This window comes from Dipodomys merriami, unplaced genomic scaffold (assembly GCF_024711535.1).
Source record: "Dipodomys merriami isolate MVZ:Mamm:240054 unplaced genomic scaffold, mDipMer1.0.p SCAF_6, whole genome shotgun sequence".
Taxonomy (NCBI): domain Eukaryota; kingdom Metazoa; phylum Chordata; class Mammalia; order Rodentia; family Heteromyidae; genus Dipodomys; species Dipodomys merriami.
Window position 1 is genome coordinate 16,036,769 of NW_027206179.1, and position 144,179 is coordinate 16,180,947.

Consider the following 144,179-nt stretch of genomic DNA (forward strand, 5'->3'; position numbering starts at 1 on the left):
CAGAGGGTCTGGGCAGGAGAAGTCCAGGGGGAAGTAAAGGGAGTCCCTTGGGCTCCCAGAGGAGAATGGAAGGCTGTGTTACCTCTCCCACAAACTCTGAAGTATGGACTTGAGATTTTTGACAACCTTCAATCTGAGGCTCATTCACCTGGAAGTTAGAGTTAGGGTTCAGTGCGTCTTAGCACCCAGTGCCCTACCCTGGCCTTTGAGGAAAAGCAACAGCAGCAGCAGCAGCAGCAGCAACAGCAGCAGCAGCAGCAGCAGCAGCAACAGCAGCAGCAGCAGCTGCAGGAAGGTCTCTCTTACCTTCCCTTACTTTTCTTCTTTCCATAAAGAATCTCTTAAAGTAGATCAGATGATCCCTGTTCCAGAGAAGTCCTCCTCATACCAAGACTGAGAAACCAAGAATCTGAGCCCCCCAGCCCTGCTAACAGTCCCCTTCTTGTTCCCACTAACTTGCAATTCCTGTGTAGCCACACCCCTCCCTTGCTAGGAGGCTCTCACTTGCGATTCCAATCTGACAGCAACATGCATATGTTTGCGAACTTCTTCAGAGTCTTTATTTCTGATGGTTCATGTATTGTTGAATGAATTTATATGAAATGCAATTTTATGCCTTTCTCTTGCACTCTATTCCTCAGTCAGGAAACCCAAGTGAGCTAGGTGAAATGACTTCCCCTTACCCCACGCTGAGGGCATCCAGAATTCTCCCTAGAGGAAGTTAGCATTGACCCGACTACCTCCTCCATCTCACCAGTGGATTCCTTAGATTTTATGCTTGTTGTATACAGTTTTCAACTTCCCAGGAATCATTTCTGCCTGAGGAAACACAGTGGGGGAGTTGATAAAGACCTGTGGAGTCAGGGGGAGGGGGAAGGAAGGGGGAAGGGGTGCTGTGGATTCCTATGCAGAGCAGAGAAGGGAGTAGGGCCCTGAGACCCAGGCAGTCATGAGGAGCACCCTGTTGGAAGAGACTCGCATTGGCCTAATGCTTTATCAACACCATCTTAAAATACTGAATGATGTTCTTTTTCTTTATTTGAAATACTAGAGATGGAACCCCAGGCCTTTGAGTTTGGGGGGGGGGTTAGCATTTTATCACCTGAACCTTACCCTCCTTCCTTTTGTTTTAATTTTGTTTTAGAGATGGGGTCTTGGTGGCTTGGCCTAGGCTGGCTGCCTGGAACTTGTGATCCTTCTGTCTTTGCTCTGCCTCCAAGTTCTTCAATTCTTTTTTTATTCATAACAGGAAGATCCACCTAGTCATTGTACACTAGGCAGTGTGACCTATGGAGCCAGTCTTCACGAAAGGCCACAGAGGCCCCAAGAACAGGAAGGTGGAGGTAAACCAGAAGGCAGAACTGAGGCGAGGGCCATCATCCCAGGAAAGAAACTCTTTCTGTTCCATATTTTTAAAATTGGCATCAATTAGTTCATGTTGACACATCCATATATGCAAACAAAGGACCCATAAACAAAGGACAGCCACATGTACAGTGTTTTCATCAGAATAATCCTTTTGCTTACTCCCACTTTCCTCTGCTCCCTAACCTCTCATATCTAATAGCTTTCAGTGTGCTTCTTCTTGCCATCTTTATTCACAGACACAATGGGTTTGGTATTGTTCACCGTCAAATACTTCCTTTTCCTCCATTTTTCATCAGATACCCTTAAACAGTCCCACAATTATAATTTGATGTAAGGTAAATTAAATAGGTAGGTTTAATTAGGTAGCTGATAAAGAGAACACCACACGGTATTCAGGCAGGAAGAGTTTTGTTATTACCCAACTGCTGCCCCACCCTGCATGGTAGAAGCTCACAGTCTGAAAGGGGTGAGCTGAGGTCCTGCCTGGGTTTATGTGGGGGGGGTCTGGGAGGAGGTGAGGGAAGGTGTGACCTTAGGGCCTGGGACCCTCCAATGGTCTGATGGGATGCGTGACCAGGGGCAGCCCAGGATGTGACCTTGGAAGAGGGAGGGTGACTGCCTCCTGGTTGCCAGGTACCTGGGTGATGCAGGGCAGGGTCTTATATAGGAGGTGGGGTGGGGTGGGGGGGCCAGGTCTGCATGGCTACAGCACACCTTACAATTTGTACTTACAATTACAAACATGTCTTATATGCAGGCAAATACATGTATGTACATCATATATCCACGATATATGATGTGTATAATATCTGCATGTACTATATACACACATGTACATATATACAGACCTGTATGTGCACATAGGACCTAGGAGAGAAATACTTAACTCCATGTGAAGTTCAGAATTTTGACAACGGTGGTGTGGACAATGAAACTGCTGCATTAGAACTACTGTCTTGGGACCTGTCTATAGATTGTGAATGGGCCATCATGAGACAGGACAGCATGGTCTGTCCTGTGGCCCTCACAACCCGCCCTTCTACTTCTTAGTAACAAAGAAGCTAGACAATCTTTTCTTATAAATCAGATTAGTAATTTTGCAAGATGGTATCTCTCTTGAATTTATCTTTAAAACAAGAACTTAAGAAGCTTTCAAAAATTTATGAACTCCATTAAAATAACTTGTGTGTTAATTGGTTAGGGGGAAAAAAAAACTAGGAAGCGGTTGTCTCTAGAAGTCTCCATTCATAACCACCCGGGGTGCTTGGCATTTGGGAATCATGTGAAAGGTGAAACCATGCCTTGGACTTAAACTAGAGCAATGCTTCCACTGGTGATAATTGAATCTCAGTTGTGGTAGCTTATCCTATCAAGGTCAAACCAATGTTGTTAAAGGGAGGAAATTAAATGCACCAACAAGAAAGTCTCAGAGTGCAGCCCAGAGTACATAAGGTTGTGACAGAAACTAATACTAAGGAAATTCACAGTTGAGGCTGACCTCCCATCCGAAGACTCAAAGGGACACAGAAAGGAAGTGCTGGTATACCCCATGTGGAGCCCAGGTATTGGAAGTCAGCCTGAGCTATAAATTTCCTTGTTTTTATTAGCTGGGGTTACAAGCTGAGCATTTTTCCAATGCCCTTTTAGGCCAGGGAGCTCCTTTGGCTTTTTTTTTACTGCTTCTATGGTGAGTGAGAGAATGGCTGTAATCAGGGGTCTCTCACTCCTGTTCTGTTTTGATTTCGGGCAATTTCACAATGAAAGGCAAACTTACTCAAGATCTCATAATTATCTTGTCTAGCACCCCAGTACTTTCTTCTTGGTGTCATAAAACATTCTTCTAAGGACCTGGTGAAACAGGTTGAGCAAGTTCTCCTCTAGCAAAAACCATGGAAGCCCACAAATGGAATCCCAAGACTTATTTTCTCATCTGTGCACGTTTATTAAACATATAACCATATTATAGTACAAACAGAAGCAGCAAACCATTTTTCATATATATGTAAATATGCATATATATTTGTGTATAATATTATATATGTGTATATTTTCAACTATTTGTTGCTGGATAACAAATTACCTGAACACTTAGAAGCCAAATTCAAACATGAAATTAATGGCTGGGGCAAAATGAACAATATCCAAATATCTACAGCATTCTGTGATCAGTTCAAACAAGAAACATACTGCGGGTGGATTTCATAACTGACTCCATTTGTGATTTCTGGAGTGTGAACCCATTTTGATGGCAACCTTGCAATGTCCCTGTGAACAGAAGAGCTAGAGGCCCTGGTGCTGCTTCATCATGAAAGCAATCCAAAGGACCCCGCCCTTTGAAAATTAGTTTGCATTACTAAATTCATGTGTTGAGTAAATACTGAAATTACCAGGTTTCTTTCTTTAATGACCTATGTGAGCATGCATTCCATTCCATTTTGCCTTCTCTGAGAAGGAAATGTAGCCCTTGCCACAGTGTTTGACTTTAAAATACTTTTTCCTATTTAAATAAAAAAACAACAGCAGCTAGATAAAAGGTAAAACACTTCAGGTAAACTTCCTTGGCTCCTTTTCACATATGATAACATTTGATCCATATAACTGACAGCTAGGCTTTCCCAGAAAGCAGTCCCTCTGGAGTGAGTGGCTGCTTTCTTCATAACATGGTTAGGAAAAAATCATATGCTATGACAAGGCTAAACTTCTAGTTCCCCAATATTTTCTTATGCAAAAAAATTGCATTTCATTGTCCATATACACGCTCAACTTCTTGGTACCAATATATGTTTTCATGATTCCTTTTCACACTTTTAATAAAAATAGCAGTAAGGGTAACCTCTACATGATGAGTACTTACAATTATGCCCAGCTTTTACACATGAATGATAAAAATCTGAAGAGTCTAGATAAAAAGTAGTTTTAATTTTTTTCCCCTATCCTTAGCTTCATATCCCAAATTTCCCAGGATCTTTTCATGTGGTAGCTGGGGAGAAACTGCTTGAGACACAGGATGGAAGATGAAGATGGACCGTTCTGGTGGAATATGATGGTGTCCTTTTCCTTTGCAGTTGAGTCATATTGAGTCAGATTTGTGAATATTCTAACATTGGGTACAAGGGGGAGTGGGGGAGGAGGTCATAGGCTAAAGATCATATCACATAACCTATTTCTGAGCGAGTGCCATGCCACAAGACATTTATGGAAGATTTACCTGAATACTTGCTTTAACAAGAAGTCAAGGGTAACTGTCATTTCCAAGATTACATGGATTGTTTTCCTTTTCCTCCCTCCCAAGGAGGAGAGTTACTATAATACCTTGTCACTCCTCCCTCAGAATAATTTTCTTTTTAGTTCTTGGTGCCCCTCAGTTGAATAACCAAAGTGAAGTACAAACCACCATAAATGCTTTTGCTCAAGCCTCAGAGAGATAGTCAGAGAAACTATAAATAAGGGATCGAACAATTCTGGACTCATTTTGGACACAATTTTCCCACTATATGTTCTTCAAAATTCTTCCCTTTACTGGAAAAAAAAAAAGAGAGAAAAACTGCTCTCCTGGTCCGTGCCATTCCTCGGCGTGCTGTGCGAGTAAGCTCACCCCGCCTAGCATGTGCTCCTCGTCCACATACACCGTGCCAGGTATTTTGCTAGAATCTTCATCTAGACATGAGAGCTGGCACTATATTTACTCCTTCCAGCTCTGAGGCTGCTAGAGCAAAGCGCCAGGCCCCAGGTGACTTATACAGAACAGACAGGAGTATGAGAAGTCCAAGATGAAGGCACACACAGGTTCAGGGACGAGTACCCGCCCCTTGGTCCACGGGAGCCGCCTCCCAGCTGGTATCTCAAGACACAAGTGATGAGGACTAAGCCAAGTGACCTCATTCCTTTCTAGGTCCTCCCCTTCTTGCTTTGTTTTCTTTTTGTGCACTGGAGTTTCAACTCTGGGTCTAATGGTTTCCAGTCACTCTCTGACACTTGAGCCACAGCTCAAGAGCTTTTTTTTGTTTTGTTACTTTTTTTGGGGGGGTCTAGTCGTGGGCCTGAACTCTGGGCCTGGGCGCTGTCCCTCAGCTCTTCAGCTCAAGGCTAGCACTCTACCACTTGAGCCACAGCGCCACTTCCGGCTTTTTTTTCTGCTTATGTGGTGTTGAGGAATCGAACCCAGGGCCTCATGCATGCAAGGCAAGCGCCCTACCCCTGAGCCACCTTCCCAGCCCTGTTTTGTTACTTTTGGAATAGGGTCTTGCATTTTTCCCAGGCCAAGTCCCAGGCTGAGATCCTTCCATTCATGTTTCCCATGTATGCCCAGATGGCAGCTCTGCACCATTACACCAGCTCTTGATCAACTGAGATAGGATCTTGTGAGCCTATTGTGCAGGTGGGCCTGAAACTGCCATCCTCCTTATTTCAGACTCCTGAGATCTAAGATTACGGGTGTGAGGCACAGCACGCAATTCTTCGTTTGTGTTTCATGTTTTTGTGGCGTGCAGCCTCAGAGTTGTTTCCCTCACTCCTGCCTCCAATGTAGCTAGGATAACACGCACATAGTTCTGTGCTTAGCTTGGTTTTGAGAGAAGGTCTTGTTCACTTAATGTCTGGTCTTGTTCAGACTTAAAACCTACTATCTTCACATCCTGTGTACATGGGATGACAGGGAGAAGCTGCTGCTCCCAACCCAAGGCTACAATTCTCAACACTGACACTTTGAGAGTTAGAATGGCAATGGATGGATTTTAAGGTTATACAATAATCAGACCATAGCAAATTATGCACATATAACTTTAGATACCATGATCAGCTTTGACTCCTGACATTGCGAATGCTGTCAAATACCTCCGTACGTTTTAATAGTGGGCAGTAGAGAGGTATCTCAGGGGTAACTCTATGTAGTGGTACTTATATACAAGGGAGTGAATTTTAAAGAGTGGAAGATAAAGTCATAGCTGTAATGATGAATTAAAGAAAAAAAGTCTTCCCCAAAAATATAAAAGAGAGAATTTCTAAGCAGCCCTGAACAACCAAAATGGTTTCTGGGTGGGATTCAGTTGTATATTGAGGGCACTGAAATTGTGATCAACATTGCCAGTGAGGATAAATCCACACTCCCATTTCTTAATATACCACCGAAAAATGTATCCATCAGCATCTACTGACACCTGTCAGCCCTCTTGAATTTTCTTGTATTAGGAGTAAGTATAACTGCAAGCTTAGTGACCATCTATTGATTTAGTGTCATTGAAAGTGAAGCTGATTGGTGTGTAGGGCAAGTCAGTATAGAGAGGCCCAGGAGGTGAAGGCATATATCCAAAATAAAGCTGTGTGTCTCAGGAATTCTGTGTTAGCCTCCTTTGGTAGGGAGAAGCTGTGTTGGTATTTCTCTGTATAAAATGGATGTGATATTCTAGTGACCTTAACTAGATCTTATTAGGATGTTAACGTCAGAGACACGGTTTCAAAGGAATGACAATTGTCTCACAGATCCATCCCCACAAGCTTTGTGATTTGAGCACCTGTGTAATTCCAAAAGTTGTAGGCTGGAACTTAACGCTTGTGTCTCCTGCATTGTGAGGTGTTCTGGGAGTTGGGGAAAGTTTGTGTGAATAGAGGCTTATATGATGAGCCCCATAGTGAAAGGGTTTAAGGGATGAGACTGACCCTTTTGGGTTCTTCTGCCATTTGGGGATACATTGTTCATATCCCATGAAAGACAGCTCTGAGCTGGCAGCAGAGTACCCCTAAGCAGACACTTGGATCTGCTTCAGCTTTGACTTTTGGATTTTCCAGGAGCCAGGAGTGAAAAAACAACAACAAAACAATTTCTGTTAAAATTTCACCAGTTACTGTAATTTTTTATAATAGCAAAAATGGACTATAGCAGAAAATAATGACATTAATGCCTCTTGTTTTTATAGAGGTCTTACAAGGGTTGTATTTTAAAAGTAGAGCCTTTATCATTATTTACGACTGCATACAGCCATACATGGTTGGCATAATTATTTATAGTTAACAGATTAAAAACTGGCGTTTCAGAGAGGCCAAGTAATTTGTCTAAAACTCCATAGACCAAGAGTGCCAGAATTGGTGCTAAAATCCAGATGTGTCTTTAAAAGTTTGTGTTCTACCATCCTCCTTCATCACAAACTCCATGGCGGGGGCATTTTAGACCTAGAGCATTCTAGTTCTGGTATTTCCTTCTATTCAGACAAACTTCAGTAATAACCATAGACTGCTTCACAGTGTTATCTGGGGTCCATGATGCTGCAGGAGATTATTATTCATGGGTGCCCATAGACATTCTGCTGGCTATTCACATCTAGGAAATTTTGTGGCAGACTAAGGGTAGACCAATTTGTTATCACAGAATTGTTGAGCAAAAGGAGCCTGTGAGAGAGCAGAGGTGAGACTTGTGAGCAAAGGCCTGTAGCGATTTATCTGTTGCTCCTCTACATTTGTCAAAGGCTCCGTCCTGAGTCTGTGATTTCTTGAAGATAACCCAGAACTGCTGTAAAAATGCTTTCAGAGCCAGAGATAAAAGGACAGTGTCAGACGATAATAGAAGAGCTGCAATTGAAGTTATAAACACTGTTACTTTTTTTTTCTATTATTGTCCCTTCCTTGATACTTTGGGGATTTAATTTTTGTCACCATCGCCTTTGGATAATGTTTACTAAGGATTGATATTTTAGTTATTAAGTTTTTATTGGCACATAAAAATCCCATTTACTCAAGAGAGAGACAGCACATAAATCAGAAGTGAATAAAATAATAGTTTTAGTGTATGTAATTTATTAGTATTATGTTTTTAATTAACTTGTTCATAATAATGAGGATGTGATTTGTCCATGGTTTTCCCTGACAAATATATTACTCAGTGTTTTCTCACCTTGAACATGTTCAATAAATATCAACAATCTCAACCCAGTGAGCCCCGGCTCCTCTCTATCCCGACAAAATCAAATTATATGCAGGATGATTTTAAATTAAGTTTACCTATGAAACGTAAGAGAAACATGTTAGACTTTATTACATGGTTTGTAGTATGATTTCCTTTTACACTTCGATTGAACTAATTTTAAATCCAGTGAAGTTAACCCATTTTAAGGACTTGTGGATATGCACAGTTGGATAAATTTTGCTAATTGATATAATTGTGTAGCTGCCTTCAGCACAGACACATAGAACATTTCATTTCTACCATCCCCAAACATTTCCTATCGTCCCAGCCCCAGGGGAAGCCACTGAGGTTTTTCACCATCATCACTTCTGAACTTTATAGAAATAGGATTGAATGGTAAGCAGCCTGTATTAGTCCAAAAAAATAGGGTCAGTAGGAAACGTGTGTGTGTGTGTGTGTGTGTGTGTGTGCGCGCTCACATGCGCGTGTGCACACATGCACACATATATGTATATGTCTATATCTGTAGCTTTCAGCCTATTATCTGTCTGTTCTATCTGTCTGTCTGTCTGTCTGTCTGACTGTCTATTATCTACTTATCCATAAGTCAATGAACAGATTGATCCATCTGTCTACTCATTCATTCTCTCTTACATCTATTTATACACAATCTATGCTTATCTGACTGTATCTATGTTTTTACAGAATGAACTCTTTTTGATTATAAGGCTTGATAAACCTAACTCCAGAAAGCAGGACAACAGGTTGAAGGTTCTGACGAGTGATGTTGATCTAACTTGAGACCAAAGGCTATGTGCAAATGGAGGCAGAACTTCTTTTGTGAGGACATTCATCTTTTCTCCAAAGATTCGTGAATACTTGGATGAATCTTCCCACATTCTAGTTTATAGTCTTCTTTATTTCAAAGTCCACAGATTTAAGTAGTAACCACATGTAAAAATTTCCATCCTAGCAACATATAGACTGGTACACGATGAATCATCTGTGACTACAGCCTAGCCCAGATGACACATACTCGGACCCATTGCTACCTTCAGACTTCATCTCCTCAACGCAATGAGCGTGAGCTGTAGCCATGCACTTGCATATATGATCATTCCTTTATCTTGTTGTGTCTTATGCCATAGCATGACTGTGAAGCAATTACCTATTCACTTACAGTTCCTAAGTTCCTGGCTTTTTTTCCCAGTTATTAATCTGTTCATGAGAAATGCTACTATTAACTATGATAATAAGGCTTTTAAAATGAATTTTTAGCAGGGTGTGGTGAGACATGCCTATAATCATAGCTCTCGGGAGGCTGAGACAGTAGGATAATGACATTAAAGCCAGCCTCCGCTCGATAACAAGTTCCTGGCAAGCCTGGGTTACAGAGGGAGGCCTTGTCTCCACAGCAACATGGTCCAAGACTAGTTCCTGAAAAAAAATGAGACATTCTCTGGAAAATAAACAAAGAAACAATGAATGAGTGACATGGCACAAATGGCAGAGCACTTGCCTAACAAGCAACAGGCTCGGCGTTTGAATCCCAGCACTGCCAGAAAGAAAAACACAATGTGAGGTTTTACTGTTCATCCTGTTATGGGCAAATAGCTATTAGTTATATTGCCTTTAGAAGTTGGAGAGTGTGCTTGTATTTCTTTCCTCACTTAATTTCCACCATTGAATTATTGAACTAATCATAAATATGCAAAATAGTACTTTTTAAACACTTTTTAAATATCTGCTATCTCATTTATTGCATATATAATTCCGCAACTTAGGCAGTTTTAACTCTATTTTGTAGGTAGAATATTTGGAATTTAAAGCTATGTAGGGACTCATGTCAAATGTCTACCACAGGAAGTCACAGAATGGATTTTGCACTGAACTCCTTTGGTGCCAAGCTTGATTAGTTCTATTCACTGGTGATAGCTAAGGATGTGCCCAGAAATTGATGAAAGAGCAATAAAAGCTGCAAAGAAACATGATCACAAATCCTCAGAAAAGCCTCGGAAAGATAACTTCCCCAGCTTAGAAAGCACTGTTTTAACAAACCATGCCAATTGGAAAACTGGTGAACTTCAATACTGTCTTCTGATGAGGGAGTAAAACAGAATGGTTGCTTCTTCATACATTGTTGGTAGAAATCATTTTCTTCAAGATCACTCTGGGCTGACTTAAAATGATCTAAGTCACTCAAAACATTGCCAATTGTGTCCTGGTATTTCCTGCAGGTCAGGGGAACTTTCAGTTAATCCTGTGATTATTCTTAAGTAGTCTGTTAGTCCTACAAGCCAGTCCTTCAGTAGAGAGAGGCACTATAAGAGTGACAAAGCCTGGAGTGTTTCTGTGCTCAGTCCATATGCTGAGAAAGACCTGAAGAGTTCACTTCCAATGGTCCAGCACAGTACACATTTCAATCATTGGCGTGATTGCATTTCATGACTTAAAAGTCCAGATTGCTCATTCAACCAAACATTTTATTGAGCATCTGCTACCATGAAGCTTCATGCTAGGAGCGTCCCCCGGCTTATATTTAATACTTTGATGTGCTTAATAGAATTGTAAACAACATAGACTGTGAATGTGGTGCCATTGGTCCCAGTTTGATAGACACTTCAGGTACTGTGTTTTAGCCTTCAATCTCTATGACACAGGGGCTAGGACCTGCATTTTGCAGTCAGGAAAGTGAGGCCTGTTGAAATGAAAGACTTGGTTCTGGACAGCATAGCTCAAAACGGGGAGAGAATCAATTGGAAGTAACATCTCCCTGCCTCCACAGTGAATGCTCTGACCCAGAGCTCAGCCAACTGTGGCTGCAAAGGAGCAAGGAACAAGCATTCTAGGCTTTGAAGTGTGTGAAACAACATCGAAGGCAGTATATTGGGACTGGGTATTGTACTGTCTCTGCGTCTAGCATGAAACAGAAATAAGCTATCAACACCGATGGGGCTTTACTTATATAGACAATTCTGGCCCTTAAATTGCCAAGTCTAACTCTAAATCGCACTCTACTATTCCTTTTACTTGGAGGGGGTGTGGGAGGTGTATGTGTGGAAGGCATCTTTTAGCATTTTTGTTATGGAAAGCTTTAAAATAAAGGCTCATCCAGGAAGTCTGATGAAATGTCGTTGACTACAATTCCATCTTAAGCACCCTATGTTTATGGGAGTGTGAGAAGATGGGAAAATTGCCAGCTTAGGTAATGTGGGTAGATCTGAGATCTCAGAATATTGAGCTAACTGAACACAGACAATGAATGTTATACCATGAAAAGAAAAGCTAGGCCATGTGAAAATTCTCTAAAGAAGACAACATTTCCGTCTCTAGAAATCTCATTTGTATTTTCATTCTGTGAGCTGTCATCTTGCCAATTGTTTTAATTTCTTGATGTTGCAGGAATAAGTTGTGGGAAAGTAGGTAAGCGATCGCGTGGAGCAGACATGGGAGGAAGGCCAGAAGAGGTGGAGGGAGGGGGAAAACAGGGAGTGACAACTAATGAATATAGTCTGTGTTTTGGGTGATGAGAATATATTTCAAATGATTGTGGTGTTGGCTGTTTCACAACAACAACAAAAACCCTACTAGATGTGCTTTTCAATGGTAAGTAATATAACCAGTGAGTTCTAGTTCAATAGAGCTATATTTTTCCAACTATGCAGGCATTGTCTCCCAGTTCTGGTGGTCAGAAGTCTCAACAGGACTTTGTGTCTCTTGGAGACCAGAGGCTCCACAGGAGTTGCTCTCTCCTCGACTTTCAGCTCCAGCGGTGGTCTGAATCTCTTGGGCTCATGGCTGCTTCCTGTCATGGTTCCCTTTCCTCTGGCTTTGCATTCCTGCCTTTGTAGTTACATTAGGTCCTGCTGGTGATCCTGGGTATTCATCCCACCTCAAAACCTGTGCCTATATTACCCCTGCTGGGTAAGGTGACTAGGTGGGGACTAGGGCATCGTGGGGGAGGGGTAGTATCCTGCTATCCTCCCCGCCCCCCATGCCTCAAGGATGGAGAGTAATGATATGGCAGTGTGGTGCTTGCTGTAGGGGCACAGAACACACTATGGGGTGGGAGAGTCTGCTTTCTAAGCAGACTCTTTCTGTCCATGCAGACATACATTTTCACAGGGGAAAAAAGTGCAAGCAATCCTGAGGCCTGGCCACCAGCGCCGGCTATGCACAAGGAAAGTCATAGCCCACCCATGATGGAGTTTGTGGGATTTGTGAGTTTATCAGTGTGCTGGCATCTCCCTTTTCTCTTCAGCCAGAGTAATTTGTACCATTCAGAATGCAGCTATTGTTACGAAAATGATTTAAAGATGATTCACATGTTGATGGTATTTAACAACGACTGAAAGGATTTGCTAAATTTTGCTTCTTTGCAGGACTGCATGGAAGTGTGCAAGAGCTCCCTTTTAAAAGGATTTATATAAAACCTGCTCTAAGTGATTAAGGGTGTACATCCAGGCTCTACCGGATGGCATTTGTTTGCACGCACGATCGTTAAGTGACACTGCCCTGTTAGCTTGTAGATACTAGCTCCTTCATGTTGTGGAAGAACTCCAGGTAAGGGCAGTGTCATGACTGCAAATAACCTCCTGAGAAAGAAACTTACCCTGGGATGATACCATGAAGGCAAACAGAAAGACCTTCTTTGCACCAGGTCATTGAGATGAACTAAGAGCAAAGTGAGGTCCTGTGAACATTCTGGTGACGTTTACCATGACCAGGCATACTCAGTAGAATGCTGCTGATGAAGACTCCTTCTAGTTTCTGACTCCTCTGTGCCCTCAACCCCTTCCCCCCATGGCTCCCTGACTCTGGAAAGGTATTCTGTGCTGCAGTGCAGAAATCCCCTCTCTGAGTCACCCTGGCAGAGTCCAGATCAGTGTGACAGGCCTCAGCTAGATCGCACAAACTCAAATAGGTTACAACCATATCTTGTGGCTATGTCTCTGGCTAGAGAATGTGTGAATAATGACATGATATTTTTGAAAGCATCAGGCATCGGCTATTTCCGTGTGCAGTTAATTGCTGGCATGAATACCTGGCTGATGAGTAACTCTCAGCCTTCAAATTCCTTTCAGAAAGGATATTCCTCAACTTAAACACCAGGAAACAGGACTTAAGGTTAGATTTAAGAGTTGGCTGATTGTTAGGGCTATTAAATACTAAAAGCAGCTGTTGAAGGAGATGGGGAAGTTGTCTCTGGAGGTCTTCGGCAATGGTGTGGGTATTGTCTTTAATAAGTTGCTTTTTGGTAATATTATGGAATTCAGGCAGTCTTTCAGAAGTCCTCATTTACATCTGTAGTAAAATAGATTTATGGGGCTTTATCTCTCTCTTTGCCTCCTCTGTCGAAAGCTGGTCAGCAATCCTCTAGTGTGAGACTCTTCGAAATTCTGTCTTGTTTGGAGGAATTAGAAGAAAAGAAATAAAGTCCATTTTAGGCCTTTCAGGGTGATTGAGTTACCAAATCCAAAACTGGGGGGGAGAGGACAAGGATATTCAGAAATCCCTCAAGACTTACCCTGTAGGCCAGCTCCGCCATGAGGCCCATCCTTGCTGAGTGCTTCACTGCTGACTGTAGAAACCTGTTAGGGGCGGTGAGTGTGGATCCTCTTAGCAAAACCTCATCTCGGGCATCTCTATAGCACTTGAGGGAAGCGTGTGACTGTGGTGGAAAGTTGGGCAAACAACAAGTATGTCGTTCTTGAGCCTTAACATACTTACTGACCCACTGCCTGTCACCCTGGGTGAAGGGAGCCGCGCCTCCCAAAGGAGATAGGAGCACTCACTTGGGCCTTGCTCCTGGCAAAAGGAGGCTGCCCTGGTTTGGGAGATTCTTCCTTTTATGCTTCAGGACTTGCAGTGTTTGGGGGGCATTCTTTTGCTTGCTCTTGCAGAATGGCCAGCTGCTTGTCTCTGAGGCTTCATTTGTCTTTGGAGACTGTGAGTGTTTCTCTTTCTTACCAAGGCATACGCTTGAAGCCAGGTACTGGTCCACATGCTTGGAGCCAGGTATACTAGTCCACATCCTAACAGGCATGGCCTACTTCTGTGAACTATAAAAAAAAGCAGTGAGAAAGCTACACATCTGAAACTGAAAGGTGTATAAATACATACTGACAGATCAGAAGCAAAAAGATGAAATGTAATGGCATTCAATGTATGGTTTTATGATTCAATTCAAAAGATGAAGTTGCCTGGTCTAAGAATCTCATTCCAATTTATTCTGGAGAGATCCATGCTATAAGCTTGAAACAGAGAACGGAGGACCACAGAGGACAATGCCAGGTACATGGCACTTGATGGTTAGTGGGTGTTCTGTGAGGGCATAGATAAAGAAAAGTGAGTAGCTGGGTGCTAGTGGCTCACACCTGTAATCCTAGCTACTAAGGAGGCTGAGATCTGAGGATCATGGTTCAAAGCCAGCCTGGGCAGGGAAGTCTGTGAGACTTTCATCTCCAATAAATTACTCAGCTAAAGAAGCTCAGGGGCAGATCCCAGGTCCATAGTTCAAGCCCCAGGATCAGCAAAAAAAAAAAAAAAGCAAGGAAAAGAAACAAAGGAAGAAAGGGAGAAAGGGAGAAAGAAAGAAAGAAAGAAAGAAAGAAAGAAAGAAAGAAAGAAAGAAAGAAAGAAAGAAAGAAAGAAAGAAAGAAAGAAAGGATGGAAGGAAGGAAGGAAGGAAGGAAGGAAGGAAGGAAGGAAGGAAAGAAAAAAAGAAAAAAGAGAAAAAGTGTGTAATGATAATGATAATGACACTTCTTTAATTCTGTGTACACTGTAGGGAAGTTTCTGAACGCAGAATTCTTCCTTTGACCTTTTGGGCTTTGTGTATTTTTCAACTTTATAGGCATGCAACTCATACATGGAGTTCCTGCTCTTTCTTTTTATCTCCTTTGTCATTAAATAAATAACACACAGTTCAACTCTTCTGTCCTCCTTCCACAGTCCCACTCTCTGAGAAATAATCTCCCCTGAGGAAAAACTTTCTAGACTTAATTTTACTTTGATTACTCACAATTTTCTTTAGCATATACGTGATCATAATTTCACTTTACAAATAGTTGACATCAATAAAAATTGCATTTAGTTTCTAAATTGCACTATAATATTTTGCATTTGTTGATATGTCATTTTAGAACTACTTTGTGCTATATACTTGACTTTGAAAGTAATAAAATGTGATACTCTGATTTCTCTCCAGATCTCATAAATCTGCCTTTTACTAAAATATTGAATAGTTATATTTGGAAGAATATAAAACTAACATTATCATTAATGTTAATTATTCATATTCTTCACATTTTATTAATTCATTCATTAGTAATGAATTGAGTTCAGTGAAGTATTACAATATAGGCAAGGAAGAAAAAATAATCTCTGAGTGGATCATATGTTTAACATAATTTTCTGAAACTTGCTAACATGACTTTGTTTCTACAAAATTAGCCGCCAATGATCACCATCTTGGCAGATTACAAAACTTGGCACAAGTGTGATAATTATAAAAGAAATGAGTTGGTTTGTACAAATAATACATTATAATCACTGTAACTCTTTCTAGACCAGCACTGGCATGCTAATAAATAAACAAAGCACATCGTACTAGAACTCTTCCCTAAAGGCTTAGAAACTGTATCGCTTAGTCAACTAAATGTAGATGTAAATAAATATTGACTGTACGAAGAGATTGCCAAACTGCTCTCTAGGTTATTGCTGGGAATCTTCAGAGAATATGAGAAGTTAGTCTTCTTTTGAAGATAAATTATTTGAAATATAAATCATGGCATAAAAGAAAGAGAAAGAAGTGGGGCGGGGAAGATGTTGTTTATAAAAATGGAAAAACAAGAGGAGAGTTAGACTGATTGTGGCAGATGTCAGAGCCAAGGTGAAGCCACAATTTAGTGCTCTAGCCTGGAATGGATTTAACTGGCTAGGTCTGCTTGGAAGCCATAAGAACTTGTCAGATACAAGGAATTGTTGCTGTGGGTGTAGACATAAATGAAATGAGCATGGGCTTAGTCAATGCTCAGTACCGGGGCCGTGAGAAGGGTAGGCATAGAGGCTCATTGGAATACAGAAATGGGACCACTCACCTCAGGATTCCCAGAGAAGGCAGTGAGAGGTTTGATGGTTGAATCCTAAAGAGAAGTAGAGGCCTGTCAAAGAATGGGGATGGAGTGGGGCTGTGTAAGAGAGAGTATGCTCTAGTACTAGGTTGTAAAAACAACTTAGGCATGGACCAAAGGATGAACGTTCATGGAAAGTTAAGGTACAAATTGTGTGGTTAGAAGAATCATAGCCATACAAAAATCCGTGAACATGGTTAGGTGAAATGGTGTTATGGCTCCAGCCTGAGATGTCTCCCTCCCTCAAGCTGCTGTGTTGAATGCGAGGTGATTGGTGGTGGAAGATCTAAGAGGACTACAGATCAGCCAAGGTATGTTTTGAGGGCTGTTGAGTCCCCATTATCTTCCGGTCTCATTCTGTCTGCTTCCTTTCCACCATAAGGTTAGCTCTATGGCTACGCTCCAGTGATGGTCAGCCTTCCTTCCCACAGCTCAGCACCAACAGAACCAGCCATACACCAAAGTGTCTGGAACCCAGACATCGAAGCAACCTTTCCCATCCTTATTGACTTCATAGGGTATTTGTCACAGGAATGCAAACTCTGCCTAATACGCATGGCACAGGGAGTTTCAGATTTCAAGTGGCTTAAAGTAACTAATCAGCTGGACTGAAAGTGGGAACTTGGATTAATCATGTGGGAGTAGTGCCTCACAAAAGACCCTAAACTAATTACCTGAGAGAAGAGAAAGGCAGTTTCTTGAATCTCTGGAAATTTGATGTTCTAAATCAAGATGCTGGCAGAGAGGGCTCTCTCTGAAACACCCAGGGGAACACTGCTTCCTTCCCCCTCTCTTTCAGCCAGTCTTGCTGCGTGTCCTTACTACCGATTCACTTCCATCTCTTCCTCCATCTTCACAGGGCGCCATTCCTGCTGTTGTTCAGGAGATCTTCCTTCAACTTTCCCTAAGATTATAAACAGTCTAGTCATTGGATAAGGGTCTACCCTAACCAAGTAATAACTTGATCAAGATTTGCATCTAAATTACCCCGGTGAAGTTGCTCTCTACAAATAAGGTTACATCCTTAGGAACCAGTCATTCAAACTTGAACATAGCATATTTTTTTTCTTGAAAATTGTATATATCACCCACCAAATTATAAACTTAGGGGCAGCAGAAAACACACACATCTTCAGTGTTTCCCGGGGCTAACTCCATACCTGGCACAAAGATGGAACTTGAAAAGTAATTCACTCTCAGTAGAGCAAAAAGAGAAGACTGTACTGCCACAGAAGTGGATGCCTGTGACATCAAATACTTCAAATACTCTGAAGAGTTAAAAAAAAAAAAAAGATGGGGCCGAATCTGTAAAACCTCTATGAAGTTAAGCAGCTAGTAGAGGGCTTGGTACTTGGTGACTGTTACCTCCATAAAAGGAGCAGAGCATAGGAGGGAGAAAATGAAGAAAAGACAATCACAGGCCACTCTGGGGTGCTCCTCAAGGGGGCAGGAGAAAGAGCCACTGCTCAGAGGAGAGTTGGGGTGAAGAAAAATATTGTAGTTCTTTTAAATACAAAGCTATGATTTCTGAAGAGAACTTCATGAATTCAAAGGAAGAAGGAAATGGATGAACAATTAGTTAGAAGATCTCACTCTTAAGGGTGTGGTCCTTCTGGACTCAGTGCTGGCTTTTCTTTCCTTGATCATCTGGTCTGAAGTCACCAAGGACAATGCCTTCCTGAGACTTTCTCCTCCTTTCTTTTCCTGCGGTTGTGAGGTAGGGTAGGAATGAGATGGCATTGTTTCTCTATTGTCTCTCTCTCTCTCTCTTCATCCATTCATATGATTCATATTTAATTTTTTTAAAAATCAAATACTTTATATATTGTGGCTTGAAACAAATTTTTTCTCATTAGATTCCTCTCCACCCCATATTCTTATGCTCTCTTTTTCTTTTCGTCTTTATTATAAGATAAACCACTGAAATAATTTCATCTGGAATATTGTCCAGTGTTGAGAAAAACAGCAACAATAACCAGCATATAGTATTATATCTTGGTGGAGACAGGCTTGGGACATTGTCTCCCGACCCTAAACCTGTCATGGTATCAGCCACACACTTATAACTCAGGTCCACTAGTAGGTACCTTTGTCCTCCTTCAAATCATCTGTGTAACCTCAGAATTGGTCGGGGTGAGTGGTCGGGGTGAGACTGTGACCACAGAGGCCCCGTGGTGGCTCTGCAGTATCACTTTCTATACTCTTGGGTGAACAGGTCAATCTTTCTTTTCAATTTGATTGGATAGGAAAGTTCCCAGAAAGACTAGTAAAGCATACTTCTGGGTGTGTCTGTGGGAGTCTTTCTAGACAGGATTAACTAAGGGGATAAGACACACCCTGATTGTGGATAGCTTTATCCTGGAGTCTGGCTATGTGGATGGAATGAAAAAAGGGAACAGAGCCAGTGCCCATAGCTATGACTATAATCCTAGCTACTCAGGAGGCTGGGATCTGAGGATTTGGTTCAAAGCCAGACCAGACAGGAAAGTCTGTGAGACTCCTATCTCCCTTCAATTACAGAAAAAACCAGAAGTGGGGCTGTGGGTCAAGCGGTAGAGCACTAACCATAAGCAAAGGAGCCCAGACACAGCACCCAGGCCAAGAGTTCAAGTCCCAGGACTAGCTATAAAAAAATTAAAAATAACAAAACCCCAAAAAGAATGGAGAAAATCAGCTGGTACAGATATTCTCTTTCTGCTTCCTGGACAGCATGATGGTGAACTTCTCCATGACTGAAAATGCTGGAATTGTGAGCTGAACCAAGTCCTTCTCCCTTTACAAGGTTGCTTCAGGTACTGGGTCACGGATGCAGAGTTTCCTGGAGACTCAGAGGACAGTTTGAACTTGGACATTTGAACATGGCAGAAACAGTTACTACAACGAGAATTCTTGGCGATGGACTCAATTCATTTTGCAGTAGGAGAGATCCGCAAGCCTTGAATGTAGAATATGGCCCCTGGGTTTATGGGCTTGCTAGTCGTCTGGCAGTCCTGTTTTGGGAGATTCCAAACACTTCAGGAAGTTGTCCTTGGCTGGAGGCTGCATGTCACTAGAAGAGTGTTTTGAATGGCTACCCTTTGTCCGTGGTTCTTTCCCTCCTCTCTCTTGTTTGCTCTCTCTGCTTCCCATTTGATGTACAGAGAGCAACCAATTTTCCCCACCAACGTGTTCTGCTGTACTGTCATTGGCCCAGAATAAATGCATTAGAGACTAGTCATTGAAACCTCTGAAGTCTTGAGCTTCTCTGAAGTTGTCTATATGAAGCATTTTATCACAGGGATGCAAAAATCATGAACATGCCCGGTGCTGGTAATCATATACCAGCCAATGATAACTCATTCTATTTTTAGATGGCTCTAATCCCTAGCAATTTCTCTCTTATACTGAGTTAAAACAACATACCTCCCTATCATTTTCACAAAGTGGTTTGATTTCTCGAGCAACATGGAGAGTTTAATCCTTCTTAAACCTGATAACCCTTTAGTGTTTGAAGGCAGTGAGCATGCATCTCACTAAATCCCTTGTTCCCAAAGGCACACAATTTTGATTTTTCAACACCATCAGTTTTCAACTGTTCTTCACATATCAGCTTTTCTTCCTTCTGCAGTCTTGGCTGAATTTCTCTAAAGGCACCATATGTTGTCACATTTTTCAGAAAGTAGGAAGACTGAAGTTGGAACAAAACTCTGCAGGTATTGTTTGGTTAAAAAAAAAGTAGAACAAAATATCATCTCCATTTTCTATAATCAGAGAAAATTGCTAGCAATTATACTGCTAGGACACTCTTATCAACTGCTCTTACCATCCTCAGCTCATATCTCAATTATATTGTCCAGATCAATTCCTTCATCCAATACATCTAGTAGGTACGATCTGACTTTTAGGTACTCTGATGCATACTGGACCAAAAGAATGGAATATGTCTACCTCTACTGTGAAGGTGAGCAGCATCTAGTTGGAGTAAAACATAAACAATCAATGTCGAAGGGATAGATTGATTAGAAGGAGTACTTACTGGAGGAAGGAAATATATGATAATAGGAATTGAGGGCACTGATATTGATGAATTCATTTATTCATTCAGTGAATACAGAACTTATTGCTAGTGATTTTAAACACTGGAGGCTTACTACAAATTGAAGTGCATGCCTTTGTAGACTGGAATTTGCAACTTGCAATGGTGAGAGATGGGAAGAGAAAAACAAAACCCAGCTTAGGCAACAAGAAGGCATGAATAACCTTTATGTATAACAGAGTTCTGTAAGTGATGGCCTATTGACCAAATTTAGTTGGTCAATCTAATGTTTGGACAAGAAGGTGGGAAGTATGCAAAGAAATCTAGATGCAGAGATAGATCTAAGACACAAAGTAGTGAAATCACTCAAGGGATAAGCTGGATGGAAGAGACAGGGCTGAATGTTGGTACACCTACCATTTAGATAAGGGTGAGGAAGACCGAGCAGAGGACTGGCAAGAAGAGGATCCTATGAAATGATCCCAGGAGCAATTCAGTAGCTAAAGGAAGTTGTGAAAGAATAAGAGTTTTTGTGTCTTTCTAGATGAGTATTACCACCACAGTGCATTGTTCTGTCATGGCATAATAGCAAACAGAAGTGAAGAGAGGAAAAACTTTAGAGGATGTCCCTGAGTGGGAGGGAGGGGTGGGCTTTGGGGCCCAGGTAGAAGTGTTGGCCTTACACAGCACTAGGTAGCTGATCCATTGTAACAGAAAGGAAGGCACCCTTTATGTGCAGGTAAGGCCGATTGTCAATGGCGGAGAATGAGTAGAAGCTTCCTGGTGGTTGCCTTGTTTACTCATTGAAAGAGAAATTCAGGGCTCCCTAGCATGAGGGCAGAAGAAGTGAGAAGATGAGAAATGGCCTTTAGGCGATGGAGCAAGAAATGATGGGTATGTGGACATACTTGCTGACCGTGGGTGAAAATGGATCCATCACCGCACTGTTTTCCCCACGTGTGTGTTTTTCACCATCCTGGCTCAGAATACAGGCTTGGGTAGAACCAGGGCTGGAGTTGTGCTGAGTGTGAAAAAGGAGAACAGGGAGCCCATTGCTGGGCTGAGACAAGAGAGAGGTGAGGACTGCAGTGACTGGCAGAGAGTGACGTGCAATGGTGGTGGTGGTGATGGTGGTGGTGGTGGTAGTGGTGGTGGTGATAGTGGTGGTGGTGGTGGTGATGGTGGTGGTGATGGTGGTGTTGGTGGTGGTGATGGTGGTGGTGATAATGATGGTGGTGATGGTGGTAATAATGATGGTGGTGGTGGTGGTGATGGTGGTGGTGATAATGATGGTGGTGATGGTGGTAATAATGGTGGTGGTGGTGATGGTGATGGTGGTGGTAGTGGTGGTGATAATGATGGTGATGGTGGTGGTGATAATGATGGTGGTGATGGTGTTGGTGGTGGTAGAGGTGGTGGTAATAAAGGTGGTGGTGGTGGTAGTGGTGGTAATAATGGTAGTAGTGGTGGTAGTGTGATGATGATAGTGGTGGTGATGGTGGTATTGGTGGTGGTAATAATGGTGGTGGTGGTGGTAGTGGTGGAGGGAATGTCACTAGACATAGCGGTGAAAGATGAGGTCACTGCTCAGATGGTGGGTTCCTCAGTTTCAGCTGCATTCAGAACATCATGCTCAGGTCACAACACACTAATGGTGTTCTAAATGCTGTGGTGTGATGGTGGCCTCACAGAAAAGGCTACCGGGGTCAGGGACACTTGTAGGTCCAGTGGGTGATTGGAACATGCTCTGAAAAGCTTCTCGATGGAGTTCACTGAGTGGCGCTCTGAAAAGCTTCTCGATGGAGTTCACTGAGTGGGCCTCAGGAATAACTTTCTAATATTCATTTGATCATGAAAATCTTGGCTCATGCTACTTGCTTTTGAAATGTACACAGTTAAAACTCTATGTTTTATTTTAACTTTATATTTTCATTGTATCAAGCAAGACATTTGACTATTTCTATCCATTTAAAGACCTTATTGTATGGTTCAGATTTGCTTCAGATCCTTTCTTTATTTGACCACATCCTAACTTTCAGACTTTTGCAGGTCGTAGCAGCCAGGATCCTACCTACTAATGGGATAGGAGTAGTAAGGAGTGCATGCTTATAATCCCAGCTCTGTCAGTGACAGAACTGGGAAGATCAAGATCCAACAACCCTTGGGGACCAAAGTGTGAGACCCTATCTGAACCATGAAAGGAGCCAACACTGGCATGTCTCAAGATCTTGAGTTCACTCCCCAGTACTGCAAAAAAGGGAAAATAATCCAATTTATTTGAATAAGATTTAACATGTCATTTACAGCACTTTTTAAAGTGACATTATGATCACAATATGGTAAAAGGAGATCATTGTTTAATAGATAAATGGTATGCATTTAAAAGAAGAGGCAAGAATGTCCCTCATACTTGAACGATGGATGACATTTGATGGACAGGGCCCTCTGCAAGTGTGAAAGCCCAATAATGACCACTTGGATCTTGTCTAAGTCATGTCTCACTAAGGTCAAAATTCAAGAGTTTAGAATTATGGTGCCCCATGAAGCCACGTAGAACTTCACCTCATAAAGCTTTCAGTTGAGTAACTGGGTGAGCATGTGAGAGGGCCGCATGGATTAGTAGGCTAATCTAGTTTAGAAAACATAAAAGGCTGTTATTATTGACTACAGTGAATAAAGACCAGGGGTAAGGTTCAATAAATACCCATTTATAACCAATTACTTGTGGGTTTTAATTTAATTTGGTTCTTTGCTTGAAGCCAAACCTTGTCCTAAACTAATGGCTAGATACTTTACTAGTGAAACTTTTAATTACTTGGTAGTTCTCCTAAAAAGAATCAAGCTCATGTTTCTCTGCCTCTCATCATAATCCCTGGATAAAGGGAAGCAGGATCCTTTTGAGAAATGAGGCTTTTGAAGGAACAGGCAGATGTAATTGGTTGTGTGGTTTGGATGAGGAGGAAAGAAATTTAAAATTGGTGGGCTTCATCGAAGATTTAAGATGCAAATTTTAATCAAGCACAGATCTTACAAAGCACAAGGGTCATGGCCGGTGACTGGTTGTAATGTAGCTCAGAGGGGGTATTTCAAGTGTGATACATTATTTGGAATGCCTTACTTTAGCCAGATTTAATGCAACTTAATGCAGTGAAAACATCAGTTGAAACATGATCCATTCAGGGAAGGTGTTCTTTCCTTTGCATAAAAATAGCCACGACATATTGAAATATCCTGAGTCCAATTGCTTATTTTCCCACTAAAATAAAACACACTTTCACAAAGCAATGTTCGTTATTGTTATTAGTTTATACAATGAATATTGTCTTCTTTAGAACAGACCGTCTGAGTCACCTTCTGCAAACCCACTAAGATAGCATGGCTCCTTTATTCCTTTCATGAATCTACAATATCATGCAGAAAGAATGATCTATTGGTAGTTATTCTAAAGAGCTATTTCAGGATTTACATACTTACCTAGCTGCTTCTTAAGGCAGAGAACCTCTCCTCTTCCCCAGTATGTTCAATAATCATCTCACAATAAGCCCTCACTAAGTGCTGGTATGCCCATCCATGGCATGAGGATGGCCAGGTTTGCAAAGAGTAGCCTATAGACTTTGGTGATTAATTACCTCAGGGACATCTGACCGTGAGTGTTGATCCTCACAACAAGAAGGGAGGGATCGTTTATGGCCTCAGTGAGGTGAGGTCAGCAATTGTGCAATTTCCCATAATGCACAGGTCAGCCTCACTCCCACTCCACAGCAGAGAATTATCCAGTCTTGATCCCATCAGCAGGTCTAAGAAGAGCGCATATTTTGACACTGACAAATAACATACACAACACAGCTATCGTGTGTCGCGTGTTCTCCACTCAGAAGAGGCCAATTCAGATTACAAAGATGGTGCATGGAGCCGCAGCTGTGTGGGAGAGACTTCTGGAACAAACCGTTCTCTTCCTTGAGGTTTCAATGCTGAAGAGGTTTCACTTGACAGATAGAGAGCATGTTTTCTAGCAGGGAAAGCTAGCTCCCTTTGTGACTTTCTACAAAACAACATAGCCAGAGGTGTCCTGGAATGGCACCATGACAGTGGAACGGGGGAGAAGCACAGATAGCTTTGAGTGCAGGCTAGCATGGGAGTTGTATAAGAGCCTGGAGTTCCCAGTGGGAGGCGGGACTTCCTCCTCAGGAAGTGAGTGCAAGGAAGTCCCATGATCATGTTCTGTCCTCAGGTCTTGGCGCAGTGCTTGGCATGGAGTATGGCAAGAACCATCACTTTAGAACCTGTGTATTTTCTCAAGCCAGTGACAGACGAGGTGGATGAGGATAAGGCTGAGGTGGCAGCAATGGCAGATCTTTGTGACAAACTTGCTGCACTGGTGGGGAGGAAGGGAGTCAGAGCCAGTGTTGAAGCATTTGGCCTAAATACTGAGTGGGTAGCAGTGCTATTTTACGAGCAGATTTGGCTCTGAGGAAAGATGATGAACTTGGGTATGGACTTGGTGCTGCTGGTGGAACGCAGACTAAAAGTGGAAAGAGTTCTAGAAAGGACACCCCAGTGCTCTTGTGAAGTACACAGGGTAGATGTACAAATTCCAGAAGAAAGACACCCAGTGGCAAGACATCCCATGGAACTCAGACTCCAGAGGCAAGGCAAGACAGGCAGGCACAGAGTTCCACAGAGGGAACTGGGAGCTGACCCGGAGAGGAGGGAGGACGGAGGAGAGAAAGAGCCATCTGGGGGAGCCCATGGAAGGGCAGTTTTGGGGAAGAGAGTCTCATCACAGTCAAAGAAATACACCAGAGAACCTGCTCGATGCCACTCGGCGGACAACAGAAGCCAGTGGGCCTCTCTGAGAGACAACTTGGGGTTAGGGCCTGCCAGATTGCAACAGAAAAGGAGGCGATTTGGGGAGGCCGAGGACAAGACATAGAGCAGTGTCGTAGTTCAGGAGATGTGGCCTGCACAGGAGCTCGGAGAGTCGGAGGAGCAGCATGGGGCTTTGCGTGGGTCTGCCAATCTGTGAGCCAGCCCTGTTATCTGACCAACTTTGTTTTAAATTAATGGTCGTTGCTATTGTTATTTGGGGGATGATAATTGTTACTAAGACGGGGCTAAACCATCAACCTCCGCTAGACAAAATACTCAGATCATGAAAGGATGTAGTTTTGATGGAAAACATTCAACGTTTCCATTTCTTCACCACAAAAGCAACATTCCTTTTCGATGAGCTGACCCTTGGGTGGGAAAGTCCTTCATGGTCACAGCCAAGCAGCTGTGTGCGGATGTGTGTGGATGGTCTTTTGGCCCGGGGAAGGGACCCAGAACAAAGAGGTAAGCTCTGAATTGCACAGCGGGTGGCAGATGAAGAGAACTTGTTTTAAGCCTACCAAAGGACTAGAATGAAAAGCAAGAGCAGGGCCAAGACAAGAACTTCCTGCTTGGGCATGTGAAAAACATTTAATTGGGACCTTTGGTTGATGATGGGGATGCAGGCAGAGAAGAGCTTCTGCTGAAGGCCCTCCTCTAAAATGGGAGAGTAATGGGGCAATGAGGTTGTGTGATCATGTGTTAACCCTGCAGACTTTCCACAGCTCCCTGGGAGACCCACGGAGAAGGCCTTCCTTAGCCCCTAGGAGACGTGTCTTCTAGGAGCCTCTAGGGTGTGGTGTTGCTCATTCTGTGTGTTAAACCTTTGCAGACTCTCCCTCACCAGTTGTTTAGATTCTAAAAGCAAATGTAGTGTTTTCTACACTCGGGTCACTCTTTTAGTCTCAGTGGTAACCAACAAAGAGCTTGATAGAACAGAGGCAACCAGCAACATATATTGAAATAGATTGACATAAGTTCACTGGAATACAGAATGTAGGGGAAGGCCTAGAAATGATTTAAAAAAAAACTACATTCATGGTTGTATAATTTAATTAAAAACCTATAGTGAGCAAAACAGACATGTTTGTATGGTTCAGATCGAGTGTAATTAAGTGCTTCTGGAGAATCAGCGTTGGTTGCTCGGGAGTGATCACAATGCCCCACAGGAGAGAGAAAACTGGTCTCAGGGGAACACAGCACTGGGTTTAAGGAGTCATTCTTGGACTCTTACTCACAACCTCTCTGGTAACAAGTTATATCTCAATGGACATACTAATATTTCTTTGACATAAATGGTGCAAAATTTAAATCAGGGTTACTGTTTGGGTCCTTCTGCTGAAGTGAGGGATGTGGGCTTCTTCTTCTTCTTCTTCCTCTTCTTCCTCTTCTTCCTCTTCCTCCTCTTCTTCCTCTTCTTCTTCCTCCTCTTCTTCCTCTTCTTCTTCCTCCTCCTCCTCCTCCTCCTCCTCCTCCTCCTCCTCTTCCTCCTTCTCCTCCTCCTCCTCCCCCTCTTCCCCTTCTTCCTCTTCTTCTTCCTCTTCTTCCTCTTCTTCCTCTTCTTCCTCTCCTTCCTCTCCTTCTCCTTCTTCTCCTTCTTCTCCTTCTTCTCCTTCTTCTCCTTCTTCTTCTTCTTCTTCTTCTATAAAGTGTTATTATAGAAACCTATACTGCTAGAGTGAGGGAACGTTGCTAATCATTTGTCATTCTCCATATTTGGCAAATTAGAAACTTCAATTGTCCTCTACTGTTATTGGTTTAAAAATAATAGTTGATAGATTGACCTCAGATAGACCCTGTTTTTTTTTTCATTGAAATTATTACATTTGAAAGTCAGGAAACTAGAATATTCATGATTTCAGTTGATTCGGCCCAATATGGAAGCCACATTCACGGAAGAAGCAAGTTTTGTTAGGAGTGCTGAAGTCCAGGCAGAAGTGGTGGCCGGCATGCATTCCACTGCACACCGCAGTCATGAGCAGCTGGATCTCAACACAGATGTCCATATTTTTCTGTTGCTTTGAAGCACTTGACAGAGTTTATGCTAGAACAATACTAATCCTTTCATCAATGGGAAAGTAGGGGGGATTTTTTTTTACATGAAGCTAAAGACAGGTAAGATGAATATATTTCAGAATATACCAGAGAAATCTTAGGCATTGTATAACTGTCTTCATTCAAAACCATGGTGACATTTATTTGGAACTTGGAATTGGCTCTCATGGTGTTGTTTGTTAAAAAAAAAATAAAGCAAAAAAGAAGTTTGAAAAAGGCCTTATCTTAGTAGACACTGCCTCCTTTGAGAAATACTATTATCTTTTATTCATTCTAAACAGAACAAATCAAGTTCCAGATACCATATTGAAATCGCTGTGCTTTTGTTGTTTTTTTATTACAAGAATAAAAGAGTCTAGTCCGTCTTTCTCTTTGCCTTTGAGTGTTGTTTTATAGAGGAAGCCAGGCATTATTTTGTTTATAATTAAAGACTACACACTTAAGTCCAATTTGAATAAGCAACTTTAATTAATCAGGAAAAAAACCCCAACAACCTTCTACACCCATATTTCTGTTTCTAAGAATGAGTATAAAGGGGTTTCTTTTTTTCCCTTCTGAGGTTAGAAGCAGGTCAGGTCAGTAATTGGAGCTGGCTAGTCATCAGCTGGTTTGACCTGCTAGACTAGAATTTTCTTTACTACGGGAAAGTGTAATCAGAAAACCAGATGTATCCCCATCTTGAGACTGGAGTGTAATGAAAAGCAGGCAGTTCATTTATTTTCTCCAAGCCTTTCAGATCTTCATTCAGCCATTTGGGGCTTGACTTTGCACCCGGCCAAGGAACTACAGTACAAGGCACTATTTAACTGGATCATAGTCCAGCGATGTAGAAATTGAGATCCAATCTTTTGCTTGTCTTACATCTCCTATTTCCTTCAAAAGTTGGTAGTTATTATGCTTTTGTCTGAAAACAAGGGGGAAAACAAGAGATTTCAACTGAATATGGCATGGAAGCGGCCCATTATAAGCTTATTCTGTTTTAAGAGCCTTCTTCCTGGGCCCTAGAGATTATGTATCAGGGCTGGTAGGTATCAGGGTGGGAGAGTACACTCTCTCAGGGTGGGGCTAGTGTCATACACAGTCTGAACAAACACATTTACCATGACTCTGGTTTTCATAGCACAGACTATTTCTTTCTTCATTCTGCTACTTTTGCCCTAAAGTTTCTCATGTGCTTCCTGACTTTTTAATTTTACTCTTAAAGTTTACCTACTTTATCTTAGTAACCAATCAAAAAGTCACATAACATTTATTATATTTTATTTTTATCCAAAGTTTTGAAGAGATAGGAAGTTTTGAAGAGATAGGATGCCTGTCATGATAGTGTTGAAATAGTTTTGAAACAGGATTGAACTGGTTTGGGGGACATTAAATGTTCAAAGGCCTTCTAACTAAAATAGTAAGGATTATAGCTATTGGACACATGGATGAATACAGAAAAGAATTTAATTTGCAAAGCCATCAGCCTTCAGGAGGATAAGGAGAACGCCTCACCAGGATCTGCGAAGGAGTCTCTTCCTCTCCCTTCTGAAGGCCTTTGTCAGGTAGGGTGAAGGGTCGGTGTTCTGCTTTTATCTCCCCTGAGTCATTTTCAAGGACATTAGTTCAGAAGATGATCTGGAAGCATGGAGATGCTTAAATAGTTCAGAAATATCTGAGTCAAGGTGGGAATACTGCCTAGAGGTCAAGAGGAGTGTTTAGCTTCGTCTTCAGGGTTCTTTTAACTTCAGCTTTTCATTCAGTGAAGGTGTTGAAGGAAGTAAGTAGATCCTCATGGAAATTGTTCTTTCATGTGGCTTGGATATATTTGAAAGAATCAGGAGAGGAAGATGGGATAGAGAAATAAATACAAATTAGAAGGCCATGAAAATTGTTACCAAAAGCATGTTATATGAGTGGGGATATATCACAGAACTTGGCTGTGTTAGGGAGAGGGCTACTTTTAGTATTGAAAATGAGTTTTTTGTTTGTGCCTATGGTAGGTATCTCAAAAAAGGATCAGAGGGGCTGGGAAGGTGGCTCAGTGGTAGAGCGCTTGCCTTGCATGCTCAAGGCCCTGGGTTCAATTCCTCAGCACCACATAAGCAAAAAGAAAAAAGCCGGAAGTGGTGCTGTGGCTCAAGTGGTAGAGTGCTAGCCTTGAGCTGAAGAGCTGAGGGACAGCACCCAGGCCCGGAGTTCAGGCCCCAGGACTGGACCCAAAAAAAAAAAAAAAAAAAAAAAAAAAAAAGGATCAGAGGATTTATCTCACCTTTTCAAATATCTTGTCTCCAAAATTGTTCATGGCAATATAGAAAAGACACCTGGCTCACCTGGATGGCCCAGCTACTCAGGAGGTGGAGGTAGGAAGATCATAGCCTGAGACTCATCCAGGCAAAAGGATGAAATCTCATCTCAAAAGCAAACTAAAAGGCAGAAAAAGGTCATGCTTCAAGTACTACTTGCCTAGTGAGCATAAGACTCCAAATTCAATTCCCAATATGGCAACAAACAAACCGAGGATGGGCTGAACCACCATTTTCTCAAACCAGAGGATGGAGTCTTCTCCCAGAAGAAAGGAGGTTAACTATTACTCAGAATAAAATCATTTGAATTCTCTTACATGAAGCACTGGTTTGATTGGTGAGCAGATGTTAGGGCCTATCAAAGGACAGAAAAAATAGCAAAAATAGCAATGAACAAAGAAAAGGAGGAAGCAAAAGGATAGCAGAGGGCTGGGAAGGTGGCTCAGTGGTAGAGCGCTTGCCTTGTATGCCTGAGGCCCTGGGTTCGATTCCTCAGCACCACATAAGCAAAAAGAAAAAAGCCGGAAGTGGTGCTGGGGCTCAAGTGGTAGAGCACTAACCTTGAGCTGAAGAGCTGAGGGACAGTGCCCAGGCCCAGAGTTCAGCCCCCACAACGGGACCAAAAAAAAAAAAAATAGCAGAATAGTAAAACTAGCCCTAAAAAATGTTGACATTGGAATGAGCATCCTGAATATAATTTCTATCTTTTCTTTTAGCTCTTTCTCAGGTTTGCTCCCTTTGATGCAGCCTGTCTGTTCTTGGAGTGGCCTTCAGAGAGATGGTCATTAGATGACATTGGTCTCCAATTCTATCGTTTCTTGTGTAAGAGCCCTTCTCCTTTTCTTTTCTGTGGATACAAAAATCCACAGATTTCCTATTTCGTTATTTCCTTCATCCTCATCAATTAGACACCTTTCCTGGGTACTATTCTCTCAAGACTTGCTTCCTAAAACCTGGTAATTTAGATAATGTGATCATGGAGAATTAGGTTCTGAATTAAGCCTGACTTGAAGAATCTCATAAGGAAAGACATTTCCTGCTCTGTAAAGTAGGAAGGAAAATGATTGTAACTTGGCCCACGGTGGGCTACTCTTCAGATTCACCCCTGAGATTGCTAACTTGGGCTGCCATAACTTTAATTCGCTTGGTCTCTTAAATATATTTAATTCTTTTTCTTAAGAAAATGTCTTTACTACTTAATTCCACTAAAGTCCACTTTTGTAGCAAATACCTTGAACAACAAAACTAAGTCACATAAAAATCCCTCTCTCTTATTTTTTTTTTTTGGCCAGGCACATGTTTTAACTTTAATTTTCAAAAAAAAAATATTAGTGGGTAGTTTTACAAAGAAGCTACAATTTCATAAGTCAGGTTATGAGTACAATGCATCTTGATCATTGTCACCCCTTCCATCATTCTCCCATCCCCCCCATCCCTAACCTCACAAGGGTTCAATAGTTCAATTTCCACATAGCATACATTGACTATAATGACTACAATAGTCCAATTTCTACATCGTATAAATTGAATATAATAACTACACTTGCTTACTCTTCCTCTCCATGTATGGTTCCCCTCATTTCTCTCTACATCCCCCCCAATTCCCATTTTTAAGTTCATATCCTTCTTAATATAAAGTTGGTGTCTCTAACAAAATAAAAATAGCACATGTACCTATTAGAATTTTTTTTATTGTGAAAATACTGTACAGAGGGGTTACAATTACATGAGCAAGGTAATGAGTACATTTCTTATCCAGCATTGTTGCCTCCTCCTTTGTTTTCCCCTTCCCATCCCTTCCCATCTCCCCTCGCCCCCTCCGGGTCCTTCCCCCCACGCCAAAGTTGTAAAGTTCATTTTCTGATTAAAAATTTGAAGTGAAACCTATAACATTCTTTTTGGGGAAAGAATAAATGAATGAATGAATTACACTGAGTCACAAATCAAAGCAAGCTAGACCGTTCAGCTTACCTATTCAAAAACGTTTCGCCTACCTACAAATTATATGTTTTATCTTCACTGGAAATATATTTCTGACTGACATTGAGTCAATCTGAGTGTAATTCTTCTTAAAGATGGGAATTCTGTTCTTAGGCTTTTTTGAAAAGAAAAACAACAACAACCTTCATTTACTTTATTTTTTCATTAATTCTGTTGTCCATGGAATTAGGACAAAGCAATGTCTTGGAAAATAAGTATCATAAATTTAAAAGATTGCCAAGTAGAAATAAAGATGGAGATAAAACGATTACAGATTATAATAATAAGTGGCTGGATTAACCATCAAGGAAAAAGATTACATAGTATAATAATGTGTCTGAATTAACCATGTAGAATTAATTCTTTTTTAGTTTATGAAAAAAGATAATTGGAAAAGTAACATATATAACTTTATGGCACATACCTATACAAAGCTCTATATAATTATCTTTCATACATACAATTTTGGTTGATATATGGAGAAAAGTGTCACATACATATGCAAAAGCATAGTACTTATTCTTATTCTTCAGGGCCCTTTGCTTACTCAGCTTGCTTTCTGATGGTGTGCTCTATCCCATGAGCCCAAACTCCAGCCCTACTTTTTTGCTGATGATTTTGGAGATGGGTTCTAGTTAGTTTTTCTTGCTGGGCTGGCCTTGGATGATAGTCCTTCAGATCTCAGATTTCTTAATCTCTAGGATTGCAAGCATGAGCCGCCATCACTTACCAAAGAGGAGCTTCTTCACTTCATAGTGGACAAGAAGAAAGAAGACAAGACCAGGGGCTCAATAAAACCTTGAAAGGCGTGCCCCCAGGACCCTTCTTCACCTAGGGAGGCCCTACCTACTGAAGTTTCCAGAACTTCTCAGAACAGTGAAAATTGAGGACTAAGAATTTTACACATGAATCTTTGGGGGACGTTTCATATTCAAACCATAACAGGAGGCTACAAATGAATGGGCTGAAAATAAAAATCCAAGACATGATATGTATTTTTCCATAGCAATATAGATAGAATTTATGTAAATACTTTTCTTAAAATAGCCTCTTTATGACCTAATGATTGGTTAATGATTGACATTGCCCAAGTATGGCCACAACTTCTTTTAGAATTGCTTTCAGAGTCAGTTTATAAACTAAACTTATGCCCATCTATTTCTTTTTAAGGGTACAGCATGTTTTTTTGACAGAAACAAACGAACAGAAAAACAAAAAAAAAGGCTTTGAGCAATGGTGGTCTTGCTGGAAGCCTGTCATCAGGAAGCTGTAGGTGTGGATGGGTGGGCCCTCTGCAGGCCAGCCTTCCATGCGAGTTCTCCAAGGGCTCAGGTATTTCTTCAAGGGCACAGGGGTCACTTCACATGGCTCCTGTGTCCAGAGTCCAGGCACCATGAATGTCCTGATGTCAGATTTCAAAACTGGGAATCTTCAGGAGGTGACTCATATTGGATGGTGTTAAGCTGGGGTGCGGAAACCCCTGCAGTGGTGTGGGAGGGCCCTGGATGCAAGGCTGGCGCTGGCAGGAGATGTGGCTTCAGATCTGGATGCAGGCCTTACACCAGTTTTGGAGACTGGCTCACTTCCCCCGTGCTCTCCGAAGGCCAGAGTTGACACACTGATGTGGTTCTGAGAGTCACTTTGTAGGGGGTTTGACTGTAAAGTCAAGTCTATTATTCAGGGGCCAGTCGATTGAGTGCAAAGTTCTGAATCTAATTACACCCAGCTCTGTGACTTTGAACACGTTATTTTACCCGCCCCAGTCACTGTCGCTTAATTTGTAAGGCAACAAAATGACCTCAGATAATGTTTCTGTTTGGAATGTCATTATATCTCTCTGTATGATTAAGTACCTAAAGAGTCTTTCTACTGTTACTCATTATTTTGGAAACCCATATAAGAAGGGGGGGGATAAACTTTAATTAGCATCTTCTAAGTTTATGACAGCATCTAAGACATCATTTACTTACTCAACATTAACCCAGCACAGGTGAGAACAGCCAGTATAAATGAAGACATATTTATTGCTCTTCATTATAGTAGCCAGTTACGCCACCCATGATCTTTTACTCTGTTTTGTTTTTAAATGCATTCCTATCTCATAATCCCTTTTGGTTATCCTCATCAACACAGATGGACTTGATTCCTGGAAGTGTCCGTTGGGCCCCAGCATTCACAGGCACAGCGTAACATGACATGTCTTCTCCGGGTAGCAAGGCTTGGTTTCCAAGATTTGATTTTAATAAGTCTTTTGTGGCACACGCTTTGTATGCAGCAACTTTCTCCACACGTCATGTAGATTGGTATTTCTTTTCTTAAAATATGCTCGGATTGTACACCCTGACATGCTTCTAAACCAAACGCAGAAACAGCACTGCTGAAATAATTATTTCATGCACAACATCCGCAACTTATTTCCACTGTTTAACCTCACACACATTGTTCTCATTTCCACTCTTCACAAGACATTTGTTCCTTTCTCTGCTCTCGACTTTAAGTGGCTGAGGTTCATCTGGTTTGTTGATGTTATGAAATATGGAATTCTCATAGTAATGGTCCTGAAGTCATCTGGGAATACTTTACACCGTGTCTTTGCCGTGATACAGCATTACCTTGTATCATGCAGAATGAGTTAACATGAGATTAAATTACTCCTTTATATGTCATTCACATTCTTTATTTTCTGAGGACCTTTGTCTTACTTCCTTCCTACCAAGCAGGCAGCAATGACACCAAGAAAGAAAATCGCACAGCATTTATTTAGAGTTTATCCTTTGTATAAAATTATGTTCACGAGGGTGGTATAACCAAGTAAAGAGAGAAAGGATACGGAAAAGTGGCATTTGAGGAAGCTTTTTAAAAAAATTTGATCAAGTTGGATAAAACAGGTCAATAGTTTTAGCAAGGATCACATCAGAAAAAGAGTGAGAATCTTTGAATTAATGCCAGCTGATTTTTATTCTTGATTTTTCTAAGATCCTGTGCCTCAGGAATTCCTTAAGTGACAATAAGTAGCGGATCTGTAAATTCTTATTTTAATGAACTATAACTTAGTGTACTTAAACTTCATCTAAGAGCCAAATTATTATTGGAAAACTGCCTCATTTTATTTTTCCTCATTCCCTGCAAAGTCATTATATTCAGTAAAGAAGGAAAGGCAAAAGCAGTGTGGTCTGGAACAGACTGCTGGTTCCACGGGAGCCTAACCCCCTGGGTGCTGGGTAGGGTGGAGACTGCATTTGCTCATTTTCTGCAGCTCTTGGTGGGCAGCTGCTGGTCCTACAGCCTGCTACTCTGGAAACCAGGGACACCAAAGAAGAGCAGAATACAAGAGTTCACCCCCCCCCCCCATGACGTTTCTGCTATCCATGCGCCTTAAAGACAGATGCATCCAAAGCTAAAGTGAAAATGAAGGGTCTGCATGTAAAAATCAGAGGCTCTGGAGAAGTCTCATTTTTTTCTTCTTCCCCAGGGCTGCTGGGCCTCAGGGCTGGCCCTGCGCTGGAGAAGCCCACACTGGGCTCTCTGCTTGGGGAAGAGCTGTGAGCATACATAGGAGCCAGCCTCCTCAGAAAGCAAACCGGGTCTGACTTCAGAGGATGGAAAACCCACCAGGCATCCTCAGCTCTGAGCCTCGGCTCCTGCAATTAGTCTCGAGATATTAAGGGGGCACTGTGAGATGCTCTACTGGTCTTGGGAAGGAGTTGAGTGTGTCATTTGCACGCTCGTCTGTATGAAGCCCGGCCCAGATCTGGGGAATAGTCACCCACCAACCCTGAGGCTGTGGGCCTGAAGTATAACAGTGCTCTTGTCCACATCTGGAGAAGGGAGCTCTCCTAGCAGGCTGCTGAAGGCCACCAAGGGAGCTCTCCTCTGGGCATGGGCACAGCTTTCCTCCAGAACAGAGGTGCCTTGCTCACTGAGGGGTTTGTGAGTATCTGCTTCCACTGGTGAGACTGGCTCAAGCCCAGTGGCGCTGAGGAGCGCCTAGCCATCAGCTTGTGGGCTGCGGTCCTTGCAGAAGCTAGCCAAGCAGTAAAATGGCATCACAGCTCATCTTTACCTGGTTCCATTCAGTTGAACAGTACTTTGAACTCTCTAGGTGTTAGCCTGTGCAGATGAATGTTCTGACAGTGGTCTGCCTTGCTGTGGGTATCAGAATACTCTAATTTCCTGCAGCAAGCAGAGCATTCTCATAGTTAATGAATAAATGGGCTCATGACAGAGTTGGCTACAGGCTCTATTGGACCTTTCACCCAGTCGTACTTGCTATCTCCATAAAGAGGCTATGGAATGTGGTTGGGTTTTTCCTACAGCTTAACCTTAGGGACAGAATGTGTTGGCGATGCTCTGTCTCCGTGGCAGGCTTATTTTTCTGAGACTATTAAACTGGCATACTTTCCTTCTATTCCTTCTACTTGATTCTAAGGAGCTTGGAAAATGTGTTCCTGCCCATGAGTAGCAGCTTGTAAAGTAGAGGGCTAGGTCTCAGACATGGTAGATTCTCGACTTCCCAATGCTGCTGCATGGGAGCTGGGCTGTTGGCCTGATTCTGGGTAGGAATAACCCATCATCATGGTGCTGTGAGACACAGTATTTAGTTTCCTACTTAAGACTGGTGGTTGTCACAGGAAAAATTACTTAACTTCCCTGGGAGGCTCAGATAATGGGTCTGGTGTCTGTTCAGACTTGAAATTTAATAAACTTCATAATGTACTACAGATTTGGGGTAAAAATAATTTCAAGAGAGAATGCCCAAATTTAACGCACCATAGCTTTCTGTAGACAGGCGACTTACACTTACTGGCTATTCACACTTGTGTTTGCTGCCACTGTTCCCTCTTCATTTGCCAAAGCATTTCCTCTGCCATTACTATGCCAGGACTCTACTCCCTGTCTCCATCTCCTCTCCCCATGAGAACAAGGCTGTGGGAACTGGACCCATCCAGATACACAAAGGCCCATTCTCAGAGAGCCTAGGCTATACTTGACTATTTGTTGTTACAGCTGAGAAATTCTCTTTTCTTATCGCAGGGCCTCACACTTGCTTGGCAGGTTTTCTACCATACAAGCCCCATATCCAGCCTCTTTTGCTATTGGTTATTTCCAATCTTCCTACTTGTGTTTCCCCAAATCCTTGGGGATGATGACAGACCCATGTACCAACACATTCAACCATTGCCTGGGCTGGAGTCTGCCTATTTCTATACCTATTGACCTTGAACTAGCCTTGAACCATGACTCTTCAATCTCTGCTTCCCAATATGTTGGACCTGCCATGTCTGCCTAAGAAATTCTTAATATTTATTTATTTATTTTTGTGAAAGACTTCACTGGAAGTTCCAAACGGCCTCTTATGTGCTGATGACTTGAAAATTACAATTTAGATTTTAAAGATGCCGCTTGGCTCCAGGATACATGAGTACGACTGTGCCCAGGGCATGATGGTTACCGTTATGACTGGAAGCAGCTCAGACGTCATTTCTCAACTCCAGGACAGGAGCCCACCCTCTTCGAGGGTTCAGACCAGGAATTTTGCCAGTTCCCTTTCCCTCTTTCTGCCCAGATATTCTCACTGGGTCCCAGAACGTGACCTCCTAATGAACGTCTGCCACAGGCCTCTCTGGTTCTTCCCCCAGTGCATGGCAAGATGTTTTTCTGGTTTCTTCCAGATGCTTCTTGCTGCTGGTGTTGTATTTCCTCTGTCTATGTTCCACCTGCTCAAGGACTTAAGGTTAGTTATGGAGAAAATACTCTATGCAAACGCACTGATTGTTAATGTAATACACTTCAACAGTCCTTCAGCTATTTAACAAATATCTGCTGACGAGTGCTGTGTGCCAGCACTGTTTTAGGTCCCAGCTACTGAACAGACCACAGGCCCACCAAGGCCAAGTGCTGGGGGCAGAAGCTTAGAGTCTGGAAAGTGACCAATCATATTAGAATGTAAGTATAATTCAAATAAGTGATGCAAGTATATGCTGGCGTATATGGGTCTGTTCTGACCCAAAAGTCCTGAGTAGCCAATGGTCTGCCAACAGGAAAATGATTCCATCAGTGTATCCCCTATGAATCCACAGTGCCTCCAACTAGTGCTGGAACTAGAGGTCATTGAATTAAACTTCCTAGACCAAGTGAATAGAAGAAGAAGCTTTGAAAGTCCTAAGACTTTTCCATGTGTTCTTGGAGCATTTGGTATCACGAAACCATTCTGTATAATACGAAGACAGAGCAGAGCAGAGATGAACTGAGATGAACCCACAGAAGGGGGTGAAGAATAGATTCGCCAGGGAGACCGAGGTCATGGAAGCTGTGGCAATTCTGGTGGGAGGAGACAGGTCTTGGGTGAGGGAGAGGTGGGAAAGGGTGAGGAGGAGCCAAGGTTTACCAGAGCAAACGCCTGCGGTCTGGTTCTGTGGGCTGACCCAGGAGACTGAGATGGAAATGCCAGCAAGGCTGAGGACAAAGTCAACACCTGGGCAGAGGGCCTGGCCGAGGCAGATCCCTGCCTGTGATAGCACCCATGCTCCTGGGGGGGAGGGGTGCTTCTGGAGATGCTGAGTGGGGCAACCAAGAGCACTTGACTGGAAGCCAGGCTGCAGACACACTGTGTGTCTGTTCTGGTGGCTTCCAGAGGGGCCATGCTTTCTATCATGGGTACTGCTAGGGGCTGGGGGGTGCTCATCCTCCCCTGGGGGGAGTACTTAATTTTAATGCTATCCCTGACTTGACCCATCCACATCTCTTACCTGTCCTCAGTCACCTGGTCAAGGGACACAGGTTTTGTCCTGTCAGGCAGGTGTTAATTATAGTCTGTTGAGAGAAGAAGGCAAGGACACACACCTGTACTACTATGTACTAATATGCTTGCAGCTGGCACACACAGGACAAGTCAAAGGTCTATGGTCTTGAAAGGAAGGTCTACAGATTTGAGAGAGAGGCAGAGGTTGGCTGGAGATACACCACTAGATACAGAGATACCAGAATGGAAGATGCATAGAATTTTATTCCTTTGGGAAAAGGATGAGGAACTAGGTGCAATCCAGAACAAACCTGAGAGAGAGTGGATTATCTGATTTTCCCATATGATCCTCAGGTCCACAGGATCATTAAGAGTTATACATACTAATGAACCTCATTTGCCTAAGCAGGCTAGGCTCTTAAAATAGACCGTGGCATAGTGCCTGGTACAAAGAGATGTTCTGTGCCATCTGGAGGGCATCTGAAAACTTTCTACTGAATGGTCTCGGATGGTAGAGGAAGCCATGTGCCAGCCCTCCTTTCTGCAGACACAGGGTACCTTCCCTGCGTGAGGACACATGTGTGCAGCACCATGGGCAAAATGAATCGCAGTCCAATGGGGCAGAAGCTACAGCTCCAAAGAATGAATGTGCAAAGTATAACTGTGGGTGGTAAAATGCTTTGCTGGAACTCTCAGTGTATAGACTCAAGGTCTATCAGAAGGAAAGGGCGTCTTTCCCCCACTAAGAACTAACTTAGAAGGTATTTTAGGGGCTGTCCTGTAGTAAGGAAGGGCCAGATGGACCTTGATGCTTCTGGATGTCCCTCTCACCCTCCGGCAGCTGCATCCAGGGGATGGGCGAGGGTCCGGACACCAGAGGTGGAGGCCTTGAGGCCTTGTTTCAGCCATCTTCTTCCAAGGCAACTCTCCTGAGGAGCCCAGTGCCCACAGGATAGGACCAGCAGACTTGAAGTTTTCAGGCCCTGCTTGGTCTGCCACGGCCCATCTGCATATCCTGCAACTTGAGCTGCGCCCAGCTTTCTCCCCGGCTCAGCTCTCCCTGGTGTCCTAAGGTCCAGGGCCAGGAGCTATCTGGATTCACCAGCCTCAACCAACCTGGCAGGCCTCTGTATGTGGTCTCCTAGCTACTCAAGAGGCTGATATCGGAGGATCATGGTTTGACGCCAGCCAGAGCAGCAAAGTCCTTGAGACTCTTCTCTTACACACACACACACACACACACACACACACACATCTCATAAATGTTGCAATTTTGTTTTTTCCCCAAATCTTCCAGGAAGCTGTATCAGTTCCTCCTGTGGCTTTGACCTTCTGATATACAAATAAATCAACCTCATTTAGTTTACAAATATATACAGAGCACCCTTTCCATGTGGGGGCCATTGACACCACACTGGACAGGCTCTCTGAATAGAGTAGGGAAGGGTAGAGGCTGAGTGGAAGGTGGGTGGCCGCTGATCCATTTCTGCTCATTCAAAGGACTTTGAGGCTGAGCAGCAACTAAATATGACCTTCTTCACTGGTTGTGGGTTTTTGTTTTTGTTTTTTTTTAAACCAGATAATTAGAGTTTGAGCAGCATGGCAATTATTTGGTCACCCACCATTAGTAATAAAACGAAGTAGAAAGGGGTCAGATCATAGGCCATTTTTATAAAGATGTCCCTCTTGTGCATGTTCTCTCCTTGCCCTCCTTCCTTCCCTCCTTCCCTTCCCCCCCGCCTTTTCTCTCCACCCCCTACAAGTCCCTTGTGAAATGATAACTGGGGCATTATTTCTTCGTGAACTCCCAGAGACTTACCTTTCTGTTCTTTCCTTCATCCCAACCCTGTGACTGGTGGCTGGGCACTTTCTTCAGTTTCCCTTGGGCAGTGTTTGCTAAGCACTATGTTATTGCTCTATGTGGCTAGTGTCTCAACTGTAGCTTGAAATTGTTTTTTAAAACAAAAGTTCCCAAATACAAAAATACCACACTCTAGGTGTGTACCTTTTATGCCCATGAACAGGGCTTTCAAAGTAGGAATCTCAGGAAACATTCATCTCTGTCCTGGAGTGGAGCAATACAGTATAGCCCTTGGGAGGGGAGGTGGGGGGGTCTGACTAACCTGTAACTGAATGTGACTGGTTGTCATAGCAACGACCAAGGAATCCCCACCCAGGGTGTGTGCTGTCCACAAACAAAAGTGCTATCCAGAGACCTCAGGGGAAAGACTGGCCTTTTATCTCCCCAGAATTCCCCAGGTCCTAGGAAGAGGAAACAAAGGTAGGGGAGCCCGCCTATTCTGGGCTTACCCTGAAGCCTCAGAAGGGGTTCAGATCCAGTTCCTTCCATGGTTTCACCGTGTCACATTTACTCCTCCCTGGCTAGGAGGGCACCCCCAGGTCTCCCTCTGTGTGTTTTGGGTGGGCCCTGGATTTCTGGATGACAGTCCTCCCTTGCTGCCAGTTCAGGGGCTGAGCTGGACAGGAATCTAGCTACACTGTTTGCTAGGAAAGCCAGGTCCCCCATGCCTGGCCCTCTCCACCAAAGACAGAGTACCCCCAAGGTTCCTGGACTTATTTTTCAGTGAAAGGGAGCAAGCTCTTAGAAGATGAGCACTGGGGTGAGGGGAAAGGGGCATAAATAATACAATCATTAAACATTGCAGTTTTTGATTCTGACATTTGTCTTCACTACTGAGCTATCTTCAGGGGCTCAGTTTAGTAAACTCAGAGTGTATCATCCTAAAAAATATCTGTTTTGAATATTACCAAAAAAATCTAGCATTTATTCCTTAAGCAGGATGCCTGATTTTATCTCAGGGCAAGGCTCAGACAAACAATGGCCAATGGCCATTGAACTCTGACCTCTGCTCCCCTAGGGCCTCCTCCTCCTCCTCCTCCTCCTCCTCTTCCTCCTCCTCCTCCTCCTCCTCTTCCTCTTCCTCCTCCTCCACCTCTCTGCTGTCTGGCTGCCTTCCACATGCAGAGCATACTGCCTTGTCATAGACTGCTGGAATGCACAACGATGAAAATTAATGCTATTATTAAAGGATTTTTCAATTAAATGTGCAGTTTAGGGCCAGATGCTGCTTTCTTAAAAGGAAGAGAAGTTTAAGTAAAAAAGTCTGACAGATATTCGTTCCATCTAGCGTGGCAGAATTTATAGTAGATTACAGCCTTTGATTTCTGTGGGCCAGGGTTGTCAAGTCCACTTGCAAATGGGCTGTGGGAAAGAATTGCACTCTTGTAATTTGGAAACATCTGGGGCATATGGTAGATATTACACCCATAACTGCTTCGAAGTCCTGCTTCCTTTGAGGCCCTTTCTCTTTTGCTTCTACCCTCCAGTGGGTTATTTGCAAGAACCCCATTACTTTCCAGCTCTATTTTCCCTTGAAAAACAACTTGCTTCATTCGGATGCTCTAGAATCCCAGAATTCCAGTGCTTATTTTCCTTGATGTATAAAAACATAATATTCTATAATCGCTGATCTTGTCTCGAGCTAATACTGCATTCAAAGATAGGGTTTATTAAAAGTGAGTTTGTGTGTTGTGTTTCATCTCTGAGTTCACCCTCTCCTCATATCACTATTTGGATCAAGTAAATAGATACTTTCATCTTCTTATACTAAGTGTCTGTGTGTGTGCACGCACATACACACACACAAGTGGAAGTCTCAGGATTTAGGAAAAGAAATAATAATAATAATCAGGAAATAGATAACTACTTTATTGGGTGCCAAATCCTATGTGCCATGAGAGATCATGGTCTATTAGAAGGATCAAGAGGAATAATCATGGTTAGGTGACACATTTGGAATATGTCCACTAAGGATATTGTACAAGGTGAAGATGGATGACCCCAGAAAGATTCCTCTTGGAAAGGACTAGGTATATTTGTTTGTAGGCTGCTCTGTGGATTCTACTGTTGGATGGTCTGCTGCAGAATCCCCAGGTTAGGGTGGTCAGCGGTGGTCCCAGATGGGCTGGTCGGCATGCGAAAGTGTAGCTTACCAATGGATGAAGCAAAAAGCATAGTAGGACGTTTTGTCTTTTCTTCAGTCTCTGAATACATTACTTAGGGGAATAGCCTGGGGATATACATGAGCAAGAGGCTCTCTGTCTGGCTCTATTGGTTATCTTTGAGAACCATTGGGATGAAAGTGTACTATAATTAGGAGAATAATCCGTATTCCCTAACTGAGGCATATGCTCTGCTCCAGCCTGGGGTATCAGGCTAGCATCCTCTGTGAGCTTTCTCTAGTATGAGCTGCCTTATCTGCCTGTGTAACTCAATCCTGTTTCTTCTACATTGTATACAAGGGATCCACATCCATTCCTGTAGTTTCCTGGGTTAAGATACTTCAGCAGTTCCCCATTGCTCCAAGGAAAAAAATGTCTAACCATGACCAAGGCACAAAGGGCCACAGGAAGATGTCCTCATCCATTTCCCCTTTTATTTGGTTTTTCTTCTCCTTCTACTACAGCTACACTGAAGCTTCCACCTTCTGAATGCTGAGCATTGAGGCTGATCTTCTGGTTTCTGTTCATCCCCATGACTCTTCCTCCACGTGTCCCCAGGGCCTGTGTCCTGCCCCTAGTGTCACAATCTGCCCAGAAGCTGGCCCTCTGTGACCTCAGAGAAACTGATATGCTTTTAAAAGAATTGTTTATTTGTCTGTCACCTCCTAGCCAAAGATCTTTGTTAAAACAGGAGTCAGGGAATCTCCCTTAGTCCATTCTTGCAGGACCCAGGGTTGTGTCTACATGGGGTGCCCAGTGGAAACAGTGTTGAAAGGAGGATTAAATGAGTGAGTACGTCAACCAGGAAATTGAATCCATGTCCCTTGATGCCCTACCATAAAGAATAACTGAGGAACACATTTGATAAACGATACAAAGACAGAGATTCTGTCAGGATTCTCATGCTGTGGCTATGATATACTTTAACTTTTAGGAAGAATTTGCTGATAAGGTTGTAACTGAGTGATGTCACAGAATATTATCTTCAAATGAGTTTTAGTACTGATCTTTTCACATATTTAACATGTACACTGGATTCAAAAGACTATATCTGATAAGTGATAATCTAATCATATTCTTAAAACTTAAGATCTGTATTTCTTTAACCTTCCTTTGGAGATAATTTAGTTATCTAAATAGCTAAGATGATATGTGAGAAGCTAAGTAGGCATACTAGCTTTAAAATGTTATGTGTTTATAATACAAAAATGATTGCTCCCTGAACTTTCCAAAATTTTAGTGACAAAGTAAGGCATGTTCTCACTAGTGTCTTAGAAGATACCTAACTGGTGCTAACTACTTAAAATCTTATGTGCTTAGATTTTTGTAGCTGCTTTGTCAGGGCTAAATTACTTTTGAGATTTTGTTTGCATTTCATTTGTAGAAACTATAAATATTTTCCAACTTTCAGAATGTGGAAGCTGGAATTCATTGATTTCTTATTTGTCAGGTCAGTAGGGTTCAGGAGAAATGTTTGTGAACCTTGTGCAGTTGTAGGTAAATGTTATTGCAATTTACTTATATGCCTTTGCTTAAAGTGGCTGTCTGTAAATGAGATGAGATTGAGACCTGGGTCTTAACTCACATATTTTTACATAAAACATCTGACCATAGAGCAAATAATATGTGACCAGGAAATGAGTACAATAAAAGTGACTAAGTCTGCAAACAAAAGTATGGAAGGGCAGGTTTCATTGCTTCTAATGGCCTGGGTGTGGTAAGGACTGGCATCCAATTTGCCACCACAAAGCAGGCAGATATGGGTTCATCCATCGAATCTGTAAGAGTGTTCTCTTGTGAGACCCTTTGGTGGCACCGTGTGCAATAGAAGCATATGAAGATGGCGGTGCCAGCTCTTAGGGAGTCTACGCATGTAGACGTATGTGTGCATACCTATACTTGGCCTTTTCAAGAAGACTGGCTGGGGCTGGGAGCTGGTGGTATGTGAAGCAAAATGCTCTAGGAGCACTCAGGAACTGGGAAATTGAGAAGACCTACTAGAAAAGCTGGAATTGTAAGTGATTCTTGACTAATGGAGGAAGGAAAAAAAAGAAGAGAAGCACCAAAACAAAGAAACCAGCTGGATGAAGTAGAAGGTGAAGAGCTCAGGGGTTTGGGCCAGAAGAACATCACCCAGACCTGGAGCTCTGGTGAGCGACACACAATGACATAGTACTGGGCCGATAGGAGCGGTGCCATCTGTGTTCATGTATGCATGGATTAACACTACCAGAACCTTCTTTAGGTGGTGGCTTTGACAGTGGTATATGGGATAGCCTGGGAAAGTCTACAATGTGGGAGACTGGTAGACATTATTGGATGGGCCATCGTGTTAAGCTTTATGGGAGGTGACTCATGTAATGGGAAGAGACTGGGTATGTTGGCACAGTGGGTTTGGCTAGAGTTCATGTACGATTGGAGGTTATATAGGAATAAATAGATAAAGCAAAGATGATCATCAAGTGTAATTTCCTGGTAAGCTAATGATGATGTTAGTGAAACTGTGAATGGAGCCTAATGGAAAAAAAGTAGAGGAGTTGTGCTGAGACACAAAGCCTATGGTTTAGACCTCCTGTACAAAAACATACTCCAAAGCTGGAAATGTGAGTGTATGAAGACAGGGCCCTGTCATTAGCCAAGTGGTGATAGCTGAGTCACAGAAGGTACAAAACTTGAAAGAAGAGGTCGGGTGGTGGGAAAGGAGTGTGGCCAGAGAGCTGGAGGTAGACAGGCATTGGAGTCTTGATTGGAATGTTCCAGAAGTGAAGACCAGCACACTGACTTCATGGAGGCCAGAGTGGCCAGGGAGTGAGAGTATAGAGGTGGGGGCCATGAATTAGTCTTCTTAGGTTTGGTGGTGAGAAGAAAAATGGACCCATGAAAAGATATGTGTCCTGCAGGGTAAGAAAGGAGAGGTGACAAACATGTTTGAGGCAGGTGGAAGAAACTTACAAAAGAGCTGTTGAAAATGACTCCGAAAGGACTTGCACACACAGTCCAGCAGCAACAAGGAAAGACAAGGAAAAGCGAGCTAGGAGAAGGTGAATTACTTCAAAGACCAAGTGCTGAAACTCCTTGTAGGCTCTGCACCTCTTCAGGAAGAACTCTTCTATTTGAACTTGACAACAAGCAACTTCATTGCAAAACAACGACTGGTTCAAATTCCACAAACGTGGGAAGATCAGATTTTGTTGAGTGCAAAGAAAAACATCAAGTTGGGTTTGATTGACACAAGCAGCTACTTAGTGAGGCTAGTCTTCAGCATTTGTGTTTTGTAGACTGGGCTCAAAGAAATCGACTGCTTTTCTTGTCCTTTTTTCTTTTCTTCGTCTAAAAAAGGTGCTTTGGATACAAAATATTTGTGCAGCTTAAAGGTAAAAGCTCTGGCATGATTTTTATGAATAAACCATGAATCAAGTCTGTACTCCGAACACCACCTGTTAGAGAAGCAAAACGTTCCTGGAAGTGCAGTGCTTGTTTCTATAAACAAATGTCATTGCGTTTAATACAGCACCCTTCCATGCGGACATGTGAGCCTCTGTGGACACTGATAATTTATTCTAAGACAGAAAGGGAAGGCAGCCCCCATGCTGTGGTGACTTTTATTTGCCAGCAGATAGCCCTCAAATCTCACACTACCAGGGACAAAAGAAAACTTGATTTAACCTGCCAATTGATTTTCTACCTTTATCCTAAAAAAGCAAATCGCTTCTGTCCAAAGTGGTAAGGGTATACAAAAATACTGAAATGAGAGTTATTGTTTTTGGGATCTAATCGACTGTGTGTTTTATCCTAGATAATGTACAGCTTGGCTTCAGATGGGAAAACTAAAACCTGAGCTTCTGCAAGGTCACATGAAGAGGCTGCAGGGTAGAGGCTGCTAAGTCTTTTTGTTCCAGTTCCAAGGACAGATTTGTGGATTTCTAGAAGCTGGGTGGGTGCTTGGTAAAGCTAGCCATTGGTAAAATTTAACTATTACCTCATCATTAAGTTTCAAAAGGATTGTAAAGCACTCAGAATTCTCCACTTCCTATTTCTTGCAATAGTATGATTATCTGTGGTTTTGAAACTTGTGATTTGCTTGTGTGGTGTCAATCCTGGCCGATGTGTACACCTGCTCCCGGCTCTCTAGCCCTACAATTAGTGCTAGAGAGTCAGCGGCTGGCACTCAGCTGTGATGCACATATTAACACCCCTAAATTTGGACAAATCAAGGCCTTCCCCCCTCAAAGAGCCAGTTGTTACACCTTTTCTGGCTCACCACTGGATTTGCACATCCTTCTGACTGTACAGAGTCTGCGCCTTGCTAGCAGAGGGTGGAAAGAATACACACTCTGGTACCTAGTCTGGTCTGGTCTTGGACATACTGGTACATAGAGAGTGCTACCTAAAGTTGTATGGGGCTTCAGAACAGGAAGACCTGATTCTGGGAGAGATTCTGGGATGGTTTGATGGAGGAGAGAACATTAGTTCTCTGGGACTGTTTGGGGCCTTCATGGGTGGTTGGCTTGAGAGTCGTGAAGCTGCTTGGCAGGATGGGGTGGAGGGGTGAGGTAGAGGGAAGAGCAGCGAGGAAGATGGGAGGACAGCAGGAGGGGGGTGGGGGGGCAGGCAGATAGCAAGAAGTTTGTCCTGGAGGAAGCATGGTCTTTTAGAAGAGGAGCCCTGGAAAGGGGAAGGAGGCCCAGCCCATACATGTAAGCCCCCTATGTATATGTAAGGGCCATTTCTAGTATTTCAGAAGAAATTTAAGGAGGGTCCCAAATCCTTGGTTGTTGTGGATACCAGGAGGCAAATAAGTCTCCCTTAAGTGTGGTGACTTGCGACGTGGAGAATCTGTAAAAGAGGTTTATTGAAGATGACTCCAAATTTAGCATCTGGGAAGTTTATGCCACAACCTGTCAACCTCCTGGTGAAACGCTTCCTCTCACACACAGCTTGCTGCCTGGTTTTAGAAGTTGGAAACTGTCCCTTACAGCAATCCCAAGAAACCAGGCCATCTTAGCAGCTGCTCAGCATTCCAAGGAAGGAAATGACTATTTATAAGATGCCCTCAGAATTGGTGTCTTTGAATTGGAGGCTTTCAAACAGCAGTAACTGATCGGGAACTGGCTACTGGTGTTCTTCCAGTTTGCTGTTTTTGTTTGTTTGTTTGTTTTGGCCGGGTTTACATGACTTCTTTTCACTCTCCAATCTTACATTTACTTGTTTGTTTTATTAGGAATTGTAAATAGAGCATGGACTAAAAGCAGCCTTCTGAGAAGATGTGCTTCCTAATTTAGTCAGGCGGTGGAAAATGAGGCCATTGTGTACCAATCTTCATACATTGCACATCTGATCATGTACCAGAAGTATAAGCATTGTACATTTAGTACACTTTGATATAATGTGTTAATTTATTCCTCTCTGGAGCTTGGATTTGGAATCATAGAATCTGGATTGGCCACAACTCTGCAAACTTCTTGTTTTGAAATCTGGAATATGTAATAGTTTGAGAGTCAGTGAGATTGTCTGGAGACGGTTGGGGCAAGGGAAGGGAAATAGTAAAAGTTCTGACTTCCCAGTATTTGTGAAGCAGTAAAAGGAATTTTATATATAAAATATTTCCTACCTATTTCAACGTGTTATAAAGAAGTGCTAACTATTGAGAGCAGTTTCATTGTAAGGCCAGGATAGTGCTGAAATGTATTTCTGAGTTATGATAACAAGTGAGACATTTTCAAAGCTTCATGTGACACGTCCTTCCTAGGTTTGTCGAATGTCTTTGTCTTCTTATGTGCAAGTCTGTGGACAAGTTGCCTCACATTGATTGTTTTTGTGTTAAGCCCTCACTAGAAAACTCACACTGTCCTTTCTTCTTCAACTCTAGGGCTCCCTTTTACATAGCTTGGGAATCGGAAGCAGAGCACTGTGAACCAACTGATGGAGGAAGCATAATTCTGTCTTTAAATGGCTGCCTGCCGCAGCTCCAAGCTCTACCTAGCCACGCCCCTCCCTGGAGCTGGAGGAGCACGTGGCATTTTGACACAAGCTGGGATTAATTTAGGATCAAAGTTGTCCTCCCATCTGCGTCTTTGCAGTGATTCAGTACGGCTTGGTAGCACTTTGTTGGTTCATAGTTATACATTTGGTTCCACATCTCCCCTTGCAGAGGAGTGCTTTGGTTCTAATGAGAATGACACTGTTCCTGAGGATAATGCTGGAGGCATCCTGTCACCCTCCTGGCTTGCGAAGTCAGAGGTGGCTTCCTTCCCTCTGTAGCCTTCATAATGAAGACGCATTTGGGGGGATGCCATGTGGATCTGAGGGTAGCATCTGCTCCCCAGACTTTAATTGATGTCCTTCCTGCCTGCCAGACTAATACATGCTACTTTACTCACTACGGTTAAATGATTCTCCAAAATGGAATGCTTCAACTACTCTAAAATTTGAAATCCCCTTACATGATGGATTTCTCCTTTCTTTTCTGAAATATGCTCTTTTTTTTTTTTGGAAATATGGCTGATGTCTTTGTTATTTCTCTTATTGTTAAGCTGCATTTTAGCTGCTAATATATTTTCTTGAGGCAAGCAATTGCCAAGCAACTGAAAGCATAAAGGGAAATTTGTACTATGTAAATGAGAGACTTAATGCATTAATGAGATGGGTTGGAACATTGTATTTCCATGTGTTTCATGCCTTAATTTCTCAAGCTGAGGGTGGGAACTGCTTGGGGGGGGGGCTGTGATGGAGTTCCAAGTGGATTTTGGAACACTGGAGGTTTGAAAAGCTGTGTGATCATGGCCAGAGCCAAATGAAATAGGAAAGAGTGATGGATTTTTTTAAACCATGTTAGGCTATAATGAGACAGTGTCGTAGAGTTCTGTTTGGTAGACATCATCTCTAATAAATGAAAACTCTGTTTATTTCACTTTCTACAGTGGTAGGATGGACCTACACCCCTTTTCCTCTTCTCTGTCAGAGGCAAGCCCAGAATCAAAAGAATTTAATCAGAGCTGGCACCCTGAACCTGGCACATATCTTTCTGCAGAGCAAAGACAGCAGCTAATGACAGCCCCCAAGGGTTCCTTGTCCCATAGCCAAGCTTGTTCCAGGGTAAGAAATAACCAGTGTTCCTTCCATGGCCCGGACTCTGTCACTAGGGGAGGAAGTTGGAATAGCCGGAGTTCCTTCCACGGCCTGGACTCTGTCACTAGGGGGAAAGCTGCTCAGGGAACAGTATTCTCTAAACATTAGAGCCAAACTCATGGTAATAGGAGATATTCATTTTTACCCCTCATTGTTTACACAAACGTTTTATAGTTACGAACTATGGGCAAAGTTTAGACACTGCCTTGTGGCTTTGAGGCTTCAAGTGTAATATCAATAGTACAAGAGGTTTTTTCCTTTGTCACTGTTGTTTTTAATGTGCGATGTGACTTTTTTGTTTCTTTTGTACGTTCCTCCTTCATGGTATAACCCCTGTTGTCACTGTATTTGATTCCTGTGCCCTGTGTCGTGTGGTTGAATGTACAGCTATACAATGCAAGATTTACTTTCACAATCTGGCTGGGAAAGTGAGCAGGAGCAGAACTGAAGCATGGAGTGATGTCCAGAGACAACGAGGTGGCAGGTGCTTAGCTGAGCTCAGGCAGAGGGATCAGCAAACGAATGGCGGTCAGTGATGTTGGGCACCCGAGGCAGGAGACAGCGCGTCATTGTCCTGCTGTGTGGGAGCTTCCTTGCTATGTTCTTCATGCATTAGCACCTGCTGAAGGCCTCCTTGGCTCCCCACAGGCCTTTCAGACACAATGGTCCCTAATGCTGCACTTCCACGAGTGCTCCTTTATTGTTGGCTGGTGTCATCGTCATCGTCTGTCCCTTGGGAGAATATCTGGGCCTTGGGCTGTATGAGATCACCCATGATGACACAGACCTGAATGGTGCTTGTCGGCCATCTGCCTGTATGGACATTTTGGTATGTCCCGTGAATGGGGTGGTGGATGATGGAAGGGAAGATACCTCACACTGCTGTACACAGAGAGCCCAGGAGGCACGGACTGGGGAGTCCACACTTCCTGCATCCGGGGACCTCTTCAGTGTGCTTGTCTTCCAAAGTTTACAATTTTAAAAGAATAAAACCAGTTATTTCTGGCCAAGTTTCTTTTTTAGATAAACTGTCATTGTCAAGGTGATATACAGAGGGGTTGCAATTACACAAGTCAGGTAAAGAGTGTCTTTCCATTTGGACACTGTCGTTCCTTCCAAATCAGCATTTCCAGAAAAGCAAATAGTAAATAGTTTACAGAACGGTGTCATGATTTATAATCAAGTTAATTTTGTGTAGATTACTGTCAGAATGTATCTCTGAGAAAAATCCGTTTGAAAGCACCAAATAAGCCTACAACACTACCATAGAAACATGCTCCAAGTTTTTGGTAAATTGAAGCCTGGTGGGCTGTCCATTCCTTAATTCTCTTAATTTTTAAATTGTTCTCTCTCTCCTTCTTCCCTCCACACTGCTTGCATGATTTTCTTCAAGTTACTAGAGATGGTAAAATTATCAAAGAAACAAACTTCTCTGGGTGTACTGCTTATCTTCATGCAAGGGATTTTTATAAAGAGAGCTCAATGTTGGCAAACTGAATCTTTGATTCAAAGCATAGGAATGAAAGGCTTTGTGTCTGAATGCTTAATTCCCATTTAAACATTTTGTTGAGGAAGAATCTTTGCCTAGGGTGATGTCCCATTACTGCTCACATTGTAAGCTAAAATGAGCCTCTATTTCATGGACGTTGTAGTGGTAATCCATATCATGCTTGGCAGTCTATCATATTGAGTGGTATGATGCTGTTTTAAAGTCATAGAATTTGAGAACATCAAGAATCCTGAGGAGAGTATATCCATTTTCATCTTTCTCAAGCTCCATGCAAGCATTCTGGGCCTAGCCATCACCAAGGCCATTGGCCAAACATCGTGTCAAGTAGACAGCAAAGGCCCATGCCATTGCTGCCATAACACGAACACCCGGGAGCCACATCCTTTGACTATGTTAACATATAGCATGTTATTTACATTGCTAATTCCAATTATAAGTGAGCAGAAAACATTGAGTCTTTGGTGATGAGTCTATTTGAACGATTTGTGATACTATTCTGGAGCTAGCATCAATAGTCATAAAAATGGACGGATTGAGGAATGTAGTTCATTAGAACTATTTTTTCAGCATACACATTTCATGTGTTGGAGAACTTGGTGTTCTGCAAAGTGTGATCCTCAGAAAGTATGAAACACAGATTTAGCAATACCAAACAAGCCATCTTCTCTGAATGGTGAAATTGTAGCCATGAGAAACATAAAGTGTGGCATTACTTATTCATGCTCAGGATGATGGTACCACAGCTTGTCCGAAGGGTCAGGGACTGCTGCTCTTCCAAGACGTCCTTTCAGATTTCAGATTCCACATGGCCTTCTTATCATCTGCCTGTCTCCTAGATCAGACATGTGGTTCATCCCTGTTTAGATAAATGAAACTTTACTTCCTCAAATAAGTGAAGTGGAGAGAGGGGGGAAGAGAGAGAAGAATCATATGCCCTTCTTGGGAATAACTAAATTTAGGGAATTCAAAGCAGACTTGAGAATCAAGACCTCAGAAATCCGGCATGAGAATTTTATGTCATTTTCTTTTTGGCATATGACCAACGTACTTTTTAAAATGGCATTGGAGTATTATATTTTGTGTTACAAGTTCAGTAATAAACACAAATGCTTTTCTCCTCCAAATATGTCATTGTTGTTTTGAAACAATGCCAGAACCGATCTATTCAGCAAGTGAATGAATGAATGAATGACTAAATAAATAAGCTATTATTTTGCTCTGGGTTAAGGAGAAATAAAGCATTGTTTGACATTTTTCTTTGAATTATGCTGCTGTCATGAAGACAGAATGTGAAGGTCACCTTTGTGGGTTTTTGGTGAGGAGAAAGGAATGCTGCTGAGAGGAAGCATATGTTGACATCTTTTGTCACATTTTGTTCTACCTGAATTAATGCACACTTCAGAGGAGTGAAGGAGTTAGCTCATGTTCGTTTTAGCTAATCTCTATGGCTGCAGTGGGTTTGCTGGTTTACTGAATACAAATGGTTTGTAAAATACTGTTAATTGAATGTGTGCTAACTCTTGCTTCCATGATGTACTGTAAACTCCAAGCATCTAATTTGGTCAATGATAAAGGTAGATTCCTTTTTTAAAATTTTATTTTATTGTAAAGATGTTGTATAGAGGGGTTACAGTTACATGAGTAAACTAATGAGAACATTTCTTGTTGGGCATTGTTTCGAGAAGGGCAACTACCAGATTTGTAAAAATCTGTTTATTTACCCAGAATCAATATGCAAATGTTAATTCACATTAATATGTGAATCTGAGTAGATCCTGTGAGTAAATTCTTCATGAAGGTGAATTTCTTCATAGAACTTTTTGTTTTCCTTGTTTCTTCCTTCTTTCCCTCTTTCTTCCTTCTTTCCTAATTCCTTCCTTCTTTCCTTCTTCCTTCCTTTCATCCCTCCTTTCTTCTTTCCTTTTCTTCTTTTCCCTTTTTTCTTTTTCATTCCATCTCTTTTTTTCTTTCTTTCTTTCTTTCTTTCTTTCTTTTTCTTTCTTTCTTTCTTTCTCTCTTCCTCTCTCTTTTTTCCTTTCTTTTTTTATTGTTTCTTTGTTTCTCTTTTTCTCCCTTCCCTCCTTCCTTCCTTCCTTCCCTCCATCCTTTCTTCTATCTCTCCCTTCCCTCCCTCCCTCCCTCCCTTCCCCTTCCTTCCTTCCTTCCTTCCTTCCTTCCTTCCTTCTTTCCTTCCTTCCTTCCTCCTTTCCCTCTTTCTTCCTCTTCCCTTCCTTTCCCTTTCTTTCTCTTCCTTTCCCTCCCCTCCCTTCCCCTTCTTCTTCCTTCCCTTCTCTTCCCTTTCCTTTCCTTTCCTTCTATCCTCCCCCCTTTCTAGAATTAAAAGCAAAAGGTTCCCTTGTTATGTTTGAAACCATGCGTGTAGGATAGTTGCTAAATATGTGGCCTCCCACAGTCTACCCAGCCCAGATCATGACAATCTTGGGATGAGGGCTTTGGACTGCATTGAAAGTTAGTTCTCCAACAAAATATGGTCCCACAAAATTTTGGGAGCACCAGTTCACAGTAACAATGTCAGAGCTAGCTGTCAAAATAGTCCTAGGGAGCAATGCTCCAGTAAGCAGTACTCCAAGTTGAAAGGCAATTCAAATATTTCATGAACGTACAGTGTGAACTAAATTCCATTTTTACTCTAAGTAACTGACCAATTGAGAAAGCTCCAAGAAGTATCTCTGAGCACTTGTCCCGACTGCTGGCTCCTTCTTCTGCCCCTTGCTCCTCTGCCCTGGTAACTGCCTACCCCACCCAGGGGTGGGCACTTCCTATCTGCCACTTTCCTTCTCTATATTCCAAAGTTCAAGATAAGGGTGCAGATTCATCTAGGCCTTTTGATTCTCAGGGTGTTGATTTCTGGGCAAAAGGTCAGAGAGGCATTTCCTCGGTGTCTCTGTGCCAAACTTATACCCTAGGTTATAGGACTTTGTGTGCTGTGCTAGTAGAGATCTTTCTGATTCTCAAACCCAGACTAGGGATGGTTGTGCAAGAGAAATAATTCCAGCCTCTCCATTTATTTCCCCTCTTTTATTTTTAACAGTTCTACCTTCACCAAAACTCTTTATCACCATAACAGGAGCTCAACATATATGTATATGCTTGTGTGTGTGTGTGTGTGTGTGTGTGTGTGTGTGCGTGTGCACGCACGTGTGTGTGTGTGTGTGTGTGTTTATGTGTAATTTCTTACAAGCAGATTACAAGTAAGGTTGTAAGGAGAAAGTGAGAACCAGGCACTTTTACTGTCTTGGTAGAGATAAGTTGTTAAATCCTGAAGTCCTTGTCCTCATGGGCTCTTTCTTCCTGAAAGTGTTGAGAAAGTCTAGGAGGTGGCTAACTGGAGCCAGGCTATCACTTGGCCTTATCAAGGACAGAGAACAAAGGCCTGTGAGGTGCTGAAGAAGCGGAACTGAGGGCAGAGTGCAGACCAGAAGGAAGTTGCCAAAGGTCCTTTATAAAAAGTCAGGGGTGTGCTGTGAATCGCTACCCACCAGCCCCACCCACGATGATAACTCCCGATGCCTGGCATCTGCCAATTTCTGACGAATCAACATTTTCACCATGGTGGATTGAAACGACCCACATGACTTCATTTAGCTGGCAGAATTCCCAAGTATTTAACAACAGCCTGTGGGTAACCAGAAAGGAAGCCACCAGAGTTGGAAGGAAAGGAAATTGGAAAGAATTGGAGGTAAGTGTCCACGCGTCAAGCTCCAGGCCTGGACACAACTGGCTGATTTCCAAAGACACCTTGGGGTCCAAGTGGAGAACTTCCCTCAATGCCTGTGGTCTCGGTGGGACAGGACTGCCCCCTAGGGGACGCCTCCTCCAGGGATGAGTGTGGGGCAGGTTTGTCACCCAGTGAAGGGACTGTTGGATGTGGCTTAAGGACACATGCATCCTGTAAGGGTCAGAGCTACGCCTCACAGAAAATCATGCTGCACTGAATTTTAGGCATACCTCTAAAGCCTCACGGGGTGAAATTTCTCAATTTAAAAAAACTGGGGGACAAAGACTTTAATGTATCAGAACACTGGAAATCATCATAGGTATTGATATATAACAGTTTTATGATGGATTTTGCAGGAGTGCAACTATTGCGAACATTGAGAAGTATTTACATTTTGGTTCATTCAAAATCCTACACAGAGCTGCTAGGGCAGAAGCAGAATTTGACTCTAATAAAACTCACCTGGATCAGATGGTTTTTGTTCGTTTGTTTATTTTGTTTTGATTTTTTTTTACACTGGAACTCAGGCTTGTACCCAGGGCCTCGGTGCTGTCCTTTAGCTTTTCCATTCAAAGCTGGTGCTGTATCACTTGAGCCCTGGTTCCATTAATGGCTTGTTGCTGCGTGCGTGGAGATAAAAGTCTCTTGGATTTTCCTGACTGAGTTGGCTTCTAAGTGTGATCCTCAGATCTCAGCCTCCTGAGTAGGTAGGATTAAAGACACAAGCCCTCAGCGTCTGGCTTGATTTCTACTTCTATTCTTTACAAGTACAATACGTTAGAAAGATTTGTGGAACGATCTTCCCATACTCAAGTGCAAGGATTCCTGTAGTTTATCTGTACACACATGAGAAAACTAATTTGCTGGGCTTGTAGAATAAATAACTATTGAATGCTAATGTCACACTGTGCTCAAAGAGCTTATTCTAAACTCTGTTTCTAGCAAGACTTCCAGTGTTCCTATTGGTCCTTATAAATCTATAAATGTATATTGTTTGACTTCATAAATGTTATATTCTAAAGGGCATAACATAGTACCTTACATTTTGATGATGGTGAATGAAGTAGAGAATCTTTTCACCTGGTTTTGAGCCATTTGTCTGGATGGCTGTTCATGTCTATTGCCATTATTTTTATAGAACTATCTATAGTCATTTTGTTTGTTTGTTTGTTTGTTTGTTTTCAAGTAGTATCTACAACTCTGCTATGATCTGAATATTTATATCTCTCCAATGTTCTTATGTAGAAACTTAGAAAAACACACACAAATATGTACAGGTAGGGCCTTTAGGAGGTGATCAGAAATCTCAGGCCCAGAATGAGTGCCTTAGACACGAGCTCTGAGCAACCAACCTGTGGGTTCTTTTCTGCCAGGTGAAGAAGATGAGGTAGCACAGATGGACCAGACATGGAATGTGCTGGCACTTCATTGACATAAACTTCTTCATAAAGCAAAATGAAAACAAAATACTTTAAGACTATTTAGGCCAGATGTTTTTTTCTTGTAGGAAACTTTAAAATCATTGATGAAAGTTTCAAAATAAAGAATCCTTAGGCTTTCTAGTGGCCCTCAAATCTGCTTTGAAAATTTGTTTTTCTAGGAACTTATTCATTGAGTCTTTTTTTTTCTGATACATTGACCTAGGTTTGCTGATAATATTCTCTTCATGCTCAGACAGCGATATCTGCCATCTCTTCCCTTCACTCATGGCATGGAGTGTTTATACCTGAGCTATATTTGTGGTTACCATGACAACCAGAACATTATCTGTTAGATTAGTTTTGAGTTTGTTGATTTTCTGTATTGTGCATTTGTTTCTATTTTCAACAAATTCTATATTGTCTCCTTTCCTTCCTTCTTATTTCTTTGGGTTGATTCTGTTGTAGTTTGTCATTTGTTAGAGAAAGCATCTCTCTCACCAATTTTAAGATTTAATTTTTTTTTGAAGAATTTCTTTACTGATCTCCACAAGTGTTATTCTTTATTTTCATTACTGTTGAGTTTTTTTCCATTCATTTCTATTGTCTTCTTTTTAAAAAATCACTATTTAGAGGTTTTAAAGATTTTTCATATGGGAATTTAAATTTAGTTTTTTTGGTTACTATTTAGTATTTTTTAAAAATCAAACAGTACATTTTTATTTATTCATTAATTTGCTGTGCTGGAGACTGAAGCTCTTGTTTGATTCTTTTCCTGGAACTCTCTTACTGAGCTAGCTTTTTGCTGGTTAGCTGGAGTCTTAAGGCTTATTCTTCCAGGGTGGCTTTGAACTGTGATCTCAGGTCTCAGACTCTTGAGTGGCTAACTTATCAGTGTGAGCCACTGATTCCTGGCATAACATAGTATAATTTTCTTTTTACCATACATTGACTATTGTACAAAGCGTGACTCAGCAGTACAGGGTTTAGTCAACTCTGAGTTCAATCCTCCAGACTGACAAAAACCTAAAAGAGAGAAAGAAAATGACATTTCTTTTTCCCTATGACATAAATCCCTTAAATAAATTAGATTGTTTTTGAAAAGAGACTTAAAAATGACAAAAAAAATTCCCATGGGTGCCTGAGAAATACAGGCTGTCTGCATTCTCTGTTCGTTGCTCAGCCTTTCATTTTTCTTTCCCAGGTTTTCCTATCTTTACGAATATTTTTGTTCTCCTGATCTTTCAATATTTGAGATCTCCACATAGAGAATTTCTCAGTGTCTCAGTGCCCGCTCTTTGCCGTGTCCCTACTTATTTTTCTTAACCTTGGCTAGAGGCATGACATCTTTACTGACTGGCGTGGCAGGCATGAGCTGTTCCTTTGTCACCTCTGTCTTTCCCTGGATGGCAGCTGCTGAATGAACCAATGAATACATGGGTGTTCAGGGATTTATGAATCTGACGTGTTGTACAGAATGGAATAACACCATCGCAGGATAATCTGGAGGACTGTATGGGAATGGCTTATGCCTCACAAAGCTTACTTACCATTTATGATGGTTTCACAAAGGGCCTGGGATCCTGGACTTTGGTGCAGGCCCTTGCGTCACCTCCTTGTTGACTGTCCTCCAGGGTAGGGTTTCAGATGAAAGCAGTGGGAGTTCCAGAGTTTGGAGTCATGCCTGTTAGTTAAGTGAAAGGCATTTCACACATTTGCTTTTATCAGTCTGTTCATGCTGATAGGTGCGTTGAGAAGGAGTTCACAGCTCTTGAAAAGGTTTGAATGAAAGGACTCACTGAACAAAGTCTTCTGTTTATCTGTAGAATGTGCCTTCTGAATGGCTATCAGCAGCCTCACAAATTTCTCTTGAGTGTTTAAACACATAAACAGAGGCAGAGCAACCAAGGGTAGTGTGTGTGTGTGTGTGTGTGTGTGTGTGTGTGTGTGTGTGTGTGTGTGTGTGTGTGTGTGTATAAATTGAGTTCATTAGATTAAATCACTATCTGGTCTGCATACTGCTTCACGGCATGGATTGAATACTTTGGCTTATTTTTATTAGAAAGCTAATGATCCTTTAATTTATTCAAGTGTGTTTCAAAATTTTCAAAGTTACAGTCTAAACTTTGCTCTAATTGAAAAATCTTTGGAATTCTAAACATGTTCCACGTGAAGGACTCAACTTAGTATCGTGATTACTTAAGATAGGAGATACTGAGCTGTCTTTACCATCCTTCCTTAGCATATTTGTATGGTGATCCCACACAATATGAAGTGTGATGATGTTCTTGAAGAATTCCTCAGTTCACATTCTTCTTGGCTCCTAGCTCAGTGATGATTTTGTCAGATACCCTCTATCCAAACTCCCAAACCCCCAGATCTTCTCTGTATTCTTTGTTTTATTAGCTTTAAGTAGTAGTTCAAAGGAGTTGTCATTCAATAAAGCAGTTTATGAATACAGTGCCTCTGTTCATTCTCACCCCTTCCGACATTCTCACTTTTCTTAATTTTATTACATTCTCCCCACTTCTCTTCATTCTTCTACTCTCCTTTGTCTATATTCTTGAGTTGAAAGGAAAGCTGTTTTAGACACTGACATAAATGTGGTAGGGATAGATTTTTAATTACCATCTTTAAGTTGTACAAGGAGTTACCAGTCAAGGTCTTAGATTTATGAAGCTCCATTTTTAAATAAGAATCAAGTAACAGAATAGAACTCAACTTTTTCTTTAATTTCTTCCTGGCTCTTCTCCCTGAAAATATATACCAGAATCCCAAGAATTTCCCCTCTCATTTTTTCTGCTTAATTTTTATAATGTTCTAGAAAGAGTGAAAGGTTTGCTTATTTGTGGAAAATCCTGACACCTCTGCTGGTTCTAATCCTATTTTTTCAAGAACACTCAATTATGTTTGCATGAGATTTTATTTCTCCAGACATTATATACCATATTCATTGCAGTTTTGTATATCATGAGGGCTTCTTCATAGAAATGATGGCATTTTTGGTTTTCTTCTGTAATATATTTTAAATGTCTTCAGTTATTATTTGAGAAAAGAAAGTAGAATTAGAAAGGCTATCTCCTGAAAGGGAAATAGGAACCAAATACACTTTTATGTGATTTAGTAATAACGTAGTTCTAAATAATTCAAATATTTAAAAAAATTTGGACATCTATTGTCTATGAATGCTATTGTATAATTGTTAAACATGCTATGCTAAAATATAATTGAGGAGAAAAAGAAAATTCTCTTAAAAACTTTAATTTTAATCCTGAAATAAATGATAGTAAATACATATAATAACCACAAGGTAATACCACTATAATTACTCACATTCTTTTGCTTAGAAATGTCAAGTGTTTTCCCATTTTCATACTTTTTCAAAGTACCATTTCTGAAGATAGTTGGAGACATTTTCTACAATAATTAACAACCAAGGTATATTAATTATATACTATATATGACTTATTCTGGCTTGTTTTAATCTTTTTGAAGATTATATTTTTCTAAGGATACAAACTAACAATCTGGGAAAGCTAAAGGAAGTTAAAGTAAGTTCCTCAAGTTTTTATATATGAACATATTCTCTTGAAGACTCCAAGTTTTCCCATACTTTCCATCTATAGGAATATGCATCTCCTAAATCTCATACCTCTGTTTTACCAGATTTAGGGTGTTACTGACTCCTAGGTCCTATTTGATTTCAGATCTGTTTTTGCAGTTTCGCTGTGGGGCTTGGAACTAATTCCTGGGGTGGGAGCTGACTTTTAATCTTTGTTTCTTCCTACCCAGTGTTGACATCTCTTCCCCTCTCCACATGGAAGACGATCTTTACCTCCACCCACTACCATACTTTCTCTTCTCCAATCTTTGATCTTCCAATTTCCTCTCTTAATTGCTTTCAGCCATCTCGTGCCACCACCCAGCTTTGATTAGGTGTCGTGTGTCTCTTCTCACACTCTATTTTACTTCTCAGAGTTATGAGCAGATTTTTAAGCTGTGACAACATCAGCTTTAAGGCCGGCTGTCAGAGACGTCAGGCTTCATGTGATTTTTCAATCTTCACCATAGTATTTCTTCATGCATTTATTCCTTTTATTTTCTGCTGAGTTGTTTTTGAAAAAATCCATTTCTACTGTTTCCAGGAATATTTCCTTTAGTATATAAGCAGTCTCCCACTTAAATAATGATAGACCTTTAAGCACATTTTCATGTATTGGAAACCCTCACTCTGAATTCCTTTCTTATTTTTGTTAATATGGAGGTTATTAAAGTCATCTCTGGAGAATCAGATTCATGTCGTCATCCCTCATTTTCCACTAGTGAATTTGGAGTGGATTAAAATCATCATCCCAGGCGACGGCACACCTCCCCTCCTTCCCCCTTCTCATATCAATGTGTGCAAGCAGGGCAGAGTATTCAAATCACACCTACTTCAAGGCAGCACTGTGTCCAGACCCGACCTAAATACCGAACTATGACCTAATGGTCATAATTGAGTAGAAATATTGAAAGAAGGAAACCAATCAGAGTAGGTAAAGCAAACCAAAAGAGCAGAAGACATTTTATTCCAGTGGCCAGGGCAGGAATTTCAGCTCCGGCTTACACCAAGTGTGAACATGGGGCCTGGACAAATATCGATGGGTTCCCTTGTCAGGAGCAGACGGGAGAGATGATCTGTGAATCAATTCTCTGGTGTTTTCTCTGAGTGATACACCCTCCCTATAATCTTAAAGTCACTAGCTAGCTTCTGCTGACTTCTCTGTTTTATTCTTGCTCCTTCTGAATACAGCCAGAGGGAAGTGCTCCCGACTGCTGCTCAGGCCAGAGAGACATCAAAAGTCACAGCGCATAAGAAGTAGGGTCAGGATGCTTAAGAGACAACAGAGCAACAGGCAAAGCCATCTTAGAGACTCTGCTGGCCTCCAGCACCCTAACCTGTGCAGGGAGCCAAGCGAAGCTGCCTGATCTCAGAGAGCAGGAAGATTGAGAAAGTTGGCCAGTCCAGAAGTGGTCTCCACCAGACCTGTGCTCATGCACAGAACCCTGGGATCTCAGCAAATCCCTGAGGGAAGCCACCAGGAATAACTTCACGCCAAGATGAGTCAGTTTCCGTAAGTGAGCTCAGACCGGAGTTCAGAGTCCAGTATTAAGTTTACTTAAGAGAAAAGTGAAACAAGTGGGATTTTTTTCTTCTTCTTGGAAGATGATTTATCGATGAATAAAATGTATTAATTTAACTTATACATTCCAGTGTGTCCTCTTTGCATGACCAGCCTCTGCCTTAGACATAAACTTCTTCCACTAGCCATAGGCCATGATTTACCAGACAGACATGCCAGAAGCCATTGGTATGTTTCCCAAAACATTCATCCTGGGGCTTCTTTTCATCAAATATTTAGGGTGGGGTTATTATTGTTTTTTTCTTGCTCAGTAGAAATACAGCATAGGGAAGGAACTTGGTTAAGTTACCATCATCTAGTTCTGTGTGCCAGTCCCAGTTGATTTTGTTAGGCTGGATGTATCTGCTTAGATGATCCTGTGTAATCTCTAAAGGGCTCTTCTGATCTGGGACATAGCTAATAGACCCGTAGATAATAAACCCATCCTATGGCACAGGAGCACTATGCCATGCAGGATTAACATCCTGAAGGGTAACAGGACAACTCCTGGGTACCATAGTTGTGTGGCTGAGCCCAGTGCTCTCCCTGAGGGGACCTTCTGCATGATACTACTCAGGGACCATCACCGTTAAGTTTTCCTTCTCAGATTCTCTTCTTAGTATCAAGCCAATTTCAAAACGCTTTCCATCTCTCAGTCCAACACTTCATCTTAGAGTCAGTATTGACTCTAACATTCCCACATAGGCAGTAGAGGTGGTCGAAGACAGCAGGTAAAGATGAGATGCATCCAGGCCTATGCTTGTCTGTGGAGCACCGCAATCTCCCATAGAAGCAGAGAGGACACAGTCATGTTCCACTTCCCGGTTCACGGCCTCTCTCAATTCTGCTCTTTTAAAAACACCCAGGAATGCACTCAGGGAGGGATAGGGGGCAGGGATTTTTGTTGTTGCTTTTACTTTTTGCAACTTGTAACCTTTACCGTATGAACTGCTCGTCGGTTTGAAACACATTTTAATTTTTTTTCTCATTTCGACAGATGTCTTGAACGATCCTTATCACTGCTCAGAAAAGCCTGAATGAAGGTTCTGCTTGCAGGCCTGGGATGCAGGCAGCCTAAGGGTAAGTTCAGGATGTAGGGGGGGCTTCAGGGTTCCTTGCCTTAGAATAAGAAATCCGTAGTTTCTATTCATTCCTCTTACCAAGTGCACTGGACATGAATCATCAAGTAAATATTTAAAATATGCATCCATTTTTTTTCTTTAGCAGCCAGGTCATGTTGCATTATTCCCTACCTCTTCCCTGCACACACTTTTTTCCTGAATAGGATGTTTATACAATGACTGAATATGTTTATCCAAAATCTTGTGAAAATCTTCTTGAAGAACAGCCAAATTTGTCAACCTGTTATCGTCTTCAAAACCTGTACAAGCGATGGGGCTGTAGCTGAGTGGTAGAGTACCTGCCTAGAATACACAAGAACCCCAAGACTCCATTTCCGGCACCACAAAGCCAACACAATCCCTTTAAACCACAAACAAACAAAAGATGTCAAGACAGTCTTTAACCAACAAATGGCTAAATCTCTTCAGAGGGCTCTTTAGAAATGATTTCCTCTGGAGATGATGTGTCTGCTGATGTGGGCTGGGACTGCTTCCCGTTCTTCCTTTACCCCTCTCCTCTCTTCCCCCCTTCCCCCTCCTCCTCCTCCCCCTCCTATTCCTCCCTCTCCTCTTCCTCCCTTTCCTCTTCCTCCCCCTCTTCTTCCTCCCCCTCCTCTTCCTCTTCTTCCCCCTCCTCTACCTCCCCTCCTTCACATAGGGTCTCTTTCCTTTCTCACTTAAAGCTGCTTCTCTACCACTTCTAGCTTTTTGCTAATTAGAAATACGAGTCTCGTGGACTTTTCTACCCAGGCTGGCTACAAGTCATGATCCTCCGAACTTAGCCACATGAGTAGCTAGGATGACAGGGGTGAGCCACTACCGCCTGACTCCTGTGGAAAGTCTAAGTTCTCATTTTGACTCATTTGTCCCCTTGTTTGCTTTCCTTGAACTTCCTGACGTACAGGGGAGTCTAGGGCCTTTTTGCTCAGGTACCATTTTTATTATTCTGAGTGGAACAAAGCAGAGTCCCTTTCCTCGGATTTTCTTAAGTTTCTGCTTTTTTTTTTTTAGAGAGCAGGGTTACCTGCGTGGTGTTGGCTCTTTTCAGTGGTGGTTGTGGCTTTCACAGTTCTGGAATTGAGAGGCGGCATCTCCCCCACAGAGCAAAGCATGGATGGCTTAGGGGTTGCTCATTGGCTACTTTCCCCTGGATGTAATTGACAGAATCCAGACAGAGACACAGTGTGGATGAAAAGGACATACCATAAGGCAGCACTTGGAAAATAGTTCAACTGAACTTTTTTTTTAAACACATCAGCACGGGTCTTTGTAGGGTCTTTTCTTATAACAAACAGTGGAATCTTAAATACAGATTTATTTTGCTTTAAGCTGATAGGAAGCTAAGAAGCTAGGGCCAGAGAAAGTCCTTGGCCCAGAGCATATATTTAGACAACAATGGGTTCCGGGGAGTTTGTTTCTCTCAGCTTTGGGAACTTTCCTGACTCTTCAGATAAAACCCGGATGGGCCATTGTCCCCCTTGAGCTGGTAGCTAGGGAGATGGATTTCTGTGTGTTTATATTCAGGGAGGAAATGCTAAACTTTTCCTTTCTTTAAATATCTCTCTTGATGAGAATATTTATGTAAAGAAAACAAGAAAAGAGGTTTGGGAAGGAAATAGGCAAAACCCAGGTATTTAAAAATACTTAGAATGTTTTTATTTTCTCCTCATTTCCAACAGAAAAACATTACAGTTATTACTAGGTGCCTAAGATAAAATTGCTTGGTACAACTACTTAAAGGTAATAAAAGATATTCAAATGGAAAGCAAAGAAAAGACTTAGAAAAATAAGGAGCATACCCGCTCTAGAGGTAAAGTGGGCACGGCTTTGCCTTTGATTCTCTGTTAAGGTCTGGTAGAATGGTGGGCTTCATCCAGCCCCTGCCCTGCTTTGTTCTCTCCAGTTGTTCTCTCCTCTTTGTCTCTGCACTAGTCTTTGAGGCTGATGTTCAATAGAAGAGCCTGGTGAAGCTGTGGTTCGGCTTAGGGAAGCAGGTCCCGCAGACACCTGTCACCTCTGTCACTGTGAAATTTTGTTTCCAATTAGAATGATTCTCTACATAATTGAAAAGAACAATAATTAGATCTGGGTTTATTTTTTCACTTGCTGCGTGTGGTCTTCCTATCCCATAGTCTTCTAATTTAATCAAGTTACGTGATTTCTAAGCTCCTAATTTGTAATTTAGACAGAACGGCTGATGCTTTATTGCCCAAATTCTGTAACATTTGCCATGCCCAGCCTATCCACCTTAGAGGTTGTTTCGTTTGGTTCTATCATCCTTTCTGCACAGCTGTCTGCAGACCACCCATTCAGAGGGAAGGTTTCTGATCTTCTGTTCCATAACACCTTGGGAGCTGGATTGCACATTTAATAGATAAGTTGCAGGGTTTGAAGCTTGTTTTATTAATCGATCAGTTTTAAATATACTTCAGTGACCCCTAGCATGACTCTCCCTGTCTGCTAAGAATTAGTAAATATTTGATTATTTTGTACCTGTCAGTGGGAATTCATAGAGGAAGAATTACAGTTGGTTGGATCTGATTCGTGAAAAGGTCTATCTCAAGGCAAAACTGCACGAAAGACATAGTCAAACTATCTAGAAAACCTTACCTCTGAGGGTGGATGGGGTCATGGGTGAGCCCATGTGTAGAATGAAGTCTATCAGTTTAGGCTCTCGGTGTTTCTTCTGTTGAATATTTTGCTGGTAGATGTGGAAACAGTATTTCTTTATATGTGTGAAAAAGCAATGATAACATCTACGTTCCTTAGCAGACAGGTCTTAAATAAACCCAAATAAACACTAGTATATAAAATTTCATGTAACATATAAAATATATGTATGCATATGTATATTCATATATACATATATATGTATGTGTCTATGTGCATGTGCTGGTAGTGGGGCTTGAACTCAGAACCTTGTGCTCTCACTTGGCTTATTCCATTTAAGGCTGGTGCTCTAGCAACTCCTCCATTTCTAGCTTTTTGCTAGTTAACTGGACATAATAACGTCTTGGATTTGTCTGCCTGGGCTGGCTTTGAACCTCAATCCTCCTGAGTAGTTAGGGTTATGGATGTGAGCCCTGGTGTCCAGCTGTATAAAAAAGCAATAGTTTAACAGCCTTTTGGTGATTTACATGGTACACACCATACCTGTCGCCATTTAAAGTGCAAAATTCAACAATTTCAGTACATTTACAGATAGGCAAAATCAATCATTACCACCACAATCTGATTTTAGACCATTTTTGTGATTCCCAAAAGAAATCTAGTTCCCATTGGCATCTATATCAAGCGCCTACCACAGGTCCCTGGGGGTCACTGACCTCTGTATGGTTTTAGCTGTTCTCAAAAACTCCTATCAGTGGACTTAAACAATATGTGGACTTTTAGAACTAGCTTTTGTCACTTAAATAATGCTTCAAGTTTTGTATATGCTGTTGCCTGCAGCAACAGCTTGTCTCTTTTTAATTATAACAGATCATTAAATGACTAGTTATAATATCTTTAATTTTTTATTGGTTGGTGAATGTTTCAGGAATGGAAGTATTTTTGGCTACAGTGTTTTGATGTAGCATGGAGTAAGAAGTTAGCATTATTGAGGCATAACTAACTTACGGTAAGACAAACATATATGATGTGTTTACAACTTGGTAAGGCAAGGCATAGTAATATGACCATGAAATCACCACTGTTGTCAAAGGAATAAACAGGGACAGGTGGAATGGAGCATGCCCATACTTCCTGCTACTCAGGAGGTGGAAATAGAAGGATCATGATTTGAGGCCATCTGAGAAAAGTTAGCATGTGATCTTATCCGAAAAACAGATTAAAAGCAAAAATCCTGGAGACAGGCTCAAGTGATAGAGCCAGTTGAGTGAGTACCTTTACTCTTCAGAAGAAAGAGGAAAGGAAAGGAAAAAAGAGAGAAAGAAAGAAAGTAATGAATACATCTACCATCAACATTTTCTTTCTGCCCTTCCAAAATTCTTCTCTCTCCACTTCCTGTTCTCAGCCAACACTATTCTACTTTCTATAATGAGACATTGATTTGCATTTGACATAATTTTGTATAATGAGCTGTTGGAATTTACATGCATTTGTTATTGTCTTCATTTTGCAAATATAATTGTTTTTAAGGAAATGAATATTGCTTATTTAATGATCATATATCTTCAAGGAAGTCTCTTTAAGGTGCATTAATATATATGAATTGGGTTTTCTTATTAAATTTTAAGAATTCATTACACATTTTAGATAGAACTTTTATATCATTTCCAAGTATCTTTTTCCAGTTTTTCCATTCTCATATCAATGCCTTTTAAAGACCCGAAGTTAATTTCAATGGCGATTGGTCAGTTTGTTTTTATAGGTTGTGAGTCATATTACAGAACCTTACTATAATCAGAGATTACAGATTTATTTTCAGTTGCTTTTCCTATGGGTTTTATAGCTTAGTTTGGTTATGTTGCTCTCTAATGCATTTGAGTTGGTTTTCTTATATGATATGAAGTATGGGTTAAAATTATTTTTAAATACAGATGCTATTATAATCTTATTCTTTTTTGGTTGTTTTATTTTTTGGGCAGTCATGGGCCCTGAACTCTGAGCCTGGACACTGTCCCTCAGCTCTTCAGCTCAAGGATTAGCCCTCTACCACTTGAGCCACAGTGCCACTTCTGGCCTTTTCTGCTCATGTGGTGTTAAGGAATCGAACCCAGGGCCTCATGCATGCAAGGCAAGTACTCTACCACTGAGCTACCTTCCCAGGCCAATCTTATTCATTTTGAGAACAAACAAGCCATTAAATAGGCCTGACATTGGTGACTCACACCTGTAATCAGGAGGCTGATATCTTGAGGATTGCTGTTCAAGGCCCACCTAATCAGAGAAAACCAGGAGGCTCTTATCTCCAAATGGCCAGAAGTGGAGACTTGGCTCAAGTAGCAGAGCCCCACCTTGAGAGAATAATCAGGGACAGTGCTTAGGCTCCGAGTTCAAGCCCAGTCCTGGAGCAAATATCAAAAACAAAAGAGAACAAAGAACTTATACTTTACTGAAGTATTGCAACTTTTAGTTGAAAATCATTTGTCAATGGAACTGTACTTGTATTAATAACCTCTCAACTCTATTCTCTAATCTATTTCTTTATTTTGTAACCAAAGCTTCATTGTCTTCATTTCCATAGCTACATGCCAAGTCTTCACTCAGACAGCAACTGTCTTACTAATTGTACTTCATTTTTCCAAGTTGTTTAAGCTCTTCTAGCATACTGCTTTTGTACATGAGTGTTAAAATCAGCCAATACTCACCAAAAAAAAAAAAAAGGCTATAATAGCATAATAGCATCCTTCACTTCAGTGCACAATAATTCTGCTCAGCCTCTATGCTGGAATCTCAGTCTATAAATCTTCTACATCTTTGGCAGATTTATGCTAAAACACTTCGTATTGTTTGGTAATATTGTAAATATTATTGCCATTCACATATCAATTTCTAGCTATTGTTATGAGGTAAAACTCTGATTGTTTTTTCCTTGATCTTCTGTCCTGTGATGTTGATCTCACTCAGGAGAGCAAGGTAGCCGGCTGCAGATGACACGGCATCTCCCACACTAGCATGTCTTCTGTGGATGAACACAGTTTTACTTTTTCTTCATAATTTGCATTCATTTTTCCTTTATTGCCACATCTTATTGCTGTAGCTAGAAGCTTAGGTAAATAGCTTGAATAGGTATGATAATATTAGATTTTTTTTCTGCTTCTGATCTTAGAGGGAAAACAGGAAGCATTGTTGCCCTCTCTCCTTCCTGCCTCTTCTCTTTCTCCTCTTCTCCTTATCTTCCTCTTCCTCTTCCTCTTCCTCCTCCTTTCTTTTTCTCCTCCTCCTCCTCCCCTTCCTCTCCTTTGACCCTCTCTCTTTTTCTTTATGTCAGGAAGACAAAGTTCTCCTTTACTTCTTTCTTTTGCTGTATTGTAGTTGGCATTGGACTTTGTTAAGTATCCTTTTGAGTCTTTCAAAATAAGAACATGATACGTCTCTGGCCTTTGTTTAATCTGGTGAATTATACGAACTGGTTTTTAAATGTTACATTAACTAGCATTCCCAGAATAAAATCCATTTGGAATTGGCATTAGCTTTCTGTTCTTGACTGCAAACACTGGCTTAAGACGACACCCACTGCCCTTCAGTCCTAAGGTTGGAATGTGGACACGGGACATGTGGGTTCTGCGGTCAGCCTGGTAGGCTGACCTCTCCCTCCAGCTCATCAGGTTGCTGAATGGGGGATTCTACTTGTTAGAACTGGGTTTAGAATTTAAGCATGTGTATTCATGAACATTGTTGGTAGGTACTTTTGTTTGTTTGTTTTTCATGTTTATTTGAAAAAAAATTGTTACTATAAAGGCAATGCCCAGAAGGGCTACAGTTATACAAGCCAGGTAAATAGTACCTTTCTTTTTGGATACTGTCACCCTTTCCCTTACTCTCTCCAAATTTTCCTTCCCACCCACAAGCTGCGTCATTCATTTTCCACATGGTGTCCAGTGGGTACCATTGCTGTAGGTACTTTTGTTTTGGTAGAATATTTTTTAATTATTTTGTTATCAGGGCAACTCTAGACAGAGTAATTTTACATGCATAGACTTACCCTATTTGTTTCCTGTCTCTGAGGAGTCATCATTTTTTTTCTTAAAAATATTTGTTGTTTTCCCAATTATTTTTCATGTGTATTCTGTTTGTTGCTGGTAGTGTTTCAGAGAGGAGAGCAAATCATGCTTGCGATTTAGTGCATCATGGCTGGATGTGAAAGACATCACCTTAGGACTAAATTTAATTCAATTGTGGAAGCTCCTTATTATTTTGTTTTGCAGCCATTTCCCTTTTGTAAGTCCATCAGAATCTTAATTTTAATATTTTGCAAATGTATCCTTAGGGCAACATTCCTATTTGTAGCAACTTAATCAGAAGTTAAGTCTATGCATAGTTATCATGGATATGTCTAGACTTACCTCCGTTGATAGCTTTGGTTACTACTTTGCCTGTATAAATGTTTGATGAACTCCTTTTACAGACTTGGAATTTTATACTGGATGATAGAAAGCTTCTCCTTTCTGACAGTTTGATGGCACAATAACAAATATCACCAGCTTACGTCTGTTTACAGTCAACAAGGAACTCATATCTCCAGAGCTCAGATCTGATTAGAGTGACTTACAAGATTCATTTCTCTATTTCATTATCAATTTTTCAAGTAGCAATTGAATGCTATCATGTTTTCTTATCTGAAAGGCATAATTCTTTCTGTGGAGAGAATCAGTTTCTAGTTACTCGGTTCAAAAAGTAAGTTTATTTGACTATATCTTAGAACAGTTCCCTCAATGTCCCAAGTGCCTAACTCTCTTCCAAGAATCCAGGAACAATCAAGGTTTGAATGGCCAAGTGAAAACCTTTCTTCTAATAAATACAACATTCCTCGAAAATATCACAGGTTGGAAATGGCTCTTGCTATCCTAACCTACAGAACACCCTAGCTCAGCTACATAGTACATTGAAGAGGACAGGATATTTGTCCTGTGACTAACATTGAAAGAGAACATCATTCTGCATACTACTTGCCTGAAAGAAGATGAAAATCTGAAATATAGTTTCCATTGAATGCACATCTGTTTCATGCATTATAAAGTAAAAAGTTTGTATGTGGAACCATTGTAAATTAGGGACTGACTGTATATGTATAAACCTCCCCTTACAACATAGCTTTACCTTTTGTATATGTGTACATATTATATATGTATATATATATGACCTATAGGAAAAACACACACACAATCATATGAAGTGTGGTATAAAAGTATATTTAAAAAAAGAAAGAACTACAAACCAGCAAAGCAAGTAATACTTTTCTCTACAAATATACTACTGACATAATCAAATTAAAATCTTTATTCATTTTTCCCTTATATTTGAAATGCTCCTGTGCCTTTTCTCTATTCTACTCAGTGAATCCGATGCTATTGATGGCAGCGACTAACCCATGGAAGATAACTACAAGTAGATATCTGAGTGGAATATTATGACATTTAGGAAAATAGTAGGGAAGCCAGTTCCAGCCACTTTGTGTGTGTGTGTGTGTGTGTGTGTGTGTGTGTGCGTGTGTGTGTGTGTGTGTGTGTGTGTGTGTGTGAGTCACATGACCAGACTTTTAGTTGAGGTTCAGGCTTTCCTTTTTGAAATGGTTTGTTGATCATGACCAATCTCTTCTGTGCCACAGATACTCCCCCACCCAATGACAAAGATTTATATTACTGTACATGTGAAAAGAAGCAAGGGAGTCAAGAACATGTAAAGTTTATTACTATCATTTATACTAGCAGTCTACCACTTGAGACATAGCTCCACTTCTGGTTTCTTGGTGGTTCATCGGCAATAAGAAGACTTTCCTGCCAGAGTTGACTTTGATCTGCATTTTTAAACGCTCAGTGTCTGAGCAGCTGGGATTACAGATGTGAGCCATTGGAACCTGGCTAAGGTTATTCTTTATCCTGGCTAATGGAGGCTGGGATAGAACCTTTAAAAAAACCACAATGAGTTAAGAACTCAAATCAGCATAGCTATTTCCTTTTTACTTTGTGAGAAAATGGATTATTTTTCCCTTAATTTTAACTACATTTTCAAGCTATAATTTCAATGTGAAATATAGATTTAAATTTAATTCAGATTACACACACAATAATTAATTTTTCTGTATGGTACACTAGGGAGATATCTTAGATGCAAATCACTATAAAATCCGTAAAATTTTCTTTTTATGACAATAAAGATTAGAATTTGTCAAGTAGTTGAGCAAAAATAAGAATCAAATTTAGCGATGACACAGAAATAACAGAAACATTATAAGTAATTGCTTGGAGGTGATTAGAGAATGTCTGTAGCTCATAGGAACATTTCATGATTTATTTGTCACTTCTAGGATAAAGGAACTAATCTAAAGCCATTTAAAATTATATTTATAAACTGAGATGGATGTATATTTAGGAGAATCAATCTGTGCATACATAGAGATATAATCAATCTAATTACCCATCATCTAATCACTACATTGGAAAAATATTTATCTTAATAAGGTCAAGTACATTTTTATGTCATCTGTAATAACTCTGTCAGTGAGTATATATGGCAATTTTTCATGGTTAACATCTTATTCTCAAAATGTATCTGTATGTTTAATCTGACTTTAGTGTTCTTTTAACTTAGAAGATAATGCCATTCAAATGTTATTTTCAATAGTAACAATTGAATATAATAACAATTTATTATCCTATTCCATGGAAGCCACATAATATACAGGCTAAAAGCTGGGTGCCCGTGGTTCATGTCTGTCATTCTAGCTACTCAGGAGGCTGAGATCTGAATATCATGATTTGAAGCAAGCTTGGGCAGAAAAGTCTATGAGATTCGTATCTCCAATTACACTACCAAAATATTAGAAGAAGAGCTGTGACTCTAGTGGTAGAGTATTAACCTTGAGCAAAAACCCTGAGGTACAGAGCTCAGGCCCTGAGTTCAAACTACAGGACCAGTATACACATACACACACACACATATAATAATCTTATGATTAATATATACTATATATTTCTTGATTCATAATTCTAATAAAGGACAAACATTAGTTAATCTCTTCCTGGTTCATGTCAGGACACCAAAATAATATAGATGCTACAATGATGCTCATGACAAGTATTTTTGACTCTTGGGTTACAAATTGCATGTGTGTATGTCTGAGTGTGTATGATATAGGGACAGAAAGGGGAAGAAAGAAGTTGAATAATGGCTGTAGTAGATAGAATGGTGTATGCTGAAATAAGGACTTCTTGAAAATTTTACCAATGTTTGAAAATAGTGGCTGAAAAAGATCCACTGGCCATCACAGTCTCCCTGAACTTTTGCCCCTGACATCTAACAGCTTTGCAAATACACACAGAAGGAATATTAATATAAGAGGAATGTTAGTGAACTGTCAAGAGTAATTGTACAGTGAGTTGATCAACAGTGTGGAGCGTTAACAATTCAAACCACTGAGTCCTATCATATAGACACCATTACAACCATCTATCAATGGTGTTGTTAGCATGTACCTTGTGATTTGGCATCGCATTTCTTTCTTTTGAAACATCTTTTAAAATGTTAGCAATAAAGTATATAAAGGGTTGAAATGTTTGAAAAAAGACAGCAGAAACAAATTGTAGGTGAGGGAGCATTTGTTATTTTAAATAGAAATTTCCCACCCAGTGGAGTCAAGATCAGAGAAAGAATACTGCCACTCTTTATGACAATTAATGGCATGATGTATTCATTCTTAAACCTTCAGCAAATATCTGTTAGACACTTACTGAGTTTGTAATCTCACTACCCATTCTGAGGTCTCCATAGCCTATGGAGAAAAAAGTTCTCCTTGGTATAACCCTTTAGTGTACAAAGCAGTTGCCATTTTAAAATTTTTAGATAATATAGCAATAAGGAATGTCTATACCAAATTATATTTCCCTAATTGCATCAACTGTTGAAGTACTCCTATTTTTAATTGTGAAAGTACCGTACAGAGAGGTTACAATTACATGAGCAAGGTAATGAGTACATTTCTTACCAAGCATTGTTAACTCCTCCTTTTTTTCCCCCTCCCTTCCCTTCCCTTTACATCCCACCCTCCCCCCCCCAAAGTTGTAAAGTTCGTTTTTCGACCTAACGACTTGTACATCTCTTTGTTGCAATGGGTCCACCTGTATCCCTATTTAAACGATTTGCTTTTTCCCTTCCCCTCCATGAGTACATTTCCTATTGAACATTGTTGCCTACTCCTTTGTTTTTCCCGTACCATCCCTTCCCTCCCAATGCATTCACTTTTGATCTGGGTACTTAAATAGCATTGCAAGTGCACAGAGTGCTGCCAGGTTTGTGTCCTTTACGCTGAGAAGCCACGCCTTCAAGAATGTCACAGTTTCCTCCAGCATCCTGGGCTGTTAGCCACTCACTGAAGCTTTGGTGAGGAGCAAGATGCCACCCCGCTCTTCAAGCCCATGACTCTCTCTCTGGGACAAGCCAGAGCGGTATTTTAAAAAAGATGGAGCTATAACTGCAGGCAGCTATAAGCCAAGGACATGCATTAATTGCAGAAGAGATCTGTTGGGTGTCTTTCATCAGTGGTCATTAGCCCATAAAAAGGATTCTATGTGGGGCAATGTGAAGAAGGATTACGAGCATCTGTGGTGGAAGCAGATACATCAGAGCAGACCCATTGTTGCGATTAAAAAAGAAAACAGAAATGCTGAGATAACTCATGGCTAAAACAAGAGGGGAAGAGATGCATACTGAGAAATGAAGGATGTGCAATTAAAAGACATACCAGACAGGGAAACCGAGTAGATGAAGGGTGAAGAAGTCAATGGGCTTCAGGAAACAATGGCAGAATAAGCTCAGGAAGGGGTCACTGTTGCCATGACAATCTCTTGGGCTTTGCTTTTCTTTCTCTGGTGATGGCAGAGGCTCTGCTCTGCTCTCTTTCTTCCACATCTGCTCAGTGATTCAGGCTTGCTCTGGGTCAGCCCTGGGCTACTTGAGTCAGATCATTTGATCCTCAGCAAAGTTCTACCAGTAGACTTCAATGGCTTCCATGTTAAAGAGAGAAAAACGAGGATTTCAGTAAACTCCCCTCTGTCAGGCAACGTAGGGCAAAGAGAGCTTATCATGTACTTTGCCTTGCCCAGCAGTGAGAGTCCCCCACAGACCCGAACTGAGGACTGGCTGCCCCATCCAGGGACTGCGCTCAGAGGTGCTGTCCTTTTCTGCTGTTGCTGCCTTTCGTTTCGGATGTTTTAAAGCCTAGGCGTCGCAGTTCATTCTGGTGAGGCATTTTCAGAAAAGCCCTGAGGGACAGGAGAAGTTGACAGCAAAAGAAGCAGCAGCGGTCAGAGTTGCACGTGAAAGCCCTCAGGGAAATTGTAGTCTGCTGGAAGAGACAGACTGGTCCGGCAGCCAACCTCAAATGTGACTGTGCAGGGCAATCACTATGCCCAGGTTTCACTCTTGACCGGGTTTCCTTGATAATTTAAACTCAAAAACCTTAAATTCTGTTCCTATCTATGAGAATGATCATGTAATCTTTGTGTGTTTGTCCAGAAAATTAAATGAAGGAACAGGTATGGAGGTGCCTCAGTGAAGTTTCCTTTTCATTCATTGTCTGGTCTCCATTAACCTCCCCTGGTTGTTACCTTTCCAGGTCCCACTCACACTGGACGCCTCCTGACAACCCTATGGGTTAGGTACTGCTCCCTTTCCCATCCCTGACTTACAAGAGACAGCCTTGGGGCTTTGGCATTCCCTCATATCCCTCTCTGTGTCACAAACCTTGGCTTTGAGCCCCTCTGTCTGCAGCACGGATCTTTGCTTGTTTGTTTGTTTGTTTGTTTACCATAGTGCTTTGAAACACCACTTGCATTGGCTTGGAATAAACAACCTGGAGAGCAGACCTATGAAGTAGATAAACATTTTTTTTTTCTCCTTTCCACTTAGCGCTGTGCTCTCCAAGTCCTAGGCAGATAAGAAGTTGATTGTTCTAGAGTTTATGGTCTCTTCTGCTTTTCTAAATGTCTCTAGAAGTGTCAGCAAGTAGCTGATGAAAAACTATAAAGGCCAGCAGCTGGCAAGCGATCAGGGCATCACAGTTCACGGCAGGCCGCAGGGGGACCCGGTGCCAGCCGGGGGCCATGCAGGCTCATCCTGTGTGTTGGCCAGGATTTGGCGGATGCCAGCCAATCTCCCTCCTGCTGAGATTTCTTTCTACGGGGAGGTTTTGCAGGAAATAACTGATTCCCCACCATGTGCTGAAGTTAAGGCATCTTGGTGTTTATAAAAATCACTCCCAGAAGCACATGTGCTCTCCTCAAGTGGAGATTTAGTTCAAAGCTGTTGATTAATGAACACCTTAGAATCTGTGTATGTATAGCAGTCATGTAAACGCTCTACGGGGCGAACGAGACAGTCATTAATTTGGGGATAAATTTTCCTTCTTAGTCAAACTTTCCAATGTTCCTTAAACATGCTGTTTATGTAAAATTTATTTATAGCGGATTTTTACCCGCACTCAGTAATCACTGAAGATGTATATACACATATACATGTATATGAAATGTCTCCTTCTAATTCCAGCTAACACCTTTGTTATTTATACCAGCATGTGTAAGTCTCTCTTTATGACATAACATCTGTTGCTGGAAGAATGGTTTTGTTGGCAGAAATGAGCAGTATATTTTGAACCAAACAGAAGAGGAGATCAATCATGAAAGGAAAAAAAATAATCTTGTTCCTTATGTTGAATATGCTGCAGGCGAAGTTTCCCACTTGTACACATATTGACACAGCGATCTATAGTCCTTCTTTTGTTGTTCAGAGATGGAAACCTGAGATGAGGATTTGGGCTTTATATTCTTCCTTAGAGTTGATCTTATAAGCTTGTAGGGATTCTAGAATTTATCCCATTTTTGATGAGGGTATTTCTACTGTGAGCCTTTCCTATAGATATGGCATTTCATATTTGTCCTTATTCTTTGTATTTCTTAAAGTTGTCAAGATTTGGTGTGAAATTAAATTTTAACTTGTTTGCTATTGTTTTTATTATTAATAATATTATTATTGCTATCTTCTTTAAGTAGCTGGACCAGAGTTTCAATCAGCATGCCAGTTTATGAGTAAAATGAATCTTGATCAATGTCATTGCTGCCATTTTTCTCTATCCATCTTCTATGTTTCTTTCACCTCTTCAAACTTCACCCATCCCCTCAAGTTACCTGTTAATCTATCTTTCTTTCTTTCTGTCTGTCTGTCAGTCTATCGTCTATCTATCCATCTATCATCTATTTATTAATTTACTTTTGTGCTGGTACTGGAGCTTGGCTCAGGGCCTAGTCACTGTCCCTTAGCTTTTTGGTCCAAGGCTGAGTTCTCTACCATTTGACCCACAGCTCCACTTCTGATTCTTTTGCTGGTTAAGCGGAGATAAGAACCTCAGAGACTTTCTTGTTTGGGCTGGCTCCAAACCTCAGTCCTCATATCTCAGCCTCCTGAAGAGCTAAGGCTACAGACATGAGCCACTGGTACCCAGAAACTATATCTTGGGATTTGTTGTATTTAAGGAGTTATGAATTGCTGGGTGTTGATGGCTCATATCTGCATTAGCCATTGACCACCGAGTTGTGAAAGGATGTGCCTGCTTGGCTTTGAAAGGCTGGCATAGACTAACCACAGGACACTCAGTGATGCTTCTGAAAGTAATTGTGAACAATGAGAAGGAAGTGATGTGTGCCTTTGATAAATGATAGTTGAGATAAAGGGTACATAAATAGCTAAATGAAATATTATAGACATAATCAGTGTAAGCTTGTTGCATCCATCGAAGAGTCATATTTAGGTTTTACAGGCTGGCAATGAGAAAGTCAGTGTTAATTTCCTCAAAGGAGTTCAAAAATATATCTCATAGCTTTTGTAGAATCTATAGAAATAGAGTGGATAATCAAACAAGGAGATGGATGAGTAGCTTATCAAGTCAGTTCTTATAGAGTGCTGAACAGATGACTGGAACAGAGTCACTAGAGTGGAAGATCTCTGATGACATGCCACCAGCCTCAGTCTTTTGATTCTTTTAAAATTGTGTAGTATAATGGTAACTTTTGCTATTATTAATGCACGGAGGACTAGCTATTATAAAGAATGACAAAGTTGGATTAAAATAAATGTTGACAAATTGAAATAATGGATCACCATAACAACAGGAAAGCAGGATCCTTGGCTCCTGCATTTAAGTTAAAATAAAAACAAAGAAACAAAAAAAATCTCATTGACAGAAATTCAAATGGGACCCAGCTTGACAATGAGATGTACAGGTTTTAGTTGACTGCAAACCCAATACAAAGCAATAGAGGATATGATTGCTACCACAGGCTGAAGCACTCTCCAGGCGAATTTAATGGAAATCCAGAGTGGAGCAAGCTCTGCACCTCCAGTCCTGGCTGGTCCGCCAGCGAGGAGAACAGATCCGCCAGCAGGAGAGAATGCAGAGGGCGAGAAGACCTGCCTCCTCCTATCATCTGCCCACCTGCATGTGTTGACCTGCCTAGTCCCGTAGGCCTAGGCTAGTCTTCTCTATTCTCCTCTGTGACAACTCTTTATGTACACTAGCAGTTTTTTTTGTTGGTGACAGAGATGATGTCTGCTACTGGAGTTAGTCTTTTCATGACCATCAGGCTGATGAGGAGAGGAAATTGATTTAACTCATAGGAGCATAATGTAAATGTGATAAAAGATCTCAACTTAAAGGAAGTCTAGGGTTTTGAGGGCTGGGTCGGTGCTCGTCGGAATTGCGTTCTTGACCTTGGTTTCTCACAAGGGCCAATTCAAGCACTCACACCTGAGTCAGGCACTGTGTTAGACTGTCAAGACCCACGACTTTTCCCTGCCTTTGAATTGTCAGGCCCATACACATAATTTGTTGCCCTTGAATTTTTCTAGCGTAAAATAATCCGTCATAAATTATGGAGTGGCATATAATTTATGCTACAAACAACTGAAATAACAAAGCAGCTCTGTATTTTTGGTGACTGGTAATGACAAAATCAGTCAGGAATCCTCAGCTCTGCCTAAAGTCATCCCGTGTTGCCTTCTACTTTTCAAGTTATGCCAAAGAAAATCATGGCCTGGGTGAAGATGGTGTGTTCACAAGGATAGTTTCCATTTCCAGGCAGCCCAGAAACAACAGATTCTATTTCTTACACTGTTGGGGCGGGAGTTCCAAGTTCAAGACACTGGTGTACACCATGTCTGATGAGGAAGGACCTGACTTCTGGTTTTAGATGGCACCATTTTATTCTGTCTTCATATGGGGAAAGGGTGGTGGGCACAGCAACCATGGCCTCTTTCATAAGACACTGATCTTCTTTATTTAGACCCTGCCCTTTTTTTTTTTGACTTGAGGCATGAGAATTGTTTTTGTAATTTAAATTTAAATTTCATTGTCAAGGTGATGTACAGAGAGGTTACAGTTGAATAAGTAAGGTAGAGAGTACATTTCTTATCGAACTTGTTACCCCCTCCCTCATTTTTTTCCTACTTCCCTCCCCTCCAAGTTGGCATTAGTTCCCCCCTTGTCCTTTGTCTCACCATTTTTTGTTCCCCTTCCCTTCCCTAATTCAGATAAATGTATGTACAATACCCAGGATATCAAAATTAAATACAGTGACAACTGGGGATAAACCATAGGGGGAAAAACACAAAAGAAAGAAGAAATCACATAGAATATAAAAAAAAAGACAACAAAGTAAAACCTAATGTGTCCATGTCTTGGAGTTCATTTCGCTTAGCATCACTTCACATGGTCATATGTACATAGCTATTGAGCTATGCTGCTCAGCTGCTAAGATTATCCTAGACATATACTATTTATATGTGTGTTTCTTTGGGTCTGGCTTACTTCACTTAATATGATTTTTCCAAGTCTTTCTATTTCCTTACAAATGGATTGGTGCCATTCTTTCTGATGGAAGCATAGAGTTCCCTTGTATATGTATACCACATTTTCCTGATCCATTCATTTGGGTTGATTTGGACCCTGCTCTTAAGACCTAATCCACTTACAAACGCTCTATCTCCAAATCCTGTTACATTGGTGATGAGATTTTGGTGTAGGGGTTCAGAGAGAAACATAGCAGCAGCTCGGGCCCATCCCAGGGCCAGCAAACACTGTGATGTGCCCAGAACTTGGGTTGTATAGATCCGTTTACTCTGTTCTGTTGAAAAGGACATAATGGACTGAAAGGGAGGAGAAAAAAGAAAATAGTGAATTTATTCACTTTTCATTCACGATATCTCCATAAATGACAGAGACGATTATGAAATGAAAATGACAATTTTGATACTACATTATTCACAGAGCAGTGGCCTATTTACTTGTGAACTGGTGACTGTGAATTTTGAGATCATTAGATGAATTGTTTCAAAAGGACAGCTAAAGGTAGGATTCTGTACTGAACGGAACACTACAAAGCAGAGAACAAGTAGGCGAGGTTAAAGCCTCCAAATTCTTATGTCAGATAGATCGGTCTCTCTTTCTGTTGTGGCACCGTGCATATGCTAGCATGTGTCTTTATTCACATTATCTCTGTAACATTTGTTGTATTGTTGATGGGACATTGTCAGAGGGACTTGTGCCAACTTAGCAGGCAAAGAGTGACGTTTCTCAGGACCTGATCCAACTAGAAGGAAAGTAGTGAGTGGGCACTGAGCAGGTGCTCAGCCTTTTCGTGTATCTTTTTCTCACTTTCTAATGAGAGTTGGGATCACAGGACAGTTAAGACTTGGGAGCACAGCCTGCTGTGTGCTGTGGTGGAGGGTGTGACTCAGTGCGCATCTCTGATCACAGTTTAGCCACCAGGGCTTGAAGAATCTGCCAATGTTGCATGCTTCCCATCCCCCACCGCTTGCTCGTGTACTTCAGTAACATTAGTCAAATGGGGGGAAATTATACTGGGGAAGAATGAAGAAGATTGAGGGACTATATCATTCTGAGTGCACAAAAAGGCAAGCTGGGAGGAGGGAAAAGAAGAATGGAACTTTGATTGTTAATAGATGCTTAAAGACTCTGGGATCATTGTTAAATCTGATTTAAGTTGCACGTGCAGTGTCTTCTTTAAGATCCTTTCAAGAGGAGTGTGTGTGTGTGTGTGTGTGTGTGTGTGTGTGTGTGTGTGTGTGTGTGTGTGTGTGTGCATACAAGATATATGTGCAAGTTGGTTTATGTGTCCATCCCTGTAGCTTTTCTGGGTGTTTGGAATATCTTCATAAATCAAGCTGTTCTGTCAGTCGATTATGTAAACGGAACAATAAATATAAACACATCCAACTTCACTTAGTTTATTTTTTGTATTAAGGTAAAAGGTAATAAAAATTAACCTAAATTGAATCTGAAGGGCATAATTACAATTTTAGTTAGCAACGTGTGTTTATAAAACCCATACGCATGCTTTCACAAAAAGCAGACAATTAGAACATTTTGCAAAACTGACTTAACTTTCACTGGCATGAAAAATTTGCGAGTTGCCAATATGAACCAGTTTTTCTCCACTTAAAATGGAGAATTGAGTCTAGCATGCTAAATGTTTAGTTTCGGGCTGAAAGCATCGCTCAAGCAGTAGAGCACAATGTCTGGGTTCAAACCCCAGTACTGAAGAAAAAAAGAAAAAAGAAAAGTTTAAATTTAAGGAGAATGAGGAGAAAAGTCAGTTCTGGTGAACGAATATACACACTCAAGCATATACCATAAAACTTCTAAAGTAGCAAGTTAATAGAAGTGCTGATAGAATTATTTACAGTCTAGGTTTGAAATATTTTTGAAAGAAACTAAACATATACAATATTATCTATAATAATAATTATGTATTATATAATGCTACATTATATTTTCTATTCATTATATATTTATAAACTATTATATAATATATGCCATATTGTATGGTGCTGTATTATATTATTATACACAAATTATATGCTGTTATCTATTATACATATTGCTATAGTGTTAATATTTTATTTTATCATTATTATTGTTTTGATTTTACTTTTTATTTTATAGCATTTCCAACACAAATAGAAGTAGAGAAACCAGTGTTTTTTTCTCTTACAATCTCATTACCCATTGGGCTAATAATGCATAGAAATCCTTTACCTGCACACCATCTGAATTGTTTTGAACTTTATTATTTAACTTGCAACTCGTTTGTATGTCTAAAAAGTGAGGGTTATTTAGCAAAATAAATAATAATAATTGTGACTTCCCACTGTTACAATACTTTTACTTATTCCTTAAGTATAAACATTGACTCTTGGTTTTTGAGTTAGTTAGTAATTTAACACAGATAGATTTATTATATCAGTGACTAATAGTAATGTAAGTTGTCAGAAATTAAAGTCCTTGTAGAAAATATAAGTGGGTTGTAGTGTGTTACAATCACAGGGTAATAATAATAGGTACTCCATAATAAGGTACTAATTTATCTTGGCCTTAAATATTATGTTTTATATGCAAATTGGCCTGCAGGGAGTTATTATTGGCATGCCATTGGTAAGATCATTATTGGTTTGTAATTTGAAGTGGCATTCCAATATGCTAGGTGAGGCTTATAGAAAAACATTGCTTCCTCATGGAAGAGAAATGTATTTGGAGTGACGTTTTGCATATCATTATTTTAATTTAATGGCAAACAAAAAGACACTGGTTGGACTGCGAACCCAAGTCTTTCACACAGGTGAAAGAGAATAGAAATCTGTTGCACACTGATATAATTAAAAACTTTATTCATTGTTAATTATGTGTTTCATATACTCATAGCAGAAGCTGTTTCAATCATACCTATGTTTGCAAAATATCCCAATGCTGGCTTTTGCTGGTACATTGAATTTTTAATTTTCTTTCTTACACATAATTAATCTAAAAAAACCCAAACAACTACAGATAAAATGGTCTTATTGGCCTAGCTGGGCAACAGAGCTGGAAGATATGGGCAAGCTGAAGTTTCTCTACAGATGCCTTGAGTACTGAGGTAGGAATAGAACAATGGAATCCTTACGCTAACTTAAGTTAGTAAGAAATAATAATAGAGCTAATAGAACTCATAATAACAAGACAAACAGGTAATAGTGGAGAAAATAGGCCTGTCAGTGTTGAGTTTCTAAGTTTTCAGTTGGATTCACTCTCTTCTTGGATGATTCTTTTAAGTCATGATGACCAAAATATAAAAAATAAAGAACAAAGTGAAACTGACTATTAACAAAATCAATCTTGTACATTTCCTAAAATCTAGTAGGATTTCTCGGTGCCCAGGGGGCACAGCATAGCTTCCCCTCTCGAGCTGGAGCTGCAGAAGAGGAAAGTCAGTTGGGACTGGCTTTGGGACCATTGGGACGGAAACCACTGCTTGTGATGGTAAAGCAGAGAGCATGGGGCTTTCCTGAAAGACGATTTCTGCTGGATTTCCCTGAAGCCCTAGCTTCACACTACACCCAGATATGCAGGAGATCATGAAAGCTTTCTAATACCCATTGTAAAGCAACTCATTCAAAGCGATTTCCTTGGCTTTTTTTTTCCTTTTTTTTAAATTTCTCAAAACACAGTAGTTTTCTTTCTTCTTACATAATACTTATTTTACTTAATTTTTATTACTAAAGTAAAGGTAATATATAGAAGTACACATGGTATACATTAATGTGTACCTATGTACAGTTATAGATAATGAGTACATTTCTTTTTGAACAAGGCACCCCTTCCCTTACTCTCTCCCTTTTCCCTCTCATTCTCATCCACAAGTTGAATAGCTCACTTTCAACATGGTATCCAGTGAGTACCATGGCTGCATGTGTTCACCTTTTGTCTCTCCATTTCTGTGCCCCCTTTACCCTCCCAAAGGCAGATAAATGAACAAACAAGACAAAAGGAAAAGAAAAGCAAAATAGCAACAAAGAAAAAAAAATCTTATTTCTATTTCCTGGAGATCATTTTGATAAATATTATTTTATATGACCAGATGTGCATAGCTATTACACCTCGGTGCTCCTTTCCTATGATTATGCTCCGTTGGTGTCACTCAATACAGTAGTTTTCATTATTAATTTAGTTATCAATTCATGAAATTCCTTTACTATATCTAAGACTACTATTGGTACCAAAAACTTACATGGAGATAATGTGCAGCCAAACAAAATGTCACTCTTCATAAGTATGCTTATATTTCACTCTGCTAACATCTTTCCTTGTTCCGCACAAGCCCGTGGCCAGGCAAACATACCCTGCTTAATGTATGTTGAAGTTCACTTAGGGAAGGCGTGTGGGATGCTCTTAGCCAATGGTCAGGGTGAGGAGTTCAGGAGGGTAATTGATTTGAAGAATAAATCAGCAAGTTCACACTGGAGCTGGAAAACAAAGCCTCCCTCAGTGTTTTAATAGATAGACAATCATTAATTTTACCCCAAATTACAAGCATGCTTATAATGTTTCAACAGCTGGTGATGAATGGTGGAGCAGCAATAATGGGAGGATGAGAAAACCTTGTTGATGGGAAGTTCACAGGGGTCATCACATGTATGTGGAACACAGCTGTCCCTTCTAACCTCCTGTGGAACTGGCAGACCCCAGCTCCACCTTGAACTTGCTCTTTTGGATTATAGGTACATTTTTTCTCTCTTTCTTTTTCTAACAAATTTGCTGACTAACTACTATAGAATTTCATATAAAAATGTGAACACACTTGAAATCTTATTAGGATTGTTCAAAGTCTATGTGATGATTATATCCATTTAAGTTTCTTAAGCAAACTATCTGAGTTCCTGAAGGTTTGTCTGAGTTTGCTAGCTGTTCACACCACCAATAAGAAGGGTGTGCTACTTTTTTTAGACTGACATTATCTAGACATGTACCTTCTCTGAGCCATTGGTTCTTATCCCTAAAATGTGAATAATAATCTTTACTTTGTCATGGTATTGTACTAAGTGAAGATGAAAACATATATGAAAGACTGGTTCATTAAAGACATGCAAGAACTATTCTTCTTTTCCTTTCCTTGCCATTACAAACAGAAAGAAGACTCAAATCAATTCATTTCAGTTGTAAAGTAAGTTAAGTGATATTTATATTTTATTTTTCAGTTGTATCCCCTCTTTATCTACATGCCATTCTGGACATAATTTGAAGCTCATTCTAAATAGCCCATGGCAAAGTCTAGAAGTACCTTATTATAGGTGTTTTTACAAGACTATGTATATTCATGTGTTCATGGCTTAGGATTCTTTCCCTATAACAGAGTTTGGCCTGTAGCTAATGTTTCTGATTGTGATGAACAACATTATCATGGCAATGTCCTTAGGACTATTGGTGGGAATAACTTCTATTTTCTGTGGACAGTTGAGACATTCGGAGGTAGCATATATCATAGGTACCTTTGAACCTTAAGCCACAGGGACAAAATATAGTTTCCTTGTATATTCAAAGCTACAACTGTCTTGATGAAGAAAAGCTGCTTGTCTCTCCTTTGCCAACATGGCTCTTTTATAATGTAGGTACAGAAGAGTCAATCTCTACTGATCACAATTAACTTTCCTTGTAGGTGGGTGTGAAGTTGGGAGCCAGGACTCACAGGTAATCGTAATTGCTGCCACCATGACCTTCCACAAGATATATTTCCTAGCACCAGCAGAGTCAATACACCATTTTTGAACTTTTAGAGTTGAGTCAGTTTTTAGGAGATGATACTAGTAAATAAAACAACAATGCTGCATATAGAAAAGATGCAAATGTAAGCTCTCAGCTTATTCAGAAACTGGCAGCAATAAAGGGATTGATTTTTTCCAATGCCTTGTCTTAGATGCCCTGGCACCTTGTCTCCTACTGGAGCAGTTCAGCTGGCTTAGAGCAGAAGTTTTGTCTTTAAGAAACCATTGTCTGGTTCTGGGACCCATAGTGGTGGCAATACTGCATGGTTCTCACCATACAGTTTGGCCTGCACAACCTTATTAGGGGCCTACCAGAGACTTGAGGAGTTGCTTGGATCCTTTCGCCTGATTTCTTTTCTCTTCTACTTTTTAGAAATGTTTTAAATTTAAGGACAAGAGATTTCCTGTAACAGACTTCAATTAAGATGAAGCCATTTTCATAGCACAAAACACATTTTTCACATTTGACAGATTCTAGAATACAGCCCCAATGACAGTGCATTAACTAATGATATTACTTGGGCTGCTGCATTATTTCTTAATAAATCTCATATTCCTGGGGGTGGGAATGGTGAATTTTTTTTAGCATAATACACACTCAGTAAAGACACTGAATGGATTTCTAGATCTTTTTTGGGGGAGAGATACTCCAGCAAAGAAAGCCCTGAGGTCCCTTAGTAGGTTTTCCTTTTGCTTTTCCTCTTCTTTGCCCTCTTTGCAGAACTGGAGGAAATGACCTCTTCTCCCCTTTATTCTCAACTCTTCCTTGATTGGCTTTCTTGAACTAACAAGTTTTCTCCCACAACTTCAATTTTGTTTCCAGAATCAGTTCTTACCTAGTTTTCCAAGACAGTGACACACTAATACTTGTATCTGTGACACACTAGTACTTGTCTCCATCTTCCACGCAGGTGGGGTTGTGCATTTCTGGATTTGTTTATTGGGTCATTGCTATGCTCAACTCCCTGTGGGAGTTGGACAATTTCCAGGTCTCTGCTGTAAAGAAAAGAAAAATATGTAGCCTCCATTCAGATGAATATTAATGTTAATAGGTAATCTCATGGTAAGAGAAATAACAAAGTATCATAAATATGGGGCGGAAGATGTCCTGGAAGGGCAAAGGCACATGTGTGTGAGCTAACATCTCACAGACATCCATTCCATGGGGCCCTGCCTCTGTGGAAGGAATTAGCTGTGAAACAAGAGGAAGAGCTCAGACACTCCAGGTAGACAGAACCATGCGTGCGAAAGGTCTGAACCAGCACACGGCTTGAGCAACAGAAAATATTCTTGGAGAAGGCAGGGCAGTAAGTGAGCGGTATGGAATGGAAGATGATGAGTTTATAGGACCAAGCTGGGCTCATGGGTTGCAAGTTCTGATTTTATCACATCTTCTTTCTAACTTACAATGGTTAAAACGTAAAGACAGAGACAAGACTGACATGTTCCAAACACCTTTAAAAACATGACAAAAAAAAATCTCAGTTCTAAATTGCTGGATGATGAGAGTCACTTCAAGGCAGCAGAGGGAAATGGCTTCGGATCTGGAACTGACAGGCAAACGTGGCAAGGCAAGGGACAAAGCAGAGACACGTTCTTCTGTGGAATTGATGTTTCTAGATTAGATGGAGGGAAGATGAGAAAAGAAAGTAGCCTAGCATCATCTCAATTCTCAGTGTGCACTACCAGATGTAGTACATGTCTCTCATCCCAGCTCTTGAGAAACCGAGGCGGGAGAATCGCAAAGCAAGGACAGCTTGGGTTACCCCCCCAAAAAAGAGGTGCTAGTGAGATGGGGTAGGAAGGCTGTGGGTGAAAAGACGCATTTCAGTAACAGTCAGCAGCCACCTGAGTGAGATACCAATGCAGAGACAAGGATTCTGAGCTGGAGGCAGAAGCGTGGGAGTTTGTGGCAGAGATCTGGTACCTACGGCCATGCTACAAAGGAAAGAGGTTATGCATTTGGAGTGTCTTTGCTGCGTTTGTCCACTTTCTGAGTGAAAAATACCCTCCATGGCAGGTCGGGGCAGTAGACACAGAGTCACCCGTCTCTACTGCCGAAGTTCAGCGCTCTGCCAATCCAGTCCTCCCACCCGCCTTCCCTGGGGCTGTGGCCCAGAGAGGCTGCTGGGGGAGCTGCTGCTCCTGACTGCGATCATCACTTGCCCTGGTTGTGGGGTTGATTTGTGGTGCAGCATGACAGGAAGCGACAGCGGCAGCTGAGCCCCATGCGCAGGGACAGAGGAGAATTGATACTGATATTCTGTCAGGGCAGCTCTTGACAGAATTTCGCCTGCTGGGCATCTCTGGGTGTGGGGCTGCTCCGATGGCTGAGCCTCCAATTTGGATCTTTGTCTCTTCCAACAATTTGATGAGCATCCCCGAATTATTTAAATTAATCAATTAATCTATCTGTCTGTCTTCTATCATCTATCTGTCTCTAATTCAATTGAAGTCCTTTTTTTTTGTGATTCACTACTGAGAATCTTATCTACCTACACGAGAATGAAATGTCCAAGGCAGAATCCTGAGTACACTCCACATTTCCAGCTCTTACACAGGAGAAATGGTATCAGAGCAAGCACTTGCAGGATGGTAGATGGTGTGCTGAAGGCAAAAGGCAGGAGAACAAAGCATTGCAAGGAAAACAGAATAGTCCTGCTCCAAGGCTCCGGTCACCCACTGACAAATATACACTGCAGTAAGGGTCTGATAGGTGAACCTGGCAAGCCATTGGCCAAACCTTCTCTGGTGACTCCACCGGCGAGAGGTCTACTTTCAGCTGAGGCCTTCCATCTTGTGCTCTGGGCCAGGAACTGTCCATCTGTTCTGTACGGTCAGGGACAGGGCCATTCATCCTGTAGCCTGAGCTGGTCCCTTCTAGGCGTTTCCTCCTGTTGGCCCCGCATGTCCCCTTGATGAGTTCTTGTCTCTTGACATCTCTGCTCACCTTGGTGAACCCATGGCACATGGAGAGCCACGGAGGAAGCCAACACCTCCTAGGGACAGCGTGTCCTCTCTGACTACTGCGTCCTAGCTGTGAAACGAGTCACACTGCTGCATCAGAGCAGCTCCAGGCCAGGACGTTTAATTTTTGTTTTAAAATCAAACCAACTATAATTTTGTTTATCTAAAATTAGTACATATTCATGGCAATCTGTGAACACTATAGAATGTTATTTTCTAAATAAATTAGGTATCATTTGAAATTCCATCTCCTTAAAATAACCATACTTTTGGCATGCATTATTCTAAATGTCTGCCTAGCCCCATGTAATTGTATATAAGCAGTCGTTTTAAATTCTGGGGTATCTTATACTTTCTATGAATGTTGACACTTCACATTTCAATAAATACATATTATACATATACATATCAATTCTAGTGGACATAGTATACATATATATTTTAACTCACTTGCCTAAGGTTGAACCTTGACATTTGTCCTCATTTCTTAATTTTTAAAAAACATTTTACTTAAGACTTCAATGAGCATCTTCATACAGATGTCCTTAAATAAATTTTCAAAATTTTGATTGTGCATATCAAAAAAAATCATCTACTGAACTTCCACTTTTCCTGGTATGATTTTCCCTCATTCTTAATAATACTGGTCAATATTTTTAATAGTTTTTTGACTGGGTGGGAAATACATACTATTCTATTTTTACTATTTTCCACCCACTGACTAATTTTTTTCTTTTGCAGTTATTCTCTATTTCAATTTCTCTTTTTATTTTTCTAGCAAAATAACTTTTTTTTCTGAAACTTTTCCCTCCCTCGGTGTTTAATTTTTCTTAGAAAATCACAACTATTTTTAAGATTATTTGGTAATTAATGTACATTGCACTTTCTTGTAATATAAAGTTTAAAATGCACATATTTTAAGTCTGCTGATAATTTATGCATGACTTAAGAGTTTACTAGTGTTTGTGCACAGCCAGGGTTGAATTTGACCTATTTTGTATCAGTTCTTCCCAAAACAGTGGTTTGTAACTGAGCTTTCATTCACTGAGCATCTAGGGGAGAAGTCTTCAAGTGTATCTTCTTCTCTATCCCCAGGTCACTTGAGTATAGCAATAGTTGGGAGAAATAAATCAAAGAAAAGAAAAACCACAAGGAGACATTGGAAACCTGCCACGGTGAATATGGGAAGACCTTCTCTACCAACCTAGGAGTGGGTGAAGTAGAACCTTTTCTTACATACAAAAGACATTTCCCTCAAAGTTGACTGCATTGAAGTCGATGGGGGCAAGGGGCCTGACTGCTGACACAATAACCAGCTTTCCCACTTTATACACATTATTTGACAATGACATTTCGTTGGGCACTGCTGGAGGGGTTACGTGATTTTTATAGCACTAGGAAAGGCCTATCTTTGAAGGCCCTTAGCTTAGACCAAACATGTCCGCTCTCTTCTCTGTTCTGGGTCACTGCATATGAGCTGAAGGAGACAATATCGTCAGTGTCACATGTTCTTGTCTGCCTCTGCACTGGCTTATAAAGAAGTTAGAGATCTTACAGCTGTACGAGTGATGTTGATTTTTTTTACAACCAGGAAGTATCAGTGCTATTTTTTAATATGAAGTATTTGATGAGCTATGCTTTAGCTAAGTCACTTGGCATGAATTATCTTATTCATAAATTCTCAGATAAGAAAATTGGAGATGGAAATAGGGGAATCTGGCTTCAAGTCTCCTAACAACATGCATTGAAGAATGAAGGCTTTTTAAAAGTGTTTTTCTGGCACCCAAGTCTGCATTTCCCCACACCTTTGGAAAGTACCTTTAAAACCATACAATCTTTGAAAACCCAGAAAGAAATGGTCAAGAGTGAGCCTTGCTGAATTACCTGTGTCCTTGGGGATGTGTAGCAGCTGTAGTGCAATCTGAAAATCTCAGCATCAGAAAATTCACCAGAAGCCTGACACTATTTTCTAAATACTCAAAACTCTTGGCTACAAAATAGGAAATATTTCTCTAAAGCATAACACTTCAGAAAATGTGACATGCTATGAGAAAACTGCAGAATAGCAGTCACTAGATTACCCAAGGCATGGTAAGAACAGCTAATACTGACATATAACAGGTGCTTGTGAAAATGGAGTATATACTCTCTAGGAAATTGCACTACCATAGAACATTTGGAGAATTGATATCTTTATCTGTGGCTATAGAGTACACACTTTTTGTTTCTTGTTTTAAAAAGAAAGAAAATTCTTCATTTGTAAAATGACTCATGTCTGTCTTTTCCACTCTTCATATTTCTTAGCTTTGCTATATCATGAAGACATCTGTATAGACTTCCAATCCAGATTCATTGTACATTACTGAAGATGGATAGCTTTCTTTAGGAATTGTATGGGATTTCCAGATCTTCTAGTGTCTATTATTTCTGCAGAAGTAAATAGGGAGATAAAACATTAGGCCTACCTTTAATTTTTTTCCATGATGGTATTGAGATCTTGGATAAATGTTAATTTATGTTCAAATGTAATTGGTTACAATAGCTCTACTTAACTACAGATTGCTTTGTGTCACTTTAGGTTTTGTGTCTGTGTATATTTCCATAATTAAAAACTACTAGAAAAGATGAGAAACAAACAAACAAAAAATAGAAGCAACAGGTGTTTGAATTTTAAATTGAAAATATGTAAAATAACTCAGACTGCATTTTAGCAATTATGGTACAGCCAAAATCACACATTCTAACAATGTCAAATTAGAGGGTTTGCATTAATCAGTTTTTGTTACAGATTTCCACCTAGGAATTAATTGCCAGTTTGGATAAAGCCTGATCTTGGTTAGAATCAGCTCTGGCCAAAGTGGAGAAATGTATTATTAGTAAATAATAATTAATGCAAACGAAGCTCTGTCCCTAAAGTACCATATCTACTCAGAGACAAGTCACTGAGAAGCAAAAAGATAACTTGATGCACTTGTTCCAGAGAGAACTCTCAAGTCTGGGTCACTGTCAGTAGTGACAGTGAGAAATGTCTCTAAAGCTCATTTTTTTTTTGACACCATAAGAACACTGTGAGCACCTTGAGCTGTTGGAGCACCATGACTGTCAATGAATTCGTTCCACTTCTATTCTCAACTCGGTGTTAAATCCTCACGTTTGGTCTGGATTTGATGAAGAAGGTGGATAGTAGTTTGTAAAGTTTCTTTTTATACCTTCAGCTAGAATGTACACTTCTGTAAAGTAAAAATTCCATCTGTTTATTCTGTCATCTATTGATTGTTAATTACTGTTTTCCTTTTGTAATAATAGCATAGAAAATCTCTACTATTATTCTCTTTTGAAACTTTCCTGAGTCTAGAAATTTGTCCTGAATGTAAACATTAAAAAGGAAATCGTAATGATAATTTTTTCTTCTTAAAAATTCAAATAGTGCTAGGGAAAGGTGATGGAGTATTTTTTTCTTTATTCTGTACACTTCTCTTTCTCCCTCCTTCCCTCCTTTCCTTCCTTCTTCCCTCCCTTGCTCTTATTTGTCCTTCCTACCTTCTATTTGTCCTCCCTGGTTCCTTTCCTCTCTCTCTCCCTTCCTTGCTTCCATTCATGATTTGCAAATTTTCAAGAGAGCTGAGCCAGCTCCCACCAAGTGCCTTCTCTTGGCTCATTGTTCAGTTCCCAAAGTTAGCTGACCCTCAGTTGACAGGTTGGTATAACAGTTTCAGAGGATTCTACCAGGAACAACAACTGGGAATGTGATTAGGGGAGAGTCAAAGTCCTCCCTGCCCCATGCCGGGCAGCACGGCACTGTATTTATTGATTCTTTGATCTGTCTGAGTTTGAAGTTTGAATGGAACAACAAGTACATTTATAAATCAATCCAGCTTGTTGTCTGTAGGAAGCCCGAAGCATTTCATGTCTAGCACACCAGACATATTCATCCAGGAATTTTTTAAAATCTGTCTTTAAAAAAAATTTCTCTAGAAATATTTCAAATGAAGACTTCTAAGACATTAAAAAGTCCTATGAATAATCTATGTCAATGCTGCTTTCCAAGAAATCCTCTTTTATTTAATGTTTGATCCCCATTTCAGTTTTTTTCTCCCCATCTGGCAGTTGTCACTTGGGCAGATGGCCCCCAGCTGGGAGGCAGCCTGCCTCTCTCCCTGGGCACCCCAGGCTCTGCAGAAATCGTGGAAAAGTACACGGAGTGACCCCTTGAGCTGGCCGGCAGCTCGGATACTGGCTTGTCACCACCCAAAGACTTCTGGACGAACGCATTTAGGTCCTCACCGTGCTGCATTTTTCTGACTTCATGGTACCCCGCACCGTCTTCATATAAGGTGGTGTAGCTAACATACCTACGTTGTGCAACACTCCCAATTGCCAGGGCACATTCGAAAGCAATGAGACTCACATTAATCGGGGAAGAAAGGAGAGAGAAAATACAGAAATATATTCTAAGGTCTAGATGTACTGTTATGTTTAGGGAGCGTACACTAATATTTAGAGAGTATTCTACACTCATGTATACCATCACAGATTTATGGACAGTTTTTTTCCCCTCCGGAAAACATTTAAATAAGAAAATGTTCAACATACTTGAATATTTTAATAAGATCTCTTAAAAAGATTTTATTTAAATCTTAAAAAATAAGATTTTAAAACAGTTTTTATAAGCAATGAGCTTCATGACTATTACAGATAGACAATATGTCTAGGCTTCTATGAAAAGACTCCATGTTTTTTTCTAGGTCTTTTGTGACTCTAGAGCTCTTACTGCTGGTTTTCTACAAAAAAAAAATGCCTGGCATCACAGCTGCTCTGTGAGGTGCTGCTATCATACTCATTTCTGTCAGCTGAGACCCTGCAGAGAAGATGCCTTCTTTTCTCTTCTATTAAACACGAATGTTCATGATCAGGGGAATTTAAAATAAAAATTAAAAGGCATATCAGTCATTGCTTATGTATTTGCATATTTCTTTGCATATTTCCATATGTACCTGTGACAACACACACACACACACACACACACACACACACACACACACACACACACACAGACATACAAACTGGGCTTGTTCTCATATGTTTTCAAATCCAGAACACATACAGTGTATATGTGTTTGTGTGTGTGTGTGTGTATGTGTGTGTGTGTGTGTGTGTGTGTATACTCACAATTAAATATCATTTAATTAAATGTACTCATGTCATTTTGTTTCAGAAAGTGTAATTCTGAATGGTTGCATACATTCATTCAAGTTTGTAGGTAGCTCATGTTTATTTAGATTCTGGTGTTCAACCTTTGCTCGTGACTAGAAACGAATTGTTCCTGATTTTAAAAGTTATGAATTATAGTTAGAATAAATACTTTTTAAGAAGTTACTTTTTTGGTGTATATTTGAAAGTGTAGTTCTTAGATATGAAATTTCTGGATCCCAGGATGTGCACCACTAAAAGGTAGGAAAATGTTTCAATCTTCCCATTTTTTTCCACAAAGGGCACTTTGAGCGTCAGTGGCCGGGATTTGCTCTGTGCGATTCTGTGCTGTCTGCCGCTTCACTTACTTCCAGACTCGAGCTCTGACACACGTTGTGACTGTTTGGGAGCGTCTGGGGCCTTTCTGTGTTCTTTCAGCTGTGATGTAAGTGTGCTTGGCTTATCACATTTGAGCTTGGCAGGACCCTCGGCCACTCTTGTCTGCACAGATTCAGTCCAGGATTTCCCAAGAATAGTTGCACAGATGGGAAAGTACTCATGGATAAAACAAATCCATTTTTTTTATTAGTTTTGATCATGGCTGGTGAGGTTGATTTCAGGTGCATGTTGGCCTCTCTGAACTCCAATTTCCTTGCCAATGCAGGTTGGATGAATCTTCCATAATGACATGTGTCTGTCTCCTTTACACCTGGCGCACTGCAATTTTAGACTTACTTGAGTTAGTATTTGAGTAAGGACTGACAGAGGTAGAAATTGTAGACTCCAGGGCTGGCTGAGAACTATCTGGTCTTCTATTTCATGCCACCCCTGGCACCTAACACAGTATAATAGCTGGTGTTCAGTCATGGCTGTGCTCCTATGTGAATAAATCCATGGCTCCCTGCCTTGTAAGAATTGGATGAAATGAAGGGGTTTGAAAGCACTTTAAGGAACAGAAATGACTCTGAAGCAGTGATTGTGTCTTCATCGGAGGCAGTGGTCCTTACACATCTGGTTTTGTGCATCTTCTGAAGTGGGAGACTTTGGTGACAATACAGGTACCTCACACATGCCTGGAGATTGTGATGCTGAGACCCTCCATTCTGACAGGAGGCTTTGATGCCCCACATTGCAAGCAATGCCCATGTTTGATGGATATGTGTTGAATTTGGACCACAGTTTCCATATATATATATATATATATATATATATATATACATATATATATATATATATATATATATATATATATATATACTTTTTACTTTAAAAGCTCAATGAAGACATACAAGTTACATGTAATCAAAGCTACTTGCAATGGAGAAGCTCTGGCTGGAGAAGGAAAGTAATGTTTCCAAGGTCATCCAGAAATCGGGGCTAGAAACGGTAACTTTGTCCTACTAAAAAGACTTTCTCAAGACCACAGCCTGTTCTGTCTCCTTTTATACTTGGATATAACTGATTCTTTCACAAATATGAGAAAGCCTAGCAATTGTAGCCATTCACCTACAAGATCACCTACTAGCTAATTGGTAAGTGAGCTCATTCAAGAAGCCACTGCATGTGGACGTTTCAAGTGACTTCTGCTACATTTTCTGTCCATTTTCTGCATCCTAATTGTCCCATAGGCACAAGTTCTTATCATCTTCTTTTCCCCAAAACAATATAAAACAAACTGACTTTGATCCTGTTCCAAGTATTCTATCCTTTACCCTTCTTGTTCCTTTTTGGATATTGTCTATTCTTCATGGTTTTTCACTATAAAATCCATTTTGCTCTTTCACGAAGTATTTATTGATCACCATCAATTAGCTGTGTCATCCTGAGTATCCTAAATATGAAATAAATTTGTTTCATATCTTTCATGATATTAATCTGTCATGTATATTCCTTGTTCAGGAAAGAGTCCCACAAATTAGACAAGGAATATCAGAGTGGAAGCCAGGGGAAGAGACAGGGGAAGCTGGTAATATGGATTGTAGAATGACTAGAATCCGGGTGGGCATTTCCATCAGTCATCCACTTTGGAGAACCTGCCTGGTAGTGAAGTTTTAAAGATCATGAGTGCCCATGGTAGGTGTAGCTGCAATGTTCTGTGACTTATGTGGCCGGTGTGACCTAAGAGAAATGAAGAATTATGATAGAGCTGTGGGGAGTACAACAGAGGAAAAGAGATGGAGAGGTCTGTAGAAAAGAAGTGTAGAAGAAAGACATGAAGCCCTACAGAGGATTGTCCAAGAGAGATGTGGAGAGATGATGGGTGGAGGAAGGGTAGACTGAGACTGGCCTCTCAGGAGAGCTGGTTGGTGAATTAGTGGTGGCCTCCCGCTGGTTTGCCCTAGGGAAGGGTAAGATCGAGTCAGGCAGGGCGGTAGGGTAATGAGTTTGGTCAGAGTTTATAAACATATTGCTCATGTAAATAAATGGTCAATTGTTACTTGTATACGTGCTTTTTTTTTTTTAAAAAAGGAGCAAAATCACTAGAAATCAGCAATTTTGGTTTTCTCCTTCTAGAATGTTACTTATAAAGCTGGAGTTTTCCAGTCCCAAAGCATGTTTCCTAGTATGTTTGTATCTTGCGGTACATCTCCCTAAATACTTGCTTTACTGTGAGAGCAAATTGTTCAAACATGGCATTATTTAATACAGACACCAATTTCAACCACAATGGAGATGATATCTTAGCATGAAGATAAACATGTTAGGGAAAACTTGTTTACTAAAGATTTAGATACAATGTTTAGATAAAATTGGTATAGAAATTATAGTTCTTTTTATATTTCTTGTATGTGGTTGGTAGCATGTTTCCAGCCCATGTTTTTGGTGAAATTGCATTGTAAGTATTTGTACTCAGTGTTAAGAGAACCTAAGAGGATTTTAGTCACTGTCTCAGTAATAATCTAAAGCTTAAGCGGTGTGACTTTCAATCAGTAAATGGCTCACTCAGAGCTTGGAGTGAACATCTGGTTGGATATGTCTTTGTTACTTACCTATATACTCATAAAATTTACACAATTCATAAATGAAGTGTTGTTATGAAAAACAAAAATGGCTTACACATTTTGCGATGAAGGGAATAAACAAATGACATTTTTGTAGTTACAGACTTCTTATTTGCAGTTGTTAATCTACATTTTTTTGGTATGTATATGCATGCATGTATGCATGCCAGTATTGGCCCTTGCAGTCTTGTTTAGAGATTTTTTTTGCATAAGACTATGGATCTACCACTTGAGTGGTAGTTAGTTAGTTGGAGATAATATTCTCTCAGATTGTCTGCTTGGGAGATCTTAGGACCATATGCTCAGATCTCTGTTTCCTGAGTAGCTAGATCACAGGCATAAGCTACCAATGCTTGTCTTCAATCTACAGATATTTTTAAGCGTATCCTGGTGGATAAAATAATGATAATCTGGACTGGAATAGGGGTTTCACGCCTGTAATATAAGCTACTAAGAAGGCAGAGATAGGAGGATCGTAGTCTAAGGCCAGCCTGGGTGAAAGTGTGAAAACTTGTTTGAAAAATATAGAAAAAAAGAGTTGGGAACTTGTCTCAAGAGAAAAAGTGCTTGTGTATTAAGTGTGATACCATGAATTTAAACCACAGTACCTACTAAAAAAGAAGAAGAAAGGATGAAAGGAGGAAAGCAAAAGTAGAATTCTACCAGATAGATTGAGTTTCTTAGATTCTTGAGGCCTAAAATTATGTAGAAAAGGGACTTGTGAGAAACACAGCCCTTTCTAACTCTAGATGGAACAGGCTAGGCTGGGCATATGCAGCTCTCCCTGCACAGTGTCCCCGCCCAGCTGTGGTTATTCCTGAAATTATACTGGAATGGATTCACCGAAAGGGTGTCAAATACCAAGACACCACACTTGATTTGTGCTTTGCAAAGCTTACAACTGTTACCATGTCAAGGTTGTGTTACTTGTGGTTCATTCTGACTCTCACAGAGAAACTATTATTTTTTCCTTCTTTCCATATTTTGCTTAGAAGACTTACAGCTTTGCTAGTACGTGCAGGATGTGCAGGTTTACTCATTCTTGCTATTTGTTTCTGTGAAGGCTATCAAACTGGTAGGCACTTTCCTGTATGGGGGTCATTCTGGAAATCAGTATCCTATTAAGACAATTTTTTTGGTTGTTGTTCTATGAAGTCTTCTGGACAAATTGGGTAACTTAGCATTTCATTGTAATCTACTGCATGGGTACCACCTATACATTAATGAGTTCTGAGGGTATTCTATTTTCAAGGCTGATGTTAATAAACATTTTCTATGTTGTGAAATTGTTTTCTCCACAGATCTACAACACTAACTTAGATTATAGTTAGGTAAAATTCATCTAGAAATGCTAAGGAAGGTGTGTGTTATTTCCTCAAGATTAATTTTTGTGCTCTCTACCTGCATGTATAAAATTTCAGTGAAATGATTCATAGCCAGACATTTTAGTGGCAGAATTCCCAACACTTTGGGCAAGCTGGAGACCGATCTTTGCTAGAGTTGGTCAATCTAGTCATACTTTTTCTCATTTATTGATTGCAGCCTTTGCTTCTAGCTACATTTGATCTAGAATATTCTTGAAAGGATATGACAGAGATCCAGCTACATCCTTTCCAGTTAATTTTAACCACTCCTCTAGGACTCACTACATGTAGGATGTGTTTTGCTGTTAATGAATGAATGTCTCTTGGATTTTTTTTTTCTGTCGTGTGCTAGCTTAATTGCATAAACATCCATTTTGTGTGTTGTTTCATAGGCTACTTAAATGTTAACTCATATGCATCTCAGTACCTTCTATACTATTATTTCTTTCAAAATGGCTAACTTTTATCCAACTGAAAAATTTAAATATTATCAATGTTTATAAAACAAATGATAGCACAAAGCTGATGAAAGGAATTCCTTTGATTTCTTCTGCTGCCTTTCCTTGCAGCATGCCATGGATTTCCTTCTAGGTCACTCATTATTTTATTTTATTTTGGTTATCTTTACACAGTTGTACACAGGGGTTTCATTTCCACACGTCAGTTTGTGAGTACAATGCATCTTGATTGGTACCACCTCTTTCAACATTCTTCCTCATTTCTCCATACCCATCCCTTCAATTTATGTTTTAATGTGCAAATTGTAATCTATTTCCCCATTGTTGGTTATCAGATATTTGTGGTAGACATACTTATTTCTGCTGTCATTTTACCACTCTACAAATACTCCACTAAGTATTATTACACATACCTCTTACGTTGTGTTCTTTCGTGTTGGCCAGTTTTCAAACCAGAAGCTTCAGGATCAAAGGTTGTAATATGCATTATTAATTTAGAAAGCTATTCTAGAAGGTTTTCCAAAGACGATATAATGATTCATTTATCTACCAGAAATATGTGGCAAGGCATTTTCCTTTCATCCTTGCCAGAACTGCATGATATTCTTTATCTGAATGTTGATCCTTCTGTACTTAGAACAGACATGTATGAAGCACACACTCACATCTTGGTTGACTGAATCTCTTTGGTATTTCAAAGCTGGATTTTCCTTTTGGCTTTTTAATAAGTATGAATTATATTCAGGTAGACATGTACTGTTGATTCTTATAGCTATGAATCTGGATCAACATTTTAGCTCAGATGAAGTTAGTATTTATTTATACTTTGAGTGTGTACATCTCTGATATTTTTGTTTGTTGCTCCTATGTTAATGGTTTCTCAATTGCTATTGCTTTTCCTGCCATAATCACTACTGACCTGTTTTCTGTGGACAGGATGTTTTGTCCAAAGTCAGAGGATTTAAGCCAGGAACTTGCCTATGATATTTGTAGATTCTTAAAAATGGAATGTTTCTGATTTTCTTCTCCTGTAATGCTATTTGCATCTTTCTCCATGCGCTGTGCTATTTCTTTGCAAGGCTCCTCACTCATAAAAAACCATGGGTTTCTTTCACCTCTTCTTAAAATATCCTAGTGATTCATGGTTCAGGTATATTCTATAGCAATATTAATCAAAGTACTTAAATGAGTAAAATGTTTACGACTCTGCCGTTTACAAATGAAATAAAGCCTACTTTATGAGTCATGCAGTATTGGTGTGAGGGTTCTTGCTTTCATCTCTCTGTCTCAGAGACCAAAGTTCCCAACAAGGGTTTAAAGGACTTCTCCCACGTTGTGCAGCCTGTAAATATGAGAACTGAGATTTACAGCAGGATTTTGTGATTTTAAGTCAAATGCTCCGTGACACTGTTTTGCAGACTCCTAAGTGCACCAAGAGCCTTTAAATATTTCAGTGTAAACAACATTTAATTGAACAAACAATTTTTATATCTCTTGGCCATGTGTTGTGGTTGCTGCACTTTTAGTAAAATTTGGCTTTGATTAACATAATGAAGAATTAATTAATTTAAAATATACTCATTTTTTCATGGAAGGAAAACAAAGAAAAATCTTTTAAAACATGAGGAATAACACAGAGAGGCCATACTTGTGATCTATGAAGAGCCAATACTCTTATTTATTTATTTATTTTGGTCGGTTGTGGGGCTTGGACTCTGGGCCTGAGCACTGTCCCTCAGCTCTTCAGCTCAAGGCCAGTGCTCTACCACTTGAGCTACAGCGCCACTTCCAGTTTTCTGGTGGTTTATTGGAGATAAGAGTTTCATGGACTTTCCTGCCCAGGCAGGCTTTGAACCGCGATCCTCAGATCTCAGCCTCCTGAGTAGCTAGGATTACAGGTGTGAGCCACCGGCGCCTGGCATGAAGAGCCAGTACTCTTAATTTGAGCAAAGTTCATTTTGGAACAAAATATCACTTTTAGATCAACCATAGATAGTGTCATTAAACATGTGTAGTCTTTTTTTCTCTTTCTGCATGCTTCTATATGTGTGTGCATTTGTACTTGTGCCTATGTATGCACACTTCAGTCTTATTCCTACTCCAGACAATTAGCTTTCTTCATTACATATATACACAATAATAAATTCTGCACTTGTAGATCCAGCTATCTCTGCAAGGTTACATGTTTGGAATGGAAAAGCATATTATTCATGTTTATTTCTCAGGTCCTCTAGGCTAACACCATAGCCTTAAAATGCACTTTTAAACCCATTACCCATTTACTATATCAAGCAGTTGGTTAGTGTTCTTGTTTGGCTGGGGAACATGCCATAAATACCAGGGAGATTGTGAAATCTTGAGGTTTCTATCTCAAAACTTAGTATATTGCTTTCTCAAACCTGTTTAAGGAGCCCTTGGTAACAAAGGATATCTTCTATGCTATGGTTACACGATACATATTTGGATGATAGTTCTCCATGTCTGATTTCTGAGGTCATTAAACTTCATCCAGTTGTATTTTTTATTTAAAATGTGACCCTTCTATTAATCCTACAGTATTGGTGTGAGGGTTCTAGCTTTCATTTTACTACCTCAGAGACCACAGTTCCGAACAAGGGCTTAAACGATTTCGTCCAGGTCTTACACCCAGTAAATATGAGAAGTGAGAGTTACAGCAGGGTTTCTTGATTTTAAGTCAAACATGGTCATCCAGTTTTTTAAACAAGGATGCGAACAAATCCTCAGCTCTTTACTCTTTTTATTTTGTTTTTGCTTTGCTTTCAGTGTGTTTTATCTCATCTGTACTTTGGATCTGGTTTGGAACAAACTTGCCATTTTTTGTTGTTGACCTTAACATTACTTTATTAACAGGTAGGATATTATATGTTCCTTTTGAAAATATTGGATCCATTTTGTGCAACTTAAACTTTAGTATTTGTGAATCAGTTTATTATTCACTTTCAACTTACAATAATTTGTATGCTCACCATTTTTCCCTTTTGACTTATTTTTCTGTTATAGAGATTTTTATCATGTTTTTATGCTGCTTATTTTGTTAAGAAGGATAACTTTTATTATCTTAATTGTAATAAAAAAGTAGAAAAGGCAGGCAGCAGAACATTTTGCATCTGAGCATGAATGAAGAAACTTGAAATTAATTTTTGAAATCTAACTCACCAAAAGAGGAAGAAGTGCTCGTTAGCTGCCAAATGAAAGGGGAATTGGCACAACCATAAACCAAAGTGTACTTTGATATGCATTAAAAAGAAGATAAGCAATATGACCCTCAGATAGGCATCAAATCAAAACCGTGAAGCAGGTCTGATATATGATATAAAGTATCTGAATAAGTCATTTAAAAATTGGGGAGAAATGAAATAAAAACTAAATTGGCTTTCACTTGATCACTCATTTCTGATAGCTGTATCATTATGGAGAAAATCCTTGAAGTTGGGTATGTAGAATACATAGTGATTAATGGGAATTCATTACTATACCTTCTCATTTATACTGTTTTGGTTGGCTTTTAACTGATCTGCATTTCAGACCCAGGCAGAATTTTTCAATAGAATTTGTTGCAAAAGATCCCAGTTACATTTACACGTACATACAAATGTAAGCAGGATGCCATTGAAATTTAAATAATATGTCCTAAGTAGGTTGCCACCATTGTTTTTCCTATCTTAAGACCATGTGTGATACAGAGTGCTGAGAATGTCCTCCATATCCTTATCATTGCTCATCAAACATTACTAATAATCTTTCCAGATAAATATAACCTGCAGAAAATGCTTCAAGTTAACAATCTTTGAAATAACAATTTTCTCTAAAATGTCATCATAATTTAAAGAAAGAGCTCTGTCTCTTCACATTTCCTCCCTCCAATTCCTCAACTAGTCACAGGTTTCTGAAGAGAAGGTGAATGTCTTATTTCTGCTTTTTTTCTAAAATGCCATTTTGAGACAGAAGAATTTGAAAATCAGCATGTTGACAGTGCTCATGAAAGCTAATCCAATTATATGAGAAAACAGGAAGTAAATGTCATTATCTCCAAAAATTTGCTGGTAGCTAGATAAGGGTTCTAAGGACTTGGATTTAACACACCGGATGACTATTATGTTAAATCTAACTTTTGTTTCTTAGTACCTTCCTATTAATACCAACAACTTTATCCATTATAAAATGATGATATTTTCGGTGAAATCTGAAAATCAGAGAATTAGAGAAGAGACAACTTGATGACGTCTGCAGAGGTCTTGGTTGTTTTAGAATCTCCGAGATTGTGTAATCCTTAAATTAGTCAACTAGAATGGTTTCCTTTTGCAAATATTGTTCAATCAAAATGCATCCCTAACAACCATAACTTTCAGAAAACAAAGTATGTGACTCCATAAAGAATTCTGGGACCAAAATTTATTACAGTGACCTGTGAGTACAGGCTGGCTCATTGATAATATTCATAGTTATTTTATCCCCAAGTTAATGCAGGGTAGGTACCAGAGAGTTTAGGTGTTGATAATAAAATTTATAATATTTCAGAAAAAGAAGAAAATAACAGGTAATTACAGAGTCTATTACAGGGTACAAAAGCCAACATAATCTAAACTCTCAATACTTACAGGTTCTACTGTGACTTAGTCAAAAAAGTAATGTTTCATGTTCCTAAATTTTGGAAATGCAGAAGTCCCAGAATACAAGTAAGAATAAATGCAGTTCTAAACTGAGAAGTTTAGGTAATCTAAAAGGAAAAATTAAATTGAGTGATTAGAGGCTAATAGGATAGCCCTTTTGAATTAGTCATTATAATTTACAATCCATGGTTTAATTTCAGGAAATCAAGGCACGTATTCCTTTTCACCTTTGGCATATAATATTTCTAGAATTATGCCAGTTTGTTTTTGAGAATCATTTTTACTTTTATGGAGTGATGTTGTTTAGTTCCTGCTGGGCTGACTGTCATAATAAAAGTATTTAGGATTTTGCCTGTCAAAGGCACATTTGTGAACATCCTCCCACATTCTCAGTCATTGCCTGGACCTTTTGGTTGTTTTTTTTTTTTTTAATTTTTATCCTTTCTAGACAAACAGTAAAATAGTTCTTGCATTAAAACCTTTTAAAAACCTCAAGCTTTTGAAACAAAGTCTCAGCAGGGACGTTGTTTATTTTCAGATGGAGATATTATCATGATTTACTGGACATGAAAGAGGCTCTCTGTACCTTCTTTTAGGGAATTTGTTAATGAATGCATGTATGTGAAAGTGTAGCCATGCACATGCGCACATGGTCCCTTTTCTCACTTAGAAGGAGTAAGGGAAGGAAGGGAAAGCAATAAGTAGAGAAGCATTGTGGGAGATGCTAGGCAGTCACAAGCTGGAATGGCAGTCAGGTAACTTGAATCTTTGCATTTATTTTCACCCCTCTCTCCTCACTCTAGATGGAGTTATCAGACTTGTTACCAAAGGTAAGCAATTGATTGAGTCTTCTTTTTCTCTCTGTTGTGTGATCTAGTGGTTGAAACCTTCTATAGAAAAATGTGAACTAAGGTGCAAATGCCAGTGCATGGCTGTTGGTAGTGATGACTGAAGCTCTTCCGTCAGCAACCTCAATTCGGTTTTATCCGAAATCCGTCCAACTAATACTATGCGGTGTGTCAATCTCTACATAGGAGAATTCAGGTTGTGCATAGATGAAAGTACTTCAGGAGCTTGGAATCCAGTGAGGGAGATGAAATCTGTTTATAATTTACTGCACTGCACAACAGAGCAGGGTAGGTGTTAGAAATGAGGTAAAAATGCATAGCCATGCGGTCTTAAAAGGAAATGTGGATTCCTACTCAGAAGAGGAGGATTTACAAAAGTGGACACGGGAACAGGATCTGCTGTTTGGAGGAGGAATTGTTGTTCAGGGGACAGTATGGGCAGGGAAGTAGATGGCGGAGTGTTTGGAGGTGTTCATGATGAACCCCAGAAGGCATAGATCATTCATGGAGCAGAGGGATGGGGTGGGGGTCTCAGGATGTGTAGCTGGAGACATGTTTGGAAAATGAGGTCTGTCCTTAGAGATCCTCACTCAGATCTGTGGCTGTGTTCTAAGGGCAGTAAGTAAACAGTCCATGAGGATCTTGAATAGGAGAATGGTGACAAAAGTCAAAGCTACACAATGGACCTCATTTCAGTACAAAGGATGGAGAGGGTTTAGGTGGAATCAGCTCTAAACACCCCCCCCTCACCCCAAGCATTCCACTCATCATTGGTTATTTGTACAACAAGCAATTAGTGAGAACCAATCAGCTCCGAGGTTCGTGCCCTAAGGAAGTACTGCAAATGGAATGACTTGAAATAGCAGAGACTTATTTGATCATGATTCTGAAGGCCAGAAGTCTGTTCTCAAGTTGTTGACAGAATCATGCTTTCTCCACAACCTCTCTTTTCTCTTCCATTTTCTGGCATATACATATATACATTAAACACACTCATATACAATAAAAAACATTATATGCATGTATTTCCCTTATGAGCTACAAACTAGAAAAACTATGTATTTCTCAATAAATACTAATAGAATTAATTTCCCTCTTCCAACAGCTTAAGTCTCTTTGGCTAATCTAGATCTTGAAAAATAGAAACCAGTAAATTGACTTGACATGGCAGGTTTAAACATTTGCAAGATATTCAACTAGTCTTTAAAATACAGAAGTAGTAGTATGTATTATCTTGGAATACCAAATCCTATTTTATAGCTATACTCATAAACCTATATTATTTGGAGGCAGCTAAAATATATGAAATAAAGTGATGAGTGCTATTGGTAGCAAAAATTATATACCAAGTATTTCAACCTAGATATGAAATGACATATTTTCTTCACAAGGACTATTGAGCTCAGGAGCCTTTCCTTGTTTTTCAAGACTGCAAGCAAAGACATATGATATACACACCGTACTTGTTTAATACACGTGTGGGAACATTTCCACATATTTATGTTTGTATGGTTGAATTTTTGTATTATACACAATTCTAAGACATTATTACTATACCTACTTGTACATTGCTGGTCTTGGGATTTGTTGTGTACATTTCTATTTGCGGAACATTTTGCTGCTTATTGCTTATAGAGGTGAACTGACGTTCAGTCGTTAATGTTCTCCTTTTTATTTCTAATAATCTTTTTTTAGTTAGTTGTCTTATTTCCTCTTATTTTTGATTTGGTTTGAGTAGTTCATTACTGGAGAAATTTTTAAAGTTATCATTTTTCCACACATCTCTGAATTATTCTCTTGAACAAATATTTGAATGCTTTTAAAGGCAAAGAAAACTTAAGATTATTAATAAAAGTAATTACTATCTGCACAGAACTGTGCAATCAACTGACCTTTTCTTAAGAATGTTTTCTTATTTGGCTTTCAGAATATTCATGTGGGAAAAAATCTTTGTGAAGTAAACACAAGAATTTTTAATAATCTTATTTTAGCAACAGGGGAGGTTTTGGGCCAGGGAGGTTGATTTTTATGTTCAACATTCTGCCTGAACCTTTTCTGCTTGTCTCAAATGATTGGGAGGTCAACACATCCCCTCTTGCCAAGAAATGTGCCATCCTTCTCAGGGGACACTTTCCCTTTGGTATGAAAGGGGTGGCATTTTTCCTTGTAACGTGATTGGTTGTCATTGTTTACATGTATGTAATGGTGCAGGTGTAAGGTCACTGTCTGCATCATTGTCTTGGTGATGTTCAAAATCAATCCTGGCATTCATTTCTTATGCCTTCTGTAACCAAGTACGGAAAGGTTGCATAACCAGGAGAAGTTTCTTGCCTAATAGTCCTGGAGTCTACCAGGCTTAAGTCAAGGTGTTAGTAGGATTTTACTCAGTCAGAAGAACCCAAATGGGACTCCTTCCCTATCCCTCTCAGCTTCTGGTGGTGATTAGAATTTTGGGGATCCATGACTTGTGGGCAATCAGTCTTAAAACAGTCTCTTCTGTCTTCACACAATCTGCTTCTTTGATGCCTCATGTCCACACCCTGCTGTTCTTATCAGAACCCGTCCCTGGATCACTGTCCAGGAGCCTTTCTTCTGCAAATCAGATTCTACTCAGAAGATGCCAGCTAAATGGCTTTGGAAGGACATACAGCACAGCAGAATCTTCAATATTAAGATGATTTTGCTATTTTACAAGTGAATTTTCCTTAAGAGTCATTGTTCTTAGAGAGCCTGAGGAGGCCTAAGAGTGAGCCAGAGCACAGACATTTCACAGGGTATTATGAGAATGATTATTAATAACACCATTAAAGTCTAATAAACATGAATGCTGCCATGGCAGTGCCCTTCCTCTACCCTGTCTCTTTTGCTCCACAGTGGAGCAAACCCATTTGTCCTCTGCCTGATTCAAAGTTAGCTGTGCAATGGGTGCTTTCTGTCCCAAGCTCCTTCTTCATTGAGTCCTTTCCACACAGTTCCCACTGTACCTGGTCCTTGTCTAAGACAACTGGACTAATTTTCTTTACAAGTGTTATGCTCTTTCTATCCAGGGAGGGGCCATGTGGGTCGGACCACTTCCCTTTAGTCACCATTTCCTGAGCTTGTTTTCAGGCCAAAAGCACCATGACCCGCTGGACAGTGTCCCCTAGGAGATTCTCTGCTCCTTTTAGGGAAAACTCAGTTCTTCTTATAGCACTTGGCCATGCCCAAGAAATCAAGGACCCGAGAATAGCTTCCTAACAGTCTACTTACAAGACATTGGCTGGAATTATGGAAAATAGGGGTTCAAGTTAGGCTATGGTCTCTGCAGGTCTGCTCGAGGTAAGCTGAGAAGTCCTATCTCTTTCCCCCCTTTCTTTCCCTCTCTTTTTTTCTTTCTCTCTTTCTCCTCTCCTCCTTCACCTAGACGTACAGAGAGACACACAGACATAAATACACACATATGCACACACCTTCCTACCACACACAGACATAGACACTCATTTATATGCATCTGAAGACTTAGGATCGATTTAGTCCAGAAATACATTTAGTATAAAATTAAAATTTGAACATGAAATGGTCAGACCTGCTGTCTTATACTCTTGTTTTTGTTTTTGTTTTTTTTAATCTCTGTAAGTTGCCTAATTCTCCTTTATGTTGACACAGATAAAAGTGGGTCCATTGCTAAGGCAATCATGATAGCATGACAATTGGAAAGTACAGCAGCCAGGCAGCTGTGTGGGTTCGCTCCGTGCAGCGTGCTCTTGGATGGTTGACTTACAACATTTGATAATAAGACACAAGGCAGAAAAGGCCTTATGGTCAACTGGGTGGTCAATGGTTTATGGACTGAATAGGAGGTAGTGATGCTTTCTTCACATTGCCTAAAAGTTCATCTTGGGCTGAGATATTTGATGAACACAATTGGAGCTAGCTGACTTTTTTTGAGGTACATAGATCTTTTGCAAGAGCTGAAAGCCATCTCTAGTGCATGGCCAATTGATAGCAGGTCAGGGGCATTATTTTTATGAGTGTAGCCATAATATAATGTAATTGGAGAACATCAAAACAAATGGCCGTCTGTGGTGGACTCCATTCATGGAGTTCTGGAAATTAATGATACCTCATCGACGGAACATTGCATGAATCTCTGTGGCATATGCCTGGTGGTGTTCCGTAATTTCATAGTCCACAAACCATAATGACTCCCATTTTCTCAGAGGGGCGTTCATCTGTCTGTATCTATATCGATCCCTTTCCACTGCAAACCAATTCAGGGGTTCTATAATTGTTTATGTGAGCCAGAAAATGACCAAGAGTGGAAAATAATACAAGGTAGGGGATTGAAACACTTTTCTAAATGAATTTCCAATGAAATATACTATCTGGAAATCGTGTAGATTTGGCTTTAAATATACAGCTCCTGTCTTTAATCAGGTAATTCATTCATTCACTCACAGGCACTTGGCAGACAGCGAAGCATCCACAGTGTTGGAGATGCTCGGCCAGGCATGTGGGGTGAACAAATGGTAGATTGTAAAAAGCTTAACATAAAGGGTGTTAGCCTGATTGAACAAATGAGTGCTACTGCCTTTGGTGTCCCCTGATCATGTAATATGGAGTTAAAATATAAATGCTGAAACTAAGCCATGCACCATATTAAGGTGAGACATTCTAAGAATCCTAAGAAAAACAGGCAAAGCCCTGTAAGGGTAACACAAAGGAGGGAAAGAAATGTAACTCTTGGGATTAGCCTACTTTCTCACTTTTAATGAATATTTTAAATATTTATGTTTTTCCACTCTCAACTGTAGCATGGCCCCTTTGATACTCTGCTCTGTTCTCTCTTTCTTCCTTCTCCTCTCCTGTCCTCTCCTCTCAAGTCTTCTCATTTGTCTCTTTTCCTTTTTTTTCCTCTTGTTCCATCTCTCATTCTCCTCCTCTCTCTCTTACCGCCTTCCTCCCTCTCTCTGCATTCTCATCACTATTCTCCCTTTTACTTTTCTGGCCACAGATTCTAGGTTGGTGACATTATTTCTTTTTATAAATATAGCAATAGTAGAATTCAATTCGGTGGTCTTTTTTTAAAAGAGGGTTTAACTTCTTGGACAATTTTGGTTCTTAGAGTTTTATCAAAGGCTCACTTTTCTTTTAAGACCATGCATTCTTACAAGGCTAAATACAGCATGATATCATTTTTATGACACTTTGGAAGGGTGAAACTATGTGACTGGGAAATGTGTCTGCCAATGCCTGGGTCTGAAGGAAAGGGTTGATTATCGAGATTCGAGGGAATATGGAATGATGGAACTGTTGTATATCTTCATCAACATCATGGTTATATGACTCTCTGCCACCTGTCTCACAACTAGAGGAGTAGAATGTGGGTGGGTTTTACTATGGTGTGTTTCACTTCAAAATACCTAATATACAAGGTTAAAACAGAGGCTCTAGAAGAAACCTGTGGGTCAACACTTGAATTGCCTGGCTTGCTTTTCATGGGAAGACTGGAACAAGTTTTATTTCTTCCTGACTACCCTCTCTAGTTTGGCACTTAGTGGCTCCTGAGTAAAATGAGAAAATTGTCTTGAGATTATGGAGCAATGAGTCATAATTACTCAGCTGTCTTCTATGTATCAGCCCACATAAGGATGTCTACAAAAAAAAACAACAAAAAGAAAACCAAGTCCCTCTCATCTATGTCTAGCAAGACATTTAAGCAGAATCTAGAGAATTACATTGTTCTAGTGTGATTGAGCACTACTAATTTATCATCTTTGCCCCAGACAGACAAAGTAAGTGAACTTCCATGCCAAGCTCACTCAGAGCGAAAGGATTAGGAGCATATTTTTCATGACTAGGAATCAAGGGAAAGGAGTCTGGCTGACAAGGAGAATTTAGTGTTTATAAAGCACAATGAACTGATCCATCCATTTCAGGAGACAAGGAAAGGAGAGGGAAAGACAGATTCTCTTTTTCTTTTTTTTCTGAAAGGAAATGTGATGTGGGTTTATACTTGGAGACAGTGGAGTTCTCAAAATTAAAAACAGCTCAGTACATCCTGTGTTGCAATTCTGCATTACTACTCCTTGCATTTTAAGTAAGCCAGACACCACTTTCTCCTCCCATGGAGACCCTGCTGCAGTCTAAGGGGCAGAGCAGGGCTGTTACAAGCTCTGTGTAAGCTTTGAGCTGGGACCCTGTGCACCACATGAGTCCACGTTCGGACCTCCCGTGCCCTGCACTGTGCGGTGAAGTCGAGATCTGTCCCTGCCTCTGCGGGGGGCCTCGTGTGTGTATGTTTCATTTTATGTAATGCAACTTTATTTTAGTTTTTTTCTTTGTTCAATTGGCGTTAGCTTTCGTGAGTGAAGGAGAAGTTATATTTTATGATTGTCCAAGGTATGCATTTTTAAATTTTTAAATGCATTTTTTGAAGTGGTTTGATTAACAGGGACTGTGATGTGGTGAGTGTTCATCCTCATGGCTTCTCTTCTGGAAACGCCATGTTTCCAGCGTTCACATCTCTCCTCCAGTGCGGCTGGTGTTCAGCCAGCGTTCCCGCTGCTCACACCTGACCTGCTGCAGCTCATGCCATGGAGAGAGAGAGACAGCGACCAGAAATCAACGGCACTTTCAGGCACTGAGGTTTCCATAGCTGCAGCTGGGCTCTTGTGGCAAAGACATCTTCAGCTTTGTAGCCTGTTGGATTTCAGAGTTAATATTTTCGAATCTGGCACCCGGCTTTAAAGAAGACAGAAGAAATATTTTCTAATTTAAAAGCATTTACATGAAGGTGCAACTATGCTGAATGTGTGCTGAACCTGGGAGACATTTGAAGTGTCAGTGTGTATCGTAGAACAGGGCAATTAGTTTATTAGTGAGCAGGGGGTAAATGCAGAAGAATTAATAAAGAATCAAAGGCCAGCCTAATGCTTGTTGTTAGCATGTTATAAAATAATCAGAAATCCATCATCACAGAATCATCAAACGTGGCCAAATTTTATCTCTCAAATAAGAGATATAATTATTCATCTCCCATCTGGTTTCTGTTCCAAATTATTTGAAATTGGAGTTATTGAATACTTGTATTGCTGTTGTGTTCTGTGTCAATTTATTCTGTGCAGTTAGAATGTCTTGTTTTGTAACATTATGTTTTATAAAGACAAGAACACAAAGAGTGACAGTCCAAAGAATTTTACTGCCCCACTGTAATTCACCTAAAATATTCCAGATACTTGGAGTTATTTTCCAACCTCAAGGTCCTTAGTGAAGGAGAATCTTCCCTCTAACTAGTTGAAGATCTAATTTCTCTTTGCCAGGAAGTTTCCAGAAAGCTTGCACATCCCTTGCTTCTGTTTAATTCCACGTCTTGCTCAGTCTTGAGTGGGAGTACAGAATTGAAGGGAAAGTTCATCTTCCTTTTGGTAGTGACTCCCCACACAATAAAGCAAGCTCATACTTAAAATTCATCTTTATGTGGCAACTTGGGAAATTTGAGCTTAGAGACAGAGCAATTAAAAAAAGAGGAAGTGAGAAAAACAGAAGACTGTTTCAGAATTAATGACTGCATTATCATTTAACACTTAAGAGAGGGAATCTAACTTGGAGGAATTTGTCTAGGAGGTGTGGGCTCAGTGTGCTTGATCCTTATTAAGAATTCTGGCAAGACACACGGGAAATATAAAATACTGGAAATACGATAGAGAAAATTGCCTGGGAAATATTCTAGAAGAAGTAAAGTGTTGGGGGTGGGAATGAAGGAAGTCAGCAAACTCTATCTTCGACAAACATAAATGCTGTGGGGGAGTTGACATGTCTTAAAAAGAAAAAAAAAATCATGGCAGAAATGGGCACAGCCAGGAGTTTGGCAGGAGGGTTACAGATGGACTTGTTGTATGGAGTTCTTTCATGTCAAGTTGTGTTACATTTCTATCATCTTGAAGGAATTTGGACTTGACCACGATGAATGTCACATTCCCTTTTCTAAAAACCATAAAATGGAAACCACACAATGCAAAAGGCTCCAAAGTAATTATTCTGGGCATCATTAACTTGTCCATAATTAGAACCTCTCCCATTCCACATCTCCCATGCTTATTATGTCCTACACAGTGGGCGATGGCTGGGCAGCAGTGGTAAAGTTGGCAGGAACCTCAAGGCTTCCTTATCTTTTCTTTCTAGTATGGCCAAGTATTCATTTACAAGGTGAGTGTAGGTCTGTGGTGCAACCCTCTTGGGACAACTGGCCTTATGTGAACACTCCTTTCAGCAGAGATCTCGGTGTCTGCTTGATGTGTCTATACTAAGTGAAGGCTCTCTCCTGTATCCACAGAGAAGTGTCAAATGCCTTTGTCTGGTAGGGTCTTTTTGGACTAGCCAGTTTGGAAAAACATTTATAAGATGTGACAATAGGAAGGATCTGGAATCCTCAATGTATAAATCACACTTGTCCCTCGACTGCCAACTTTACTCATTTAGTAAATATTTGCAGAATAGGTCTTGGTGTTAGAAACCCAGGAAACAATGAAACAAAGGCTTTTCCTGAACTCACAGTGGTTCTCATAGGAATGAGGCAAGATGAGCAGTATTGGAAGGAGTGAGAATGAAAAGATGGAGTTAAACAGGCATGATGGAGTTTTATAGTCTATAGGATTTGGAATGGAGTAACTCAACTCAAAGAACCCAGCCCCAGGTAAACATTCATGACACTCTCTGGAAGGACTCAGAGTCAAGAATAGAATATTCACTTAAAATTATCTATGTTTGTTGATAAAAAATAGGTTCATGCTTCTCTGATCATCATAGAAAGTTTGTACATACTCAGCTGATGGGGCAGTCCACACATCTCCATTCAAGTGATTTCTAAAAGAAAATGATTCAAGATGATTATATTCGATATTTGCTCTTATAATCTGCATTACATGCAATAATTTTTGATGTCTTCTAATACAGAAATAGGGGAATATTAGGACTCTGAAAATTTCCTGATATTATCATTTAAAATTTTAATCAACTGTATATAATGTAGGATTTTTAACAAATGCAAGATTGTGGGAATAGTAATCACATATATTTTAAGGTCTCCCTTTCTTACAAATAGTAATCTGAGAAGTGGAAATCAATATCTCTGTCGTGAAAAGTTTCTGTAAAAGAGTAACAGAAAACCTAAAGCAACAAGTCTGGGCTATTTGGGCTATGGTGAATTTGCAAAGAAAATAGCACAAAAAGGTTATTTGCTTTCATGGAAATAAACTGTTCACCTTCATGTAGAATGGGTGAACACCTGTTTTCTTTCTCTTTTATTTTTTTTCTCGTGGGCATAAGGTTGAATACTTGCTCTTAAATTTAATGGAAAAGAGAGAGAATAAACCACTCTGTCTGAATGCATGTTCTCGAGGAGTAGGCAGGGCCACAATTCTCTGAGGTCTCCAGGTAAACAATACACTTCTGGACAAGCCTGAAGTTCAAAGTGAACTGAATTACCAGTGTGTGACATGCTCATCATTGAGTGTGTAAGATTAACTTCTAACCTGGAGAGTTTGTACTCCTAAGCGGATGCAGGGCATTCATTTGTGTTTGACAAAGAGCTCTAAGAAACATAATTCACATTCGTCGTGTCTTAAGGCGGGATGAAAAGGGCCACACAGAGAGGATTAAGATGAAGGATGGGGGAAAAAATCCTTCAACATCTTGACTGCTTCTCTTGCCAGTTAGATCCATTTCTCTTTAAACATGTGGAAGAGGATAGAACCTGTCATCACTCAGCTATTGTTGAAAGCAGTCTTATGCTAGCATTCAGGTGAGTTTAAAGAATGCAGTCTTTCTTCAGACATAAACCCAGAACATTGCTTTTGCCTTGGTCTGCACAGGCCTCTTAAAGCTTGGTATACAGTACATGCTGAACATCGTATTGGACAAGAAGTGCCAATATCTGCTGTTTTATTAGTCCACACACTCACCATCTGGCTCTCAGCTCACCTCCTGGGCAAACAGACAGAAGACACAACCCACTGAGGAGCCTAGGGAAAATGCCCTGTTCTTTTAGTTAGTGTTTTATTTTCAATTAGTCACAGAGGAATTCCAAGGAAAAATTCTATCCTTCTAATGCCTAAATAAATAATTAGAAAAAAGCCAAATTGGATGTTTTTCTTTGCTTTGCTTAAAGCATCTAAATAAATAGCTATGCTGTAGTTACAAATTGTCGCTTATTAGCTGTTTGGAGTCTTCATTGTCAACCTTGGCACCAAAATTTTGTAGTTAATATGCCATTAAAGAACTCTTGGCTTTAAAAAAATGTATATGCATGGTATACAAGATACCATGAAGTTGTGCATGGCCAAGAAAACACTAGAATTATACAGCAGAGCAGGAAATTTACAATGCAAGAAATAATCATGCTAAGTTATAGATAATACATCTGGTGCTTAAAATAGCAGGTTGCCACCCATGTATGCCTTCATGCCAGATGGTTTGAAGAACACCAGATCCTTTTTGCTAGATTAGGAGGGTATATATATATATATATATATATATATATATATATATATATATATATGTATATAATTTTATATATGATATATTAAAGAATGTCTAAGGGTATACAATGCATAATACACATTTAGACAAAATAAAATGGAATTATGTTTCTTGTAGTTCTTTGTCAAACACATATATGTTAACAGTAATGCACTGCAGAAGGAAAATGGTCTATAATTTAGGACTGAGTGCATTTGTCAAATTGCTCTCAATTACATCAAGTTCAAAGCTATTTGTATGCATCCAGTAAGTAAAAATATTGTGCTTAAATACCAAATAAAATGGTACTATCATTCTGTTCTAGAGTTTTGAGTAGAAACCTTCTGTTGGGTTCAAGAACCAGTACAAAACTGATCCAAAGTTCCACCTTTGGCCATATAAGCCTCAGGTAAAAGTTATTGTCGTGCCAGAGAGAGAGTTCAAGGCAACACATGAAGGAAGATGGTCTGCTCCTCTTTATGAGAGATTGCACACCATGTGCCTGTGCTGCTCTAGTGGACCAATGGAAGGAGCCATTAAGCTTCTTACCCTTTAGTTTCCTAATGGAGACAAGGGTTTCTGAAAATAGAAGCCTTACCATAGAACCTGTCTATGCCAATCAGTGACAGTTTAGAACAGTCCCAGGTTTCCTACCTCATGGCCTAGGAAAGTAGTTCTCAAGTAGAAGGAATTAATCCCACATTCTGGTTACTCTGGGTCATATTAGAGACAAAATGCCATCACAAAGAAGGGGTGGTGGTGGCAAAATGGCACATGTTCGGTAGAGGCCAAGAATGCCGTCTCTCATTTATAATGAGACAGGACATTCTCTCTTGCCCTGTGATGATTAATTGCATGTCTCAACATAGCTTGGCTGTAGGAGTAGTTGTTTAGTCAAACATCAACATAGGTGTTGCTGTACAAGTATTTTGTATATTTGGTTAATGACCTCCATGTAGTGACTTTTAAGTAAAGCAGATTGCAACACATAATGTGTCTTATTCCATCATCTGAAGGCCTACAGTGTTCAGCTGGAAAATTCCTAGAATGGGAATCGGTGGGACACACACACACATGTACACATGCTTGTGTGCAAATACACACAGGTTCTCTTTTTTTAAATTTTATTTTTTCTTTAAGTAGCAGTAGTTGTACAAGGCAGTGGCAATTCAACAAAATAATGTATGACTACACCGCATCTCCATGTCATCCTTTTCACTATCCTCCCAGGGCCTACTGTGGACCGCACAGCCCTGTCCTCTCAGAACAGTTCTCTGCTGAGGTGAACGTCTCCATTGGACATGGAGCTTTGGGAGGGGGTTTGGTCATGAGGGAGGATCCGTGTAAACAGGATTAGTGCCCTTAATAAGGACACACACACGAGGCTATGTCTTTATTTAATCTTGGACTTCCCAGCCTTTAGGTTACATCTGTAGTTTCTGGCAGTTTGTTAGAGTAGCCTGGAGGAGAGAGGATGAGTCCTGGATGATTCGGTTCTGGATGTTAGTAGCATCATTGTTAAGATTCCCTAACCTTAACATAAAACTTGAGGCAGTGAGGAGGCTGTGCAATGGTCCAGATCTTCAGAGCCTTCTCGGAGCTGCAGAGGACACAGTCTGCCCTTCGTGCCACACACGTGGGCTATGAGCTGCTTTGAGACCATGGGACTCCATTGGATGGGCCTTCTGGGCTCACAGCTGAGGCCTTGTGAGACTGGGATATTCTTTGTGGTGGAGGCATGTGTTAGTGGTCCAAATGACCCTCTGCCTTATCAAGGCCGTTCCCAGACTTTGTCTGTGCGACATTAGAAGTGTGTGGCTCTCTCGTCATCATTACACAGCAGACACTAGCTAGCATCCTCCACTAGCTTTGGTAAAGAATAACCCCCTCTCAGGCTTACACATACACACACACACATACTCCTCATGATGCATGAACATGCAGACACACTGTCTTTTTAAGTTGTGAACTTCATTACGGGTAGGGAGGTCTCTGCCAGGCTGCATGAATAGCTTTGAAGTGAGTGGGATGATTTTTCACCCTGGGGGATGTATTTTTTTTCTTTTTCCTTGAGAAGTGATTCAAAGGAGGAGCCGACCCTGAGGGGCTCAGGGGTGAACAAACGCTGCTTTGTCTACAGACTCCCCAAGTTCCTGCATGGTGAGGGCGGACTGCGTGAGCGGGCGGGACTGGGATCGGGGATCAATTGTGTGCAGCGTTTTGCTTTTAGGAGGATCCACGTTCTCGCTGGCTCTGTGCCACAGGTCGTGGAATCAGTCTCCTGGTGGGGATGTGACCTGAACGCGGGGTCAAAGGCGCCTTGCCTTCTCCTGTTCAGAGGCCCACTGGGAAACAGACAAGAAGCCCCCTTGGGGCTGCTGCCCTCCCAGCGTGTGCACAGTGTGCACATCCAACCTCCGTGCAGTTATTACTCCCAGTTGCTTCTGGCTGCCGCACCTGTGCGGGTCAAACATGTCCTCTTTCCTGAGTGGGCATTCAGCGCCTGCTGCTGCAGGTTCAAGCTCTTGCTGGTCTGCCATAGCTGACCATGTGTTTCTGTACAGAGCTCAAGTGAAATACTGAGATTGTTTTGCTTTTGTTTTAATCAAACATTTTCCCCAAAAGACTTCGTGTGCAAGTACCAGGTCCAAATGACCTTGGAGTGTATAGTAAGTTGAGAGGTGGCTGGCTGAAGCAGGTTACTCCACTTCCAGGCATTTGCTCAAGGCCCAAGTTTCTTGGAAGGAAGACCTCCAGGGCTTGCTCTCTAGCAGGAGAACAGGTAACGAGTCACCCAGAACTGCTTTTCTGGGTTAGTAGGAAAGATTCCACTTCAGATGAACTCCAAGGCAGTTTCTAAACAAACTGGCTTTAGGCTAAACAGAGCTTTCCACATGCTTCCCAGGCACTCCATCAGTGTTTTAAAAGCTCCATCACTTCAACAGTCACAGCTTGCTCCTGGGTGCAGAGTCTGTGCCTCATGGGTAGCTGAATGTTTGCCTAGGGCTTGGGAAAACTTTGAGAAGGAAAACTGCTCTGCTTGAGGTCTGGGAGAGGGGTGAGGAGGGGTGTGTGTGTGTGCGCGCGAGTCACTTGCAAGAGAGGTCAGCAAGCGTTAATCACTGGCGATGTGTTTGCCTTGGGTTTCTCCATCCTTGTGTGCCCTGGGAGAGAACAAAACAGGCAAGCACCCATCGACAACTGCAGCAAGAGAAGGAAGGTGGCCAGCTCATATTGTTTTGCTTTGAAGAGATAAATGGCCAGCCTGCATGGGAAAGGAGCAAGGGGTCAGCGGGAGGGTAACCCAGTTTAAGGTAGGATGGCATCGGCCTCCCTTCCCAGCTGTGTAGCCTTGCTGGAAAGAGTGGGACCCAGCTCTTCCAAGTCCCAAGTGGGAGGTTAATGAGGCAGAAATCACAATAGCTTGTGTGCAGCTCTTCGCAGTTTGCCAAGTACTTTGTCTACCGATCCTCATTTGTCCTCATGGGGTGCTTGACTGTGGCAAGGCAAAGATTAGTTCTGTGCAACTAATCTTTTATAACTAGGAATAATTACTTATTATTCTTAGAAGTGAGGAAGTCATCTGGGAAGAGACAGCTAAATAGGAGAGGAAGAATTGAGATTATGGGGACACTGCTATGCCAGGAAGTTGGTCTCATGGTTTCAGAGGCTGTCAGGGTGACAAGGGACCATGGTACATTTCAAGTATCAGAACCTTCTTGCTAGATGGCTATAAATCCCTAATGTTAGGTGTGAGAGCAAAAATTCCAGAGTAACAAAAGAATCCAGGCCCTAGTGATTCACGGCCTGTAATCCTAACTACTCAGGAGTTAGAGATCTGAGGACGGTGGCTCAAAGTCAGCTGAAACAGACAAATCCTACCTAGATAGCTTCTTATCTCCAGCAAAAAGCCAGAAGTGGATGTTGCTCAAGTCGTAGAGTAAAAAAGCCAACTAAAAATATGAGGCCTGAGAACAAGCCCCAGCAGAAAACAAAGGAAACTCCAATAACAACAAAGAATAAGAAAAGAAGCAGTTTACATTAAAGAGCCATAATTTAATATGGAGGATGGGCTCCATCCATCCTTAGGCAACTGACCATGGATGGTTGTTCAAGTTCTTTAAACCTTGCTTGAAAAATACACACTAGTAGGGTTTCCTGAAGGTGAGCAGACTGAGTAAAATATCACTGGTGGCTCACGCCTGTAATCCTAGCTACTCCAGAGGCTGGGATTTGAAGATTGTGGTTCTGAAGCTTGTCTGGTCAGGAAGTCCATGACAGTCTCATTCCAATTAACCAGCTAAAAGCCGGATGTGAACCTGTGGCTCCAGTGGTAGATCACTAGCTTTGGACAAAAAGCTCAAGGACAGTGTCCAGGCCCTGAGTAGAAACCCAAGGACGGGCTCACATATACACAAGAAATTACTGTACAAAAACTGCAGATGTAGGTATTCAAAAATGGCTCATGATTAGTCATGTTAATAGGTCAAATAAAAATTGATATTATGAAGTTAATGAATACTACCTTGATGACAAGTCAATGTGCTCAGTTACTTAACATCAGAAACAGGCTGTTTCTTTAGATCCTCAGGAAGGATCTAAAAAAATGAGCTCATCACACTCTCACCACTGAATAAGCATCTGAATCTAGGCAGGTGAAGAGTCTGAATGCAGAGCCAGTGGTAAGATGGAGTAGTGATTATGGCCTGAATCCTGAGGATGGTCCTATCAGGAAAAGCACTGACTTCCAAGTCAGCCACAAGACAAAAATCACATTTTTTTAAAATCTCAATGGAGACAACAGCAATATCAGTGGATTTCTTCCTATGCAGATGAGCCAACACATAAAAAGGTTTTTTTTTTTTGCATTTACTTTTATTCATACCTGATACTCCCTTACTGGGTTATTGGGCTGACTTTTCCAAATGGTATCTGTTACATTTGCTGACTTTGGATATCATGTCTCCTTCAAAGGCATGAAAAACCCTCAAAGCAAAACATGACCCAGGCCAAATGAATAATCTAGTTCTTTCAAGAAGATGGTTGGAGCTGGGCAGGGTGGTACGTGTCTGGAATTCCAGTACTGTGGAGGCTGAGTCATAAGAATCTCTATTTGAGTGCAGCTTTGGGTATATAGTGAGACTCACACTCAAAATAATAAAATTATATGAAATGAACAAAATAGTATAAAATAAAATACAAATTCAAAATAAAAACAATGTTTGGATCTTTATTATGACCAACTCTAAAATTGTTAAAGAGCTTTATAATCTGTAAGATGGATTTTTTTTTCTACTAAGCCTTAAGAAGGTTCGTTGCATAAAATCTACTTCCATAATGCACATTTTCAAGGCCAATAAAAAATAAAGTTATGAGAGGAATCCACATTTAAGATCCAATGCTCCAAATACACATTTTACCCTTGTTTCATTTCTCCTTTCATTCCTTTCTGACCATGTGTGCTCTGCTAGCCTGGATTTTTTTTTCACAAATCCTACAGGTGTGTGATTCACGAGTTCTGACGTCGTGATGGTGCCATCGTTGCGATCTTACATTTAGTTTTAATTTCTTTGATTTTTTCCCCTTTTTAAATTAGTCTTTGAACTCTACCTCCTTAAAATTAATTACACTGCTCCCATACTTTCTTTTTTGTTTGTTTGTTTGTTTGTTTTTTGGTCAGTCATGGGGCTTGAACTCTGGGCCTGGGCGCTGTCCCTCAGCTCTTCAGCTCAAGGCGAGTGCTCTACCACTTGAGCTACAGCACCACTTCCGGTTTTCTAGTGGTTTATTGGAGATCGGAGTCTCATGGTCTCTCCTGCCCAGGCTGGCTTTGAAACGCGATCCTTTGATCTCAGCCTCCTGAGTAGCTAGGATTACAGGCGTGAGCCACCAGCGCCCGGCTGCTCCCATACTTTCTTAGTCACGTTTCCTGTGGATTATCCATATATTCTCACATTTCTATGTATTAAGGACTCTGGGCCTTTGTAACTTTGGATAGGGAAAGTGTGGCCTCAGAGAGACCAAATTTGAATCCAGGCTCTGCCTCCTGGTGGAGCCCCATTAGCTCCTTGCAGCATGATGGATGATGACATCAGGGCCTCCTTCTTCACTCCATCCTCTGTGCATTTCCTCCAATGGGTAACCTTACTAGGAACGCCCACTTTCACACTGGGCCTGGTGCTGTAACCAGCTATGACCAAGGAGATGCCAGTGGAGGCTTGAAAACACACCTGCAAGTCATCCTCAGATTCATTCTTTTGGCCATTGTCACAGAAGAGTATGCCTGAGCCAGTCTGCTGCAGGATGAGATGTGTGGACCCACCTGAATGATTCCAGACATGAGGGAAGCCACTGGAGAACAGCCGTGACCTGGTCTGTCCCCCAACCCAGAGGTCTAGTTTCCAGAACCTAGTCACACACACCTGAGCGGGTGCAGACACGGAATGTTGAGTCCCAGCCAAGTAAGCTTCATCTTGCACACTCCTGAGGCTTTGGTTATTGTGACAGGCCACGGGAATCATGTGGCTGTTTGTATGTTGTATTCTTGGGGCAATGGATCATTGAATCACCTGGGTATCTAGATAAAAAAAACTCTGAAATGACCTCAAGGGCTACTGTGAAAATTAAATAAAATAATGAATGGGAAGTACCTCTCTCAGGCCTGCCACACAGAAACGCACCCAGTAAATATTAGCTCCTTAGACCAGGGCTTGCCTGACTCCTTCTAGCCTTGAATTTATGACACTTTTTTTCTTTTGGACCAGTTCCTTCCTCTGAAATTATATGTCCTTTCATGGGCAAGCAACTTATCGTGTTAAGTATGTCCTATTTTAATTTTGCCTTTGTCATATTTATGTTTCATTCTTCTTAAAGAGTATTTGGTTTGATTTTTCATCTCATTCTCAATTATTGTATGAGGTACAGACCTACTTTCATTTCATTGCATGTTACTCTTTTCCTTGGTAGGTTTCTAGTCTTTTCTAATTCAATGACTTCTTTTCCATACTAAGTTCAAAGGACTTTTTAAATATTTTTGATGTTTATTTTATTTCTGGTTACATATTTGCTTTTATTTCTATTCTACCCTTTTGATTTGGGTGTACATAAATTGATCTTGTTTTCCATTTTCCTGTTTAACTGTTTTGGTGTAGGCCCCAAGAGATATGTGAACTTTCTCTGTTGAACAGTCAAGAACCTTTTCCTCCAATGGCAAATGAGTCTCCTCTGCCAGATAGAAAGAAAAAGTAAAAAGGACCTGAGAACTCTATGAGAGGGGAGTTTACTCACTGATCTTCGGATCTATGAGGTCATATTTTTGTTCTTACTTCTCTTGTTCAAATAAAGTACTTTGAAGATGTTATTATATAATAGAATTGACATTAACTTTCTTTTTGCTTTTAAGCAGAGAAAATAAAAAGAGTCATGGTCTTTTTATCCTTTCCTTCCTTTCTCCCCCCCTCCCATTTCAGGATTGCTATGACTGTATTCAAAGATGGACAGCAGAAAAATGTGCTGAAGAGTATTTTGTTGCCTACTTGTCAATTCTAGTTTTCAATGCTGGCAGTTCTATTCCTTCGAAGCTAAACATGTTTGTTTATTTTTATCTTATTGCAAAGATACTGTATAGAGGGGTTACGGTTACATGAGTAAGGCAATGTGTACATTTCTTGTCCAGCCTTGTTACCCCCTCCTTTGTTGTTTTCCCACTGTCCCTTCCCTCCCTCACCTCTTTCACTCCTCGAAGTTGTAAAGTTCTTTCAAACATACTGTCTTGTGGGTATCATTGTTGCAGTGGGTCATCCCACATCCTTGTTTCAGCATTTTGTTATTCCCCTTCCCCTCCCCAAATTATATATATATATATATATATATATATATATATACAAGATGCAAGATACCAAAATCAAATACAATGAACCAGGGGATATACCATAGGGGGAAGAATATACAAAAGAAACAAAAAAATCATATATTAAAAACAACAACAACAAAGAAAAACCTTTTGTGTCCATATCTTGGTGTTCATTTCCTTTGATGCTAAACATTTTTTTTGTGTGTCTGTCATAGGGCTTGAACTCTGGGCTTGGGCATGGTCCCTGAGCTCTTTAGCTCAAGGGCTCTACCATTTGAGTCACAGCACCACTTCCGGTTTTCTAGTGGATAAGAATTTCACAGACTTTCCTGCCTGGGCTGACCCATGATCCTCAGATCTCAATCTCCTGAGTAGCTAGGATTACAGGCTTGAGTCACCGGCACCTGGAGATACTAAACATTTTTATAGAGTGTGTCAATGCTTTACTAAAAAATGTTCTCAGTGTCCAGTTGAACAGATTCTGATGTATTTGGGCTCCTTAAATTGCTCCCCCTTAGCAAAGGTATCCATGTTCATCTCCTATGGGCATTTATGCTATCTTTGCTCAAATTGTTGAAGAATAGAAGCTGTTTTCATGGTTTTTGTCTAGTACACCTTTTCACATAATGGGTACAATACCTCATGTCGCTATGTTTTTCTGGAAAAGTCAATCTTTTAGTAATTGATTTTTAAACCTTCAATGACTAGGACCAGACCTCAAAGGCAGAAATAGATTTATGAAAGCCATTGTAACACAAGAGAATCGACTCGTGTACAACTCACTCATCATCTCTTAGAGGAAAGAAATACAATAATCTTGGTGCATTAGTCACTGATATAAAGGATGCCTGAATAAGTAGGTGCTATAGATTGAAATTTTGTTCCCTTTCTGTACTTGTTGGAACCTAATGTTGCTCAGGTTATTTGAGTACCTTCTTGATGAATTTAGGGTCCTTTAACAGGAGACTCCAGAGAGTGCCCACGCCCTCTCTGTATGAGAACATGATCAGGAAAGATCTTTCATGAGCTAGGAACTAATCTCTAACCAGGAAGTGAATCTCCAGGTGTCTTTTTCTGGAACTTCCCAGGCTCTTACATGGTCAGAAATAAATTTTGGTTGTTTATAAACTAATCAGTTCATAGCATTTTTGTCATGTGAGTCCAAATGGATTGAAGCAGTATTTGATTGAACACATTTGGTTTTCTGGATTTTTCCTAACAACTGCCTGAGTCATAAGATTGATGTGGGACAGAAAATAAGAGTCAAGAAGTGCTCACTGGGTACGATGAAAAGACTCTTAAGTAGGTGTGTTAACAAAAAGGGTAAAGATATCTGCTAAACGCAGGGACCCGGGTGAGGGAAAACCTTGTGTCTTCTTAGTAGAAGTGATTGCTTGTGGTATCTGTGGACATGCATTGCTTAAAACTTGCCTAGGAAGGCATTTTCAGGATGAGAATTCTAAAACAGAGAGAGAAGACATGCAGTTCCTGAGTATCTTATTGACTAGGAAATGTGTTCATGTAATTCAGAATTACTTGAAGGTCTGGGAGCAGACTGGGCACTGGGGTCTTCGGAGGCTCCATTATCTCAGTGGAGATGGCCAACAGTCAGAGCTCAGAACAGCCAGACCTCCTTGATGACATCTTTCTCATTCACACAAGTAGTCAATTCAATATACTTGTTCTCTTAATTGATGACTCAAAAGATGGATTTGCTGGTTTGGATCCATCCATCTACCCGTCCAACCACCCACCCATCCATCTATGCATCTATCCCATCCATCCATCCATCCATCCATCCAGCCAGCCAGCCAGCCAGCCAGCCAGCCATGAAGCAGTTGAATTTAGCCTTGTTAAACATTAGCATAATAGTACAGGAATTATGGTTGACCAAACACAGGCGGAGTGCATGTTCCCACTAGAGAGGACATCATGGAAGGGCAGGGGCTGCTGTTGCCCAGTGGTGACAAGTGGACAGGTGTTGATGGTGGATTTCTAGGCAGAGGCATTTCTGACAGAAGGATAAGAATAAGCACAGCCTGGGGACAGAGGCTAGCACCACAGCTGCACCTGGAAACATACCAACACACCACAAGGACAGGGTTTCACGTAGGATCGGCTGAGACAAACCAGGGTAGTCAGAACACAAGAGGTTTTGTATGCTCTACTAAGGAGTTTGATCCATCCTATCGGTAATGGGAGCCTTTCCAAGTTCAAGGGCAGAGGCAGCATGACCATACTTGTGTTTGTTTGGAAAGTTACTTTCGTAGCAGCAGAGAGAATGGGGTAGAGAGATAGAAGGCAGAGGCCAATTAAAACACAAATTACTTAAAAGAAGAATGGTGAGGAGCTGATTTCAGATAGTGGACAATAAGTTTACTATTATTACTCATTGAGACAAAATTTTTAAAAATCCCTAACATGTACATGGCTACATTAGATACTATCAGAAGGATGAAGAAGAATAAAACCAAATTTCCTCTGTAGCCAAGGTTAGACCACATCATTACCCCACAAATTCTACCCAGGACTCTATGTGCAACATGACATGAGCACGTGAGTAGTCCTAGCATTCAGCAGGCAACATATTGCTCTATAGGCTTGGTCCTGCAAGAAGAATAATCTTGTTAAGGGAAAATTGTGGCAGACTCAGCAAGTAACATAGTAGCACAAGTCCACAGAGGTGTTGGGGAATACTCAAAGCTCAGTTTTAATAAGCAACAGGGTTCTGGGCTGGTCATTGAGAAGAGAGATACGACAGAGACTGGAAAGAGAAAGTTGTGAAATGGTGGAGCCATTCCTGCTTCATTTGGGCTACCCCACAAATTGCCATGGGAAAACACCCACCCTTCACCCCACAAAAACACCTAGTAATGTCTGGGGACATTTCGGTTGTCACCACTAGACCCTAGGAGTGTGACTGATGGGCAAGCCTGGCACAGTGGTCAGGACAACCCCACAACAAAGAAATACACAGTCTTGAAAGTCTGGGCTACAGGTCAGCAGGAGAAGCACAGAAACCATACTTTCAAAAAGTAAGACCACTAGCATCATCATGTTCATTGCAGCACCATTCCTCATAGCCAAGCTATGGAATCAGTCCAGATTCCTCTCTGTATATACATGGGTCAAGAGAATGTGGTATTTTACTCATCCATTAGAAAGAATGATATTGTACTATTGTAAAGAAATGGAAAGACTTGGAAAACATGATGTTAAATGAAGTAAGTCAGGCCCAGAGAGACAAAGGGTATATATTTTCCTTTATATGTGGAAGCTAGATTTAGCTTACAAACTCCTAAGTGAATACATTGGATGGTGTGCAGGTATATACAGAACATGATATAAACAAGGGTGTGTGAATAGTCCTTACAGACAGCAAGCAACACAATACACTTGTTAAACCAGATTTGGTAGATTGTAATTCCTTAGAAAGCCAAAATCAAAGATAACAAGATAAACACCAGGAAGGTAGTACCCAAAAGGGGTGAGTGTTGGGGGTCAGATCAAGGGAAAAAGGATAGACAAATGAAGAGAAGAGTGGAGGATCCAATGTATAGCCTTCAAAATGGAGAAGAATGAGGGAAGGGGGTGAGTTGGAGAGGATGGGTAAGAATGTTCAAAGTGGTGACCTTGAACAAAACATATTGTATTCTTAAACTGCCTGGTTAAATGCCAACTCCTCTGTACAATGACGAAAAGACAGTAGTGAGAAAATTGAATAAACCACTAAAGGAGAGAATTTAGAAGTCACCGATTCCAGACAATTTAAATCCTAAACATAAACAGTTTGTGATGTAGACACAGGACTTATCTACCTAAAAGTAGCGGCTTAGCCAGCTGATTGGCTGCTCTTGAGTATGTGCTACCCTTGGAATATTCACCCTTGGTGGTCGGAGATGGGAAAGGTGCCCATGTGGCAGAAAGATGTTGCTATCTTGAAAAACTGGGTCCGTCAGACTGGGAAGGGGCAGGGACCAGTGTGGAGACATGTGATGGAGCAGAAAGAACCTAACAAAGGATTCATCTGACTGCAGTGGATCTACTGGTAAGTGGCACCTGCTCCACCAACTTGGATAAATGCCTGGACTGCTCTCTGTTTCAATGTCCCCATGTAAAACCAGACATGGCAATATTCAGTTAGAAGGGTGGTGAATATTCAAATTCATTTACATAGTGTTTCTAGAGATCTCCTGCAGTGTAGTACACACTCATTCAATGGTAGCTTCAAAGGAAAGGAAGCAAAGGTAGCTGATGAACAGACAGAGAGAGGAAGAGAGTGGTGTCTCCATGTTCAGGGACAAATGGCCATAATAATCATGACTTCTAGGAGCTTCAACGACAGCCATGGCTGTCTTTGAATGTGTTGTTTTCCAGGCTACAGACCTCTAGAATTTTCAAAATTCTGATGCTCACCTAGTCACCGATAGCATTTGTCTGGGGCAAATGTGAGAATGTCTTCTTTGTGAAAATACATCAACGATGGGTTTGCTTTTAGTCCATGAATAGCAATAGGGAAGACTCAGACACAAACAAGAACTGGCAACACCAATTGGGCCCTGCTGCAGAAAATCGACTCTCAAAGGCATCCAGAAGTCTAGAATGAAAGCAGCCCTTGGAAGTCTCCAGAACACTCATGGGCATAGAAGAAGGAGCAGGACATCAGAGAACAAGACACCCAGGAGAGGGACTCGTCAATGTGCAGGATAGAGGCCATCCCAAGCAGAGGCTCACAGATGTGACAGGATGTGGAGGCCAGAAAGGCTGAAGCCAAAGCATTCTCAAGCTTAGAAGATTACATAGCTCTCCAAGTTCAGAGACATTAAAGGGCTTCAAGGGGATGGAGGAGGAGTGAGTAGAGGAAGACAGGGTTACTCAGAGTAATGCCAAGTAGTTCCGTGTTAATTCCTTTTTATGACATCTAATATGTAACTAATTATTTTTAAAAATACATGCATAAATATGGGCTAATAATCAAGATGAAAGTATCAGAAAGGACTTTATAAAATCAATCCTATCCTGTCTACCACACTTGGGGCTACTTGTAACAATTTTATTGTTTTATTACTGACATTTTCAATGAAGGTTCAGGTATTTCTCTCCATTCACTCACCCATGCATTTATTGTCCATCTTTCAGCTATTTCTCTCTCTACGTATCTACATATGTGTTTGAAATGGTTAATTTTATGTCAGCTTGGGTAGGCTATGGTACTCAATGGATCAGATACTGTGGTGAAGTTATTTTTTTAATGCATGAGTAATATTTAAGCAATCAATTTTAATACGATAGTAATTTACATTAGATTAAAATAGATCGCATTCCATCCTGTGTGTGGGCCTCATCCAATCAGTTATAAAGGCATTTAGAAATAAAGACTGAGGTATCCTGGCCCCCAGAATTCTTTTGTAGTTAGTATTGCAATGGTTTCCTATAGAATTTCCAGCCTGCTGCAGTGCTCTACAGATTTTGAATTTGTTAGCCCTTAAACGTTTAAGGGAAAATGTTTGAAATGAATCTCTCTCCCCATCTGTGTCTCTGTGTCTCTGTCTCTGTCTCTTTCTCTCTGTCTCATGTGTGTGTGTGTGTGTGTGTGAGAGATACATCTATGTTAGTTTATCCTATCTTTTCTGTTTGTCTGGAGAATCTTAGCCTATACACTATCTATTCTGCATTTCATCATTGAAATTGAACTCACAGGAGCCTTTGATTCTCCTTGCTTTTACTTCTTTTATCCATTTGCTGCTTGCAAGTGAGATTCTACCTTATTCTTCTTGGCACCTTGTGTGCTTCTGAGGCTGCAAGGATGTGTGCCGATGGATGGATGTGCACTTATGTGGAGGAAGTGCTGTGGTAGGTATCCTCACTCATTGTCCTGTGCTCTTGGAAGTGGATCTGTGGTATATGTTTCTAGGCGTGGAATTGCTGGGACAATGCATATAAGCATATTACATTCTGATGGAAATTGCTGAATTGCGGTCCAAAAAATTTGTACCAATTTAGAAAGCTGGCACTAGTATATGAGATGGGTTGTTTTCTATACTCTTGCCACCATTTGTCACTGTCAGGTGAAAAGCAGACTCTCATTGTTTTTGAAACTTACATTTCTTTAACTAGGTGTGAGAATTGGAACTCAAATTTACCAGTTGGGCTGGAGTCATTGTGAGCTGGTGTCTATTTATTATTTAGTTGGCAAAAAAGGAACACATGCAGTTTTGGGGGGATCCATTGAACTCCACTGGTACTGTGAATTTATGTGCAGCACAGTAGCAACTGGCTTCCAGCCTTTGACACCCAGTGGTGTGGGATCCGTGGGCTGCCAGTCATCTGACCACGCTCACATGGTGGGTAGCTGCACTTTTAGAGCCTACTTAAAGCACAGTGGCCATGAATTAGTATGGAAAACTAAAGATAACTACACAGTTTATTAAAACATTGATAGAATGTGAAAAGAAACAGATACTTCTACTGCAGTATCACGCATCTGTGTCGTGTACAAATAAAGCCAACTGCAAAACCTAAACTAGTTGAAAGAAAAGGTTTCAAAAAAGAATTATAAGGCTTCCTTCACAGCAATTAAAGATGGTATATGTAAATGAACAAACATTCTCTATCTGCCTTGGATAAGCTTAATATTTTAAAGATGTCATGTGTTTGAAGTTGACTTACATATTAATGTAATTAAATGGAAACACTGGTTGAACTTGGTTGAGCTTAAACTCTACACTGCAGGGGACAGAGAATTACTAAGATGGTCTACAATAGAAGAATGATGTGCAAGAATAATTTGACCTAGCAAGTACAAAGAATTATCATAAGACTGCATAGACAGCATAGGGATGTATAAGCAGGTCACTGGAAATAACACAGGAGCACAAGCATGCACACTCACCTACAGAAGCACAACTGCAGAGCTAAGGAGACAGCTGGTACTTCCCTAATGAGTAGAAGAGGAAGCTGGATAACTATAGGAAGAAAAATGGAATTAACACTTATCTTAAATAGTCAAGATCAAGCCCAGCTGGATCAAACGCACACAACTTTTAGAATACAATATAAACATATCTTCCTTGTGTCAAGGCAGAAAAGCATTTCTTAATCTCCCTAATCATTTAAGAGTAGGTGAGAAGGTTTACTACATAAAATTTAAGATCTGCTGTTCATCAAAATAAGCCATCCAAGAGTGATAAGATTAACTATGCAAAAAGAGATGAGTGAAGAACTCTATTAATAGCATATCCAAATTTACATTCATTTTTAGGTACTCAAGAGAAGTTTGTTTGTTGATTTAGCAAGTCACATATACAAATTATGGAGGAAAATAAAACTCCATGGAACAATAAGCTAAAAATATAAACACCTCACCTACTTAAAGATAACAAAAGATTTTAAAAAAAGGTGAATGCCACAGATAAAAGAAGCTAGTTGGGCATTAAACAAACACAGCATAAAAAATCATTGCTTAGCTGGGCACTGGTGGCTCATGCCTGTAATCCTAGCTACTCAGGAGACTGGGACTGAGGATGGAGGTTCAAAGCCAGCCCGGGCATGAAACTCCATAAGAATCTTATCTCCAATAAACCACTAGAAAACTGGAAGTGGTGCTGTGGCTCAAGTGATAGAGCCCTCGCCTTGAGCTGAAGAGCTGAGAGATAGCGCCCAAGCCCAGAGTTCAAACTCCAAGCCCGACCAAAAAAATAAAATAAAATAAAATAGGAAGTGGTGCTGTGGCTCAAGTGGTAGAGCACTCACCTTGAGCTGAAGAGCTGAGGGACAGCACCCAAGCCCAGAGTTCAAGCCTCACAACTGACAAAAAAAATAGTAAATAAAATAAAATAAAAATAAATAAATAAACTAAAAAAAACATTGCTAAATTGTAATTGAAAAATAGGCCAAGATGCAGTGAAATATATCCTTATGACAGGAATGATTAAAATGAAGGGCTGGGCATGGAGATGAACACCTGTAATCCTTGCTACAGGAGGCTTAAGTAGAAGGCTGGTCTGAGCATAGGACCCTATCTCAAAAATAGCTATAGCCAAAAGGGTGGAGGAATAGCTTAAATGGTAGAGCATCTGCTTAACAGGCACAAGACCCCAAGCTCAATCCCTGCCCTGAGTGCAATCCCTACTACCACCCCCCCAAAAAAATTCCCCCAAAACAAACATACAAACAAAATGGTCAAACCAAAAGAATAATGGCTAAGATGGAATTATCACATGTTGACAAGGAGCAAATCAATAGGAGCACTTAGGAGCTCCACTGGACGGCACAGTGTGCATGGATTTCATTTTGCTGATGAAACAAATGATCACAAATCTAGTGGCTTTTGGACAACCCGCTTTTATTCTCTTCCAGTGCAGAGGGCAGATATTCAGAATCAACTTTGTCAGGCTGAAGTCCAGGTACAGCAGGGGTGTCCCCCCATATAGTCTGGGACTGGCTTATTTTTCTTGTCATTTCCACTTCCATGCTTAGCTTGATACTTTAATTCCTTTTACTAAGAAGAATAAACTGGGTCAAGGAGGAGACTGAAGAGAGCAAATGGACTGTTGAAATTGATGACCAGTTGAGTTTTCACCAGTTGAGCGTTGGACGCTATTCTGGTATCATAACCTAGGAATATGGACAAAAGGTTTCATGGTTGGTTGGTTGCCAAAACACAACCGGCCCATCGCATGGTCTCCCGTTCAGAGGGGTCTACAGGAGATCTCAGGAGAGGGCGTCAGTTGTTCAGTGCCTAGGAAAGCCAGCGTGTCATGTGACTCCATAGCTTTTGTAGGCTTGTGAAGCATAGACAGTTCAAGTGTGGCATGGTGCTGGGATGTGTCATTGGTAACACCATCCCAGGTTTCCATGAAAGTCACACAGGGAAGGCTAGGACAGAAGCCGTAATTCATGAACATTCCAAACACCACCACCGGCAGTCATTTTAAACAAGGTAATTGGTGCACGACACCCTGACAATGTGTGCTACTCGGCCAACACAGAGATGTCAATAAGAAGCTAGAGATTTCACTCCCTACGACACAGCCTGGGTGAGTTAGGATAACCAGGGTCCTGGTGGCTGGCCAGGTGACAAGATCATAAATCAGCATACAGAGCTTCCAGATCATATTGGCTAGAGAAGATGCTGCTAGCTGACCTTCTGACCCAGACACTTAATTACCCGGCAGGCAGCTCACAGCGCTCCTCAGCCAGCTGCTTCCCAGTGACAGGCTCAGAGCAGGTGAAATAGTCCCCGGAGAGAGACCTCGGCTGCTGGCCCACCCTGAAATCAGACGTGCTGTCAATGGGCCTTCCCACGATGCCTGTGGCTTGAATAAAGAATACTGATGGGGGTGGCAGCATTCATAGACTCGTGACATACTTCTGGAGACATGGTGGCTTGCAAGTTTTGAAATGGAGCAGAATGGGGCCAGGCAGATGAGAAGCAGGCTGCTGCGATGTGTGGCAGTGAACGCCTGCACGGACAGTCTTCTTGTCAGCTGCCAGCAGAAAGCTTTGAGTCTTTGGCTCCAATCTTCTGAATTTCCATTTGGATGGCAAGAATGTGCCCCACCATTATCAGTTATCAGGAATGTATTTATTCTGGCTCTCAAAGCTTCTTATGCCAAAGCCAAGGAATTTACAATGAGGGACCGGCTTCCTGTGAAAAAGGAGCAGGAAACTCACCTCTTTCAAAAATCTACCTGAGCCCCATGACAAAAGATAACAAGACTTCATCCAGAAAGTCACCTACTGAGCATTCCAAATGCATGCAGAGAACTTTTTTTTTTTTTTTTACAAGATGGGTATATCTTAGATGCTAATGAAAAAAAATATCAGTATTGAAGCTTACTTTCTTTACAGTCTAAACAGAGGTATTTAAAATACGAGAAGCTTGAGGTGACAGCACAAAACTAAGCAGAAGGAAATTTCAAAAGCCATCTGCCTGATTACGTTGTAAAAACACAAGCAAACTAAAATTTTGCAAATTGGAGAAGTGTAGTCATCCACAGATTAGGAAGGAATTGGCAAGTGTGGTCCAGTTGTTAAAAAAAGGATAATATCCCAATGTGAAGCATGAATAAAACATGTCAGATGCAAGCAGGCAGAGCCAAACATTAATGCCAGGGTATTATTGATAACGAATGGCAGGAAATTTTATTGAATCTCTCGTCTTTGGCACTGAGAACTCCTTTCTCTTGCTCTTTGTTTTCAGTTTCCATGTTGGAACTATTTCCTTTATTTTCCAGACAGAGGAGGACTCAAAACTAATCTACATTCATATTTTAAAAACTTCTGCTATTAACTTAAAGTGGACTAGAGCTACATGGTCTCTTTATCGTTATGTGTTCATGTATGTCATATCCCATACAAAGTGTGTTTGGATGGAGTAGGTAATTACTCGTTTCTGACTTGATATGTAGGCAGTGTCTTAAGAAAGAAAACAAACAACAAACCTTAGATTTACCACAGTTTCATTTGTGACAATTTCCATAGGTTTGTAGACTGCAAGTGCAATTTTTGGACACTTACCATCCTCAGCAAGTTTAATTCTATGGTTAAAAGATAGACCAATGCAGGGGGAAGGAAGGCTAGTAGGAAGGGGTAGATGAATGAAAAAGGAAAATGGGGAGAAATTCAGCCAGAATACTTAATGGATGTATGTGATAAAGGAGGTTGGAAATGTGAAATGAATCTGGGATTTTCTCTCTCTCTCTCTGTCTGTCTCCATCTCCCTTCCTTCCTTCCTTCCTTCCTTCCTTCCTTCCTTCCTTTCTTCCTTTCTTCTTTCCTTCTTTCCTTCTTTCCTTCTGAGATATAAGGTTCTTTTCCTTTTTGTAGTATGGCAAACAAGAAACCACCAGTATTTCCTCAAACAATAGGCGATTCACTGCTTTCTGTAAGAGTTGATGTGTATCTGTAATACCAGGTGTGGTCTCACTGGTACAACCTGGCTGTTTTTCTCTATCTCCCTATAGCAGTAGCAGTACCTAGTATAGCACCCAGTCAAGAATCTAGTCCAAAGCAAGGCCTTGCTTTTAGCTATGATGGTATGCAGATCAGGTTTCTGTTCTGTGCTCTTGCTGTTTGTTTGCTGATTCAGAGGCAGAAGAGAGTTTCCTGTTAGTGTAGACATGCCTCTGCCATCTGCAGATCACATACAATACAACCTTGAAGATTCTGACCTCAGGGCCCAGGATGGCCTCAGAACTATGCCATTCCTTATTCCTATTGTCAGAGATTTTGTCAAGTTTATCATCAGTGGAAAAGTCTGGTAGAAGTTTAAGAGATAAGGGATTAAAAACAGAACCTTGGTGGTTGAAGACTTGGTCTCTAATGAGTGGTGATCTGCAGTGGGGCCTGGGGAAGGTAATTGGGTCCTGAGAGCTCTGATGTAGTGAATGAATTCACTCACTGATGGATTCATAGTTTCATGGGTTGAGGGATCTGGAGAAAACTAGAGGAGATATATCTCCTCTAGTCACTGGTCTGTCACTGAGGGCTAACTTTGAAAGGTATTTTCTGTCCCTGCCTCTTCTCTGCTTCCTGCTTGCCATAAAGTGAGCAGCTTTCTACTACGGTGTCATTCCTCCTCGGCCTTCTGACTCACCACAAGCATAGGTACACCAGATCCAAGCAACCAACTGGTAACCCAAATACATGAGGCCTGGCCCTCCAGGGTTCCTGTTTCCTCCCTGGAAGGAATTTGTGTAGCAGCTATCCCAGTGTGGCTGCCTATTGTAGGAATGTGTTGCCATTAAATATAATTGAAGTTAAGAGTTGGTGCCCCAGAAAAAATTTAGTGTGACCTCATCTGCTATAGCCAAAGCCAGTGTTCGTCTACAGATTCAATTCTAGAACCATTCTTCTGTTTGTGCATATGTACTACCACTTGAACCTGATCACAAACACATTGACTGTAGTTTACACTTCAAGAAACTTAAGGCTGAGAGATGCCATTAATAATAAGAGCAGGTGATAGGAACAACCAAGCAGGCATGATGAGGGTTTCCTCTCCTTCCAGAATTCCCTACTACCATGCCCACCCTTCTGTACGGGCTTGCACTGGTAAGGGCTGGACAGCCACATATTTTTCTTTCTGATTTAGAACAAGTCCTCAGGTCAGAATATGAGGCAGGCCTAACTCCATAAGGGCTTGAGCAGTCAAAAGGCATTATATTAGTAGACTTGGGTTTTAACAACAGCAATATGATTTTGACATCTTATAATAAACTGATAATTTAATGAAGTCCTAAAACAAAGGAACAAAAAATAGATTTTCCTCTTCTTCATACCTCCCCAAAGAAGAAAATTTCAGAGAAAAATAAACATATGTTCCCAGCAGGATTTTGCATACATAAATTACTTTGTATTAAATGGAAATAAGTTCTATGATTTTATTTTTAAAAAATTATCTTTTTATTTCCTTTAAGTTCAGAGGGGTTGAATGTCTGTTTATGAGTACAATGTGGTTTGATCAATATCACCCATTCTATCATTTTAAAAAATTGGTTTATTGATAAATGCATACTCAACTGATTGAAATGCTTGAATCTTCATTGAATCTTCAAGGCTAGCCTTGGATGCCTAGAATTTATTCTGGGTTTTCCTCAAGCTTCTCTAGATTTAGAAAGCACAATTTGTACTTTATGCCAGCCCACCCAAGGTGTTAGCAGAGATCGAAGCTCTGATATAGTGTGGATTTTCAAGGCCCGTTATATTATCCTTCTCTATTAGACTCTATAAATACTGCTGTGCACTCCTAAATAGGACATAGTGGAGCAAAAGCATTGGTCTGAACTGATGTGGTATTATTTCTTATGAAATAATATTTAATATGAAAAATGCAAGATAAATGCAGTTAATACTTAAAGTGCCTTTTATATGACAGCCAAGGAAAACTTAATTCAAGTTAATAATAAGAGCTTAAAATACCATCCATTTTATATGATCCTTTCGGTACAGTATGTCAGGGACATATCTGTATGGAAACGGTTCTGTAAGCTAATTGTATTTTACTGCTGAATTATACAGCTTGAAAAGCAATAGTGTGGGAACGAAATATTTAAAAAGATGTGGAATTGGTATAAATGTACTTATTTGACTTGAAGGCTTGGATGCTGCTTTAATAAAGACCGGCTTTTTATATGGTATTAATCAGTTACTATAAAGGCAGAATAGTTAATAAAGTCTTCTGATCCGTGTTGCCAGAATTGAGAACTTGGGGTTTGCAAAAAGACCAGTGACATTTTTGTTGGACTGGGATACAAAGTGACTGGTGGATTAACTCCACCTACTGTTCAGAAAAACACCATTGATGACTTTTAATTTGCGTTGTTATAAGCTCCTTCCAGATAGTTCAACATCTGCTTTTAAGTTATACTGTCTTCTGATAATACAAGCACCACTGGTGTGAATGGAGCACTTAATCAAGTATTAATGACTTTTGTCCTCATGTGAATTGATTTTCTTTTGGCCTATCCTTCTTCTCCCTGGTTAGCGAGTGAGAAATGCACTGGGAATTTGGAAGGCAGTGTCCCTCCAGTCTCCCTGCAGCCATGAGTTGGAGGATGCAGGCCCCAGCATGGGAGGGAGGCAGGGCAAGAGGACAGGACCACAGAGTAGAGAGCCTTACTGGGAGGCCTGGCTTAGGATGCTGCATGGAAACTTACTATGATTTACTATCATTTGTTTGAATGTCATCTTTTTTCTTCTAGCACTTTCCTTGCAACTGTGATTTACAAATTATCCAACATGAGAGAATACTGTGAGTCCTAAAAACAAAGGCATTTGGAATTATGTATGCCAATTTTCAGAGTTTAGAATCCAATAGGCAAAGGAGTTTTGTTTAGAACTTCCCAACATAACAAAATGGAAGCACCACAGCACGTAAGTATACTCATGCATGCACATGCCCAGATGCACACACATTTATACCTACATACATGCACGCATACACACATGCACACACGTACACATACAAGCATGCACACACACACTCATGCATAACCATCCATGTATACACATATACACATGCACACATGCGTACATCCACAGAGGAAAGCGAGGAGAATATTTCTGAATATATAGGAAAAATTGTTTTTGCTAATATAGGAGAAGAAACAATAGGAGCAGAAAAAATTTACTGAATATTTAGCCTACCAGCTTTTCATTCATATATATATATATATATATGTATATATATTTGTTGTTGTTGTTTCAAATAAAAGGGTAGGATGTAGTGAAGATTTCTCAACCTGTTTTTTTTTTTCCAAACGATTTGTTGCTGTGAGGACTTTTGCTCTGTTCTGGGTTAGAGTCTGTGAGGACTTTTGCTCCGTTCTGGCTGGTGACATCCCCTGCTAGAAAAGAAATCCCTCTGCAAGCCCAGGCAGTCTTCGCCCTGGAGGTCTTCCAGTAATTAAGAGTCAAGCAAATCCAGGGAGGAAACAGGTTGGTCTGGGGAACATTCTTTGTGTGTCTCTGTCGTTCTCAGATCCCGTGGTTCTGATCAAGCCACTCTGGTGTCTCATGAACTTAGTCTGGTAAGCTGTTGAAACTGAGGAAGAGATAATTGAGGGGAGATGAAAGAGGCTGGACGTGAGGCTGGCAAGGTTGGGGTGTGAGGCAGGCTGATGGTGAGCTGTGGGTTCCTGTGGGCACAGGCAGGCAGCTTAAACACCGTGATTAGGGGCAGCTCCCGCAGGTGAGTAAGTGCGTGGGAGTAAATTCCAGGCTGCTGGCGATGGCAGAAACAACATTTTCAGGTTCCTGCTGTTTCGTTTGATTCATTTCTACGGTGGGGCTCCCGAGAGATGAAATAGTCAGAAAGTGCCCATTTCGCTATGTGCTGCGATTACTTACTACAAAACCCGAGTCCAGCCGGTGTGTTTGCTCAGGCTCTGTGTCTGATCACACAAATCCAGCCTGGCTGTGGGAATAACTGCTCTTAGGTGAGAAAGCATTGGGTCGAATGGATCCCTGCTGTAACCTGGAGGCTGACAGTGCACTGAGTGGCTGCCTGTGCTTTCCAAAGAGAAGGCAGGGAGCCAGCCCTCCTAGCCCTTCTCTTGGGTGCTCTCTTCTGCTACTCCGTTCAGGTCAGCAAAAGGTCTTGACCTTTTGCTCTTTGCTTACAGGTAAACATCCCTCCCCCATTAGAGTTCTTATTCATTTGATCAGTCAGCTATTTCCTACCTTGGAGGTGGCAGTTTATTACAAGCTGGGAAAGTCTTTTTTCTTATTGTTTAAGTGAACACATTAAACCCAGGCAAACATCTCTGTTTTACGCATTTCAACTTAGAGAAGTGAATTCTTAGAATTGTTCTTTCACCCTTCCAAAGCTAAGGCTCCAAGGACACACGCACAGAGCTGCATACGCACAGCAGACGGGATGTCAGCCATGCTTTTCGTGCAAGTCTCGGAGAGCCCGTTGGAGGGAGAGTGACAGCTATCTGTTACAGTGTATGTGTGCGCAGCATTCGCAGAGCAGCGTCTGCCGCTTAACAGATACCCAGCAAGTGACAGTGTTGATTTTTATTTTTTCCCTTTCCTTGGGTGGTAAAGACAGAACTGAGCGGTGTTTACCCATCAAGAGTGCAAAAGGGGTGGGCAGCAACCTCCCCATTTCCGCTGGCACTGATGCATGGTGCGGAATCTCAGGGTGCATGCATGTCTCAAGAACAGGAGGCTTCGTGGCCTGTCCTGTCCAGTTGCTGTCTGACCACTGGTCTCAGCTGTTGGCGGGAGACAGCCTGTGAAAGACCAGGTTTCCTTCCTGCTGGGATTCCTGGAGCAGATCTGTCTTCTGTGAAGAGGCCTCATGGAAATTTTCTTTTCAGCCACTTGCCACAGGCAGAGAACTTGAGAAAAACAAAACCAAACAGTGGAAACAAACAAAAATAATAATAAAAGTGTAGGACCAGGATACCAGGTAAATCTTACCTTATACGGTGCATCGGAAATGTTCAATTTACCTGATTTTTTGAAGATGATTTTTCTTTTTTAAGGATCGCATAGGTATCCTTGCCCAAACACCAATCTGTCAAAGTGCGTTGGGTCCTTGACATGTAGCCTGGCTTTGTCTGCAAGTCTCCTGTGTCTGCGTCTCTCCTCACTCAGGCTCTTCTGTGAAATGATGGCAAGGAGATTTTAATCAGGTCCTTCAGCTTTCAGCATACTGGGGTTCTGAAGGCATCACCCCACACGTTATGCATTGCTAACTGAAGGCCTAGATTTGAGTTCATGGTACTTGGAGGTGGGATGTGTGTGGGAGAAGGGTAGAACTAAATGAGCTCCTGAGACTGGGGCCCCAGGACGGCATCGGTAGTGGCTTTATTAGAAGAGATATGGGAGCATATCTCCTCTGTTGTGCCCTGTGATGCTTCTGTCATGCTATGGTGCAGCAGGAAGACTAGGCTTACCCTGGTGGCCCATGTCTGTAATATCAGCTACACGGGAGGCTGAGCTCTGGGAATCGAGGTAATTACAATGTTTCTGCAGAGAATCCCACGTCTTGTGTTGGTGGTTTGTTCCCAGGCCTCTTACTCACCTTTTCCCGTTTGATAAGGATAATAACAGGACTCTTTCTCAGTTAGCAATGCAAGTTGTGCCCAGCGGGCAAGCTCCATCTCTTTAGAAATCTTTAATTGTACTGTGCCCAGCAGAGTGGTATTATGCTGAGCTGGAGTCTATCCAGAGAGCACAGAGCTCTGTCCCAGCCCAGTTCCTATCCCTGAAAGCAGAGGCCAGGGCGGACTGGAGGATGGAGGACGTGGCCTCACCACCTACCAGCTGCAGGACAAGGGACCTAACGCCTTTGTGTCTCAGTTCCCACAACTGTGGAACGCAGATGATCAGATCTACTTTGTGTGTGTGTGTGTGTGTGTGTGTGTGTGTGTGTGTGTGTGTGTGTGTGTGTGTGTGTGTGTGTGTGTAGGAGGAGGGTATTCACTGAAGATCATGAAAAGCACTTCAGTTTTGACCAGTATGCAACAGCTCCTCAGGCTACTGCAGTTCTTTCTTTTTGATGTTGCTTATGAAGTCCTCTAAATCGTCTCTTCTTTGGAAGTGATATCAAGTCCAAATGGTATGACAAGTGCATCACAGGGTCTTTATTTTAAGAAGAGAAGAAGTGTGCCTCCTATAGGTAGTGAGGAGGTAAACAGCTTGCTTCAAAAGTGTCCTTAGGGGTAGAAGTTCTCCTTCTGGAGATGATGGAAGAGAGGTCAGGGCTTCAGGACGTGAAAGGAATGAGGGACAAGGCGTGTCCCCATACAACTGATGTATTGGAAAGAACAGGAAGAGTTTGAGGACAATCTTGGTAAAAATAACTTCTTCTAAGTTCTACACTTCATCATCATTCCAAAGATGGAGATAATGCTGACATGGGCCAATTTCCCAGGACCACCTTGAAGACCGAATGTGTCAGCCTGTTTGCATGATCTATAGGCAGTTGCACATATGCAAGACCTGATGCATTACTCTGTTTCGGCTTAACCACCAGGAGTGCACATAGGATTCCACTGCAGGAGATGAGAATCAAGTGTTTTCTCCTTCCGAACCTAGTCAGGTGGGAAGTTCTCAGTGTTACCCTTCTCGCCCCCAGGAAAAAAGTAGATATACCTTCAGGATTCTATGGTATATTTTCAAACCTCAAACACAAATCCTTCTTAGAGACAGTTGCTGTCTGAATTAAGATAATTATTTGTGCATATACATGATACAGGGCACTGACATCAAATACAGCGAAAATAGGGGTTATATTGTGCGGGAGGAACATACACAAAAACAAAAAAATCACATGGTACATTATAAATACGTTAGAAACAATAGCAAGAAAGAAAAAAACCACTTGTGTCCCTGTCTTGGGGTTCATTTCATGTAACATCATCTTATCTGATCATCTGTACATGGCTTTTGACCTTTCCTGCGTGTCCCAGACATATACTAGTTATTGCAAATAAGGGAAACCATGGGACCTATATTTCTTTGGGCCTGGCTTACTTCACTTAATATAAGCTTTTTCCAAGTCTTTCTATTTCCTAACAAATGGAGCGATGTCATTCTTTCTGATGGCGGTATAGAATTCATATATATATATATATATATATATATATATATATATATATCATATTTTCTTCTCTAATTCACGGTGGGGAAGGGAAAAAGCAAAATGCTTGAATAGAGATACAGGTTGATCCATTGTAACAATGAAATGCATAAGACACTATGTTGAAAAACGACCTTTACAATTTAGGCAGTGGGGAGGGGAATGTAGTTGTGGAGGTGGGAGGGAAGGGATGGTAGGGGAAAAACAAAGGAGGAGGTAACAATGCTCCATAGGAATTATACTCATTACCTTGTTCATGTAACTGTAACCCCTCTGTACAGTATTTTTAGAATAAAAAACATATTAAAAAGATAATTATTCATGCATTAAAAAAAATCAAACACATGCATTAAACCATGCACCAAACTTGGATGTCATCTCTAAATATTGAGAAATTCTCACAAAGTATAAATGAAAATAAGAAAAGGTAGATATTTTCCCTCTGTGGTTTCTTTTTCAACTTCCTAGTTTCTGGTAATTCTCTCTGACTACTCAGCAAGCACCCATGGCACCTGCTTTCTTTATCTAATGTCAAGAACATAAGAACTCCCTTGCTAAAACACCAGAAATCTCCACACAGGAGCCAAGTCCAGCCCTCATCTATTCCTGCAATTTCTTTTTTTTAAATTGTTTTTCTTTTCTTTTTTTAATTGCCAAAGTGATGTACAGGGAGGTTTCAGTTACATAAGTAAGGGAATGAATACATTTCTTGTTTACCTTGTTACCCCTTCCCTCAATTTCTGCAGTTTCCTTCTACGCAGCACCATGTCCTGCATCATTGCCTAGCACTGTCTTAGCTCTTTGTAGGCCTTTGCACAGGTGTGTTTGCTGCTTAGACCTGAACCTCATGACTTCTCAGTCCCCTACTGTGGGATGCTACAGAATGAATGCCAGCAAAGCCACCCTTCAGGGAGCCATGACAATCAAGTGCCTGAGGGCTTCCACTCCAGTGTCTCTTTACTTCCTGTTGTTGGTGGCACTGGATGTGAATTCATGGGTTTGTGCTTGTAGGCAGGAACATTACTTACCATTTGAGTCATGCCCCATACCTTTAATGAATTCGTTTTCAGGTAGGTTCTTATACTTTTATGAGTTAGTTTTCAGATAGGGTCTTATATTTTTGCCCAGGGACACCATTCAACTGCTGTTCTTCTACCAATGCCTAGCTATGGTTACTGAGATTCCATTACGCCACCACTCCCAGATGTTTTGTGGAGAAGGTGATGGTGCTAACATTTGCCCAGGCTGACCTAGTGCTACAGTCTTTCTAATTTCTATCTCCCATATAGCTTCAGCTGCAGTTGTGCACCACCACACCTGCTCGAGAGTTCCTGTCATAGACTGACCCTGGCTCTGCCCGTAGTCCCTTGGCTTTCCACTTGGCAACCCAGAGGAACTCAATCAAAACCCAAGATGGAAAAATGCGACAACTCCCAAGCTGTTAGCATACCTCCAGGCTTCCTGCTTAATTGTCCATAGCTATCTTCAGATTCTAGGAACTTAAGAGAAAAAGATAGACTTTCTAGACCAGCTTAACAAGCATTCCACCCAGAGTGGAATGAGTGTGCATGTTGATACTTGTTACAAACAAATCTTGCTTGAAATTTCTACTATTCTTATTTTATCTGGTAAAGTGCTTTGGCTGTGGGAAGATAGATAGTCAGAGCTGATTGTTTCCTGGACTTGCATCTGACTGCTTTTGCTGTCCGAAACCCTCCTTCCTGTGGATTTTAGGGACAGTTCTCACTACCAGGGGAATTTGTGTCAATTAGGAACCCATTCAGACAAACTCCAGGGCGATAGGTACTGCAAGGGAGCGTTTCCTCTGGAGTTTTCCTTTTGGATGTTTTGCTCTTGGAAATATCAAACATCTGCCCAGGGCACATAGCTAAATAGCTGCAATTTTCTAGCTCATTCCTATTTTTGGCTTTCGGTGCCAGAGGCATTTGAACACCCATGATGAAGGCTGGGTTCTCAGAACGACTTGGGAACTGAGGAGAGCCAAGCTGGTTTAGATCAATTACTCCCCGTGCTTGAAGGGCTAGTAAAAACAGGTTATAATGTTTACATGACTTTTTATGGGTCAGAGTTTATTACAGTTCCATTCTATGGCCTACAGCGGAGGGACATTTTACTGGGTTTTGCCGTGGTTGACAGTTCTGTTTCAGTGCATCTGGTGGGGAGGTGTTTTTTTTTCTTCCTTTCATTTTCTCTTTTACTCTCTGTTTTGTTCCTCGGGGCCCCATTCCCAGCCGCGCCCCACCCCGGCGGCCCCTCAGCCATCCCTTTCTGTTCCTCAGAAAGCTCTCAGCTGCTTTACAACCAGATTCTGTAGACCATTCAGAGAAACCCGACCTTTTTAAACAGTGTTCACTCTTCCTTTGGCGGCTCAGCAGCAAACTGCACACGAACAAAAACTTCTACCAAAAGAACGTTGAACTGGCGTGTGTGTGTGTGTGTGTGTGTGTGTGTGTGTGTGTGTGTGTGTGTGTGTGTGTGTGTGTGTGTGTCCCGTTATTTGCCTGTTTTCTGGGCTAGTCAGCGGAGATTGCCTGTGTGGAGGTCACCATTTTGTTGCTTATTACCTCTGGCAATGTCCTTACCGTGCTGAGCTAGAAATAAATGATATCAGGGTAAAAAAAATAAAACAACAGATTTCTACATGTCGATAATTGTGATTTTCTTCATGAGTTCATGAACCAACGGCTGTGAAGCATCCTCTGGGTGTCGGACTCTGTGAAGATAAGGAAATTGAACAAGAACCCCAGTCCACCCTTTCTGGATTCCCTGGGAGCATGACAGAAGACAGACACCCAAGGAAACCCATGCCAACCAATGTAAGCACTTCAGAGAAACATACACGAGGCTGAGAGAGCCAGGTGTGGGGCCAACAGGCTGGTGGGGAAAAGCTCTATGAGGTGGCGACCCTTGATCAGAGGACTCAACACATGGCCGAGTAAGCCACGAAGTGATGTCTCAGGAGACAGTGTCAAAGATGGAGGCCAGCAGCTTCGGGAAAGAAGGAGGAAGAGAACGGAGAGAAAGGCCTCTTCTGAGCCAACAGGGACCCAGAGAGCATGTGTGACAGCTCCGAGTTTAGTCTCTTGGAAGTAGCAAGTGATAGTGGGGTTGAGGCCAAACTTGGCACAGTCTGGTTATGTACAGACAGCACTGTTTTTGCCTTCTACTTGGAGAAGAACCTGTAAGAGAAGAGGAAGAAAGTAGAACAACCCCTTTCCTCCCAGCTCTTAGAAACATGAATATATCCCTGCGCTCTGGAAAGTACTGTCGAATTCCTAAAGATGCATTTCTCGGCTTTGTTAGTAAATGGCTATGTTTCTGAGGGCGGGGCCATATTAATTTTATTCCTGTCATTATCGTTCCCCCTCAGGTTTATTTCAGACATTGAAGATGACAGATCCACCCTTTACACAACAGTCATTCTCAGCCTCTTCTTCCAGAAGAGGGACCTCAATATATTTCTGTCATATATAATGTGATTTTAAAAAAACTCAGAGCAAGTCAGACCAAGGTGGCTGGGAAACGGTGGTGTGAGTCAGACTGAGGGACCGGCTCAGGTCTTTGTGGTTCTGGTCTGAGGCAGACTGTTTGTCCTCAATCACAAGAGAAGCACAGCCATTTATGTCCTCATCTGAGGTTGGTTTTCAGTCTTTGTATGAGTTGAGTTCTTCTATCTACTCTCACCAACACAGAGACCAGAGCTCCGTGCTGAAGAGATCCTGCCATGCATTTGGCTGCTCTGTGAGGATAAAAGGCCTCGAGATCCACGAGCAGAGAATGGATGACAGATTTCTGAGGGGTAAGAGAAGAGAGGAGGGGGTGGCCCTCGAGATAAAGACAACGTGGAGTAATTTTGCCCATTGATCCACCTGTCTGTACAGAATAAGCTTTGAACACAGACATTTCACATTCGGAGTCACCTGGGATGACAGTCTGTAGATCTGAATGCACTTGCAGGCCAGGAAGAGCTGTCTTTCTAGAAGGGAGCGCCCCTGGACGAGCTGAGCCGGCACCCCTCCACTCCGCTCTGCCAATCATGCCTGAAATTCCACCCCAAGAGATGAACGGTTTACACACTTGACCCCTATAAAAACACAAACACGGCTGGGAGGCATAATAAATCATTAAAACCTCTCTGTGAGTTTATTAGAGACCCTCCCTCTCCCCCATGTACAGTGCAGTGGGAGAAGGCTGGGAGTAAGCAAAGAATGCAGTGCTGGTGTAGGGAAAGTAAAAACAGCCGTGCAGATCGGTGCGCTCTGTAGTAGAATTGTAGCAGAAGGGTTTCAGACCAATAAAAGTCTGCAGTGCAAAGCCTCCCCTGTGATATCTTTTTGTAGGAAGAGAGCTAGTAGTAGCAGCGAAAAGTGTGATAACACCGAAATAATAGTTCTATAGTTCCCACTTACGCAGGGACAATTAAAATCATTTATATGATTGGCTTTATTGAGATGCAGTCAGGGAGCTGGCCTTCTGAGCCAAGTTGCTCTCAATTCAGC

At 40.8% G+C, this 144,179-nt stretch overlaps 1 long non-coding RNA gene across 4 annotated transcripts; it reads left to right on the forward strand.

The window, feature by feature from the left end:
- Positions 1 to 43,043: 43,043 nt before the first annotated feature.
- LOC138813488 (uncharacterized) lies at positions 43,044 to 92,626 on the forward strand. 4 transcript variants are annotated; one of them, XR_011367813.1, is made up of 7 exons: positions 43,044 to 43,155; positions 46,164 to 46,301; positions 60,955 to 61,276; positions 62,322 to 62,404; positions 83,545 to 83,709; positions 88,813 to 88,927; positions 92,463 to 92,626. It is a non-coding gene; the product is annotated as an uncharacterized lncRNA (long non-coding RNA). The 4 variants fall into 4 exon arrangements; XR_011367814.1 differs by having other exon boundaries at positions 88,813 to 88,892; XR_011367815.1 differs by lacking the exon at positions 83,545 to 83,709.
- Positions 92,627 to 144,179: the final 51,553 nt, after the last annotated feature.